This window comes from Lampetra fluviatilis, chromosome 2 (genome assembly GCF_964198595.1).
Source record: "Lampetra fluviatilis chromosome 2, kcLamFluv1.1, whole genome shotgun sequence".
In the NCBI taxonomy this organism is placed as follows: Eukaryota; Metazoa; Chordata; class Hyperoartia; order Petromyzontiformes; family Petromyzontidae; genus Lampetra; species Lampetra fluviatilis.
Window position 1 is genome coordinate 4,801,104 of NC_136276.1, and position 144,179 is coordinate 4,945,282.

The window sequence follows — 144,179 nt, forward strand, 5'->3', positions numbered from 1 at the left end:
AGTTCTGGAAAAGACAACCGTAAATAACATTCCAACAAGTACGACTGTCCAAAACATACATATATTTAACCTCATTGTTAATTCCTTGACATAATGTGTAACTCTTATACAAACAATCATGACTTCGAGTGGGTTAATATTATATTTATTAGACTCAGGTATGAGCGACCGACGTGGCGAGGCCTTCATTCAGCAGTGGTTTGACAGAGGCCTGTCAATTATTATTAATGATGGTGTCGGTGCATCCATTTTAACTGTGCTGTCGTTTTGTTAGGACGATTGCGTTCCGCCATATATTGCTGCTCCATTTTAGTCATGATTCCCCATTACCATTGTAATTTTCCACGGGGTTTAATAAGTTTGCCAAGTTCAGTGGCTTGTATTACTTAGAGATTCAACACTACGGCTCAGCCCCACAGATGCCCAACCAGGTTTGAGTCTGGAAAGCAGCCAACCAAAACACTGTTTTGGAATTAAAACAGTGGTTGCCGGGAGATTTTTCTTTTGGGCTGCCCACTATCTGGAGGCGTCCATACAATCGCAGTCTATAAACTGCCAATGTCTCTTAGGTGCCGAAGACCAATTCATTTGGTATGAAGGACTTTGTTTCCATGGCTTTCCCTGCCCTTGCACTTGGCCATTTTCCACATTCTGACAAATTCATCTGTGAGATAAATCATTGAGATGTGTTCTTAGAGTTAAACAAAAAAAAATCTCCCTCCAATCAAATGTACAATCAGCGACGCGACAATTTAACTACTGTGAAATCTGCCAAATATTGTAACGCCAACAAATGAGAACAAAATGTGACGATCCTAAGACAAACAAGTATGGGTGCTGCATAAATTGTTGAATTTCTGCACGCTGTTATTTGTAGCACTTTTTAATTCAGTTTGTTTTTACTACTATCACCTCAATGCTGAAATCAGCTGAAATCAGCATTGAGGTGGTGCTCATTTCCTCGTTGCCACCCTGAAACGGTGGTGGAAGTTCCATGTTGCTATGACGAGGGTGAGTGTCTCCATAGAATACTCGCCGATGATTTTCCCCACGAAGTGGTCCTCATTTATTTTTAATCAGTGATGGTCACCTGAGTCTATCACCAAACAGGAAACACTGATAATAAAAACAATTCCACACAATTATTGTAAATGCAGTCGTGTTGGGTGGTGGATAACAATACGTAAAGACCAAACATTACCCCGGTTGTGTTTGCTGTAAACCTGGTTTACTATGTGCGTAACCATGTAAGAGCCAATTCAATGTGTATGTTCCATCGTCTATATTTCATTAATGTTATAACGATGCAATAGTTAAAAATAATTTGCATGTCTGGAGGTCATTAATTAAATTGATGCCGTCAGATATGTACAAATAATTGTTACAATAGTAAATTGTAAGCAATAAAGTATGTATACAACAACAAAACCTTGACTTTTCTTTTGTCAGCAGTACTGTATAATTACAGATTTGTGCTGTGATATTTCCAACGAAAGATGGGGCATCATTTAAGATCAGACATTATTAAATATGTTTGCTATTTCTTATAATTATTGAACGGAAATTCAATTCATGGAACCAAACTTAACTCATCCAATCTAGAGCTGGAAAGATTGGAGGGTCAAGTAAATTGATCAACGAGAAATGGTAAATGGCAACTTCTTTGTGGCAGATTATCTAGGCCACGTAAAAAATTGGTGGCCACCCTGACTCCCGAAGGCAGGCAACCCCGGACAAGCCACGCCCAGCGTGACGCGCCTGACGATGCTGATGACGACACCAAGGGCGGCCCATCGCCTCCCGTCCAGCAGTAATTGAGAGAATCGAGATGGGGCTTTTTTATCACACTTTCTTTGGGAAATCAGATGAGTCGACTAATCGAACGGATCATCAGTAAAGTAATCGGTTACTTAAATCATTGCGCAGGCCAACTCTAATCCAAACGGTATCATATCTAAAACCCGCTTCGACAGGAGCCATGAAAACCTCATCCCCAATACGCCATTAGCCTTTAACTAAACAACCACGGCCACTGTGCATCACAGCTACTGAAGCGTGCCCCTCTGGGTTAAAGTTTCACCTTGCAAGTTTAATAAGTGGCGGCAGAGATACCTCCTATCCAAACACTGCAGCACAGTGGGGCCCAAGTGGCAGCATCAAGCAGCAGCCATGCATGTCCCATCTCAGTGGCCGCCCATCCTAATCTTGCCCTTTTCACACCTTTGTGAGTTAAACATCTACCAGCTTTAGAGGGGCAACTCTTCCCACCCATCTAAACGTACCCTGCCTCTTCCGCACCCCATCACGCGTGCCACAAATACCTGGGAAGTCGGGCAATGTCATGAGCATTCGCTCTTGAGAAATTTTATTTTCACACGCGCGTACACATTTGTGATTTTATATGGGCACGCAGAATTTAAAACAAGCAGGAGTCAAAAAAGCAATTATCTCATAAATATACACGCGTACGTACATTTTTGGTGGAATCTTCATCATATATTGGTATTTTACGAGGGTTTACAGGAGAGAAAAAATATACCACAGATGTTCAGATATAATCTGGTCATAAATGTCATGTCACACAAATTGTCAAATGATATATGTGATGCTGCAAACCGATTCCGTTGTTTGATGATCCAAAAAGACATCCGTGGGCCAAATTATATATTTCAAATCGCAGTGCCTTTATAATAAACATTTACAAACTTTTAATTCAAACGAGGAGGCACTCATGTTTTCAGCAACCACGTTCGTCTTGCTTATAAGATTAAATAGTTGTGAGCGTGTTGTTGCTGTGCTTTTGCCGTCAAACAGCATATTATGTCAATGCTTATGCCAAGCTGTCTAGCCATCACAGACATTCGGCTCCTTAACAGAACATATTTGTTAATATCCCATGACAACACAAAATCAAATACTGTGACGTCTTTGTCCATTGCTGAGTTCGTGTAATGTATGTGTCTTATCATCACCATAGGCATCACAGAAATATTTTAATGCACTTAATTAAGTAAAATTACACACAGAACATGTAATTTAGCTATGCGAGTGAAAATATGCAAAATTTGAGAAGCTGCTAGTAGCCACTTTACGTTAACGCAATTGTTTTATTTGAGAAGTATTTAGCAAATTGGTAAACCTACACCCACTGAATCCTATCCTCTGTTGAACACACCATGTGGCATTGCTGTTTTTGTGAAGAAGTTACTCCCTGCCTAAATTCTGATTAAGTGGAACAGCGCTCACTCAAGTGCAGAAAGCATAAACCAACAACCAATTACGACAACCTAGAGTGCACATTAGAGCAATCAGCTCTCACTTCACACCTCCTAAGTACTTTCTTCATTCAAGCACTGCAGTCACAGAGGGCTCCCTCCACAGTGCAGCGTCGGCTGCAAGAGCAGCTCAGGGTAATCACACCACGAGGGTAAGCTGCTCGTACTGGCATTAATCAATGTTGAATCTGGACACACATAAGTAATCTTGGGATGTGGCAATTGCATTTTAATATGGAATTACCATATTCACTGGGTGTAGTTGCTCAGTTTAGAACGGTTAAAGGTGCAGTGCAGCAATTTATTGAGGGTATTTTGGGCAGGTATCTTCGAAGAGGTGGGAGTATCGACAATTTACCCCACCACATGTGACCTGGCAATCGGCTAACCGTGGTGTATTAATTTATACTACTGAGTGGACACAAGTGGGAGGAATCTGAGAAACCTGCCCCATTGTGTTCACTGTGTCTTTGCCTCTTACGCATATGTTGAACTTCTTTCGCACCGCACGTAGCCAAACGTGCCAATCAGGGATGCGGGGGTAGGACCACAAACTGAACACAAAAAGCAGCTCTAAAGAAATGAGTTTTCAACCTATGGCCACTGCCTGTGTCTGAGTTCACAATGCAAATTACTGTGACACAAATACTCTCGTGACTCTCTATATATGTTTAAAGACAGAATTGCACTTCAGTAAAATGCGTTTTTATATGCACAGTCGGTGTTGCTTTGTCTTTCTGAGATAATTACTCAGGGATTGCGTAAAACAAACTTTTCAGGCTATAATGTATAACATTGAAATTAAATTAACGGTTGACAATTATTTTTTTACACCAAGACTTTTATTCTAACCCGTTAATTTTGTTCACATTTTTCAACTGCAATTGTTTCAATTTTAGGAAATTCACATGATGGACATAGCTCATAAAATAAATTGATTTTTAAAAGTGTCCTAAAAAATATTCAGGAAATAGAGCTGTTTATGTTTTTAATAGGTCTGCTCAGTTTCCTGAATGCCTGTTGGATGAGTTATTTACACATCCATCCCATGGTCTTGGTTCTTTCGGTAAAGTCACGTAGAAGGGAAATAATAAAATAATACAAATTAAACATAATAATGAATGATTCAGACGCTGTCTTTCCGACAGACCTGTTCTTCACCTGAGGACGGCTGCTTGCGTTGTGGCCGAAACGTCGTGAGAATTATTTTATTATGTTAAATTTTAATTATTTTATTATTTCCCTTCTACGTGACTTTACCGAAAGAACCAAGAAGATGAATCCCTGCAGTCACGAAAGCTTTAAATCGAAATCCATCCCATGTTTATGATCATCAGCCATGGTGAATCCACTGCTGGGTGAAGTTCCTCCCCCAGCTGCCACCATCTGTCCCGACCCTGTGATGTAAATCATCGAATTAGCATTATAAATTAATTAATTTCATCGCTCTATCGCCCTGGTAAACGCTCTCTCAGACACGTTCCAGTCCTTGGCCACCACTCAGTCAGTATTCTCAACCACCAACGTTTCATCCCTTCTCGCGACGTGTTCTTAAGAGTCCTTGTGTTCAGAGTTTGAATGGCGTCATTAGCCTGAGTGTGTTCTCGTTATCCACCCGTTCTTCTTTCTGTCTCTTAATGAAAGTCCAAGCATGGATCTGTTCATGCTTCTTTGCGCATTTTTTTTTGTTAATGACCATTTTTTTAAGAAACGTACATCATAGCAATTGGAAAAAATGACTCACGGTCACAATCAAATTGTCGCTGTATACTTTGCTGGCGCTGCCAGTTTCAGGCAATTCGCCCTTCTGTGATTCACTGGCCAGAAGTGACTGCAAGTGTGACTTGAGTGGAATGTTTTTGTGTTTACAGACTGCAATTTAAACTCTAAGTGCTTTGAATTTTCTTTAAGAGTAACCTATTAACCTTTTTTTTAATATTCCCAGTTGTAAAAATTACCTCTTTACCAGAAATAAATGACGTTGTAAGCAAATATTGTATGCTGTGTTTTTTTTTTTCTTGTGAAGCTTCACTGAAAATGAATACGTTGACAAGTTTCAATGTTGAGATACAATGTAGGTTAGGATTCACCGATGGCTACTGAGAATTATATACGAATTCGAGAACATTAATTGGAATAAACATTTTTTTAAAAATATATATTATTATGGTGAAAAATATACTCAATGACGATCTTACGTGGAATAAACTGCACTCAACATGTGCACCCGGGGGACATTTTTTTCCACTCAAATACAAAGTCGCTCTCATCAGGAAACAAAATTGGTTGTCTACAAATCGAGTTTCCATTTTTATTCCACCACAGCCGATTGGCAGGGTAGATGTGGCGAGGCAAAGGGTGGGCGGCTCCCGACCTCTTCCAAGACGGCTGGCCAGCTTGAAAGAGTACGTAGTGTGGAAGAGGTGGTCAAATACCCCCAATAACCTTCAGAGGGCCTCCAGAGAGCTCCCACTGGAGTGGAGGTCACTTTCGCCAGCAGTGGCATGACCAAACAATTGCAGGGCTGCACCTTTTACCGTTTTATATCTTACTCTTTGGTTCTTTCGGTAAAGTCACGTAGGTATAAAATAAAATAAATCACGACGTTTCGGGCGCAACACAAGCGTCCGTCATCAGGTGTCTTGTCAAGTAATTTAAAATATACGCACACGCGTGGTAATGTATTGCTTACAATAATACATTAATGAAACTATCTCAAAAATGGTCTATTACATACAATGTAGTTCCCCCCCCCCCCCCATCTCAACAACCTCAAACCGGGTGCACCTCTGACTAGACTTGTATGTTAAAGCGGCTCCTTGAGCGAGTGGGGAAGCAGCCACACACAATGTGCCCTATGCTACACATACATGTACGCTGCACTTATCTCGCACCGTACGTAGCCAAGCGTGCCAATTGGTACGAGGGTGCGAAGGATCTCCCGCAGTGAGTCGGGGTGGGGGGGGGCTGTCCCTGCAAAACTGCCGCCGGTTTCTCACTGCGCCAGAGTTTCCTGCGAGCGAACACATTCGCGTTTGGACTGTTTTCGTTGAAAAAAATTATAATCTTTCAGTCCCCCCATTTTTTTTACCTATATCACCTCTTGCCACGGCAGCTCTCTCGCCGACTTCAGCATTTTCTTGCTGTGGTTGTCCCACCTGATGAGGTTGGCTTGTGTTGTGATCGAAACGTCGTGATTTGTTTTTATTTTATTTCTACCTACGTGACTTTACCGAAAAAACCAAAGAGCACAGTTTAATATTTACTACACAGAGAAATGTTTGTAATGATGGATTATACCTTCAGCAGAATGCCAATTTAATGTACTGATTTTGTGTTCAGTTTTTCCTTCCCCCTGCAACTCCGATTAGCACGGTTGGTTATGTAGGGTGCGAAAGAAGTTCAACATACATACAATGCTGCTGAAATTATGCACTCCCAGACAGCTTTGGGGGCCAATGGTTGTGTAAAACAACACTTTTATTGTTTAATGTGGAGAGATATAGGTAGGGGTTGTATTGTGTGATCTCTAGTTTCAAAAGGGATAAACCCCAATTTTGCATATAAAGAGGAGACACGGGTGCACTCGCTGACGGGTAAGCCGTGTGTTTACTTTGTTGTGTGGAGCAAGCACGCCGAGTGGTTGAGCACTGCACGCAAGCTACACACAAGTGGGAATGATTTTACTGGTAGGAACCTTCTGGTTACACCAGCCCACAGGGGATTATTGTGTCCGTCCGTCCGTCGTGCATCCAAAAATGGGAGGGGTGTGGCTGGGTGGAGAGGGGAGGGTGGGGAGGGGCTCGGTGGGGAGGGGCTGGGTGGGGAGGGGAGGGTGGGGAGGGGCTGGGTGGGGTGGGGCTGGGTGGGGAGGGGCTGGTCACCCCGTGGTGCCCTTATAAAACTCAACGTTTAACCTACTCACGCCGGCTTGTGCCCGCCCTCACAGTCGGCCATATTTGCGGAATACACCACGCCGCCGTTGACCCTGGCCATTGACCGAGCAACCCAACGTTACTACCAGCTCCCTCCGCAGGAATGTGTTTTCAAAAAACGTGTATATGTTTGCAACTTGTGTTTATATAATTGTTTCAAGTAACTACGATCCCTCAATATGGCACCATCTCCTCCTCCTCATAAGATGCCACACTGGTGCTGTGAGGATGTGCCTAAATTAGGAATAGTTTAACCAAGCGCCGATGGAACGATGGGAGCAATTTTGACTTAGCCTGTGTAGACATTCGGCTGCTTGGTGTGATGGCTTGAGGTTGGTTTGTAATGCGAATTGATGTGTTTACTCATCGCGATTCCGACCCTTTCTACCGGCGCTTTTAGTTTCACTCATCAGCAGTGCCTACAAAAAAAATAAGTAAACCATTATATACGGACGAAATGGAACATTTACACTTGTACTGTGTGGTGTTGACGCTTGCACGGTGGACAAATCAAAAGTTTTTTTTGGTTTGGCCATGTTTGTTTGTTGTAGTACGGAGTTAGAATGATGGATTTAATCTAAGTTGTCTTGTGGTTGTTGTTGTTTGACTTGCATCCCACTGGGATTTTTGCACACAGCGTTGGTGTATGGTGCTTTTTCTGGAATTTTTTTGCAGTTTTTTCCTGGATTTTTCTGTTTGCGCATAGTCACTTTAAGATGTTTTCTAGTTCATGTTTTTGTTTGTTGCGGTTGCACCCGATTCAAGAGCCGAATGGCTCACAGGGCTATACCAAATAAATGAAACTGAAAACTGAACTTGCCGCGGTACCATTCGCGTCTTCACACATCGCTTAGCCAACGTGGGACAAGAATGCCGCCACGCACGCACACACACACAGAGCGCTCCCAGCGTGCAGTAGTAGCAAGTCTGCTATGCGATCCGCAATGTCGCGTTGCTCGACCCCTTCGCTGCGTGACAGACGTGACCAGGCGGACGAATAGCTACGAAGAGCGCAACAATGCAGGTGGGTAAACAAGAGTGTCAGGTGGGAATCAACCCGATCATCGGCTAACAAGTGCTCGTGCAATCTCACTGTTGTTTGTTGAGAAGCAGGTTTTCGCCATTCTTTACACCCCTTGGGTTGTCTCAAGAAGCAGATGGATAACGATCAGTTTTCAAAACAAAACATCCGAACGAGACATCGCCTCCTGTGCACTTTGATGCCGAGGTTATGACGCAGGTGCGTTCCTGTCGTAGGCAGGGGCAATGAGTGAAGAGGGCTCCTTTTTAGAGTTCTCTTGCACACAGTAGTGAGGCAAACATCGGACTTGGATTATTACATCTTTAACACTTTATTATTTTAATTCATATTTGGATTTTTTTTTACGTGTCTCCACGCTCAAAAAGATCAGCCAACGTTTATATTGGTGACCCTCAGGTGGTGGTGAAAATTTTACATCCGCATTTGTGGATGGATGGATGGGTGGGCCAGTCTCTTTAGATCCCTCACCTCCCTCTGCATGGTCAGCCACACGATCACCGGATCTCCCTTCTGCTTCTGTCGCCCTGCACTGCAGCCCACGGTAGACCTCTTTCCACGGTGCGACTCAACGACCTCCTCCTTCTCTATTACGAAGGAACCAGGACCACCACTGTCAGGCATCACTTATCCGTGGAACGCGACCCCGCTGCAGATTCACAGCATTCAATCTACAGGGTGGTTCAGATGTCTTGTGACCCCCGAACATGTTTTTTCGTACTTTGCGTATTCAATTCTGTTTGAAATGAATTTAAATTTTAAAATATTCAAGTTTAGCGAATTCAATTGGGCTCGCAAGACATCTGGAACACCCTGTACACCTAGTTTTCAGGGAAAATTCAAGGCCCCACCTTTTTTCGCCTGGTTTTCGAACGACACTGATCTTGGCTGTGAACTAATTGTACACATTATAAATTGCAGTTATATTTATTACATGACATGTGATGTGTATTTATTATATGCCATAATCTTGACCAATTAAGAACGATCATAAGTCGAGTAAAATGTTTTTTTTCTTCTCCATTTCCCATTTCCAGTACGATCCAAATAAAACACTGGCCATGCTTAATACCAAAGGTTAATGTTGAACATTATGTATAACAGATAAAACATAGGCGTTTGTTAATTACTACACTGACCTCAGTCTAACATGGTCATGTTGCACTACTGTTGGTAGATCATATTTTCACTGTAAATCAACACTACAAATGCATTACAATGATTACGTAGATGCTCTTGCTTGATTAGGTTGATTTATTAATAGCTTTAATGCATTACATGTCAGTGTTGAATCACTTATGATATTTTTTAGTGTAATTACAATATGCGCACACAACTTCTTCATCAGATACACGATGAGCTTTTGTCCCGAAGGCACTTTAAAATATTACAAAGAATAATAATGATTTCTCAGATTCGGACAGACAACTGCTTACATCTAAAATCACATCAAACTGTGAAGTGAAATGTAATTCTAAGTTATAAACAACACGACTTTAAAACACTCTTGATCAGTTATGAGCAGTCACATCAAGGATAACTTTAACTTTTCTGTTTAATGATAGAGTCAGCATTATGAGACTTCCAATATATTCTGGCTATTGTGAGTAATTGAAGTGCTTTGTTCAGTAGTTATAACTGTCTAACCTTGATTTTTTTTAACATCTTAATATTTTCGAATTTCCTACATTGATTCAATTGTTTGTAATCTATTCAGCATCATGGCATTGCCACATATTGCAACAATTGTAAGACTCCTAAATCCCATGGTAAAATTAATGCCCAAATTATAAATAAGGCGGAGAGTGACAGACTACATGAGGAAGTAAGGAATGCACTGGATGGTTAAAAATCGAACGGTTCGTAAGTCGGAACACAACAACGTACTGTATTTAAATGTCCCTACGGTCAGTGTTACGAAATGTGCTACGGTTCAACAAAAAGGGAAGCATTGTTAAACTCATAATTAAAAGAAATATTGTACATTGGCACGGAACACGACAAACATACTGTATAGTAAATAAAGTAAAATAAATAGGAAAAAAACTATTTTAACTTATCTTGAGTCCTGATGCTAGCTTGTAGTCGGAAGGAGGGCAATGAGTCACCACAATTGCACACACACACGCGGGGCACCCACGCAACAACAACAAAGACCGCCATTGGCCACTAAGTGGCGGTGACGTCACCACGGCGCCTGTGCCAGGCCAGGTGCACTTTAGGGGCCACGTGAAGTGTCGAAGGCTCGCTGAGAAAAGGTCTCGGGACAGACCCGGGTGCCATGGGTTGGCTGACTGAGATGACTGGTTAGATGCACCACCTGTACCCCCTACTGTGCCAACTTGCTGTATTTTAGCCACCCGGCGCTCCGCTCGTTGTTGTGAGTGACCGCTCCTCTGCCCTCCGTTATTCCAGGTGGGCAACTGCCTCCAACTGCCCAGTAGCAGCGTCCTTCACGAGCCTCCTCCACAGAGGCCGATCTTGACACCGCTGGTTCCAGTCGTCGGCAAGTCCACTCAGCTCCACATCCTCCTGTACAGCATCAGTCCATCTTTTCTCCAGGCCATGTCGTGCCCGTTTAGCCCCCTCTATGCGGCCAAATAGAAGCTGCTTGGGCATGCGGTGGCTGGGCATGCGGGCTACGTGACCCAGCCAACGCAGCCTTACCTGTCGGAGGAGCTCACTGATGGGAATGTGTCCCACTCACTCGAAGCGTGAGGCCGACTCATTTACATCTCGCGGAGGATCGCTCCTCTGAACAAAATACTGTAAGTGCGAGTTCGCGTTTTAAGTGGATGTATAATTTTTATATTTCATGGAAGCCGGTTCGTTCGTAAGTCGGGCGTTCGTAAGTCGAGGACTGCCTGTACTCATAGCATCACATTGAGCTGGCCTACATATACATGGACAAATGAGATGTGTTGCCTCCGATTATCGCCGTTGGCTACGTACTGTGCGAAAGAAGTTCAACACACAAGACCGCAAACAATGAAAACAAAAAAAATCCCTTCAACTACATTGAAGATTAATGGTCTCCACATAAAATATAACATTTAAAATCATGTGATATGGCAGAATGAACTGTCTTTTAAATTAAAAGAAGATATGCGATGTTTAATATTAATTACGTCCCTTAGGGGGAGAAATGTCACTCAACAAATAGTGTACGCTTTCATTGAAATATACAGTTACGTGGCAAAGACACGTTTATTGTCTGGAACATTTGCGTCATCTCTCACAATGTAAATGAAATTTGAGCTTTTTTCTGTATGATACGTCGTATTTCATAATATTTGTTAAATACGTTACAATATTGAACTATGATTGTTCCATTCTTTTTGAGGTGCTTTCGGCAAACAGTTCAAGTGATTACTGTGCTGATAATCGCAATATACAGTATCACAATGAACACAATGTATGTGGACATTTGTATCGGTAACCCGATGTCTAATAATCGAAAATTGCACAGACGAAATTATAAATTTGTTTCATAGCATTATAATGCTCTCAATTCCATATAGATGGGTTAAATAAAATTATCGGTCAAAAGATATTGCAAATTTCACAACACGCACGTTAACGCGTTAAATCTCAACGAAACATTTTCACTGGTCATTAACTTGTCTGATGTTGGTATTGGGGATGTTGAACGTAACTCGGTTGTCACTGACATTCATGGCACAACATTATTGGTGTTGTGCTCAAGAAGCTGCTTTTATCCAACTTTGAGGAATCCTCCACGATGTGTATACGTGGATGCATAACCACCACCCATCCGAGATATATATATGAAACTTTAGCTCTGAAAGCTGAGATAGCGAATACAAGTGACTCACCGAAATGATGCGATGTCGTTTTACTGCTCTCCGATTAATTAGTCGATAATATAAACTCTCCATAGCTGAAAACCCGGTCTCAGCTTAGGTGTGGTGGACCAAAATCTGTAGCTCATTTCTCTGGCATGGCCATTATCCCCCTGAGCCTCCCTGTCACCTCATTCAACGACTCCTTCGGTGAAATTTCGATTTAAAGCTTTCGTGACTGCAGGGATTCATCTTCTTGGTTCTTTCGGTAAAGTCACGTAGAAGGGAAGTAATAAAATAATAAAAATAAAACGTAATAAAATAATTTTCACGACGTTTCGGCCACAACGCAAGCAGCCTGAGGATGGCTGCTTGCGTTGTGGCTGAAACGACGGCTGCTTGTGTTGTGGCCGAAACGTCGTGATAATTATTTTATTATGTTTTTTATTTTTTATTTTATTACTTCCCTTCTACGTGACTTTACCGAAAGAACCAAGAAGATGACTCCTTCGGTGGTATGTGCACAATGCTATACACTCGTCAAGTTTGGCTGGCGCCGTTGAGTCCAGTGTTGGTGTACGCAATACTGCACAATGAGGCAAGTTTTTCTTTCTCGCAAGCAACATATTAAGACATTGACTTCTGTGAACTTTTCCATTTACTGCTACTATAAGGACATAACCATAACATAAATGACTCAACAACTTAAATTATGTTTGTTGAACTTCTTTCGCACTGTATGTAACCAACCGTGCTAATCCGAGGTGTACATAATGCATTGCGGGTCCGTACTTTACATACAATATATTCGTAGTTAGTTACACGTTAAGTTCTTTAAAATTCATAGAGTTTGTGGAGTCACAGAGGACAGTATTTTGATGGCTCCTGTATGTGGCAGGTTACAATAAGTGGTCAAGTTAAAGGGCTGTGCCATAATGGATTTCTCACCACCATTCAGAACGTTAACAACAAAGTGTGTTCCGCTTATGAGCAATCAAGTCCCAGTGTGCTCACGGTACACTGGATTCCCAGCCACATGACTTATTTATGGTGCTGGCTCGCCGTGGCACCTGCAATAAATAGCGAAGATCATTGTTGTTCATAAACTTTGCAACAGACGTATTGAGGATTTAATATTAGTCATATTATTGCTGAAGCGAGCAATGTCATTTGTCAGTAGGGGCACATCAAAGCTTGAAAGTTTTTTTTTTTACAATCGGCACGTGGTTGTATGTACAGCTGGGGCTGCTCTGTAAAATGGCAGAGGCTACGCTCATCATTGTCACCATCATCATAAGCATCGTTATTGAGCTCTCTGTAACGATGAATTGTTTGGAAATGTTGAAAAGTAGTTACTTCAGTAAAACTTCTCAGAAAAATAGTGTACAATGACTCTTAATTTTCTAATATATCCCATTTGTGTTATTCTGTTATATTTTGTTATGCTGTTATATTTGTCTAGCTAACCCAAAACAAATCATAATGTTCCCATGTATTTAGATGTTTGACTGGAAAATGTATCAGTATAGGATGTAAAAGTACACTTTACAATATTTTGTCAAACGTATAATTTCAGTCCACAATGCAATAATTAATTATAATTGTTTTGAGTTACAACGAAAATAAATTACCATTCGATTGAGCTAAATTCTCACCGCAAATTATATGACAAAATCCACGTGCAAATTCCCACTTATGTACATTTCTGCTGCCATTAGTACGCATTTCATAGTCATTAGCATTGTATTACAAGTAAATTAAGGCTATTACTTGATTTTTAAAAATCTTGGTTTGAGTATGGTTCCACGTACAAAAGAAAAAGCTTTTATCCCTTAAATAGTACAAAGGCTGGGATATTTACACAATCTAGAAATGTGTTTTATTATTCAATAATTAAACCAGTTTATTGCCACATCATAAGAACATCCTGAATGATTTTATTGACCCCCATCTGAAGTCGAAAGGTTTTTTGTGTGGGCAATTGCAGTTAATAAAAGTTGTTTTTGAAGATGGATTAAAGGTAAGTTATTAATGCACCTTACCTGAATAAACCAAACTGTTACATCATCAGTAACTTTTATATTCCAATAAAAAAGCAGCAGTAAATGTAAAGAAAGGACTTTGGCTTTCTTTAAAACACAGGCTCATCCTTTGGTGTACTATCAATTGATTTCCATGGGAACTGCATAATAAAGTGACAAGGTAATAAAAGGTTCGACTGGTGTACCTGCACGTTCACAACTATTTTATTAGCTTTGATGGCCAATGTTTGTCCACACCTGGAAAATTAAACCGATTTAAACTCCCTGTGCAATACAGTAGATCCAACAGAAGGAAGATGTTAACTGATAACCTGCCATATGTTAAGTTAGGTGCACTCGTGATCTGTATGAGAGGGACAATCGCTGTCATGCTCCCACCTGCGTTCACGATTGTTAACCGCCCGTGCCAAATAAATGAAAATGTGATGCTTATCGTCCGTTGCAGTTCAAATAAATCCATTACCAGGTAGTAAAGTCACACCACCTTTAATTAACCACTCGCTGAATAGTGAAGGACAGACCGAACTCAGCCAAAAATGTTTCCCGGGTTAAAGTTTTTTGATTGTGCACATTTGCAAAAACAACCTTGTACATGCCAATTATCCCGATTACAAAATGAGATATCCCTTCACATCACAAAAGCTAAGCAATGTTCATCCCAGATGGTGCTTGGATTTGCGACCACCAATGCATAACATGTGTTCTTGGCCACGGGAATGATAAAACAATTACATTGTGGACACAATTTTAGTGCACAAAAAGTATAGCAACATCTGCTGTTGTACTGTGCTCCTATGCTTCCGGATCTATGCTCTCCACCTTCACGAGCCCGCACTGACTGACCAGCGTGGTGAATTATGGTCAAATAACCCCCACGACTGACACGATATGGAGAGGTCCTCGTCCGGCAGGGAAATTCCAAGAGGGGTGTTTCATGTGGACACGCAACGTATAATTGATAAAAGTCTAGGGTAACACGAGTTTCTGAGACTTAATGTATATCTTGCAGGTTGCTCTGACATGTTAAATTTCTTTAAGCACGGCTTATTTACCACCGTCTTAACTGTCCACCACTGCGTTCGCGAGAGAATGAGAACAAACAGCACACAACGAATTGAGTGCATTACACATAGAGGCAGGAGAAACACAGAGGAGGTAACGTGATTATTTTATTCCCTATAGAATGGCAATAAATAAAAGTGCAGAGAGCCCTAAGGATTATAAATAGCATCACCGTTTTCTACTTGAAATGTGTTTTCTGGTGTCTGCTGCGTCATACGAATGGGCAAAAGGGGGGAAATATTCCAAAATGTGCACTGTGCCATGGCTCATATCCATTGGTGGCACTAAGCCAGCGAAGAAAATTCCACATTCCCACGGCAGGGGCTGGTAGAGGTTTTCCAAAACTCCAGTCCTCGTAACCCATCACGCGACGTCTTTTACCAATTTACTCCTCCCATTCAATACAAATTAACGCGTCTGATGATTGTTAAACACGTCATACGTGACGCGTCAAGCAATTAATGCCGTCCACGTTAACAGAGCCGATTCAAATTAAGGTATCAGTGTGTTTGCGTGTGTAAAACACGCGCGTTCCACGTGACGTAGCCAGTGTTAATTGCTTAACGCGTCACGTGGGCCGTGTTTAACAATCATTGGGCGCGCGCAGCGTGGAACGAGTTAATTTGTATTTGAAGGGGGGGGGGAGCAAATTGGCAAACGCGGCAATACGAAGCGTGGCGTTGGATCGCGAGGATTGGAGTTCGGAAAAACCCTGGGCTGTTGTCTCAATGGGACGACCGCACGCCATTAACGTCCCACAAAAATGTGGGACTAATTTTACCGACCAGCGAAGATGAACGATGATGGACTTGTCGATACCCGACTTGGATTGCCAGTGGAGTGGCGGCGCAGTGGTTATCGCACTGGGCTATGAACCCGATCGCCCGAGTTGTACTCCCGGCCATGGCAAACATCAGTGGTGGAGTGATGGCAGAATCTTGCGCTCCCATCTCCGCCACCAATCCGCATTGTGGACGTGGGTGATCAGTGTCTGCGTATCCGTTAGGCGACCGTGCAGTCATAGGCCGCAAATAAAGTCATAAAGGCATTTATAAATGCTCCATAGCAAATAAGTATGTTATTTTAAACCGATGCGCAATATTTTTTTCATCGAACGTGTGTTAGAAACATGGTGAAGTATGGTTAAAATCCGTTCTTTTTCACGGCGGCGGCTGGTGGGGGGGGGGGGCGTCATCCAGCAGTTGATTGAGAATGACTGTAATTTACTATTACATAACTATTACGTTTGTGAGTGGAGTCATCTGACTAACAGCGCCGCTCACAGTGAACGCGAGTGCAACACCTGCGACGCGAAACATTTTTTGGCTTTTGATAGCTGCGGTGCCTGGCACGGGGAACGCGCCTCTCCGCTCAAAGCTCACGGCTGTAACTGCGCCTCCATAAACGGCGTCGAGCGACTGAAACGCTGGGCGCTAGACTCAATAAAAGCCATAGAACACCTCCCATCGTGTCTGTTTGATCGTGACCCTTCAACCGCCAGGAGTGAGTGACTTGTCAGCGGGCCCCGGGTGTTGGTCACGCAGAGGTCAAGCGGCACGAGTGGATCCACCGCCCATGCATTCCCTGCGACCCGTGTCCCTCCCTCCCCTCCCCTCGGTTCAGTCGAAGGGATCGCCGATTATATTATCACCAACAACTACTTATTTTTTCGTGGTAAATGACCTCTCGCGTCAAATATTACCCTGACCTGCACCCACGTGGAGCCCATGTATACGTCAGTAGGTCTATTTATAAGTAGGCACGTAAATGAGTTGACGTTTTATGACGCACGGAACAAGAAACAACATGGGTGCCACAGAGGGACGACGCTCACAACAACGAGTTGAGGGCCGGGCGACTAAATCGCAGCGAGTTGGCACAGTGAGAAGCACTGGTGATGCACATTTCAGTCATCTCAGCAAGTCAACCCGTAACACCCGAGTCTGTCCCATACTTTTTGTGTTGAGTCTGTTATCTTTCCCCCGCACCTTCGATTATCACGGTTGGCTACATCTGGTGCGAACGAAGGTATGCATACATAACCTCCTTCCAGCGAGCCTTCGGCACTTCACGTGGTGGTAATGTACGCCTGTAATCCAAAACTGTGGAGACCAAGGTTGGTGGATCACAAAACGTTGTGAAACTCCCTTCCCATGGGTGCCGGGAGAAGGCAGCACAGCAAGTAGACTAATCGCCATCTGTTTCTATCTGTATGGGGATGGATTGTTTCCCCGTCATGCGCATTACTTGGCTGTTCTGAAAACATATTGAAATGAAAACCCAATGCAGGACCCTCCTGAAAAAGACTAATTATGGCTTATCTGGATAAATAAGTCAAATACAAATAACAAAACACGACCTCGAGGTGCACCTAGCCTGGCACAAAGTGCCATGGTGACAATCACCCTAAACCATAGTACGATTGTGGCCATGCAACCCAAGCTGTGGACCATACAATAAACCACTGTATTCTGCTCCTTCAATGGAGGGATAGCAAAACTAGACGAACTGCCCTCTGAAACCCTCTCGTTGCAAGCAGACCTCGACGTTGGCAATTGGCTCCTGAACAAATTGTCATTCGCAAGAATAGAAAAGTGGCGAACCGCGATTGCTATTGTAATGTGTGTGGGTACCCATGAAGCGACCGCGGACTGTTAGGCTAACAATAAGCATAAATAAACGTTTTCACGTATGATCAATAACTACGTGCATTTGTGTTTAATCAGTGCCTATAATACCGGCTATGACACGTGGATCCAAAACGTGATTTTCCAAGAATAAAACGGAACAAAGCCTGAAAAATGCGCAAAAAAGCGTGGAGAGATTCACGCTTGGAATGTACAAGGAGAGACGAGGAAGACATGGATTAGAGAACACACGCACCTTAGAGGCATCAAACTGTTAAGATATTAGGAAGGGCATGATCATCCAGCAGTCGACTGATCGTGGCCGATCATGAGGATCTGCAAGCCCTCTTCTCAAGGGGCAGTTGTCAAACACAGCAATGAAATGATCTACTGTGTGTGGATAATACATATATATAGTGTATACACACTATATACACATACCGACTGTTGCCTTGTGGCACTTGGCTCAGGTTAAGCATTCTTACGTTAATGCAGAGGAGTCACGTTCCGGCAAGCATTCAAGATGAGCCAATTCAATCAATGTGGTTAATCCAAAAAAACTATTTTACCCTGGGGTGGGGGGGGGGCGGTTAGAAGTTAATTTGTACGTTTAAAAGAGAGTAAATCACGTTTGAAAGGCATCAAATCATTTCATCAAGTGATATTTGAACAGGTCCTGGGCCCACTCCACCAATTCGCTCTGATCAACATGGTGACGAAGTATGGTCATACAACCCCCACGCCCGACACGGTGTTGGGGGTGGAGTTCACCCAGCAGCGTGCTGACAAACGAGCGTACATTATGATTATTATGCTTTTAATACGTTCTTTTCAGGCGCTGTTAAGCCAGACGTGAACACCGCACGTGCATGTCGCAAGCTTATCTTGGCATGTCCTACACACCGACAGGTATACGGGAGGTATAAACAATAGTCTCCAGCGTATAACCGGGGAACGTAAAGAAACACCGTCACTCGGTATGGCGAGAATCTGTAGGCGACAGCCCACACACACAAGGTACACAAATATGCGTCTTCAGACAGCTGTTGACAGCACCTGCATTGAGTGTAAAGTGCGCGTTTTTCTTGCGTGGTCGCTATGCCCGCGGCGCATTATATCGACACTTACGTCCTGTCACGCCGGTGAGGGATGCGACGCGAAGGTAAAAGGGAAAGTTCCGATGTAAGTGCCGCTTTCGCGAGTTTAAATACCCCGCGAATCTCCTCGCCCCGTGAATCTGTCCCGCAGTTTTCAGGAGTTGAATTACGCGCGCCGCTAACGCAGCTCTTGCGCGGGAGGAGGTTGTCCTATCCGTACTCGAACAACCACCTATATCTTTTTTTCTAGATTTGAAGCTTTCGTGACTGCAAGGATTCATACTCTTAGGTTTTTTCGGTAAAGTCACGTAGGTAAAAATAAATGAAAATAAATAAATATAGAAATAATAATAGAATTAAAATAATAAATCACATCTTCACCAACCCGCACTGACCAGCGTGGTGAAGCATGGTCAAACATCCCCCGCGAGTGAACGGAGTGGGGGGAGGCATTCATTCAGCGATGCAGAGAAAGCTGTGAAGACATACGCGTGTATTGATAAGATGTTTTCATTATTAAGTTCAGTTTTTCTTACCTTTTCCCAAAAGCACTCCAATCTGAATTCGTCCACTTCTTTATTTCATAATTTTCTTTGAATCACTGTCCTACTTCAATAACTGTCCTATAAATAAATATACGTTGATTATCGCTCATCAAAGATAGTTTCAATCAGTCCATATTAGCTGGCATGACGTATGAATCAGAAACGTGGACGTCTTCAAATAAAATAAAACATAAATTGAGAAGTGCGCAATAACCAATGGAATGACACCGAGATACAGAAAGCGGAACACGTGGATTACTCACGAAAGTTCGAGATATAATTTTGGTTGCTAAGAAGATTGGGTCTTGAGAAGGACATGTTCGTTTTAAATAGAGATGACCAGTGGCAGCCGAAAGTTGAAACACGTCTACCGGGGCAGATCGAGGTGCTGGATGGTTGTGATATACAGGTAGGAACAACAGGTACCACACTGCCCACCAGGGATTATTTGTCTGTCGTGCACGAATGCGCTGTCCAACCAAGTTCCTACCTGCCCACTCCGAAGGAACGTGTTTCCTACCCGCCCCTACTGGACATGTGTGAAAATAACTTTATAGCTCATCGGATTCCTCAAGTGTAAATAAATATTCAAATTCTGATCTTGGGAAGTCCTTTATCAAGCAATGTATTTGTGTGTATCATGGTTGCTGTTGCTGATGATGAAGACCTATGGAAAAATGTGAGAAATGCTTCTCTCAATAAAAACTGCTCGTCTTGGTCACGCTATGTAATTACAGCAGACGCATCTATCGTGTTTCATTCACGCCATGAACCACGACTATAGTTCGCGTTTGTTTATGTGTTTATTGAATAGTGACATTTCACGCGCGGTGTTCATTAGGCCCGAAGTCGAGGCACACAATGGCGGTTATCGTCACTAGCAACGTTGCTGTGTATTATCAACGAGCCTTTTGCCCGTCCAAAGATGGGTGCATTGCGGTGAATCTGAAACTTGCAAGCGAAAAGTAGACCGCTGTGACACAGACCTATTTCATTTTATGGTTGTAATCCCTTGTTCATCATGACGTCCTTTTTACTTTAACGTCTCAACAGCGTTACAGAGATCGCTTGACGTGAGGGTTGTTCTGCCTTTGTAGTGAGGGTTGTAAGTTGACGCCGAGGAGGGGGGAGGAGGCGCCTCGTCCCCCCCCCCATGTGGAGTGACGTCACCCGCTAATTATTATGAATGGAGAGAGGGTGTCCATATGGAGGACGTCACCTGTTCATGATTATTAATAAGGGGGGCTGGTCGACGTGGAGTGACGTCACGAGCGTTGCACACATACATTATTGGCTCATTATAGTCGGTAATAATAATCGTGGGGTGTCTATTTGGAGGACGACACCTGCTCATGATTATTAATGAGGTGGGCTATTCGATGTAGAGTGACGTCACTTGTGCATGATTATTAGTGAGGGGGGGGGAGTACTCCATATTGAGTGACGTCACCCGCTCATGATTATTAATGAGGAGGGGTGGGGGGGGTGACCATTTGGAGGACGTCACCTGTTAATGAATATTAATGAGGGGGGCTGGTCGATGTGAAGTGACGTCACGAGCGTTAAGGACAGACATTCCTGGCTGGTTATAGTAGGTATTTTTGGAAATGTATTTTGGTAGGCAGACACTCGAGGTTTCTCTGTGTCGTGGTGCCGAATGCAAAAATCGTCGACCGCAGAAGGACCTGTATAGGCGACGCGTTTCTGAAAAGCCCGTTTGCCGCTAGCTACGGACGATATGCCGATGAAAGAAAGGCTTCCAAACAAAAGAGGCGTGCAACGGGAGGTTGCACAATGACGAAAGGGCCAGCGCCTAGGTCAGCACATTCACTCCAAGTCAACTCGTGGAGCACTTTAGCCAGCGGTCGGACGATAATAAATAGATTCGTGCAAACCAGCCCAAGTATGGGCGTACCCAACAGAGATGGTGTGTATTGGCGAGATGTTACTGGTAGAAACCTCCTGGTTACACCAGCCCACAGGGGATTATTGTGTCCGTCCGTCCGTCGTGCATGGAGGAGCTGGGTTGGGAGGGGAGGGTGGGGAGAGGCTGGGTGGGGAGGGTGGGGCTGGGTGGGGGGTGGGAGGGGTGGGACTGGGTGGGGAGGGGAGGGGCTGGTCACCCCGTGGTGCCCTTATAAAACTCAACGTTTAACCTACTCACGCCGGCTTGGGCCCGCCCTCACAGTCGGGCATATTTGCGGAACACACCACGCCACCGTTTACCCTGGCCATTGACCGAGCAACCCAACGTTCCTACCAGCTCCCTCCGCAGGAATGTGTTAACTACCTCGCCTGGTATACAGGCGGTCATGGGTTCGATCCTTCGAGTCAGACGCCTGCTGTATATTTGGAGTTTACGTGTTCTCCCCTTGATTGCGTGGATTTTTTTCCGGGTCCTCCGTTTTCCCTCTGCACATTTACAATTAAAATGCCTTTCAAGTATTTGGATATTATGTGCACATTATAAGCCGCTTCGTTGAGTTATCATTTGTTGATTAGTCGCTTCTGAAAAAAGAGCTCTGTGGCTCAGTGGGCCTTATCTGGTAAAATAAAAATACAGTAAAAAATAATGGAGAGTTTAGTTTATATATCCAGTGGCGCGGCTATCGGTGTGCAGGCTGTGCAACTGCGTCGGGACATCGGGTTTACGAAGAGGAGCCCGGGGGAGTGGGGGGTCTCATTCATTCCTTGCAGCGGGGCCCACGCTTACACTGCTACACCACATATCTAACACGCGTGAGACCGGTATTGTTACCAACAACTGTTACGCGCGTCTTATCATCCCATTCGGGAGTGTTTGCAATACACACGGGTATGCGGGATATGATGACATTGCGAGAGGCGATTTCTCATTTTGTCGGTTGTTTTTTTTTCTTCCACTGTGCGCCACGTGGCATAACAAATATGGAATAGGTGTGCTCGTGGAATGTTCTTTTGCAGCTGGTGTCCAATAACGATGCTCCCTTACGACTATCCATGCGAGGGGCTTCTGTTGCCGGTCGCCACGATGTGATTATATTGATGTTCTCGCAGACAGGTGACAATTTTCACAATGGTGTTCAACAATCCCCGTGCAAAAGTCAACAGCCGCATTTACACCAACGATACTCCAGCTCGGCTCCTGACACACCTGCAGACAGAAGTCACAACCACACACACACACACAACCGTGCGCTGTGTAGGGCACCATAACCCCAACACCGCATGCCTTTACTGCGAATACAGCAATGCGGTGACATAGTAATTACCCCCAGCCCATAAATGCCCTTTACCTTGGCCGACGATAAACTTACCGTCGCGTCTGGCTCTCGGCGAGCGCTGTTCTCAGTCGCATCGGCTGCACCGCCACTCCATCCCAGGTGTCTCCCGCACACCTGCCGAAGCGTCGCGCGGTGTGTTTGCGATGCAAGGCGCTGAGAATCATCGGAGAAGTCGACACCCGTACAGGAGGAGGGGGTTTACCTTGCTTAAAGCAAACGCTGCTGGGAAACATCGCTCCCAAGGGAGCGTAGGCTGGTGGACGTCGGCGGGGTTTTTTGTTGTTGTCATTGTTGTATTGTCGATGAAGAATAAGACAGCTAGTCTGACTACTTACGTATTGCTTTATGACACGATCCACCAACACAATGCGTGACTTTATACAGTGCTACCAGAGTAAGACTTGTTACGAATGATGAGCCGCAATGAAATGTGCTTGCCTGCAATTCGGAGAATGCTGACTGTGATGGAGATTTGGGGATAATAATGTAGATGATGATTATAATGACGAAGCTGAAAAACCTGCGCGCGCCAGCCAAATTAAAACAAATTAATACACGACGATTTGAGATTACGCCTCACGTGTGCTAAGAATTAAGACTACTACTACTAGAGGCGTTTTCCTGTGGTCGTCCCACCGGGTGATTAAGAGAACACTTAATGAGTGTTGAATTATGACCGCGTTGTGTAATTTAGTGCGACGGACAGCAGAGGCAAAGAGGGAGTGGGGTTCTTTGCGCCACCTGCAACATGTCCGGCAGCAGCTGGGCTGCTGCTGCTGCTGCTGTTTGGTGAGAAAGGCTCGCGAATTTTCACCGAAATTCCCGATGCCTATTTTACTTCGCATGATTTTCCCCACAACGTTGTAATTCCCCCCGCAGTGTATGTACACACACACACACAAAAACATGAATGCACGGGTGGCGTATACAGGAGCAAATCCGTCGTGTGTCAAGTTGTCAAATCGCGCGCACACACACGATGTAGTAATACTAATAATTAATGAGAATTGAAATGTATAAAGCGTCCTTAATCGATCGTTCTCCAGGGCGTTTGCTTTGGGCCACGTTTTATCTAAGGAGTCAATAAGTATCAGCAACTCCCCGAAATGGTTAATGACATTAAAATTATAAGTATTTGTCGCTTGCGTTACGGATGCATACTAAAGGTAAATTGAATTTTGACTTAAAACTCATTGAATGTCGCCTATGAATTTATTGATTGTCGCCTATGAATTTACAACAGGTAGCCGTGTTAGAAGCAACACCTACAAGTGGAGTTAATTATTAATCTCTATCTCTCATTATTCGTCTCTATCTCAGAATGCAAAGCTTTCTGACAACAACTTATATATAACAAAAACAATGTTTATTTTGCCAGGTAAGGCCAACTTGTTCAGAAGCGACCTGGCCACAAATGATAGCTCAACGAAGTGGCTTGTCACGTGGAAATGTATAGCAGCCAAATACTCGAAACACACGTTTTTGTCTAAATGTGGAGGGGAAAACCGGAGGACCCGGAGAAAAATACACGCGACCACGGGGAGAGAGAGACATGCAAATTCCAAATATACAGCAGCAGGCGTCAGGGTCGGGATCAAACCTACGGCCTCCTGCATACCAGGCGAGGTAGTTAACGTCTCCTAGCCACCGTGGCCATAATGTTAACGCCGATAATTGACCGTTAAAATTAGCGAGCTCCACCTTGCGCAATACACAGACGCCACTTTTATGTGTGTAGGAGACAACACGTGGTCCAATGAATTCCAACAAAACAACAACAACAACCACCAATAACAACCACGAACACTCCACCAACGGAAGACAGCATCAAACATAGCGGCAGGAAACTTCGCGAATGTTTGTATTTGTCCGCAAGCGGGTTTAACTATTGTTGTTGCACGCGACTTCGCGCTGCAATCGCAGCAGTTTATAGGACTCCCCGTGTCAAACAGGCATTCCCCGCGTGAAGGATGCGGATGTGTTGCTTCAGTCGACCACGTGAAAGTGGCACCGTCACGCCGCCACCTGAGAATCACGCCGCGGCTACCCGAAGCCAGCATCAGCAGCAGATCAGCAGCAGGCAGCAGTCACGATCAATCCACTGCCAGATGAAGGCCTTCCCAAACCGTCGCCAATGCTTCTGCGGTGTAACAATTCACCAAGCGCCGGCACACCACGGAGTTGGGTCGATTTCGTGGCTCCATCTCCCGAGCGAAGGTCTTCTTAGACGCGATCCGTTCCTCGACTGCCCCGTCGGATTTCTCGCGACGCGTTCCGCACCGAGCTCAAGCACGTGTTTGAACAGTTTGAATGATTTTCTATGGTTCTTTCGGTAAAGTCACGGAGATAGAAAAAATAATACCAAAAAATAAAGTGATTAAAATATCACGACGTTTCGATCGCAACACAAGCGATCGAAACGTCGTGATATTTTTAATCACTTTATTTTTCATTCAAATGTTTCCTATCTACGTGACTTTACCGAACGAACCATAGAATATGAATTACTGCAGTCACGAAAGTTTTAAGTCAAAGTTTGAATGATGTCATTCACTCGCACATTGCCTCTAATCCACGCGTCGCTCTTCCCGTCTCGCCAGTATCATCCCAGGCATGCATCTCTCCACGCTTCTTATGCACTTTAATTTTTTTTGTTCGAAAGCAAATTTTTTTTACAATGTATATGCAATATATTTATATGAAAGGCCGCTGCAGCTGCTCGGCTGAGGGTGGGTGATCTGTGCGAGGGTGGACATCCCCCCACAGCCAACCTCCTTTCATTCATTCTATTATTGTTTTGAGTAAAAACTAGGTCCGCCACTAAACAGGGCATCGCAATACTTCACGGTATAAATGAAACGAAGACAGTCCTCCCTATAAAACCAAGACACGTATGCAAATATCTAAATGAGAGGACTTACTCAAGGAGAAGCTTAAAGTAAAAAAAAACGATTCTTGCAGAGTTTCCTGAACTGTTCGGTGTCCGAAGCCAATCTGAGGGCCTTCGGGCATCCGAGACCGCGAATCTTGAACCAAAATAATCGATGGCTCGGTGGCCGTCCGCGGGTACGGCCACCGTCGGTGTAAAGGGAACGTGGTCCCCTCCCGCACACCAGGGCATCGTGCGGCTAAGAATATGGGGGCAATGTTAGGAGCCTAGGGGCTAGACCGCAGGCGTCAGCGAACATGCGGTTCTCGCAGCCACATGAGGATCTTGCAGGACTGCTCGGTGATCGTGAATCTATGAAGTGACCACTGTCTCGTGTTCGCATTGCGGCTCTTCTTGTTGTTTGTTGGTTTGCCGACCCATTGGCTAGACGCAGGGTCCTGCTGCGCCGCGGGACGTGTGATTAATTCAGGGCGCGGAATGGGGTTCAAGGCTTAAGGTTGGGGCTAGTTAGCAAGCGTAAGGGGGAAGGTTGGAGCTTGCGCGAGCTAGGTTTAGGAGACGAGCTCGAGTTAGGGTGGTTTATAGGGTTAGAGTTCGGGTTATGGTCAATGCTAGGGTTCGCTAACTAGGGCGAGAGTTAGGATTCGAGCTTTGCTATCACGGGCTAGGGTAAGAGTTGGGGTTTAGAGCTCGCGAGGGTCAGGCTTGTGCAAGAGTTTGAGAGGGTTATGGTCAGGGATAGGATTATCGAGTGGTAGGGTGAGTGCTCGAGGTAGTGAGGGGTAGGGTGAGTAGCAGGGTGAGTGGAGGGTGAGTGGAGGGTGAGTGGAGGGTGAGTGCTAGAGGTAGAGAGGGGGAGGGTGAGTGGAGGGTGAGTGAAGGGTGAGTGGAGGGTGAGTGGAGGGTGAGTGTAGGGTGAGTGGAAGGTGAGTGGAGGGTGAGTGGAGGGTGAGTGGAGGGTGACGGGTAGGGTGAGGGGTAGGGTGGGTGGAGGGTGAGTGTAGGGTGAGTGTAGAGTGAGTGGAGGGTGAGTGGACGGTGAGTGGAGGGTGAGTGGAGGGTGAGTGAAGGGTGAGTGTTAGAGGTGGTGAGGGGTAGGGTGAGTGGAGGGTGAGAGGAGGGTGAGTGCAGGGTGAGTGCTAGAGGTGGTGAGTGGAGGGTGAGTGGAGGGTGAGTGGAGGGTGAGTGGAGGGTGAGTGCTAGAGGTGGTGAGGGGTAGGGTGAGGGGAGGGTCAGTATAGGGTGAGTGGAGGGTGAGTGGAGTGTGAGTGGAGGGTGAGTGCTAGAGGTGGTGAGGGGTAGGGTGAGTGGAGGGTCAGTATAGGGTGAGTGGAGGGTGAGTGTAGGGTGAGTGTAGAGTGAGTGGAGGGTGAGTGGTAGGGTGAGTGGAGGGTGACGGGTAGGGTGAGGGGTAGGGTGAGTGCTAGAGGTCTCTGGACGCGGCTGGACTCATGGCACTGAAGCTGCGTGTGGTCGCGCATTAACACAGAGACGCGCGGCGCGCGGGACGAGTGGACACACGCACACGCGAGCGCCTCCCCGACGAGACGTTCGGTGTTGCGTGCCGTTTTAAAAACGTTCCACCAACACGCGGAATTAAAGGTCTCGCGGATAGTTGTCGTAAACAACTAAACACCGAATTGCGAGTTTTAACGCGTTCGGAAATAACCGTTGTGGGCTGTATAATTAACTGAACATTAACCAAAAATATATCATTAATAATGGAACACTTTTTAGCCCGATATGAACCTTGTAATTGGCTTGTTCGGCAACGTTGTGTCGGTTTCTCAAGCCATTGTGTTCTTCCATATATAACGCGCATTTCGTCGTCGGCAGCCGTGGTCAATCCACTTGCTGGATAAAGGCATCCGCAAGCGGTCCATAATCTCATTAATTGCGTTGCGACTTCACGCGACATACATCTAGATGTACAAGCAAAGTGGCCTCGGGTATGAAATAGACTGAAGTTAACAAGTGGTTTATTAAATGTGCGTGGATTTTTTTAAATCTCTCTCTCTTGCTGGTCATCTTGCCACGAACTTGAGATGGCCTCCACGGGCAAGCCAAGCTGCTCCAGTTGCATTGCCACCAGACTCCTTAAAAAAAACCCCAACGCCACGTGTTGTGTGTTGTCGGTGCGTCTGTGTGTGTGTTTGAGTCCTGCAGTAGCGGTTGTAGCAGTTAGTGCTACGCTGCGCTACGAACCTGGCGACCCGAGTTCGATTCACGCCCACGGCCAACACCGCCAGTGACGATTATCTGAACCGGTTTCTGGACCTCAACTAGGTCGACTCAGCCTCAAATGAGTACCTGGTGCGGCGTGTCAACATCGCCACTAGGGAGACAAAGTCGGTCGGGCGTGGTGCTGGCCACCCACCCCCTCGTGTGCCGTGCCGGCCTTCATAGGTGCTCGTTAACAGCACTTGCCCCAACAGTCTGTTACAGGCTATACGGGTGAGCTTTGTCTTTGTGACTCTTGCATTGTCGCCTTCTCAATCTCACGCAGACAAAACCCACCACTGCACCAGTGTCTGTGGCCCGTGCCGGAGTTTTGCACAAATTTTGCGGAACCTCACCAAACGGTGTAGCCGCACGACCGTCGCATGCGTTAGCACAGCTTCACAACTCCCCAGGCAGCTAGCGACGCTTTATAAAGGGGCTCTTACAAATAAACAACAACAACAACAACAAACAACGCGCTCGCTTCGCAGCCTTCTCGTATTTGACCACACAACTGTTAAAATGAACGCAATGTTTGCGATGCCCGCGCGCCCGCAACACTTCAACCGCATTGAAACAATTGAATTACTTAATAATTAGAGCGGATTGTTTAATAAACTTAGCTCGCGCAGTGGACCTGTTCTGCGCTGACGAATCCAGTCGTGAATGTTTTTGTTGTTGTTGTTATTGCCTTTGCTGTTGTTTAAATCTGAAACAATCACGTCGGAACTGCATGTTCTCGACTAATGAACGTAATTAATTGTACGAGACAAAATGGCACAAGATACAATCGTGTCGACGAGGGCAGCGATTCTTAAGAGTAGCGTTTATTGCAAATGATCTTCAGCGGTTTCGGTCTTGGGGTGGTGAAAAAGTTCATTCGGAACGAGACGTTTAAAGTACAAACACCCACGGAAGCCGCATTCTTACGCGCCTCTCAACATCGTAACGCCTCTCATTAGGTCACCTGTCCCCGATGTAATCGTTCCGGCTCCGGCCGACGAACACCGGGCATCACATAACGGAAGCATTAAGTTGTACGTTTGAAGTGTATCGCTCTCGCAAACTTCATTCACGAGTTCTAGATTTGAAGCTTTCGTGACTGCAAGGAATCATATTCTTAGGTTTTTTTCGGTAAAGTCACGTAGGTAAAACATCAAAATTTATGAAAATAAAAAAAAATAAAACAAAAATCACGACGTTTCGGAGGCAACACAAGTCTCCGTCATCATGTTTTACCTACGTGACTTTACCGAAAAAACCTAAGAATTTCATTCACGAGCCCCCTGTGTTGCGCACACGCGCAGCGCAAATGTTAATTTGCGTAACCGCCACGGGTGCTTTGAGTTGTACGCCGAGGATAATGAAGAGCAAGTACTGTTTTTGTGGCTTTGGCGAGTGTTGAGCCTCTATGGTTATTAGAAGTGAAACCTTCGATTAGCACGGTTGGATCCGTACTGTGCGAAAGATGTTTAACGTACGTACATATAATATCCTTGAAAACCGAGATGAGAATGACAGTATTTACTCTCGTTTTATATGTTATACCATTGTAAAACTTGATCTCTTTGCAATTGTTCTTACGCGTGAACAATTACGCACAAATGGCGCCCAAGCGTTTCTTTAAGTTGACACTTGGTTTACCGCAATCTATTGATTGATTTGCTTTGCCTTTTATAATTAACGGTGTTGCGTTACTGCTTTCTTTCGTTTGCCTTGACCACCGTAATCCTCAAATAAGTATCCGCGTAAAATTCACAATAACATATTGTATTTCATGATACGCGTCTATAAACAAAGCCAAACAATACAAGGAAAGTTAATTGAAAATTTGCTGTCACGGCCTTATCATAACACAGCTGCGCGTCTGGCGCAGGAACAGGTGACGTGTCGAGCCTAACCTGTAACTGTTGCACCTACGGACCGCCTCGGGATTTTGATCCGCGCGCCCTCGACAGAGAAGTCTCCCCCGGGGGGGGGGGGGGGGGGCTCTCGCATCGTTTTCGGCGACAGTACAACTAAACACAAATCAACTCTCCCCACCCCTACTTTTTGTTCTGCACAAAGCATAAATACCAACAGGTGCCCGCAGCGACTTGCAGTGAAACTTTCCAGTGAACACACGCGGCAGAAGACAGCAAGTGAAGAACACTACTCTTTGCACGAGGGTCTTTTATTTAAAAAAAAAGGCGTAACACGCAGCCACGCGTGCACGCTTGTATTCAGCGGGTATATATATGTCTACGCTCGCGAGAATACACAATGAAAGAACCCAGGTCATATAATGCAATAGGTTTCTTTAAAAAATGGGGACAGTCTTTGTGCATAAACACCTACTACAATAAAAAAAAATTTTGCTAAAGTTATTTATGCAGAGGTCCGGCTATTAGTTAATCGTCTCGATCTAAAGATTTCAAATAAACAATGATACGTTTGTGAAAAAAATTCGCGCCGGATTTGCTCGGGCTCTGTGTTGTAGTCTCGAGTGGCTCATTGCCTGACCTACTTCGCCAAGTTCAAACTCACCGCTCTTTGCAGTCGCGAATGAGAGAAACGATTTAACTCACTGCACCCATCCTGCAGCTAGCTGCTCGGGGTAGACCGACTGCTAACGTTCAGTGCAACAACCAAAAAAATGCGCCTACAATATAGCAAATAAATATACACTTTCACTGCACCCCCTCTATGATTTACTTTTAGATGAATAAGCGCAGACAAAGGCTCATTGAATATCCGTACTCGGGGGGCTGGAGAGGTATGAGCACCCCTCCCCTGAAATCCCTGCCGAAGGCTCAGCTCCTCCTAAATGCTTACAATCAAGTACATTTAATATACAAAACTCTCTGCAATAGTTGGCGGTGGCTGGAGAAAATACAAAATAAATAGGACGCTGAACCAATGATCGTTACAGCATCCCCTCGCAATCATCACTGGGGGGTGAGAGAGCTAGAGCAGAATGCGCGATGGACTCATTCTGTTCATCGGTTAACATTTGTTTAGAGTTTGCTGACCAACGACTGCGTCGTGCACCGATAACTGTTGTATCCCCCCCCCTCCCTTGAAACGAGGACACGCAACACGGGCTGGTAGGTAGCCACGATGGGCTCCATGTGTTGCCGGTGATAGGGCCGCTTGCGATTAATCGGGATGTCTCCGTGACGAGAATAATTTAGTCAACCATCAAAGCGCAGACCCTGCCTGCCTGCTGCCCGGCTACTGCCCGTGGGACGCTCTTCGGGCGCGTGGAATTTCGGGGCTTGGAGTGCCTCGGGGGATGCGACCAGAGTGATGAAAGGCCGCGTCAAGCACAGGTCTCTCTTGCTAAGGTGGCCGAATTAGAACTTTTCAGAGATAATTGGGTTGAAACTTTTCCAAGGGAAATCTGCCGAAGACCTGCTTGCTGGTCTATCTGTAGTCATGTGCTGTGAAGGAGGGCCGTTGCCCGAAACGTCGTCCACGTATATATATTGTCCCCCTTTTAAGGCAGCGTTATTGACAAATGTAGTGATTTATATGTGTTGTTAGTCGTCCTTGCGCGCTACTGTGAACGCAGTGGCACCAGATAATGGGTCTACAGTCCATATATTGTACTGTATATTGTCTGCAGGCCTGCAATAAAGCCCCCCACAATACCTCGTGTCTCGACAATGAGGCTAACTTCCGCAAAACGTGTCGATATGATCGAGTGTAGTTAACACACGCAGCTGGCCGTACGACACTAGCGTCTTGTGTGCGTGACCATGTTGCCATCATTGGAGGCAGTAATGGTGTTTTTAAGCTACTTGTAAACTGTTGATTTGACTCTAAACTATAGGCCACATATTTGCGGTGACCTATCGTCAACGTTCCGCTCGTTTACCAACTCATTTCTCGACGAGAAGCCTCTCAAACGCCGTCGCCTTGGGGCTCGCGTCGTGGGCGGGGTTATTTGACCATTCTTCACCACGCTGGTCAGCGAGGGTTGGGGAAGAATGGGGGGGGGGGAAGCATCTACTTGGGAGCATGTGAGCACAGTCCAATTAGCCCGTGTATTTAACACCAAGAGCATTAAAACAGTACTTTATTGCAAACGTCGCACTGCCGGTTACGGATGAAACGTATTCACGCGACACACCTCTACGAATTATGTGCGCGAGTTTGGAGACAATTACAAAGCAACAACAACGACGAGAATGTTGCTCAACTGTAATTGTCGAATTTGTACAAATGTATCCGTGCGACTGCATCAAGGGAACAAATAAAGTTCACGCACTCCGCGTAAAGATATCATTATTACGATGGCACGGGTATGCCGTTTGAAGTTTGCCGTGTAAAGTTTTGCCGCCCGCAGGCGTCTTGAGTTGACGCCGGCCAAAACTTCGCTTCAGCCGCTAAAACGCGAGATTTCTCACGAAGTAAAAGTGTCTTCACGAACGCGTTACGGCAGCGGTAACGCGCTGCGGGCGAATGCCCCCCCCCCACTCCGCCGTTATGGCTGGTGACGAAGTGATGATGATGATGATGATGGGTGAGACGAGTGGCGATTTGGTCGTGCGTGTTGAGTGAATGATAAGTGACACGCGCGGTGAATGAAACGCGGTGAATGATTGATTTATCGTGGTTGACGATGATGACGACGACTGCAATGGTGGACAGTGAGTGATGAGCGACGATAAGTGACGAGGTGACGAGTTGCAGTAACGATGACAGTCGTCATCATGAGCGCGAGTGACAACGATGGCTGAGTGTTATGACGAGTGCGATGAGTGATGTGATGATGATGACGGTGATGATGATCGACGCAATGAGTGATCGCGAGGGACAAGTGATAATGATGATGAGTGACAAAACAACGGGTGACAATCAATCGTGACGAGGGCGACACGTGGCGAGCGGCAGGCGATGACGACGGTAACATACGAGCGGCGATGCGTGATGATGAGCGACTATGAACGATGACGAGTTACGATGAATGACAACGAATAGTGAGGGTGACGAGGGCGGACGACGCGTTGTGCCAAGTGAGCACGGATGAACGCTCTCACGAGGGCGGCGAGTGATCACGAGCGACGCTGCTGACGAGGTGATCGTGCGATGATAAGCGATCACGCGCGATGAACGACGAGGCGGGCGGTGGCGAGGTTGACGAGAGGCGCCACCGCGGGCGTGCCCGTGGTTATTGCAGCGCACGCGGGCGGCCTCGGTGCATTCTGCGACGCTTTGAAGTGGTCAAGCAGCAGGCCCACCACCCGCCCCCCCCCCCACCCTACCCAGATCGATAAATATCGGGAAGGTCTTTAATTAAACTTTGCAGGATGAGAGCTTACCCGCGGTGATCTCGGCAAACGGAACGCGTGGAAGATTTCGCACCACACAAAACATCGCTCGCCGCATCCACAACCACCCCCCACCCAACCTAACCCCCCCCCCACTCTCCACCACCCCTATACGAATAGCCACGCAGATTGCCGGGGGAATGCTGTTATTAGCGAGCACCTATCAATTAAGGTCGTCACGTTGCACAATGGGGTGCTGAGTAGTTGCGGCCAGCAATTACAGACCTTTGTTTCTCGAGTACGATATGTTTGCATAACGCATTGCACTAATTTAAGACTGAGTGGACCTAAGGGATGCCCAGGCCAGATTTCCTGATACGACGAACCTCTCTTCAGCCTAATTTTGCCCGTGGTCCCTGTAATCAAATCCTCGGGTGGGCAGGGTTCGCAGCGCACTTGCAAGCACCACTAGCGTCACCGCTCCCCAGACACAGACGCGCACACACACAGAGACATCCGACCCTCCCAAAGCACACACGCAGTTGTACCTTCATATATGTTAACAACAACAAAAAAACACGGCATCTCATAGTTCGAAGGCTCACCCTCTCTCGTTCTCTCTAGCGAGCACCTCGTCTTCTTTCTCCACTCGACCCCCCCGGGGGGGGGGGGGGGTGGGTGGCGCACGTGGGGACGGGCGGCGCCACTGCCGAACGGGGGCCGCCCTCTGCTCTGCTCTGACTCGGGGGCCGCGGAGACTGTGGAGCGGTGAAACAGAGACCCCCCCCCCACCCCCCACCACACACCGTGCCCCCCTGCAGCCATCGAGCAGCAGCAGCAGCAGCCGTCGCAACCTCGCGAAACGATCTCTCCCACCTCACGGCGGGGAGGTGGAGGGGACGCCACTGCGCAGACCTGTAACATCACCCTCCTCCCACCACCACCCACCACCTCAGTCCCGTACAGCAACACAGAGAGAGAGAGCAGTTGTACCCACACGTAGCATCGCGCACACTGGCACAGCAACCCGCCTTGGCGGCTGTGGTGGAGTTAGGTAAGCGGTGTGTTTAAAAGTGTGCCTCGTAGTTGGCGTCTTTGGTTATCTGGCGAACGCTTCGCGCACTTTACGTTCGTGTCGTTCGGCGCACCGAGAGAGCCGGTTCCACGCGGACACGGTCTTGGCTGTTAAAGGGGGCAACAAATGGCACGGTATTACACAAAGCGCTTGGAATAGCCTTTCACTCTAAAACTACAACTGGCCAGTAGATATATATATGAGCAGCGCTCTGCGGTGAAGCCGTGTGTAACAGTAGAGGATGTGGACTGCATGCTGTGAGCATGTTGCCCATCTCGGCTGACCAAGGTGCGCTCCAAGCAGAGAGGGCTGCGATGGACCCATTGCGAGTTACGATCGGACAAGAGCCACTGGACACGCCGGGGCGGACACACACACACCTGGCGCACACACATATAGGGGCGCTCAACAAGGTGTGGACATGACAGAAAATAAAGTTGCAAGGCCCAGAAGTCAGAGCACGAATTTACATTTATTTATATTATTTTTTAATCACCTCTTCGCGAAAAAAGTGTTTGTATTTTCAGTCGAAATCCCAAAGCTGATCCAGGGCCCCTGTGGCCCCCCCCCCCCCCCCGCGAGTTCGTTCGGCACTCACAAATTACACATAAAGCGCCCCCCCCCCCCGGTCACGCAGCCGTCCGTCTCTAAATAAATACTGCAACCCCCCCCCACACACTTGTTCTACTCGGCGCATCTACTATTCGCATTTAGGGTGGCATTTCTTATTCAAAACGCCGTGTTTCATACCTCTGGAGGTTTCGCTAATGTTGCAGACAGCTGTAAAATGAAACGGGTGCTGCCTATGAAATATTCAGCACAGCTCACAGACAATTTTACCTAGGCTCATCAATAATTTAGAAGTCGCAACATGCGTCCATTAGGTGCGTTGTTTATTATTAACTAATTTTATGCAAATGGCATGCAAGAAAAGTGTGGCACCGTCATCCGAACGTGGCACGGCGAACGGGTGGTGTGCCCGAGCCACCGCAGCCCCTCTCGCAGCCGAAAGCCAGTTACGCAAAATACTTTTCCGCGTCAGTGAAATTAAACATTGCACTCGCCGCTAATCCTTATTAACCATAACCGGTCCGAAGCTTCACGCACAACAGCCGGGAGCGGCTGCGAAGCGCTCACTCGCAGCGCTCGCTTCATCCCCTGCCCCTCCTCCCGGAGGCTCACCCAGCCATATAATTATTTGATCATGTGGTATTATTATCTGTAATAAATGCGAGCCGCTTCACAGTAATCAAGCTGATTAAAAATTCGTGCGCGGCCGGGCCCCCCCCCTTCTTCCTCCTCCTCCTCCTCGATAAGCGCTGTTGCCGTCGCTCTGCGGGCTACGCCACCTACTCCTCCTCCTACTCCTCTACTCCGTCTTCCTTCCCCATCAAGCGCAGCCCGAGGTTAGAGTCGAGAGAGAGAGAGACGCGACGGACCGAGGCTCGAACCGGGACGCTAAACAAGGGGGGGGGGGGGCGGCCGAGGGGATTGAAAGGTGTTCGTGTGGTGTGTGTGTGGGGGGGGGGTGTCCGGACCGAGAGGAAACCCGCACCCAAGGATCTCGTCAAACTACCTTCGGCTGAGTCAACGCGAGAAAAAACAAAAATCTCGTGTGACGGCTCCGTGACTCGTGCGTGATGAGTCTCCGTAACTAATCATCTGCGGCTTGGCCGTGTCGGTCTTAGCGTTCTTGTTCGTGTTGTTGGTGTTGCTGGGTAGTGGTGGTGGTGGGGGGGAGAGAGAGAAGGCGCTAACCGCCACCGTCCCTGGGAGGAGGCGAGCACTCTTTGACGTTTCCTAGTTTTGTTTTGCTCCCCCCCCCCACCTCCACCATTTACGTTGCGTGCTTCTGTCACGCTTGTTGTTGTGAGCGGGTGGCCCTCCGATCTTCGGTGACAGGCGGCGACTCGCAAAGTGACTGCCGTATTAACAACCACAACAACAACAACAGCAGCAGCAGCAACACCATTACTACCAGCGCACTACGACTAGCGGCGCGGCTGCGACCGGCACCACTTTAATCGTGACCTCCACTCGGCAGGGGCCGCGGTGCTGTGCCCACCACCGCGGGGCTGTCTGCGCTGTCCCGCAGCCGGATCGTGCGCAAGCAGCAGCAGCACCGGCTCGCCGCCTCCTCCTCCTCCTCTTCCTCCTCCTCCTCGCATCCCTGCTCATCCCTGCAGAGCGGCTCCTCTCCGGCCTTCAGCGTGGGAGCCAAAAAGCTGCTGCCGCTGGTGGTGGTGGGGGGAACAGGCCCAGAGGCGGCCCCGCGGAGAAGCGCGGTTCGCCGTGCGCCCGTGTGCCGGGAGGGGTGCGCCCGTGTGCCGGGAGGGGTGCGGAGAGGAGGAGGAGGGGGGTGCAGGAGTTCAGGACCGCGGCGCATGGCTCGGGAAGGTGCGCAGCAGTGACCGAGTGGGGGAAGCCGCGCGCGTTTCCTCGGAGGGGAGAGATTAAAAGTGCTGGGAAGACGAGCACACGAGGCGGTGAGTACGGGCAAGAGACAGAGAGAGGGGTGGTGGTGGTGGTGGGGGGGAGCGCTGCTTATTCTTGTAGCGCGCCGCGCGTCTCGGCTGCGCTCTTTGTTCGGGCGACAGCGCGGATCGGGCAGCGGTGCACCTGGGACCCCCTGGGGCTCGGTTCCCCGTCTGGTCTCCGTGTCTCCCGAGTGTCCGTGTCTCCCACGTGTCCTGTGTCTTCTCCGTGGACGTCTGTGTCTCGCGCGCGCGCGCGCGTGTGTGTGGTTGTCGTGTTGGCTGGTATTGCGTGGTCCTGAGTAACGTCACACCGTGTTTTGTGTTTGTGCGATGTTGTCTCTTTACTCGTAGTAGTATTTCCCATCATACCCCATTACGCTTCTCTGGTCCCTGCACCAATCACTCTGTGTGTTTGTCTCGTCTTAAGAACTCCTTTGTGTTGTTTTCCTGCCGCTTACTACCCTCGCTTGCCTGTCTTTTCGCTCGTGTCCTGTCGCTTGTTTCGGAGTTGTTCTTGTGTACGTGTCGCTCGCGTGTCTGTCACTAACTTGTCTGCGCGGTAGGAAGTCGCAGCAGCACAAGGAGTTGATCTTGTGTATGTATGTGTGTGTGTTTCCCTGCCATCGTACTCTCGCTTCTCTCTGTGTATTGTTCACGAGTGTTTCTCCAATGAGGACGTGTCTTTTTATGTCTCCTGACCCCGTGTTCCCCTTGTGTGTGTCTCCTGTTCCAGTGTCTCTATCTTCTATCCCAGTGTCTACGCTGTCTCTACTACCCGCATGCCTCTCTGTTGTGTGTCTCTATGTATATCTTGTCTCCCGGTATGATGTCTACGTGCTCCAGCCGCGTGTCTGTGCAGGGAACGCGTTATAGAGAGCAGAGTCGCATATTTCCAACTCACCGCTGCGCCTGGTTTACACTTGCGTGAGACCTATCTCTGTGTCGTGCCCGTGCGTGATGTCCACGTGTTGTCTGAGTGTATGTGGTATGTTTTTCAGTACCACTTAAAGTAACTTGACAATTTCTTCCAATCACAAAACATAGCGTTTGTTTGAGGACACTTGGTGAATTTGTTTCGTAGATTAAATATTTCTTTTGTTGGAATGCTGGAGCGTTACTTATTCACAGTTAAGGCAACTTTCAGCAATTCAAAGTTGTCATGTTTCAGGTTGTTAATTATCCCAAGCCGTTATTGATTTCAGGTAGACTCCGTAAACTGCAATCTCCTTAAGTTTCTCCGTGGGGTAGTGGGGGTTTCAATTCACGTGTCAGGCACTGCAACCAATGCCTAGCCACCTGCAGTGTTCCGCGTCAGCACCTTGAGTTTCAATATTTCCTGCGTAACTTTTAAGACGTTTTCACAATACCGTAGTAACGGCAATAATACTCGTCGTATCTTGGCCAATGCAGAGATATAGTGAGGTGCATAATTTTAATAACTTAAAGTTCAAATTGCAGTGTAAAGGTAGGCACGAGATAAATAGGGCCGGTAGTCTCGATAATAAGTTTCATGTTGGGGTTTTTTTTTACTTGAAATGGGCTGCAAAGCCAAGCGGTCACACACTTAGAGGAACAAACCGTGGCTTCGACGAAGATATCCATCAAGCAAAGATGGTAAAAAAGAACTGTGACTTAAATTCAGTTCTCAAAATTAAAGTAATAAAAAAAAATGTGTTACATTGAAAATGCCGTTTAAAATAAATGTACATCGTAAATGCCATTCTACATAGTTTTTGTTTAATCTGCCCGGCATGTTTTTATCATGATAAAAAATGACTAACGTAATGGTTCGTTTTTAACAAATATTTTGACAATATAGCGTACGGGTGATGTGATGCCTTACAGTTCTGTTGTATAATATTAAGGCAGTGTGTACTGATATTTTGAGATGCATGTAGACATTTAAAACAGCTGAAATCTTGTAAGCCGCAATTCTGATTTCCATCATTCCACATTATGTCTGCAAACGCCATTATAATCTCGCTGCGTTAATATTTGAGTGCTCCCACTTCCTGCCGAGCATCATTGTGCACTGGGCTAACCCAGCCCGCGGGTTTCGCGAGTGATCGCCGCGTGTGATCCAGCAGGGGATGCATAAAGGAGAGGAGTCGTGGGCCACTCAGGGGCTCCGCGAGTTCTGCGCCAGTCCCAGCGACGTGGCGAGGGACCACCCTCCCAGCAAGCTGGCCCGGCCGGAGCAGAACGGTGGCGCGGGCAACCAACTCGCCGAGTCCAGAGCCAGGGTGTCCACCTGGGCCATGGCCAAATGCAGTAAGCCCGTCTGTACGTGCACGCGCACGCACGCATGCATCGCTCGCAGGCACGCACACGGACCGTAGACGCTAATTTGGCTCTGTCACAGGCTTGTGGCTTCACCAACAACGGACTAACGTTTTCTCTCTCGCGTATGGCTGTATGAATGGCAACTTATGAGACTGTGTCCATAAATAAAGTAAATTTCAAGTGGCAACGCGTGTGCGCGTTGAGCGCGCGCGTGTGAGCGGCGTTCGCCCCGCTACGTTGCGGACAAAGTGGTCAGTGCGCTGCACTTCAATTCCTGCGACGTTCATTTGATTTTCGGCCGATCTCTCACATCGTTGACAATCGGTGTCCACACGTGGCGAGGACATCTTTCAGGTTGACTCAGCCAAAAAAAGAAGGATCAGCTGCAGATTTTCACATGTACCGCTGGCACCGCATTAACTTACGGGAGCCTTTATTCACTTTCTCTTCACTTAGTGTCATCCGTGCACAGGACGGTGATCAAATGTATCCCGTGTCCACGTTGGTATTGAGTTAAATGTATTCGATCATGTTTATGGGATTTAAAACAGTTATAGTGGTCCGATAAAAATACAATGCATGTATGTTGAACTTTTTTCGCGCCGTACGTAGCCAACCGTGCTAATCATGCGTGTAATATGAGCATTTATTTCCGCGGCTATAATGGAGAACCGTGCAACCCCTTGCTAAAAATTGAGAGACGTGCAATAGGACAATTGCGATCCGATCGAGTTTGCGAGGGTCACGAGCGCCAAATGCCGACCTCGGGGTTGCGCGACGGCGACTGGCCGGCTTGCAGCAGCAGCAGCACCGCTACGCCACGAAAGGCGCTGAATTTTATTTATGTTTTATGTAAACTGTCGATAAATCGGCACCGGCGTGAGCCGACACCGATACGGGCGTGCATCTGTTGTGGATGCTACAATTAGAGCACGTTTCTCGTGAAGTGTATTCGGGGAGTAAGATTCGCCGCGTGAGCCAGTGTGGGACCGTCGCACATGTTTAGAGATAAAACTATCGTGATACAGCTAGCGCTCCAAGACGTGCCGATTGAGTGGCTAGTTTGTAAATATTCGAATGATGAATCGTCGCCGCATAACCTCGAGTGATATGTGCACAGTATGTAGAGCCAGTGCATTGCCAGGGCTCAGCGGTTTCGATTGCACCTCCGCCATGTAAAATCCTGGAAGGCACTGTCAAAGCACACACTTTGCTGCAAAGTATTTGTCAAACTCTCCGTTCTTGGTTTTCACCAGTAGCCCATTGTGTGCCAATGACATGGATACAATTTGACATGTTTGTATGACCCATGACAGTTACATTATATTTGTAAGTGTACTAATGGTCCCTTGTGAGCTTGCCGGATTAAGTCGTTCGTGTTATTATGTACGGAAGTTTCACTCTAGTTTTCCCAGCAGTCCTGCAATTTTCCACATATGTCTGCTTTGCTTATAGCGTATATACACTGTGCATGTACGTTATGCGTACGCATGTCGACACCTTTGCAAGTAAATGTATACGCATTTAATTCCATGGTTTGCCAGCATGGTGCCACCATGACTAACCACGTGATAATTTTTCACTAATTGTAACACTGTCAGCAGGGTAACTTAAATGTATATGTACAGCCCTTATGGTAATCCACTGCTGAATGAGGGCCTAAACATTATGTGCAGTTAGTGGGGGTTATTTGACGGTGCTTCTTCATACTGCTAAATGAGGCTAAAGTAGCCCATACTATTAGGACTATATGTGTTATTATTATTATGGTCATCTGAAGGCCTTTCCTCATTAATAGATAAAATCTCAATATAAAAAAATTAGGACACTTTTAACACTGTCCTATGTATACCAACTGAAGTTTGGAGTATCACTTTCCTTTGTGACTCAGAGTTTCAGACTATTACCTAGTGCGATCCATGTATCGCCAGTGAGTATACACATTCGCAGAAGCGGTCTCTGTCAAGGGACAATGACCTTAGAACTAACGCTGAAAGCGTTTAGCTCGAAACGGATATTTTCTCACGGTTTTGTATTATACGACCCGAGGCGCTAACAGTGGCTTGTCTTTCGGGTTGCTGTCGGCTGGAGGCTCTATAATTGTTTTTATCGTAAGCGACCTGACTCACAGAAAAATCCACGCGGCTACGAGGGGAACGTGCAAACTGCAGCCGTGACGGTCGATATGAAAGCCTCAATCTGCTGTACACCAGGCGAGGTAGTTAACATCTCGCCACCCATATTCATTAGGCATGCCCATTGTCAGCAATTGCCGATTCACTACCGACATCACCTCCGTAACCCTGTACTGCAGTCCACCTGGCTCCCCACGTATCCTAAAGCTTGGCATTCGATCTCCGTGTGGGTCATCCTCTACGACACGCTCTCCCGTCACGGCCATTTCTTCATACACTTGGAGGCCTCTTCATCAGCTGAAATGTTTTCATGAAGTAAACCCAATATTATAGCTGAAAACCACCTGTCAGCCAATGTATAGAGTTCTATTCCTTGTTGGGCATTTATTTGTTACTTAATTTATACTTACATTTCCTGCATATGATAAGCAGAAGAATGGTACTGAATGCAAAGGATATGAACAGGCACATCTTTAAACTACAGTATTGGCTTTTTTAAGTTTAGTGGAAATCTTTCCACTCATTGTTGTTGATTAAACGTACTATTCTTGGTTGTGTACGATAACATTACTTTTGTAATTAAGACATTACATTGAAATCATGTTTAAAAACGGTGATGTAAGAATAACATGTTATATATAAAAAAAAAAATAAGTATGCAATATTGTTGTTCCAAACAATTCGAGTTTTTAACAAGGAATAATAGCAATACATATTGAAGCGGCAAATTAAATACCGTATACTATATTTTCACCAAAATACATCCATTTAAGTCTCAAAATACCTCTTCTATGGGAGGTTAGGGGAATTGTATCACTCAATTATATAATTATGTATTCATAATGTAACTTTCCACATACCAAATAGCCTTTGATGGAGGTTTCAAAAATGTTGTTTTCATAAAAATTGGTAACAGTGCTTAGTTTAGCTTTGATATTTATGAAGATTTATTAAATTAATTGGTCCCATTAAATATATCATTGTATACATTTTCAATATCTACTATGAATGATTTATGTTCAAAGTAGTGGAATAAATATGTTAATTAATTGCTTATATTTTCTTTTTTAAATTCTCTCGAAGTATTTGACACAATTAGGAAAATGTAACGACCAGAAACAATAATACATTATACTGGGTAACTTAGAGTGCGAATAGTTACAACTTTGAATAATCTGTCCAAGCATGTGCATCAAATAAATGGTCATTTAAACTAATGGCTCATTTGTATGAATGGCTTGGTGGGAAGATTTTGTTTCATTTGTAAAAGCAAGCGTGAGCACATGGCCCTTAATATGAGTTTTCATTCAAGAGCTCGGGTTTTTTAGTTAATCGTCGGGGTAGGAAAGACTCAGAGGACACATTATGAATGCAGAAAATCTGGAAATAAGATGAGTCTATCCGTGACCATACGCAATCGGTATAATCCTCAGGCAATGCTGATTGGTCCCTTGTGTGAGGAATTGAAGTAGCGAGGTTGAAATATTTCCGACTTGCTTATTAGTGCTCTCAATTGGCTGTGTTGGGAGCGAGGAAAGGGCACCAGCCGCTGACAGGTTATAATTTGAAGAGAGGCGAGAGATTAAAAATAATAATCTGAACAATGATCCAATTGCAAGTATGTACATATTTGTGCGCGCGTGAAGCAAGTTTATACACGAAGGCTTCCGCTGTCGACCAGACGAAGTGTGCCACCCTTAGCCTTCTGCTCTAATTGGGGTGCGGGTGGGTGGAGACCATTATACCATTTGACAATCCCCACCGCTAATATTAATCCTACATCCATTGGGCAGCATTCACATTCTGTACACTATCAAAGAGGCAATATTCTTAACTTATGACAACTAATTAAAAACACACACTGTATATTTAAATTTGAAATTTACACAGTTTTGTAAATGCGGTTCAAAAATTGAGATGATTTTGAGAAATCATTGTGCAGTTGAAAAAAAGCGAGGCGTGAAATTTATAAATCTAAAATTAGTATAATGAATATATATTAATAAAGTCAAACGTAGTTGTTCTTTGGTTTGTGAGAGGATTACTTACAATACTGTGTTATTTTCAATATGTTTTATGTTTCATAATTGACAACACAATTCAATATTAGGGAATTATATTCCTTTTTCTATAATTTTATTTAACATTGAAATTATACGTTTGAGTAATGGTAAAAAAAAATAAGTATGTACAAATATTTTGAATATAGTAATGCATGGTGCACTAATTTCATTCGGACATAAAGATCAGATATGCCCAATATTTTAGCTTTTTTTGTATACAACTTTTTATGTTATCTTTGAAACATTTTTTGGTTGTCCCCTGTAATGAACAGACGCACAAAAGCTCACTAAAATTGACTTAGAATTGAGTCTGGGATCTGGCAATGCACATTGATTATTTTCAAAAACAAAACTGATCATTTAATCAAATAGCATATTTAAACAACATTAGTTTACAATTTTCTAATGCATGAAAGCAATGTGATTTTGCTTTTTTTGCCTGTAAATCTTGTGTATTATTTGCACGCTCTCGTAGTTGCAAAGCTCCAACAAAAAGGAATGTTTCTATTAGTACGGGCGAGTTGGCATCGTGTCCAATTTTAAGTGAAAAAAAAAAACGTAAAACAATGTGACTAAGACATATTGGAATTCACACTTATTTCAGCTGGAACAAATTAATTTTGAGTCAAGTAAAATGCCCAATGCAGATAGGCTCTGTCAATTACAATTTTGTCTTTAAAAAATGTTTTATTTTGCATCGAGAATGTTGAAACGTCTGCTAATTGGTCGTGCAAAATGAGCATTTGGTTCAGATTGCAAGCCCATGCATTAATGCCAGCTCGATGCAGTAAAATCTAGCAACGCCTCCTGGAGATGTAAACAGGCTTAGGTGCAGCACAACACTGCATCTCAACGCCGTGCACGCGTACACACACACACAGACACCGAGAGAACACTCCGCATTCTAAGTGCATATTTGAAATGCGCTGCAGTGTCAAAACGCACCTGTGACATTTACTCGGAAGTTTACATTTTTTTCAAACGTTACGACCGTGCAGCTCTCTGATATTTGAAAACTTTGAAAACATCACAGACAATGTGGAATTTAAATTAATTTTAATGAAATCCGCTATTATTTGTTTGCTTTAATTTTATCTTGGAGGGTTTTTTTTTAACAGGATTTAAAAGGAAATCAGCTTCAGGGTTCGTTTTAAAAGATCCATTGACAGCATATGTACGTAATTATTCTCATGATATCATACATACACATGCACTTACACACGCTTTAATGTAAAACATACTTTGTAATTTAACACAAAGTACAGACGATATTAAATGTGCACACTTTAAAACAGTGAAAAATAAAAGCAGTGATTGTGAATTAAATTCACGTGGTTCATACTGGTATTCGGCTTGCAAAAAAAACATAGAATGATTCCTGAGCAGTACAAGATAATGTTCACTTTTTAAAATGTTCACTTTTTAAAACTTCCAACCTGCTGACTAGAAACTATTGATATCAAATGAAAGATGATTGCAACACTGAGATATCACAAATGTATGTGCTACCTCATAACAATAAATATGTATGATGAATCTTCTTGGTTCTTTCGGTAAAGTCACGTAGAAGGGAAATAATAAAATAATAAAAATAAAACATAATAAAATACAATTCTCACGACGTTTCAGCCACAACGCAAGCAGCCGTCCTTTCGCACCACACGTAGCCGACCATGCTAATCGGGGGTGCTTTATATGTACTGTAGATGGGTATCATGTTTTGGGGTTATTTTATGAGGTATGTTAAATGTTTTAGAAAAAAGCAAAGACAACGCAACCAATTTATTTCACGTGTGGCTAATACGCAGCATGAGCAATGACAACATAGCACTCTGGTGTTTATTTTAATCCCAAAGTAGAAGGTTTACGCTACGATGCTTGGCCATAACTTCCCTAACAATGTATTTTCACGAGTGCGCACCATTCAAAGTACATTACTTCGATATTAAACGTGTCTCAATATTTGTACTTTTTTAATCGTTATATATTTTTATTGCACTTGCATTTCGCATTGTGGTGCTTTCTACTGCCCCGGAAAGCATCACAAACAAAGTGCAAAATATATAAATACGTCAAAGATGAATTGTATAATAATGACACAGGAATGCATAACTGTTTATTTTAAAAAAGCTTCACTGCATTGTGACAAGAGATAGATTTTTTTTTTACATCCAGCAATTTGAGTTTTGGGGAAGATTTTTCAAACTTTAATTATTCAGGCAATTGGTCATTACCTTCAGTAAAGACTATTATTATAAGCCTCCTTGTAAATACACTGCTCGATGAAGTCCACCCCTATGCCGGGTCAGTCATGAGGTTTGTTTAAGTGTAATGAGGGCAAGGCAGGCCAGTTCAGATATCACTCGCCACTGGCCTTAGCTGTGGTTGGCAATCAAACTCAGGAAGTTTTGTTCATAGTCCAATGAGCCACATGCAACTTCATTTCCTCCGCGTTGCACCCTGTATGAAACAGAGCAGCACGGGACATAAGCAATTGTTGCAATCAACATTTTTTGCAGGGAAATTGCACCATTTAATTTTGAATTCAGCCTCATGCTAACCATCGAACAAAGACGGCCACTTGCATCGCGCGCTTTCAGATGCGCTTCTGTGGCCGTCTGGAATGCTCTTCCTTCCGATATTAGGAAACCACTGGAACTGTGTACTTTTACATCTAGATTGAAAACTCACTTATTTAGAACTGATGTTTGTGTTTAGTTTGTTGTCCTTACCCCGCACCTCCGATTAGCACGGCTGGCTACGTACGGTGCAAAATAAGTTCAACATACATACACAACTGTCACACGAGCAACGGCTCACGGTCATGTTTGTACCACGTGTTCCTCAAACCAACACCAACACATGAGCCCTTCAACCATGATCTCATACCAACCGCCATCCGTGCTGCGAACTCTCTATCTCTGTTTCAAATGAACGCCTTCCCCCCCCCCCAACCCCCTGCCTATGACTGACTTCTCTATAAAATAAATATGGCCACTGCTTCTGTACAGCGTCTTGACACGTGGTTGCATATTCTTAGGTTTTTTCGGTATTCTTAGGTTTTTTCGGTAAAGTCACGTAGGTAAAACATCAAAATTAATAAAAATAAAATAAATCGTGGTTGCACGTGGTTGCACTTAGACATTTGTCATCATCATCATTGTTGTCATCATCAGTCGTGACTAATCCACTGCTGGGTGAAGGTCTCCCCAAGCCATCGCCGCCATCTCTCAGGGTCCTGCCTTGTCACAATCCACCAAGCTCCTGAGTGGTGGACTTTCTCTCAGGCGCATTTCCTCCTTCGGCTGCCACTCCATCATTAATCTCGACCACCCGCTATCATCCCTTCTCAGTCGCGAATGCTGCCAAAGCCATTTCACTTCTCTTCGCAGTCAACAGTAAGTCTCTAACCTCTGTAATTCTCTAATTCACAGTGTTTTTTTTTGTATCTTTCATTGTAATTCCAAAATTGAATATGTCCACACTTCTCTGTGCACTTTTGAGTTTTGGTTAAATTGTTTTGTCAATGTCAACGTTTCTGATCTATATGTCCTGGTAGATAGTACGCACCGATTAAAGACGTTAGATACATCTAAATTGTACTGCATTGTAACAGGAGCAATGCAGAACACATCAAGCAGCAGCTACAGCACTGTAGCTCGGCTCTGAGGCTCCACCTGTCTTGGAATTTATAATTTGGTTTGAAACAGCACCAGCTGGATGTGTCTTTGTAAAGCATCCCAAGACGTGTGATCTCCACTGTTTAGTGTGGGCCTAAAAATCTCGACATCCAGCAAACAGATTGCGTCGGTAACTGATGTTACATTTAAGTTTCAGGGTTCTGTGTGGAGTTACTCTGCAGGTTAATGGAGCTGTTGGCTACACCACTGATGGGGGTCACCAATCTAATTTAGAATACCGTGTACACTGTGTATACTGTTCATGCTATATATATTATATGTTTCACCTCTTTGACAATCCATTGATGGAAGCTGTGTTGGTTATTGAGGCTTATTTGATCATACTGCTGGTCAGTATTGGTCTGGGAAGTGGAGGGGTGCAGGACTGGTGCAGATAATACACATGCACAGCTGTGGTTAGCCACGAGTAGGAATCAAGAGAGAACCACCAGGTTCATAGCGTAGTGCGCTAATGACTGCACCACTACTCCATATAAACTCATTATACACTTGGTGTGCTTTTGGAAAATTACATTGCATAATGAAAAGCAGCATATCAATTTTCCTAAAGAAGACATTTGTCAATGAGTGCATATTGATTGGCAATATGGACCTGACAATCTAAAAAGTTCTCGAAGAGGTATTGAAAGGTGCATGCTGGGGATTGCACAGAGATAGAAATTGGAACAGTCGGATCAAGAACAAGTATTAGAGACACCGGATTGGCTGCTGAGTAAACAGGCGTTGGCAGGACACACGCATCACTCGCAGGGAGTATGCCCAATAGTCGAGACTCTCTACAGAATGACAGCTCAAGGAGTGAATTAACTTGAGAGGAACGCCCACCATGGAGATGGAGCGATAAGTTCAGCTCATGCGCACGAGAGAGAGACGGATTGTGGCATCACAGAAGCACGAGGGATGTCAATGACGTGGGGAGGCTTTAAGCCAGCAGTGGATAAATGACTAAAGATGCAGATTATAGTCATCTAAACCAACTCCCATCATTATTGAAGTATTTATATACGTCGGGTCTACGTGATCACAACTAGATCATTGGAGACCGGGCAGCTGATTATATTACTCAAATATTATATAACTACTGTATATCATGTTTTGGGCTAATTGTAGACCAGTAAACTCGTAAACAATTTTGCGTTTACATTTTGCTTCGTAAACCTCTTCCTCATCATCAGCAGCAGCAGCAGCAGCATCATCATCATCAGCAGCAGCAGCATCATCATCATCATCAGTCCCTTAACCATGGAAGTCGTGGGCGCACGAGCGATTGCTTTTTTGGCAGCCAAGCTCTCTCTCTCTCTCTCTCCCCCACATCTCACGGCCTCTTGACACGCGCACGAAGCGTGTCCCCGATATTCCCTTGACACGACGATCGTCATCCGGCATGGTCCGTGGCCAGCCTCCTCTCTTCCTCGTCGTTCCTTCCAGCCGTGGTGGTGGTCGTGGTGGTGGTGGTCGTGGTGGTGGTGGTGGTGGTCGTGGTGGTGGTGGTGGTGGTGGTCGTGGTCGTGGTGGTGGTGGTCGTGGTGGTGGTGGTGGTTGTCGTGGTGGTGGTGGTGGTCGTGGTGGTGGTGGTCGTGGTGGTGGTGGTGGTCGTGGTGGTGGTGGTGGTCGTGGTGGTGGTGGTGGTCGTGGTGGTGGTGGTGGTCGTGGTGGTGGTGGTGAGGGCTGCAGATTGGTGTTGTAAATGCCACCCACTCCCTCCCCCTCGCCTGTTTCTGAGTGATATTATATATATTCGACGCAGGTGGGGGGGAGTGTTCAGTTATTTTCGGATTAGAATTGTGAGCGATGCGCCGTCGGGAATGAGGAGGTTCCGTTTCTCTCGCTCCTCGTGGCTCCGAGATTCGCGTGGCCACCGTGAGCTCAGTCAGTCCCCAATCTCCCCCCCGCCGCTTCCATTTGCCCAACCCATTCCCTCCCGTGGCAGGGGGGGAGGTCGTTTTTTTAATTGTACTTTGTGTTGTTGTTACAATGTTTGCCATAAGGACCAGATTATGTTACACTGTTGCAAGTACTAAACAGCATACCTGTCAACGCATACGGTCTACCCGTATTCTTGTGCAGGGAAATTTGAGTTTTCAAGTCCTTACGGCGTGCAGCCGTTTCAACACGGACACAAAACATGTTTTTGTCTATTTGTGTTTCTCCATTGTGATGATGGGACTTTATAGGATGAACGTTGAGATTTATAATGCCACGGGGTGACCAATAAAGCCTGAATTAGTCTGTAATAAGGCAGGCACTGACAAGGGGTTGACAGGTATGGAACAGTGATGATGATGATGGAGTTGACCCAAGCTGGGCACACCCGATGTTGGACCGCTCACACCGTTTCTGGCGTCTTTGAGTCCGCGATGTTTGAGGACCGTGTGTTTACAAAGGCCTTAATTCTAGATTTGAAGCTTTCGTGACTGCAAGGATTCATATTCGTACGTTTTTTCAGTAAAGTCACGTAGGAATTTTTTTTCATTAATAAAAGTAAATTAAAAATTAAATAAAAATCAGGACGTTTCGGAGGCAACACTGTGGTCGACTCCACGGTGACTCACTTGATACAGCTATCGTGCTGTGACAGTTCCCCTGTAGACGGAAGCTTGTGTTGCCTCCGAAACGTCGTGATTTTTTTTAATTTTATTTTTATTAATTTTATTTTTTTCCTACGTGACTTTACCGAAAAAAACTAAGAATGCAAAGGCCTTGCCGCCCGCGGGTGAACGCGCACACCAGTCCATGAAAGGGACGATCCAGGTTTGGGCCGGCACTGGCTTTGCTTTTGTTGCAACTGCTGTGGGGGAAATGCAGGCCGAGCTCCCATTTCCCCCAACTCACAAAAGCGCGCTTTGTGGGGGGGGGGTGTTGCTTGCTTCCATTCGCGGTGGTTTTGGGGGACGCGGTTTGGATTCACGGCTTTCCCGGTGAGGCTTAGTGGTGAAGATGTAAACATTTCTCGGGGTCGCAGCCAAGGAAATTATCTTGCATAGGACAACCGCTCTCGCTCGTTAGTAACTCGGTTTACCGACCCTGGTGAGATGATAAAAGAGCCGTGGAGTCGACCACAGTCTGGTATTTGAACTCGCGAAGCGCTGTGTGTGTTTGTGAGGCAAGTGTTTTAGCCACGGTGCCAATCGGCTGCGGTGTATTCGTGCTGTTGAGTAAAGGGTATTCAATTTATAACTGTACCAAATGATGGCACTAACCATTGTGTTCAAATAATTTCAAGCATTTTCTTCAACATTTTAAACCGCATTATCCATTCTGCCATTATATGCATATTGTGCCAACAGATGCATGGATTATGGCGCAAGATTGAACAAGTACAGTGTCGCCTGAGATGTTGGCCACGTAAATTCCGTGATGCCGTTCACTTCTTTCAGACCGGTCCATTATGCATGACTTGAGAAACGTCTTTTACGCTTTAGAAATCAAGCATCGATGGCGCCAATTGCTCCGATTATTGTTGATAACTCAGTCTCACTTTTTTGTTTAGTCCGTGATCTTTGGCCATGTTGTAGTGTTTGTGGCTGCTAGTATTTACACAATTCGCTCGGCAGAGTGGCTGTGCTGCCGATACTGTTGGGGAGGAATACAATTCAACGTGACGTAATTGGCAAGACTCAATCTCTGTTAAATCAGTACCAGTTGATCAAGTCTCCGAGAATAAATAAAATTTATCAGCCTCCTACACGCTGCCATTCTGTAGGTGAATGCGGTATTTTCCCATGCCGTATTGTTTTAAGAGTCTATTCCTCCTGGAACATACTGTCATCAATGCTGATTCATAATTCAAAGGTCTACTTTTATGAGTGAATTTTTATAGATACACAGTCTCACTCTTTAATCCCTGTGAATAGAGAGTGTTATACTTCAAATTATGTAAAAGAAATCTCCAAACGTAAGAAGCTGCTATGATTGTTGTCCTCAAAGTATACATGTATTGAAGCAAGTTTGGTGTGGAATATGATTGGGGTTTATGGATCGAATAAATATGAAACCTACATGAAACATCCATCTAAAATAGCTATAAGAGGCAGTAGAGCAAATTAATGTCTGACCTATTCATACATCGCATTGTGCCAATCGTATTTTAGTGAGTTATTTTCAGGAATACTTTTGATTATTACATAATTTGTTTGGTACGGTATAGATACTATTAGGTAACTATTCATATGCCCTTTTCAAAAGTTGTCATCAGAAAACGTAATTCTCATGAAAATGTAATTCTCATGAGGTGCCATGGTGTTACGTGCTGTCTCCAACACGTATTCATGCGATCTCTCTGTGACCTCTTTACATGCCCTGAAGAAGGGCCATTGGACAAAACGTAGCCAATTATATACCCTGACGCCACAGTGTTGTCGAGGAGTGTGCGTTTTCCATCCGTACAAATGTCGATTATTGTGACCCCATTCGTACGCGTGGCTTTTCTAAAGCCGCCTGGGTTCCCTTTCACGTGCAAAGCAACAACAAATAACTTCACCAGGGAACTCGGAGAACATTTACGGAGTAGAACCCGTCCCATAAAAAGAACCTCGATGCTCCATACTTTCCCGAGCAAAAAAAAAAACCACCACGAGGGCAACTGGGGGTGGTTTGACCTCACTTCACCACTCTGGTCAGTGGATGGTGGACAGAATACAAACCGAATTATTACATCGGCTGCGTCGGACGGTGGTGGCGGTGGGTTAACGACACATCTGCAGTCACGTGATCTCACCCAAAATAACCTTCATCGCGAAATCTACTTTGGTGTTCGCTGGACGCGAGCGCGAAGATTAAAATTCACTTGCCATGTGCGCGCACCGCACCGTCCGTCCTTGCCGACGTCCCACACGTTCCCTCGCTCTGCCTCCCCCCCCCCGTCTCTCTCTGTGTGCGTGCTCGCGACCCCTCGCCTAGGCCGCTCCATCCCCGTGTTCTGCATCGTGGAGCAGGGCGAGAGTCCCATGGACCTGGACGGCAAGGAGGAGCACGCTGACTTCGTGCTGCTGCGACGCGACGTGCTCTTCAACCAGCTGGTGGAGACGGCGCTGCTCTCGCTGGGATACTCGCACAGCTCGGCCGCTCAGGCGAGAGGTAACTCCGAGAGAGAGAGAGCTGCTCAGCTTCCCTCGCAGAGTGAGCGGTAACTCAGCTGCTCCGACAGAGAGAGAACCACTCAGCTACCCTAGCGGAGTGAGCGGTAACTCAGCTGCTCCGACAGAGAGAGAACCACTCAGCTACCCTAGCGGAGTGAGCGGTAACTCAGCTGCTCCGACAGAGAGAACCACTCAGCTACCCTAGCGGAGTGAGCGGTAACTCAGCTGCCCCGACAGAGAGAGAACCACTCAGCTACCCTAGCGGAGTGAGCGGTAACTCAGCTGCTCCGACAAAGAGAGAACCACTCAGCTACCCTAGCGGAGTGAGCGGTAACTCAGCTGCTCCGACAGAGAGAGAACCACTCAGCTACCCTAGCGGAGTGAGCGGTAACTCAGCTGCCCCGACAGAGAGAACCACTCAGCTACCCTAGCGGAGTGAGCGGTAACTCAGCTGCTCCGACAGAGAGAGAACCACTCAGCTACCCTAGCGGAGTGAGCGGTAACTCAGCTGCTCCGACAGAGAGAGAACCACTCAGCTACCCTAGCGGAGTGAGCGGTAACTCAGCTGCTCCGACAGAGAGAACCACTCAGCTACCCTAGCGGAGTGAGCGGTAACTCAGCTGCTCCGACAGAGAGAGAACCACTCAGCTACCCTAGCGGAGTGAGCAGTAACTCAGCTGCTCCGACAGAGAGAACCACTCAGCTACCCTAGCGGAGTGAGCGGTAACTCAGCTGCTCCGACAGAGAGAACCACTCAGCTACCCTAGCGGAGTGAGCGGTAACTCAGCTGCTCCGACAGAGAGAACCACTCAGCTACCCTAGCGGAGTGAGCGGTAACTCAGCTGCCCCGACAGAGAGAACCACTCAGCTACCCTAGCGGAGTGAGCGGTAACTCAGCTGCTCCGACAGAGAGAGAACCACTCAGCTACCCTAGCGGAGTGAGCGGTAACTCAGCTGCTCCGACAGAGAGAGAACCACTCAGCTACCCTAGCGGAGCCAGAGGTGACCCATGACGCCTCACAAGAGAGATGTAACCCACGCAGAAGAGAAGTACCCAACCACCTACCACTGAATCTCCTCCCGAGCCTGCTTGTCTGTGTGAAGCAAAGCACAGTTCTGTGAAGGACGCGCTGATGAGGTTTTCCTGAAGAAGGTCAGTTGGCTGAAACGTTATTTCATCTGAGTGACGGTTAAAAAATCCCCATGTTATTTTATTCACACAGATCTATTGATGTGTTCACGAGGAGTCGAGTTCACGATAGTTAACACATTGTTCTCTATGGATGCCTCATTAAGAGTCATTGCTAATGATGCTGATTGACTTATTTCAGAACAGTTCTTTTCCTCCTTGTAGGTTAAAAAAAAATGTAAATTGTAATTTAGCAGCTGAAACCTTCACTGTTCCACCACTCAGCCATCAGCACCGCACATTGTGGTGATGTTCCAGAGTAAGCCTGCATGCCAAGCCTTCACAACAATTCAGCTGAAAGTTAAAGCTAATTTCTCCTGGTGTTCATGACTGCCAAAATTAAGCCTCAGCTCTTTGCAACACTTATTGGAAGGTGATGTAGCCTTTGCCTTAAAATGTTTTTCGACGTCTGTCTTATGAGTTTGGAGTCACATAGCTTGACGCTATGTCTGATGGAGGCATTGGTAATTATACGTATTGAACTATTAGCTGTGATTAATCATTGCAGGCATACTCATTATGCGGAGTATTTGCCAAAGACTCAACACATATGCCAGAACTATGACAAAGGTCAGCATGTTTAGCTGCTTTGGTAATGTTATGGAGTGAGTTAAGTGTGCCATCCATAACAATTTCTGTTACCAGTTTTGCATGGTCATCGTTGCGTAGTATATGTCCATTCACAGCCCTGCTGAATTCACTCGCGCTGGGTATGGAAAGCTGGACCGTGCATGTGACAAACCCCCCAGGATAATGCAATTCTTTGGCCTGAGAGCCAGGTTGTATGGCCACACCTGTCAACATACGGCATTGGTGATAAATAATGCATCGAGTTAAATTCTGCGGCAGCCTAATTGGTGCATAAGAAATTAAAGGGAAAGCAGTGCGTGGATGAACATTATGCATTTTATTTAGTTGCCTTTGCGCTGTTTTTCTGTATTGCTAAGCGGCGTCTTCTCACGTAGCCGGTTATGTCCGAAAAAATGTACGGTTGGGTCTGTGAGCATTTAATAATGCAACGTTAAGTTTGGTTGTGGATTTAAGTGCATTGCAGTAGTTTGTATTCCAGTATTAAACAATTATATTTCCACACATCGTTTACCATGAATCAGTTTATATGTTATGAGGTATGATGATAATATAATCATTGTCACAGCAATGCTCTCACAAACCGAGGCCTAAATAAAATAAAATGAACATTTTAGAAACAATGAAAACCATTTACAAAAGAGCCACGCTGCAATTAAATTAAGAAAGTACAAAATGCATATTAAAATGGGAGTCAGAAAAGGCGAAGTGCTTTCCACAAAGTATACACGTATAATGATTTCGATTTAAAGCTTTCGTGACTGCAGGGATTCATCTTCTTGGTTCTTTCGGTAAAGTCACGTAGAATGGAAATAATAAAATAACAAAAATAAAACATAATAAAATAATTCTCACGACGTTTCGGCCACAACGCAAATAGCCGTCCTCAGGTGGAGAACAGGTCTGTCGAGAAGACAGAGTCTGAATGACAACCCCAGGCTTGGAGCGACTATTTAAGCTGGGATGGAGGGTTTTAGAGGCGCTCCTCTTCCCCCCTCCATCCCAGTTCTCCACCTGAGGACGGCTACTTGCGTTGTGGCCGAAACGTCGTGAGAATTATTTGATTATGTTTTATTTTTATTATTTTATTATTTCCATTCTACGTGACTTTACCGAAAGAACCAAGAAGACGTATAATGATGTGTATACAGGTAGTCCTCTACTTACGATGGAGATGTGTTACGACGACCCCATCGTAAGTCAAAAATATCGTAAGTCGAAGATGGCCTAGCCTACCCAGGAGTCTTAAAGAATGGTGATAATTTAGCTAAACAGAGCAATTTACAGTACCGTACTGTATAAACTATACTGTATGTATTTATTAATTACAATACTGTATTGCACAGTAAAATGTAAAGTTAAAAAACAAGGAAAATTCTTAGCCTACCTATATGAACTGCATTTTAATAGAAAGTTTTTTTCAGGAAACAATCCTATCAACAATAAAAACTTTTAACAAGCATTTTGTCGTATCGCCATCGTAAGATCGAAATATCGTAAAGTCGGACCATCGTAACTCGGGGACTATCTGTATAGCGGAGCATGTGAATATATCATGATAAAAAAGGCAAATAGTTACAGAAACGACAAAACAACCAACTGACGCGGTACGTCTTCTCACACAAGCCGTGGCCGCTGTGCTGCCCGTAGGCCTCCTGAAGCTGGGAAACTGGAACCCGGTGCCACTGAAGAGTATCACCGACTCCCCCGAGGCCACCATCGGCGAGATGCTGCAGGACGTGTTCCACACGGCGACGCTCCGCATCTTCCTGCACAGGTTGGCACGCGGCCACCCACTTTACGCGTCAACGGGTACCAAAGTGGGCTGTGTCAGTCAGTACTCCTGTAAGCACTTTGTCACTCTGATAAATCGATGTGTTGAAAACTAGGTCTGATGTGTGGATGAATGGAAATGACTCCTTTATCTGAGGTAGGTGCCGATTCTTTACACTGATAGGAACAGCACATTAGCAGTTGGTGCAATCCACTCGATTTCTGGGGGGACTACCTCCTGAAGCTCATAGCAGTTTTAGCGAAATGTCATCATACGTTGGTGTTAAAATTCAGTCAAGGAAATTATAACGCCACCGGTGAGGAACTTTGTCGGTCGTATTTTGATCAACATATTATAATATCAGTGTAAATGTGACAATCTTGTCGGGTGGTGTAGGATTAATGGCAAGGATTTTTATGTAAAGCTACCACGTGACCATATACAAAAGCAAATATGGATGGTACATAGTTCTGCCTACGAAAACCTACCTTTTAAGTTAACACTTACTTTTTAGGTCATGCTGGCTCGTAAGTCAGGACCTTTCAGCATTGTCAGAGCGGCGAATAATTGACCTGTTTAACCATGAAGCAGATATGGAGGGACATAGCGTTGGGAATCCTGTGCACATGTTACTTATTACTGTTCAAATTTCACTTCTTTCCACCCACCATAAAGATAATGGCGTAATCTCTACAAGAGGCTTGTTTACATGAGATATGGAAATTATTAAGTGCGAGGTCGCAGCTTGTCAAATCCACAGAACTGGAGCCGGCGTTAATTTGGGTAGAGAGTTAAATTCGTTCTATAATCGTCATGAAAATGTCACTCAACAATAGCTTTGGACATCATTTCGAAAGTCGAACAGAAAATTGAAATGTAGGCAGCGATACTGAGTATACCGCTGTATATATTTCGTTGGCGAGGGAGAGACTGGATGTATTTTACTAAATGTGTGCTTTATGATGGCCAGTGGTGCTTACATGAAGATGGCAGACCTCAAGCTGCTGGGATGTGCTAACAGGTAATGAGGAGGATGGGTGCCAGGGTGGAGACCAATCTGTTGTCATCGGATTGCCTTTTCCATTAACCCCTTCATGTGCACATTCTTTCCATTTCGCAAACTGCGTCGTGCATTCGAACATTCGTTTCCTTTCATATCAATCTAGTTACGGCACAATTGCCAGAGTAGATCAGCAGGTTGTGTGTGGTCGGGTAAATAAAATCCGCTGTTTACAGAAAAGATTTGTTCAACAGGGCCTGGTATTATTGTATAATATGTACGTTGAAGAACGATTGTGGTGTGGCGGCGTGGTGATTAGCGCACAACGCTGTGAACCCAGTGGCCCAAGTTCGATTCCTGGCCACAGTTAAGGTGGTGAATGACATCTGAACTGGTGCTGGGGCCTCCCTTCACAACCCGCACCGACCGACCGGCGTGGTGATATTTTGGTCAAACAGTCTCATAACTGGCGTGATGTGTGAGAAGGCCTTTTTTTCTTCCAAGTTTCAAGTTTCTTTTGTTTAACCAGATGAGGATAATTCTAGATTTGAAGCTTTCATGACTGCAAGGATTCATACTCTTAGTTCTTTTGGTAAAGTCACGTAGGTAAAATGCAGCAAATCTGGCTGCGATGGTCCCACCTGATGATGGAGACTTGTGTTGCCTCCGAAACATCGTGATTTTTATTATTTTATGTTTTATTAATTTTAATTTTATTTTTTACCTTCGTGACTTTACCGAAAGAACTAAGAGTACAGATGAGGATAACTCAAGAGACCAGAATAAAGTTCTCAATTTGCAAGAGTGATCCGGATCACCAAAATGACAAAGTTAAAACATGAATTAAAATACAGCAATGATGCAAATAGAAATGAGCGCAAAAACAACGGTGTCACCTGATACATCGAAAATAGTGCAGAAACTAAAAAATACGTCAAATAATTAATCCCCTAAAGTGCAAAACCGGCTTGGCAGATTACTTGTCAACCTATCGTTGTACAATTGTGTTACAGAAACATGAAATGGATATAGGTAACTATTGTCTTAACATCTAAACGGACAAGGATATATGTCAAATGCAAAAAGAAAGTAGAGCAATTGATTATTATTTATTTTAACACACGCTATTACATTGAAGAATGACCGCACAAATAAAACATGCGCAGGTTCATGGCCACAATTTAAAACCTTTCAAGGGCATCTGGCATATTTGGAGTCACTATGACCATATCGACAAATGTGGCTGATAGAAAACGGTTGGGTTGATCCCTTTTGAAACTAGAAAATCGTACAATACAACTCCTTCCTATATCTGTTCACATAAAACAATAAAAGTATTATTTTTTACGCAACCATCGGCTCCTACAGCTGTCTGGGAGTGCATAATTTCATCAGCATTGTACGTATGTTGAGCTTCTTTCACATCGTACATAGCCAACCGTGCTAATCGGAGGTGCGGGGTAGGACAACAAACTAAACACAAAAAGTAGTTCCAAAGGAATTAGTTTTCACTCGAGATGATTTAAAAGTGCATAGCTCCAGTGGCTTCCTAATATCGGAAGGAAGAGCGTTCCAGATGGCCGCAGAAGCGCATCTGAAAGAGTGTGATGTAGTGACCATCTTTGTTCGATGGCTACCCAAAAGTTGCTGCGAGGATGACCGGAATTGACGTGATAGTTTATGCTTCTTGGCGAGATCAACAAGATATTGTGGTTCATTTGTGTCAAGAACTCTCTGTGTAAAGAGTGCAACTTTACAAGACATTGATTCATCACAGTAGAGTACAAGCAAACTCTGGACCGGCATTTGACACACAGGTTCTCATCAGCAAAGTCGTGCTTGCTTGAATCAGTGCTGGGAAACTGTCAGATGTTATAGGCATGGTGGCTCTGTTTAAGATATGTGTTCTAGTTCGACGAAAACTTAGAGTTTAACACGTAGTTGACTTCCACGCTCAGTGTTATTCATAACTAGCTTTTTTTGTCCGTCCTAGGATGGAAGCTGTGATATTTACGAAAACATGTAGCAGATAATCTTGTGTAAATTTAATGGCAGTGAATCTTGCACGAAAGTATGTCATCAAACACTTCACTGCATTTCACTGTAGCACTGTATTAATGGCAGTGATTCTTGCACAAAACTACGTCATAAAACACCTTACTTCATGTCACTGTAGCACTGTATATAACTGACCTTAAAATTGTTAAAATTCACTGCTCTGATACCCTATTCTCTTTTGCTTTCGGTTGTTGGAGTTGAAATAAATTGGAAATCGATGCAATATCTAGAAAATCACCGAGAAATATCTATTTACCATAATATAGAAGCATAAATTAGACTTACCTTTTGTCTCAAGTGCTGAAGAAATGAATAAAAGCACCAAATCCACTTTGTTGCTGCGTAGAATTATTTATTAGATTAACTTTCAATAAAGAAACGTCAAACTTAAAGCGAACCGCTCGACCTTCTTCTGCGTGAGTGTAAAAATCCTCCCGCTCATGAATATTAATGACAGGGGGTGCGGAATGTGGAGTGACGTCACGAGCGTTACACACAAACAGACATGCTTGGCTCATTATAGTAGTAGTAAAGGTGTCTGGGTTAGATCACGTAAATATAAATGCGTCGTTAACCCACCACCACCGACACAGCCAATTAGTAAGGTTTGTCATGTAAATAACAAATTGTAAATGTTGTGGGTTTACTCTTCAACACACCAGTGTGCTGATGCAGTAACAAATTCGCATATTTGTTTTCGTGACAAACCTTACTAATTGTCAGGTGGTGGTGGGCTCACGACACATTTATATTTCTACGTGATCTAACCCAAAAACCCTTATTGTGAGCAAATTTTGAGAATCACGCAAAATAAGAATTCGTGTCATTGTGGCGAATATAAGTAATAAAATAGTTACACGTAGATTTTTATATTTTGTTACTTTATATCTCTAGACCGACGCTCATGATTACATCCTTTTGAAAGTGTGCTAACATTGTGGTATGTCACACACTGCCATGCTTTTCATGCTCTTGCTAAGGTTAAGCATGCCGGCGTAAGCCTTGATCCAAGCCAGCACCTAAGCCAAGTGTTGAACCAATACCTGTTGAAGCAGAAAACCGCAACTTAATTGGAGCTGGGATGTAGCGATAATCATAGGCTACACCCTGGGGTGCTGTATTTGATTCCTTATTTCACCTGAAGACAGTTCTCGTTGGTTTCTGACGCTAATACAAAGTAACTGTAATGTCTGCACAAGCACGTAGCATAAATCATTCAAAGCATACTAAATTATTCCTCTGCATTCTTTTGCGCGTCATTCATTGAGTATTTTAGAGATCGGTGTTACAATACTATGCGAATCAGCCTTTTTAAACACATTCTGTCCGATGATCAGATGTTATTGGCAAGTGCAATTCATGTAAGCTATGGAAAGAAAAGCATCTGGCAACTGAGCAGCATGTGTTTAACAAGCCTGACTCTGCTGATGAGATGCATAAGGTCAAAACGGGTCCGGTCTGCTTGCTTAAACAAGTGCTGCTTGATAATATGGGATTCGTGTGGAAAGCCACTAGGCGGATGGACATTTATACGTGGAGACGCACAATTGAGTTGTGCTCACATATGCGATCACCCTCGGCGATGTCCCACGGCAATGCAAACTTGAGTTCATTCAACTGTGTGGACTATTACGGACACCTCGCTTAAAGCACTGGCTCCCGTTGCTTTCCGTCTTTGGTGACGCTGCATTGGCTAGTGGTGCACAAGCATGAACAACAAAAACCCCCAACTATTTTGCCACAAGGGCTGTGGCCTTCAAATGAGAAATCACATAACAGGCGACGTTTTGTGCAAGGGCCCTTCTTCATGGCACAAACAGAACACGTGTGTTACGATTAAGAGCCATCACCCCAAAAACGTTGTCCAGTATATATCTGTTTTCCACTTAAGGCAGCGCTATTGCCGAATACGTCAAGTGGACGCTGGTCATTGTTGTACGAGTGTGCATGTAGTATGGAATGCGCATCCAACGACGAATGTTATACACTACAAATGGGGAAAGTATTCTCAGAATATGGTGAGCCGCTCGTTTTGAAAAGCAGATGGAACAGAACCGTTCTTTCATTCATTATAGGGCATCACAGTGGTGAGATGTTAACATATCACCTGGTATGCAGGAGGTCCTGGGTTCGATCCCAACCCTGATGCCTGTATAGTGGGAGTTGGCGTGTCTCTCTTTCCGTGGTCGCGTGGATTTTTCTCCGGGTCCTCCAGTTGTTCCCTCCACATTTAGAATCAACGCGCCTTCAGAGTATTTGCCTGCTATACATTTCCACACGATGATAAGCCACTTCGTTGAGCTGTCATTTTGTGACCAAGTCGCTTCTGAAAAAGAGCTCAGTGTGCCTTACCTAGTAATATATATTTTAAATCGTTAGTTGCAGTCACCTAGTTCGCCACTATATAAGGATAACAAGCCCCAACGGACTCATCGTCCATTTAAAGGACGTCAATTAATAATGACAGTACCGGGCCTGTTTATTTATATATATATACCGTGGGATGTACAAATTAAACATTCTGATCGTGTTATCCGATGAACAAAAAAGTACACCATTTCATTTTAAAGTCTTATTGGAAGGCATATCGTAGTTTTAATATGAGGGCACTTGCCAAGGAAAATCATTCAAGTGAGAATATTGGTATACATTTAGAACGCATACATCCTCATTGTCTATACTTGGAAGATAAGTACATAGATGGATTCTTGCGTGTCGCATGCCAGGTTGAAATTAACGCGCATATAATTGGCATGTGAGCTCCAAATAGTCATGCATTACATTTTTTAGTTTTAACTTTCAGAGCTTTATGACTAATCCGTTGGTGACTTTTTAGTGACATTATTGCTTGCGTCCATGTGTGTGCGTGTACGTGTCTGTGTGTATGTCTTTGTATTTGTATGTTAGGTCGACTCAGCGTCAAAATGAGTACATGGTGCGGTGTGTAAACATCGACATTAGGGAGGCAAAAGTGGTCGGGCGTAGTGCTGGCCACTCACCCCCCTCGTGTGCCAAGCCAGAAATTCGTAGGTGCTTGCTAACAGCATTTGTTCCTACAGTCTGTTAAGGCTACATGGGGGATCTTTGTCTTGTGTTTGTGTGGGGAGCGGTGCTACTGTAGTTAGCACACTGCGCTACGCACCCGGCAACTTGAGTTATATCCCTGGCCATGGCTAGCATCAGTGGTGAATATATGAACTAATCCCAGGCCTCCGCTAGGTCTACTCATACTTAAAGAGTACATGATGCGGTGGGGCATGGTGACAAAGGCAGCTGGGCTTGGTGTTATGTGACATAGGTGCTTGCTAACAGAATTTGCCCCAACAATCCGTTACGGCTGCATGGGGGGGGGGGTCTTTGTCTTTGCGTCGTGTTGGTTGCGCGTGCAGCTGCTCTCGACTGGAGGACCTTCCTTCGGAGCAGTGGACCCACACGACCGTCCGAAACGCACTACGAGAACTCCTCCGGGAGATGAACCAGAGTGCCCTCGCCAAAGAGTGCCCCCTCTCCCAGGTACGTTGGATTGGTGCGCATTGAGACATTGGTAGAAGGCGCCTTACAAATCTATGTAAGTTATTATTTAGTTTGTTGTCCTTCCCGCGCACCTCCGATTAGCACGGTTCGCCACGTACCTTGCGAAAGAAGTTCAACATACGTACGTACATACGGTATTCAGACGCCGTCTTTCCGACAGACCTGTTCTTCACCTGAGGACGGCTGCTTGCGTTGTGGCCGAAACGTCGTGATAATTGTGTTTTATAATGTTTTATTTTTATTATTTTATTATTTCCCTTCTACGTGACTTTACCGAAAGAACCAAGAAGATGAATCCCTGCAGTCACGAAAGCTTTAAATCGAAATTTAGTACATACGGTACTTTACAAGTCTTCATCACAGGGGGGCTTGCAGGCAAGCATGTCGATATGCGTGTGTGGTACCTGCGTTATATTCCTAGCGTATTGTCCCATACCACAAGGTGCACTCGGGGGAAAATAAACAAAATAATATATTTTTCATTACTACTCCGTAAGTTTTCACAGTCGTTCCATATAGCTCTCTCATCTATTTTTCAGCATGACGTCCGACGTTTTGCTCCGCATTCTGATTATTTCTGGAACTCCCAGCACGTTGAGAGAAACGCCGCAAAGCACGCCGAACAACACTCGGCACAACCAGAAAACACATCGGAGAGCTATTTCTTTTTTTTGTACATGGGTTCTATAGCACCCCATTGCACACCGGAGCCAGGCTACAGCTATCGCTTGTGGGACCCGCGCGTCCATTTGTGGGAGATACTTCGCACCCAATGGTGCAATAGCCGCCAATCAAATGTGGTCTAACTCGACAGCAAAGCGAAACAATGTGGCAATCAGCGTGGCTGTTGAGCCAGGAAAGCTTGCGGAGCTGGCACTGTTGTGTGCCCACATGTTCTGCAATCAGATGACCTGGACAATGGGATTTAGCTCAGGTTACATTACTGGTTTAGCGCAGGATTTTCAAAAAGGTGAGTGACTTTTTTCCGACTGACCAGTAAATGAGTTTTGTGTACCACGTGGAGACATGGAGTTTTCTGTGAGGAATTAAGCCTGGTTCACAATTAATCCAGTATCAACCAAAAAAATGAAATTTGTGACTTCAGATCTAGTAAATCATTAAGATGCAAAATAATGATATGTAGACATGAATAACTGTTAAACAAGGTAAATATTACGATATGCTTCCCAAAACATTCGTTGCATATACCTTTAAATATTTAAATATTTACTTGTTTTTTACGGAGGTTTTAAATGTTGTTAAACTCAACTCCCAGAGATGGCACAGTATGTAGCATCTTAGTGTGGATTAACATGCAGATAGCACATTATCCATCTAGCCTCCTCACATTTAGTTTAAACAAATGGAGGTATATTTCTTGCTCAAGCAGATTGTTTCACACTCATTAGGTCTTAGGCAGGAAAATTTCCTGCCATTTTATCTAAACGTCCTTTCTGTGACATTTCACAACATTTGGTGGAAGTGGGGAGATTGTGTGAAGATCATGTTGATGTGATGCATCCTGCCAGAAGGTTTTATGGCCAATTTAAACATTAGCCATGTGCCCCACTAATACTCACATTAGGTGATTAGTGGAGCTGCTAAACAGATGTGAAAAAATGCTCGGCAAACATTTGCTGGGAAGCTCACACCATTTTTAATCAGGCTTATTGTTATATGCTGTACACTGCCAGCTCCCACAGTTCATTTCTTTCACGAACTGATTGCTGGCAAAGCCGGCAGAAATTTGGCATTTACCATAATTTCCATGATGGTGCTTTCAAATAAAAGAACAGTTTTACATTTCTTCACGTTGCATTTGAAATGTTACGTGAAATAATGCCTAAAATGTATTTATCCCTTGTTTTCCAATGCATTAAGAGTCATGTAAATGATGGCTACAATTCTGTTTATTATCAGCTATGTTTATTATTTTATCAATCTGGCTATATATTTAAACAAAAGAAATCAATGCAGTTTCTTGATTGACATTTCGCAGTAGATGTATGTTATCTCGTTATTTAAAACAGAAACACATCCAATAAAGTCCATTAAAAAATAAATTGAATTTGATTTGAGTGCTCATGATCACATTTCACAATTATCCTTAATATTATTCATTTATGAATAAAATATTGGACCGTAATTTCTTCAGGGTTTTAAAAAGCCAGCGCTAAAACCTATTCCCAAGAAAGAAAATTGGTTTTAATAATTCTATAAACAAGTTGACTTTAATTTGGACCTCCGTAAAATGTACAACACGTAAAAGCATTAACATTTAACGTATAAGTACATTTGCCGGTGCGAGTTTAGAATGATTTTGTGCGCACTGTCTCATTGTGCAGCCTGCGCATGGATGTGTGCCATGGGGGTGCATAGCCATCTCTCTCTCTTTCTCTCGAGTCAGGGCGACCTCAGATCATCGCGTGCTACAAAACCGCCGATAATTATTAGTCAATAGCACGTGATAAAGATTCACGTGCACTCTGCACACGACAGAGAAAGCGATTTAACTTAGTGCCAGGTAAACGGGGAATGTCGTTTTTGAGTGCATTTCACTGCCTTGTGTTACTTGTGCCTGCGTTTTTGTACGGTAATCGGTTACCTGCAGCTGTGAATCAGAGGGTCATGTGCCTGTGGATCACGTGACAGCACCTGTGGCTCATGTGAAAATTATAATACTCAATCCGGCCTTTTCTTTCGTGAAAATGTGCAAGGTGTTTTATTTTGTTGTGTGATACAAATAATGGCATTGGGTGAAGGATTACAAAAGATTCAAGCTGTTAATACGCATCTAAAATGTGATTAATCACTCAGGGTGTTGTTATGAGCATCCATCCACATTTCCAAATATCATTGTCATCAGCAGTAAATGCGTGAGACTATTCTGAATTGCTTCTATACAATGCGTATTACTAGAATCGTTATGTCAAATATAATCGTTTTCAATCTCTCTTCGCCAACTAAGCCAGAGTGTTTTTTTCTCTGTGTTCTAATATGTTTAATATTGATCTGGGAGTGCTGCCTGGTTAAATACATGTGTGTTGGGAGAGATGAACTAAACACTTACGTTCCTGGATGACGACCACGAAGTGTGGAGCGTTAGAGTGAATTGCGTAGCTGTTGAGCATGCGTGTGTTGCGACCGCACTGCGACTTGCAGGCCAGGATATGAAGTGAGGAGAAATTCCTTGCACCAGGACCCATGCCATCGCCCGTTACGCCACTGGCTAGTGTTAGATTATGGGGCACTGGGTACATTATAGTGTTTAGCGCTAGAAAGTGGGACAATTGGTCCCCAATTGTTTAAATGCCAGGGTGTGACAGGGAAGTTGGGAACAAACCGGCGTTGGGTCACACCCAAAGCGGACTATCAAAAATAATTGCTGTTCACCGCTTTATTAAACCGCATGCAAAGAGTGCTTACAGATGTTTTCTTACATTTCAAACTTTTAATAACGTATGTAAAAACGTGATATTGTATCTTTGTGTGTTTCGTTTTTTTAGACATTTTTTAAAATTCTGTTTAATCATACCGATGTTATATAATGGCACAAAACATGTTAATTGCCTTCCAATTAAAGAAAAATGTTTACGTGTACAAGACAGCACATGGGCATATTTACTTTAATAATAATTTTCATAAGCAAGGGTGGAGTGGTAATGCATTGGCGGACGTACCCCACTAAGAAGCCTGCTGCCTGAGTTCAATTCCATGCCACAGCTAACAACAGTGGATAGTGTATATCTGAGCCAATCCTGGGCACCCTCCACCTCTTCACCAACCCACAATGGCCAATGTGGTGAAGTATGGTCAAACAATTCCTATGAGGCCTTCATCCAGAAGTGGATTTACAAAACGTTCATGTTTTTGTTTTGTTGCGGTTGCATCCGAGTCAAGAGCCACATGGCTCACAGGTTAATACCTAATAAATGAAATGAAACTGAAACATAACTCGTGATTTTTCTAATTTGCCAAAAATTACAAGGCAATATTTCAGGTTTGCCAGAAAAATACACACACTAATGAGGATGACATTTCAGTATGGGAATTTGATGCATCGCAGATAGATATGACCATTGTTAAAATGTTTTATATGCCGCTCTGAGACACATGCTCTGCAGAGGAGTTGCAACTGCTTAAGTTGCAGCCTTCGTAATTGTGTACTAATGCAATAAAGTCCTGCGTGCTTGCATGATAAACTAATTGAGAAACAGCCCCAGTTGTGCCGGTGCTGACAAACTGGTGCTTATGGAATTGGCAGTCAGCAGGTGGGGAGATCAATTTATGTTTGTGCTTGTGTAAAATTACCACCATAATCTTCCCACAGAGTATGATCTCCTCCATCGTGAACAGCACTTACTACGCCAACGTCTCTATGGCAAAGTGCCACGAGTTTGGACGATGGTACAAGCACTACAAGAAGTACAGAGGTATGTTCTCTTAGACCTTTGTGCTTGTGAGGATGTGCATAATGCACTTGGGGTAGTGTTGCGGTTTAGCGTGCTGTGCTACGAAACCAACGACACGAGTTCGATTCCTACTCACGGCTAGCGCCAGTGACAATTATCTGAATCGGTCTTGGGCCTGCCCTAGGTCGACTCGGCCTCAAATGAGTACCTTGTGCGATGTGCAAACATCGGCACTGAGGCGGGGTGCTGGCCACCCACAACCTCGTGTGCCTTGTCGGTCTTCATAGGTGCTCGCTAACAGCACTGGCCCCTACAGCCTGTTAAGGCTACACGGGGGATCTTTGTCTTTGTATGCACTTGGAGTGGAACAAGGGTTGCCATCCATGATATTAAAAAATAATAGGGTATATCATGGCAAGTAGGCTATGTGCATTGTCTTGAGGAGTGTATTATTATGTAACTGACAAAAAGTGAGCTGTAATGTTCTGGTAAAAATACAGACTTCCTAGGACAGCCACTTCAAAGAGAGAAAAACCCTGGCTTAAATAAGGACAGGAGGCAACCCTAGGTAGGAATATTCTCTATTCTCCTCCCATCCACCCACCCACATTTTCCCACCACACCGGTGATTCAGCAGAGTGTTGTACTTCTGGATCAGGATTTCATAAAAAAATAAAAATCTTATATATATTTCACATGGCAGTGAAGTTGCTTTGGGGATGAAAGGAACCCATGACATACAACATGAAAATATATGTTTTATTCCGCATACAGGTTTCCCTCGCTTTATGTGGTAGATACATTCTGAAAAAGGGCGCACAAAGCGAAAGAGCACGAGACAGCTGTCTGACGAGTAGTGCCTAAAGTACACGCACAATGTTGTCCCACGTCCGACTGCATAGCCGTATATGAGTGACTTTAAACTGCATAAAGAGAATTTTGGGCAAAAGTAAGTTAAACCGCACGTGTGCGACATCGCACAAACTGAACCTGTACATCGCCAGGCTATGAATCGATATTGATTTAACCCCTCGCATGAATGTGAATGGCTTTTGCTAACAGTCATGGTTATTTGTGATTGACACCAATTAACAATTTGAATGTTTCGTCAGTAACCCTTGATAATAATTTGGCTTTCCTGACAATGCTTAATGTCAAAGTAAAAAAAATGAAAAGGTCGTTATGAACATTATGCAAAAAACATTTGAATCAGTTGGTTCACTTATAATCGTGAGATTAGTGGTTACAGATCGCTGTGTTATAGTCTTTGAACTTGATAAACTAACTGCTTTCTTATCATAAACATTGTATCCTCAGCCAATCAATGTTTCTGTCATGTCATCTCCTATCGGGGGTTATTCTGGCTCCAACAATATCACATTAATCAGTTTACGTTTTGGGGGAGTAGAAAATAGTTTTTAGACGCACCCTGTACGAACTTCTCGACGCACAGAATTACCACAAAGCTACGAGTGCATATCCAGGTGGTTGAGTGGCCTAGGATTATCAATCTGACCATTACAAGCACTGGATACATTCCTTCTTTGACTTTCTTGTAATATTTCGATTTAAAGCTGCTTTCGTGAAAGCGGGGATTCATCTTCTTGGTTCTTTCGGTAAAGTCACGTAGAATGGAAATAATAAAATAATAAAAATAAAGCATAATAAAATAATTCTCACGACGTTTCGGCCACAACGCAAGCAGCACGGGCATAAGTAGTACTAACCACATACCTGCATTTCCCATAAATATGCTAAATTCCTCTTGATATGCAAATTCATTTGTCATGGCGCTCTTCCCCCTCCAACCCAGCTTAAATATACGCTGCCAAGCCTGGTGGTGTTCATTCAGACTCTGTCTTTCTGACAGACCTGTTCTTCACCTGAGGACGGCTACTTGCGTTGTGGCCGAAACGTCGTGAGAATTATTTTATTATGTTTTATTTTTATTATTTTATTATTTCCATTCTACGTGACTTTACCGAAAGAACCAAGAAGATTTATTGTAATAGTTTGCCTCAAAAATCATTGCCAGTTAAAATTTCAGGCGCACATCTCCTAGTCTGAACCATTTTAAACGAAGCCTCGTCCCCATATCATTCAACTCAGAAAAACATCTGACTTGCCTCTTTGAAATGTAAGGTCTTCTGCATTCCAGTGTCATTGGGAAAACAAAACGATAGAAATTAATGGCAATGTTCAGATTGCCCACTAGGAGGGGAAATGGTGTCTGTTGTACTAATGCGACGTGCAATTCTGTATCATCCGGGGTCTGTAAAGCATCGGCACGAGACCGCAGATGTGACTTAGGCTCCACGTACGAATTACTCTACATGCTAAATCACAATCGTAAATATATTTCCAGGTTAAGGTTACGTTTATGAGTTCCATACCATGAAAATGAGAAAAAACGCGCTATCACTTCAATCTCAATGTGCTTGCGATACAAAACACATTGTAATGATTTCAGATAATCGATCATGGCAAACCAAATTCATGCCAATTGTGTACATGTAATACAAATACTGTACTAATGCTTCGAACCATCAAATTACCACATTTACGAGAGCTGTCAGTTTAAATGTATGTCAGTCGGGGAGAGTTATGGTAAAAATCACAACATGTTATAGTGCATGCCTAGGTGTGGTCAATGTTTCAACACCTGCTTTTCACTTACAAGCTAACGTAATATTTCGCGGCATTTCATATCACTTCCGACCGATGTAATATTCGCGAATTACAACTCGATCCACGGATTGCGATCGAGCGAAGTTCGAATGTTTCATGAAAACTTTGCGATCGCGCATCAACTCAATGAGAACTGCGCGTGTCAGTAACAACACGTGTTTGTTGCGACGCTTTTAGCCAGAGCAGATGGACAAGACATGATGTCATTGGCAAGGCTGTCGGGAAGGACAAACGCCAGCCCCAGCCCCAATCATCATCAGCACTTGTCGGGCGGCAAGGACCCGGCCTCGCCGCGGCAGCTCACGCCCACGCAGCTCTCGCCGGGCCAGACACCGCACCTTGCGCAGTCCTCCCCGGGTCCTCCCCAAGGCCTCCTCCCTCCGCCGTCTTCCCAGCTGCGCAGCCCGCTGTCTCCGCTGCAGCCGCTGGTTGGACCTGGCATGATGCCCCCGCAATTGGTGAGCCAGCAGATAGCCATGGCTCAGTTCCTAAACCAGCAGCTGGCGGTCAGCAGGCTCCTCGCCCACCAGCAGCAGCATCACCACCAGCAGTTCCTCAACCACCCGCCGCCGCCGCCGGGCTCGCAGGGAGTGCCTCCGCCCGGCGCGTCCATGGGCTCCACCGTGAGGGCCTTCAGCAAGGGCTGCGCTGGCGAGATGCCCAACTCGTCGTCGGACGTCGGCCTCGACATCTACCAGCGGGTGCGCGAGGAGCTCAAGCGCGCCAGCGTCTCGCAGGCCGTGTTTGCCCGCGTCGCGTTTAACCGCACGCAGGTGAGTGGCGTTGTGGTGAACGGGGTCCCCCCACATGGCGTTTGCAAACAAAGAAAAAAAAACACAGCCAGTGAGTCACAGTGAGATCAGTTTGCCTGAAGCTGCGACACAACCATTGCCAACCAACGGTTGGCGTAGCCTGTTGAGTGTGCAGGCGGTGCAACTTCACCAGGGCCCATGGGCCGGAGTGACTCAGATGCCAAGATAGAAAAAGGGTGGCAAATTGGACAGGACACCCCCACCCCGTATATAATTCCTTGCACCAGGGCCCATGCCAACCACGCTACACCTGCTTGACCACCAGACAGTGCAAAATGGGTAACATTGGATTTGCTTTAGACGTCACTTTAAATTACTTTTCTTTGGATGCCTCGTGAACATTTATGTTCATTCCTGGGCTAAAGTCTGGAAGTGTGTATCAAAAGAAGTAGATCATAAGTCCAAATATCAAACTGGAAGACTCTTAAATGATGGACAAAAAACACATTTGGATCGCTTCATCTCTTCAGAAATCTCAACATCCGTATGCCTGCATCTGTCTCAGGGTCTGCTCTCTGAGATACTTCGGAAAGAGGAGGATCCAAAGCTGGCGTCCCAGTCTCTGCTGGTGAACCTTCGTGCCATGCAGAACTTCCTCAACCTGGCCGAGGTGGAGAGGGACCGCCTGTACCAGGAGGAGCGCGAGAGGAACATGAACCCAGCCGGGGTGATGGCGGCCAGCAGCATAATGCAACCTGGCAGGAACTTCTCACCACAGGTAGCGCTTCTGCTCCCACTCCTGTGAGCCCCGTAACCCACAGTTCATTGCTGTGCTAAAATTTCCATAGGGCATGGGGTCCCGTTAGGCTTACTTTCACTCAAGTCAAAGTATGTCCCCTTATCCAAACAAGCATGTGGCTGTGCTCACCTCCCAAGCAGGTGATGGAAATTCCACATTCCCATATTAGAGACCAGTCTCTTCATACAACAACCACCGTTGACTTCTGCAACGTGGCACAATTTGTTGTTTATGCTGGGCAATGTGGACCCCTGACCAGGATTTTAACTTATCACCTTGCAAGTGGGAGTGTTCTGCCACAGTTGGCACCTTCGCCAACCCGTGTGATGCCGACCATTTATCTTCAACTGTACTTTCCTCTCAAGAAGAAACTCCTTTATGTCTAGATGAAGCCCAAAGTAAACAATGCTGCAAAGTATAAAGTCATTTTATTGCAAGGGTTTAGTGATCAGATGAATTCGTTGACATTTATTTTGGCAACTGCCGAAAGAGGCTTCTGTTGAAACTGAAATTCAACAGAGACAACTCGGTCCAGGACCCAGAAAGGATGAGCTCAGGCCTGAAAAAGTCACCAGATAAATATTTGTCATGAAGAAATGAAGCAATTTCTGCACGACGGCAATTTACACCGTAAAGTTTCACGTCACCCGTTTGCAATGGTGCCTGCCAAAGATTCTTGTCAACAAAGGGTCATAATCCATTCCAAATTTGGTCAGGTAATGGGGATAAAAGATAATCACAGGCTGAGGAAGAGTCCTCAATTCTTCTGGTGCAGGTGCGGTGGGTGCTTCATTGGTATGCTGCGCAGGACCGACTTGTCAGCGACAAACATACTGCAAGCAACAGCTGTCGCCTGCAAAGAAGCCTTAAAGAACAAATGTCCAAAGCTGCACGAATGTCTGTTCGCCTTAGCCGGAACAGTTCTGCATGAGGGGTACGTGCACGCTCGCGCTCCGTCGGTACCCTGTCCGACTTCTGAACGCAGACGATCGTTCGAGATGGTGTGGAGCAGAGGTTGTTAAACCTTCGTTAGGTTGAAGACCCCTTAGGCGTTGGAATCTTCCCTTGAATTTGCAGAAAATCCCTGCAGTCCTCGTCATAGCAAATGGCGTTCACTTATCGTTTACGGGGACATTGCAAGCCTGCGTCTACGACTATACTACTGGTTGAGCCAGACGAGCAGGGGATGGGAAGGGCTTGCCAAACGTGCAGATCTGTATTTGCGCATCCCTGACTCTCCAGCACCTTGCAGACCACCTGCAGACCCCTTTGAATGTTTGCAGACACTTGCCTCTGGGGGTTGGAGTGGTGGCACAGTGGTGAGGGCACTCCACTAAGAGCGTGACCGGCGAATGATAGCTGAACTTGTCCTGGAGCCCCCCACCCCCCCCCCCTTTTTTTTACCAACTCGTACTGACAAACGTGGTGAAGTATGATCGTAAACCCCAATGATGTGATCATGGTGTGCGAAGGCCTTCATCCAGCAGTGGACTGACAAACAGCTGTAAATTATTCTCATTATAATAACTATTTGAGAATCCCTTCTGGAGAGCATCTTATTGATTGATGTAGGTTCTCACATATATTTAGCAATGTAGTGCATGCTGTTTCCTCTCCACATTATGTTTTTTTACTTTGAACATTTATTGGAAAGCTAACACAGGTGTTGATAATCCATCTTGTTACAGTTACAGACCATTAAGAAAGCAAATGAAGTATTACAGGAGAAGAATGGGGGCTGACACAAGAAAATTTCAGCCAACCAATTCCAATGTTTAAAATAGCCATAATTTCACTGAATGTTTTTGTTCATTAAATGTATAGATAATTATAAATATATTGATACATTATATTCAACCTACATTGCCCCAAATACAGGCGTGGCAGTCCAGTGGCATTGTCTCATTGCAATTCCTTCATTCGGTGTTGTAATGATAATAACCCTAAAACTTCATGTCTGATGAAAATAATAAACATTCTAAGATTTATGTTTCTTCATCAAGGAAAAGAACCAGTCGAAAACTGACAGTAAAATAATAAATGGCAACACTATAACTGACAATATTGCCATTTTGAAGCACTGAAATATCCTACACAAATCTCCCTCACTTGTTTTAAAAGTTGTGCGTGCTTTTGAATGGATCCCAATTATGATGTGTGCGTGTCACGGTTCTTGCAAAGGTTAATGTAAACTGTACGTGTACCGTCATGATGTGTGTGTGTGTGCAGACGAAGCCGTTTGCCATGCCCCTAGAGCACTGCGTGAAGATCGAAGATGGTGTGGGCCAGGGCATCACGGCCATCATCTACGATGAAATCCAGCAGGAGATGAAGCGCGCCAAGGTATCGCAGGCCCTCTTTGCGAAGGTGGCAGCAATGAAGAGCCAGGTGAGGGGCTTTTGAGAATTCCATAATGCAGACACAAAGTGGATTATCACGAGTAATAGGGAACCGGTGAAAATTTTTGTACGAAATGAAAATAATCTACGGAATTGTTGTGTATGTATGCATGCTTACATGTCAACTATAATACAACGTTTTGTTGTTTCGCAAGATGAAATAGGATTTAAAAATATATATTAAATATAAAAAAAATTACTCTGTAGGGTTTGTACCACGTGTTGTTTGGCGCGAGGAACTTGATTTAGTTTCCCATGAAGCTCCAGCACACTCAGAGCATCTTCTGATATCAGGCGACTAGTGCAGGTAACTAAGCAGGAAAGGTCATCCATGCAGAAATTCACCCACAGTAAATCCATTCTAAGCTCCATTATCCTGCTATGTGCTATTAACCTGAAATTTTAAATTGACTAAGACAAGGAAGATTAATTAATTAAATTTCCTGACTGTTCCTACATATGAAAGAGTTGACCTGGATTGGCAATTGCAGTCAACATGACAGGTTTTATTCCTTTAAATCAGAGACGTGAAATGTGACTAATGTAGCAGCAGCAACAAGAAAATTACATGGGTGATCCTGGGAATGGAGGTTGCTTGGTTAGTGTCGTCATTAGTTTAGCAGTTCATTCACTAATTTCAGCGTTGTTAATGCGCATGTAGAGAGAGGTACGTGGGTGAATATTGTCCAGGAGCAGCAAAGTATGTAATGTCTATGTTTTATGCCTGTTAACATATCCACGAGAAATAGATTAATCGATTAACATATGCTCAATTATTACCACATGCGTAAAGTAATTAAGTTGGTTGAATTATTAAATAAATCTAGCTTGAAATATAAAAAGCCAAGATTATTTTAAGCCGTGGGCCAAACTTTACTCTTCCAAAATAATGGATGAGTTGGTAAAACATAATTTTTCATGGATTGAAGCTATTAAGCCAAAATCTCAACCAAAGTCCTTCCTTTTAAAATTGTTTATTTTGAATGGATTTCTATTTTGTTTCTTCCTGTTTCATAATTGTAGGGCTATTGCGAGGTTCACGTCTCTGGATACTATGTCAAAAATATAGAATCACTTCTGGTGCTGTGATTTTATACAGATGGTTTATCTCATTCTCATAGAATTCACTCAATTGTTAATACAAGTACTGAGGTGTATCCGCGTTGCAGTCATCTAACATCAAATGTCAGGCTTTCAAGCTGAAGTGGATATATTATTTGTAGATACAAGCTTCTGCAACATGAAAAATAAATCACTGGGCTCTTGACCCATACTTAGTCTCCTTCTGGGCGTGTACAATCTCTGGCAATCTTCTTTACATTCACACACGATTTGCAGTGGAGTAAAATGCTGGTGCCGTCACTTGTTCTAAGCTTGCTACTAGCATAGCGTGCCTGGCATCGGCTCTGATGCTAGGAATGCAATGCCCCCCCCTCCCCGCTCTATCACCCTCTCTTTGTCGCCTGGCACCTTGGCCCGTTCGGCACGTGGTGCCGTAGTGCAGCTGCACTGCCTGCACACTTGACAGCTGCACCACTGCGCCACTGTCGAGATGAGCGTGCAGTACTGTGGGCGGTTTGTGAAACACGCTTGTCGCGGGCGAGATTCACAGTGGCGACAGCAAGACTTTTTCACACCACGTAGGGACAATATTGTATGTCGATGCCTTGAAATAGCCATTGTACAACTGTGGGTATGAGACTATATTTCCAACATATTTACGTCAGTGATGTGGCCCCTAGCATAACGATTTTTTCATGGTTTGTTCCTTCTGATGCACTTGATAATTGCATGTTTGTAATTATAAAGCTTGTCTAATAGTCTTTCAAAGGTATTATTAACTTTCGAGACCCACTTTTTATCAGCCTACCTCATTCCTGAGCGTTGACGTTGTTTCACCATCCCCGTCTTGATGTTGGCACGTATGCTCGCTGGTTTTTCTTTATATCACAGGAGATACACTCTTATTGAACACGACACATACGTGTTGTATCGCTAAACTATATAAAAAAAAACATCGGCAGTGATGCATGTAGCGTGTAGCATCACTGTATTGTAACTTGAATGCGACTTTGAAAAGCGGTGTTTATCCAATTTTGTGCTTTAATGCACCTGAATAAGCGGCATCATTTTAAAATTAATTGTAGAAACATTTAATAGTAATACCACAATTATAGGAAACATGCTAATTATGGTATATTACATTTATCTAAAAGGTGAGCCGTAATACGCATTTTCAGGTTATATTGGGCAACATTCATGTTGCAATTTTGCACTATTTTACTATTTTTCTTTCAGACAGATGAGATAACACGTAGGTGTTTATTTTTTTGCGCCTAGCATTATTAATTTAAGCTCTATAATTTTGGACAATAAATTCGTAATTTGCATTACTTTTATTTTTTTAAGATGAAAAAGGTGCGAATAAGCATGGGGAGGTTATGGAGACACGTACTTGGAAGTGCACTGAGAGGCAGGAAGAGCAAATCATGGATCAGGGAACAAACGCAATTCCGATACATCAATTCTAGATTTGAAGCTTTCGTGACTGCAATGATTCATATTCTCAGGTTTTTTCGGTAAAGTCACGTAGGTAAAACATTAAAAGTAATGAAAGTAAAATAAAACAAAACAAAAATAAAAATATTTTATTTTTGTTTTGTTTTATTTTACTTTCATTACTTTTAATGTTTTACCTACGTGACTTTACCGAAAAAACCTGAGAATCTGATACATCACATTGACGATTGGGGAACGTGAGCGGGCTGGGGCAGGACGCATTTCGCTCGGAGAGACGTTGGCCGATGAACATGGCGAGTGACAGAATGGCAGCCAAAGGAGAGAAACGTGCCGAGATGGAGCGATGAGATCAGCTCATGCGCAGGAGCGAGATGGACCTGTGGCGTCGCACGACGCCGAGGTGATACCAACGGCACGGGAAAGCCGTCGATCAGCAGTGGATAGAAAATGGTTGATGGCGACGATCGATTTCGTTTTGCTGTAACTGAAGTAGCATGCTTATGAAATTGCCCCTCAATACAACAGTTGCTCAAATGTCACCAAGTATCGCTCTGTGTTGGCGAATTGTGGCAAAAGTGAAACTTGGCGCACCTTCAGTGTGTTTGGCTTAGTTAAGCACGGTGTCTGTTGGAGTGGTTCCTGCTTGTGTGTGTGTATATATATCGCATTCGCATGAACCGTGAGAACATCACAATTTCAATTGTCATTGGAAAATTAACACAGCACTGTGGTGGTATGTGCAGGAATGGCGTAGCCTCACGTAATTATGCATTGACATTTGGCTGAGGCAGAGTCAATGACTGATATACAATGAAATGTAATGTGAAAAATAGCAACAAGAACCTCAACATTGATATTCACACGCTTCTCAACCTGTTCACATTTCTGAACATTTCTTCCACCACACGCAGCTGCGGTAAAATGCCTGCAAACCAGACGGGACTTATTTGTGTATTTGAAGTTACGGCGTTTTGGCTTTCCATGAAGCAGTTGTCGAGGGCTTCTCGCTCGTATAGTTGTTATTTAACCAACACCGAAATCAAGAAGCAATACGCGTGCATTCATAGACATATATGCTTTGCATCGTGATTGTGTGGCGCGGCACCGATTGTAGGCTGCGATTTCGCTGAAGGCTCACGTGCATTGCCTCTAATTTCTAGCGGCGCACTTAAACAGAACGGCATTCCATGCATGGCAGGAAGAGCGGCGTTTAAGTGCAGCGAGTTTCTGCACCTCCTCCCCTCCCCCATCCCCGCAGCTCGACGCGTTAGTGAGGTGGGCCGTACAAAGGAGCATTACTACTAATCGTCTCAGTCATCCCAATCTCCGGGCAATCCTGGGATTAATGAGGCAGCAGTTAGCACGAGTCAATATCACCTTCGTTATTAGATGGGAGAAATAAATATTCTATTAAAGGCGTCCCCAGGGGAGCCCAGTTCACTGTGTCACTGCGACGCTGTAATTAACTTTAATTTACACGCACTGGCAGCGAAGGTCAGTGCTCTCGCCACAAATTGCTCGCCGATTCTGTTAGAGCGCGGGACAGGCACGGAAAATGACAACATTCAATATCCCATTATCATGCACAGTCTGCAAAACCATGCAGCTCGGTTTGCAGTATGACAGATTTCTTCCCCGGTAATTGAATTTTTATTTTTATGTTCATGTGTTGATGCTTTCTGTGTTATTGTTTTTGTGCGATCGGACTTGTGCATCGTTTTTTTTATGCCATACTTATTTTTATCCGTAACTATGTAAGTTTGTATAGCTCCTAAAACATTAGTTGACTGATTGCTTGTAAGCTTTATCTTGTAGAGCATGGTTTTTGATGGAAGAAGCTAAACCTATTTAAGAAGTTTATAAATAGATGAACTTTGCAAACATAAGAATGCTTATTAAGGATGGTGTTTGAAATAAGCGACACATACAACACGGTTATGATCTACAAAAGCGTTTGCGTAACAGCATTTAACACACAGGTAAACATCGCTGCAACATCATTGTGTGTTGTGTGCCGATAAATATGGATAATTGGAATATTGTGGTAATTAATTTACACTTTAATTGGCACATATGAAGGACTTTAGTGTTGTCCTTTCTGGAGAAATGGCATAAAAAAGTTGCAGTTTGTTAATTTCTTATGCAGGCAAGAGTCATGCTTTTTATTATTGTGGAATCATTCTGCGAGAGTCGGTAATGGGGAATTAACATATTCCAATTAAAACTGCAGTTCAGAAGCTAAGAAAGGAAGAACAAGTATGTACATTTATACTCTAATGGCAGAGGTACACAGTGAGGAAGTATAGCATGTGTGGTGGGGTCAAAAACGAGCGTTAATTCTAGAAGTTATATAGTAAGTGGGCTCATTTGCTCCTGAAACATTGATTTTCACTTTTTTCAAATCTACAACTTACTTAGCCGGTGAAATACTTATTTCCGTAAACATATCTACTTGAGGAAAAGAAAGTTCAAAATATCCACGTAGTGGCGAGCGGTAGCGTAGCCAGTGACTTTTATCTGTCCCGGTCCTGGGCCTCCCCTAGGTCGACTCAGCCCCAAATGAGTACCTGGTTGCAGTGTGTACAATCTCTCCCGACTGGAGAGACAAAGGTGGCCGGGCGTGATGCTGACCACCCACCCCCTCATGTGCTCGCGAACAGCACTTGCCCCAATTGTCTGTTACAGGGTATACGGAGGATCGTTGTCTTTGTCTGCACATATAGCGGTACACTAATTCGTTCACTTGCATCATTTGCGATTGGGTAATTCCATCTTCCAGTTAAAAATAGTAATGTAATATCCTCTGTAAGGTGTATTGTATCATCTGTAATGACATATAAATGGCACAGTTGGTAATATTAAGGCCCTCGTGGAGTATTGTAACCGATACAGGCAGTGAGCCATCCCGTTTGTGCAGAAAGCAAGTGCCACACAGCTGCGTACGGCGGAGCTCAGGAAAATTAGGCTGGCGTCCTTTCGCAAATTAGCCATACAGTGCACATTACACCGCAGAGTGTCACTGACAGATTCCGTCCCTACAGCACGAATAACGCAGCACGCGAGTCAAATCGGAACAAAAAATGCCAAGATATTTGGGGATGCTCAGAGCGAGCGATCTCGCACACGTTGTTCTCCTGCAAGCTCAACGACGACAGTTGACTGGAGGAGCCGAGGAAGTGAGGCTTTGCTGCAGGATGTGGCCAGCTATAATGAAGCCCGAGCAGCTGTCTAAACCTGTGCCGGGAGAGGTGGGGTGATGCAGGAATGAGGGCTGATGATGGGGAATGTGGATGACGTTGTCGCTGTGGTGTTGGATGGGAGGAGGAGGAGAGGGTGGTAAGGGGGGGTTAGCGCAGGTAAAATTTGCAGTGAGGTGAGAAAGGTGTGGTGAGGGTTCTGGCGAGAGGTGCAGAGGGGGTGGGTGGGGTCGCGTTGGGGAAGACACACGTGGGGTCACTCGTGATGCCACTGACAGCGGTGACAGGCAACGCGGTGGTGGCCACAAGCAGGGTTCTCCCTCGCGAGCTGCGTACGCTTCATCTCGGCTGCCTCTTCATTTCTGGGAGGGATCCGGGGACATCTGTCAACACTGAATGGAATATCTCTGCCTAGGTCCAAGTATGGTCTTGTATAGGAATCTTAACAGCGGGTGACTAACATTGACATCGGTTTGTTTGTTTATTCTATCAAACTTTATTCAAGATATTTACATTTTCCTTCATATATACTTTTTTTTCTTGAAAAAAAGTGTGTAATTCATATCGTCAGCCATGATCAATCCACTGCTGGATGAAGGCCTCTCCAAGCCGTCGCAACTTTATATAATATCAGAAACACATTATTTGACCTTATGACATTTCATTGCTTTAATTCAACTATTTGTCTTTAAAATAAAATGTTGAAAATGCCATTGTGTGCGCGCAAGCATTTCATCTGTCAGTGTGCCATACGCGTTAGTGCCTGTACCGCCGTGTGCGTGAAATTCTGTTTCGTCAAACACGCAGAGTTGTTGATTTCTTTATCCAGGAAAGCCTCAACTATTTTTTCCGGAGGGTCCTGGGCCGCCACGGTAGCGAGATGTTAACTACCTCGCCTGGTATACAGGAGGTTGTGGGTTCGATCCCGACCCTGATGTGTTGTATATTTGGAGTTTGCACGTTCTCCCTGTGGTCGTGTGAATTTTTCTCCGGGTCCTCCGGTTTTTACACACAGAGGTAAAATCAACAAGCGTTTGGAGCATTCGGCTGCTATACATTTCCACGTGATAAGCCACTTCGTTTGAGCGATCATTTGTGGCCAGGTCACAGATAACAAAAAATATTGTGCTTGGCTCAAGTGGGCGAGTTGCCACACAGCCATCGCCTGGCCAGGCTCCTCCACTCGGTTTTTCTGGATGGGTGACGACCTGATGAACCCTGGCGGTCACTCAACCAAACACCAATTGGCACCTACTAGCCTCCCACTCTTGTGAGCTGCTGAGATACGACAAGATTGGATACATTTCAGGTGAACTGGAAATTAAAAAGTTCACTATTTTATAAATAGATTACTCCCTGCATGCTTGTACTGTTGATATACATCAACACGTGGCCAGCCGGGGAGAGTATAATAGTGTAAATGTTGAATTGTAACTTGAATGAGTGTTGAAAAGAAGGTAATGCTTTGTGATTACGCGTGGTAATATTGCATTTACTACTATTTTAGTTGAACCATTCGTAATCAAAATCAATTAAATGTAGAAAAAGTATCGGTAGAGTGTTGTTGTTTTTTTATAACTGCCTTAAAACTGATTACTCAGACTATAAATTGCATATTAGAGCGGTGTGTGTGTGCACGCGCGGGTGAGTGCGTATGTTTGCAATATCAAGTGATCGCCCTGTAAAGCTACACATCGCCTTCTCTCCCCTTGCTGGTGTTTGACCAAAGCAAAAGGCGCCCACCACCATCAGCAGTCGCCTTTTCTTTTCATCACAATCCTTCCGAGGACGGTTTTTATGGTTTTGCCATTTTAATTTCAGTGCATTACCTAATACCGCAATAAAAATACATGAATGCTTTTCACAATAAAATATGACTGCAAAAAGCAATGTGCTAATTTAATTAAATAATAAAAAAGAGTTATGCTGAGCTAGTGAAGTAGACTTTTACCATAATTGAGCGAATATTTTTACTTAATCAATATTATCAAAAGTGATTGCACACTTTGCTCTGCACAGCTCTAAAATGAATGCATACGTATATACATTATTTATACAGTAATTTGGGATGCTGTTTGTGTTGTGTACACACGACTGGGTTACCAAGTGTATGATATATAATGGTTTATCAAAGGACAGGTTTACGTTTGAGCGTGGAATCGGCTGTCTGTTACTGATCAGTCAGGCTCCCCGAATCTGTCTTGTGATTGTAAATGAGCGGTAATTGGTGTCGATTGCACAAAACCTTAGTCTTCCTATTCAAGACGGTAACATCGTAGTGCTTTGCAACAGAGGTCGCAACCGGGTACCCGATACCTGTACCCTACCCGATACCCGGCTACCCGTACCTGGCCGGATACGGGTACCCGTTTGCGACCCTAGTGCGGCCGGGTACGGGTAGACCGTGAGTCACTGGTGAGTAACTGTTTGTCACTCATTTCCCAACGTCTTATCTCTTCTCAATTCAAGTTCCTAGAATCAACCCACCTGCGCCTGCAACATGGCTTCATCCCAGAGGTTGCAATCCGGTACCCGATACCCGTACCCTACCCGTACCCGGCCGGGTACGGGTAGGGTACAGGTACGGCCGGGTACGAGTACCCGTTTGCGACCCTGGTGCGGCCGGGTACGGGTAAGGAATCAAAACCCGTTTGCGACCTCTGCTTTGCAACAAAATGGCATTCATTCACTTTTTGGTAGACCATAGTCTAGGCACTGAACACGAGGGGCGTGGTGGCACAGGAGTTCGCTCAGTGCACTATGACCCCGGCGACCTGGTGAGATTCCCGGCCACGGCTAACATCAATCACGAGTTTATATCTGAACAGGTCCTGGGCTCCCCCTTCACCAGCTCACACCAATCAGCGCGGTCCAGTATGGTCAAATCGACCTCCCACAATTGACACTGGATTGAGGAAGGATTGTGAATTATTCCAATGTGTATTTATTTACACGAGAGAAAAAAAAACACCGTTCATTAATAGACAAGTTCAAACACGACGTTTATATGTAAATGCATCGAGATGTAAGCTGCAACGATTATATGAATTGGGTCAGAGCGTGGACGAGAGGCATCGTTGTTTGTGTATTTATGTTCAATGCCAGTAACATGCCCCTTGTGGTAGGGTGGTTATTCGAAACGGCAAGTAATATTCCATATGTTCTGCGATTGTATTTCAAATGAAAGTTGGTACATATTCCAACTGATAAAAACGGCAAATAACATTTTTATCATGTTAGCAGTGGAGAAAAAATAGCCGCTGGCTTTAATAAACCATTTAGCGCAGTTGACATTACTGTAATTTGCGTTTTGTAGCCATGTGGTTGATGTGGGTGGAACGTAATAATACATTTTTACCCTGTAATATAATTGTTGTAGCCATTACCTTGATTTGGCAATCTCTCTAAGACCCTGTAAGTAGAGGTATAGAAGCATTAAATCACAGAATGAAGCAAAGGACACGGTAGGAGTGAATTTAGTTGAAAGGACGTGAAGATTCGAAAGAAAAGTATTTTATAAAGTGTGCAATGTGTGTGAAATTATGCACTATAAAACAAGAAACTGTGGAAATTAGTGAGACAGCATTTAAATATAACAAGTTAGTTTGTGTCTACTAAGGTCTTTGGCAAACTGCTGATGTTTTTATATCATATGCAGACTCCACTTTTGCGACACACATAGAACCATTATGACAATCATCATTATTAGTGCTTCGACAATACATCCATTATATGTAAGCATCATAAAACAATATATACAACTGGCTATTAATGCTTTTGAGAGTGACTTCATTTAAATTAAGTGTAAAACTAAGAAAATCACCATCCGCTTGTTATATTAACTTTGCGGCGGATGTTGTCTTCTTTCGAATAAACGTAGGAATCATTGGACGGTGTCTTTAGGAAACGCTCGGCCTTGTGGGAGAAGTAGTTTACCGTGGAACATTCGACGGGGTTAATTGGCTGGCAGACAGTGTTCTCATTTAGGGCACGGAGCCCAGGGCAGGCTCACGCCGTGACCGGCAAGGCCGATGGACGATTAAAACTCCAACGTTTAATAACCGTATTTATTGCACACCATCAATTTTCACAACCGCCAGCGATGATCGCGTACATCTAAGAGCTACGCAGTCAGCAATGTCCCACACGCTTCTCTTTGCGGTGTCTGTTACAGGGCGATATTTGGTTACGAGTATCTGTAGGAAGAGCACGTACTGTGCCTATGTAGCGTGGCAAATTTCCGTCAAAACTTACACATGACGAGATAACGTTACGTTGATTCATCACAGTTAAGACGGCTCAACAAAACTCCTTTGCTACTTTACTGCTCTCGGTGAGAAGCAAAACGATCAGAGTTTAGGCACCTTAAATAAATATACTTCAATAATTGTTTTGGTGTGCACCATTGTGATGCCAAATTGATGAAAGTTGGTCATACATAACACAAAATAATCATTAGCGTAATTGGGGAGAATGTAAGTTAACAAAATAGATGAGCAGATAATGTCTCCCCCCTATGTCTGTCTCTCCACATGAACTAATAAAATAGCTTTGTCATAGCAATGTAGAAAATAAAAAGAACACTCTACTCCTTAGACAATTGAAGATTGATTCGAATTTTATTTTCCTGTATAGTTTCAGCTCAACTGCCCTTTATTTAAACATTTCTCGATATTTAGATGTTTGGTGTGGTTTCCATAAATTATACAGCAAAGCCGAAATGCACATATAACAACGCCCATGTGTGCAACACGTGAACCTATTGATATAATATTACAGTGATAATGTTTTCTGTGTTATAACCGTGCTATGATAACGACACGTTTACACATGTGCTCTTCTTCTATTAGATGGTAAGTTTAGGCTTAGACAGAAAATAATAAACCTTTCACTTACTCACCCAGCATAGCTCACTCAACATTGAGGCTGACAGACCACCCAGAAATGTGTTATGAAGTCCACTGTGTGGTAGACAGACAGTGTCATAGCTATCGAGTGTGCAAGCTGTGCAACTGCACCATAGCCCACAGGACCAGAAGTCAGAAGGGTCAAGGTTTCAAGGACGCCACGGTGGCGAGATGTTAATTACCTCGCCTTGTATACAGAAGGTTGTGGGTTCAATCCGGGCCCTGACAAATCTATATTTAGAGTTTACATGTTTTCTCTTCCCGTGGTTGCGTGGATTTTTTTCTCCGGGCCCTCCGATTTTCCATATACATTTCTAAACATGTGTTTATAATATTTGTTGCGATAAATGTACACGTCAAAAACCATTTCGTTCAGCTACCATTTGTGGTCAGGTCACGTGTGAAAAAGGGCTACATAGCTCAGTGGGCCTTACCTATTAAAACAAAAACAAGTTTTAAAAATGTTTTGGCTACAAAGAGGGTGGAAATTGGACGGGGGGGGTGCATTTCCGAAGACCAGGGCCCATGGTGACCACACCATGCTACTAGTGGAAGAAACACATGTGATAGATACATTTTTGTAAAGTATTTTAGCATTCCCTGTGTTTGACAAAACCAGGTGATGTAAGCCTTGCTAAAAGAGCATCAACGTCGGGCCAGGTCAGAGCTTATTCTGAGTCATCCGATTTTGACAAAACAGGACTCACTTTGTCAGTTCCACCCACTAACTCTGCTCATCAAGCTTAATAATAATTCCAATCACTTAAAAAAGAAATATAAAATTATCTGTACCATCATTATCGTCGTTTTGAATGTGAAGATTGTTCCATGCATCTCCATAAAGCTCATTTCAAGAGAGGTCTCATGCCCTTTGTACTGGGATGTTTATAGTAATTACTAATTATAGTAATTTTGCCATATAAATTTGGCTACAACACTGGCAGACAATGGCCTACTGATATGAATATCATCAAAAACCCTTTTATGTCTTAGAGTTATTAGATTGAATGTCCTCCCCAGAGGACCAGTATTATTTTTTGATAACAGTCTTTGCTCATATTATTTTGGGGCTGACACCAGTGGCTCAGTTGGTGAACCTCAGATGCAGAGGTATTAAAATTATATTTCTCGTAAGCATGTAGCGATTCGTCCACCCATGATTGTTTCAATGAATAGTATGTATTCAGGGTAACGATTCCATTCGACAATTATACTCTTCTATAAAGTGGTGAATATAGCGGCCTCTAGTGATAGTAGGGGCAAAGTGAACTAATTACATACAACATACACTGTGCAAATCGAAAAACCCCGATTCCTGTGCTCGTGATATGACGCACGTATTATGAGCTCAAGCCGGTATCGACCAATCGATGCATCATATCATCAATAATTTATACACGTGGAGTTGTCACTCCAGGACCTGTAGCGTTCATCATAAGAACAATCTGCCATTATTTATTGTTACGTAATTTTAAATAAAGTCTCGTAACAAATTACCTTTGACAGCTCTTTGTTGATCAACCACTGAATGGAGACTTTAAATTGGTGAAGAGGATAGAGAGGGGCAAACCGGTTCAGATTTCACTTGATACTTATGCTCGCTCTGGCCAGGAATCAAACTCAGGTCAGCGGGTTCATAGTGCTTTGCACAGATCACTGCTCCAACACCGTTATATTAATTATGCATAAACAAGATTAATAAAGTCCTACAAACCACATTTTAGGCACCTGGAATAGGCGAGTACACTTTAGATATTTCAACTACCTCTTACAACACAAAAAACTATCCTTCAAGATTACAAAATGGGCACAGATGTGCAGATTTTTTACTTGAATTTATGACAGATTATAGTGCAGCTAGCTCGATTTATAGTACTTGTTTTATACTTACTCAGATCTTCTAATAAAAAAACACTTAAGTTACGAGGGACTACAGGTCACCTCGTTATAAAGATTATGGCTGTCAACAGGGTTGTAGCATAAGCACATCACAGCCCTTTATAATCAAGTGAACTGTATGACAGGATTTCATTAGGGTTCTTTATCCTGTATTTAACCAGGCATAGTCCAATATATAGGTATTTTTTTGTAAGACTTATCTGTGTCAACATTTATTCATATTTAGTCGGTGTTTTTTCCCCTGTAAGTTTGTGATATGGGCTACAGCACCAACGCTGGTGGCTTACCTCTACAAATATCATCAACATCGTCGTTACCATGATCACATCTTGTGTATCTGGTACGCTCTGACTGTGTGAAAGTCGCATGTAAAAAAGCCTTCGCTCAATAAAATCAATCATCGTATCATCTTCCATTTATCCACAGCTGGATGAAGCCCTCCCTGTTACTATAGCCATTCCTCATGGACCTGTGATCCAAAAATCCATCTCTCATGCATGAGCTGATCTCAGGTTACTCACCTTGTCCATTGGTCATTGTCTCTTTGAACAGATGTCGTGTTCAAGCTCACTTGTATGACTCGTCAACACTGCATCTGCATTGTGTTAGTTTCCGAATAAACACAAATGTAACAAAAACGCCTAAGTAATGTTTTTGTACTTAGCAAAACCTGTTTTGCTGCACCTGCATATTTTAATACATTTATTGCACTGCGTGTTAAAATAATCAAATGAATCGTCGTCATCAGCAGTGACAATTTTTGATTCTATTTGTGTCTTCATGGCTTTACAATGCGGTAATTTGAGGTGCGCGTATTTGTACCGCGGAACCCGATATGTCATCTGACCGGTTGGGAAGACACTCAATCAAGCATCTCAGTGGGAGGTGGTGAAGTGGTCTGACGCATATTTGTCAAGAGATAAATAATAATCTGATTAAGGCCCGTGTATTGTATTCGTGGCACCATATTGCAAGCCATAAGTATGCGCCATTTGCAGGTGCATGTTCAGCAACTATGTTCAAGAGTTATATATTACAAAACATTATAATACTCGATCATATTCACCTCTTTGAACAAAATTACTGTTATTATAAAAACAAACTTCCCATTAGTAACGCTAATTATACTGTACAGTATAGAGATATTATGCAGAGACCAAGCAAGATATTATTTATGGACCAGTTAATGTTCAGTTAATATTCAGTGCACCATGTCTGGTTAATTTGCATTGTGAGGTCAACCATGGAAGATGATCGTTCAAGTACCCCACATGTATTTATCGATAATTTATAGGGTAAGGATTTGAGGTTAGTTTGGTGCTATTTTGGTGAGTTTTTGGTTATAGATTGGTGAATTTGTAAACCATTCAAAAGTTACCTTTCGCACTGGCTGAAGTGCATTTTTACAACACGGCATACAGTATTTACCACAAACAGGTTTTGTAAAGGAACTCTTCTTCTGTTTGTGATCTGTTTACCGATTGCAAATCCACACAGACAGCCTTTGGCTTCACCCATGCACTGCGTGTCAATTTGGCAGCAGTCGATGTTATGTCGCCCGGCTGTAGGAATGGGAATTACAGGACACTGCGTCGCCGCAGTGAATGTGAGGCGTACAGTGGGGGTTACCACCTGTCCTGGTTCTCGTAGAATTGTCCTATTGTTGTGGTAGCTTGAATAATATTTTAATTCGCTTGTAAGCACTGACGTGTTTTATTTAAACTTTTTTTTAATTCCAATGTGATTCTTGTCGCAAATTATAATTTGATGTCATTTTGTGGCTTTGGGGGCCTCTTGCTTCGTGCCGTTGTATGTATGTACATGTTGAACTTCTTTTGCACCGTACGTAGCCAACCGTGCTAATCGGAGGTGCGGGAAAACGCTGTTCACCGTTTTGCCGTGCCATTTGCATCACTTACGCTGGATAAAAGGAAACTGTTATCGTTCACTCTCCTGAAAAATCTGTCTGCGGGAACGTTTTTTGTCAGTTGCGTAACAATCCGCCACTCAGGGCAATTGATATTTACTCTCAAAATTGCAAGATATTCTTCATCTCCTTCCCATGATACATCCCAGTAATTTTTGTCTTGTTTTTGTTGTTGCACCTCAACCTTGCACCTTGCACCTTCCAACCACCCTCGTCTCCCCGGAGGTGCCCTCTTAACGCTTGTTCGCGTCTTCGCTCCCCCACCACCACCCACCCTCTCACCAGGGCTGGCTGTGCGAGCTGCTGCGCTGGAAGGAGACGCCCTCGCCCGAGAACCGCACCCTGTGGGAGAACCTGGCCACCATCCGCCGCTTCCTGAGCCTGCCCCAGAACGAGCGAGATGCCATCTACGAGGAGGAGGCCGGCGCGCACCACCACCCGCCCACGCTGCTGCAGCAGCAGCAGCCGCCGCCACCGGCAGCAGCGTCACACGCCGCTCACTTGGCGCACGCCACCATGGCCACGCAGCCCTGCCTGCTGCCTCACCCCGACGTGCTGCCGGTGATTTACCTGTTGCCCCCCCACTACCACTGCCAGCCTCCACCCCCCACCCCACCAGCCTCCCCCCCACCAGCCTCCCCCCCACCAGCCCCCTACCAGCTCAGCCTCCCCCCCCCACCAGCTCCCCCCCAGCCCCCACTCCACCAGCCCAGCATCCCCCCCCACCTGCCCCCCCCCACCTGCCCCCCCCCCACCTGCCCCCCCCCTCTCACCAACGCCCCCGCCGCCCAAACCTCCACCCACACTCCACCTTCCCCCTCTGTGTGTCTGTCTGTGTGTGTGTCTGTGTGTGTGTGTCTGTGTGTGTGTGTCTGTGTGTGTGTGTCTGTGTGTGTGTGTCTGTGTGTGTGTGTCTGTGTGTGTGTCTGTGTGTCTGTGTGTGTGTCTGTGTGTGTCTGTGTGTGTCTGTGTGTGTCTGTGTGTGTGTGTGTGTCTGTGTGTGTCTGTGTGTGTCTGTGTGTGTGTGTCTGTGTGTGTGTATCTGTGTGTGTGTATCTGTGTGTGTGTCTGTGTGTGTGTGTCTGTGTGTGTGTCTGTGTGTGTGTATCTGTGTGTGTGTCTGTGTGTGTGTCTGTGTGTGTGTGTCTGTGTGTGTGTCTGTGTGTGTCTGTGTGTGTGTGTCTGTGTGTGTGTGTCTGTGTGTGTGTGTCTGTGTGTGTGTCTGTGTGTGTGTCTGTGTGTGTGTGTGTCTGTGTGTGTCTGTGTGTGTGTGTGTCTCTGTGTGTGTGTCTCTGTGTGTGTGTGTCTGTGTGTGTGTGTCTGTGTGTGTGTCTGTGTGTGTGTCTGTGTGTGTCTGTGTGTGTCTGTGTGTGTGTGTCTGTGTGTGTGTGTGTGTCTGTGTGTGTCTGTGTGTGTGTGTGTGTCTGTGTGTGTGTCTGTGTGTGTGTCTGTGTGTGTGTGTGTCTGTGCGTGTGACTTCATTCTTATTCTCTCAGACTTCATTCATAACACTCTTAGGTTTTTTCGGTAAAGTCACGTAGGTAAAAAATAAAATAATTAAAAATAAAATAATAAATCACGACGTTTCGGAGGCAACACAAGTCTCCGTCATCAGGTGGGACCGTCACAGCTAAATTTACTGTATCAAGTGAGGAAAAATCCAAGAGACAAGCTCTTAAATACAAATCCCCCTTAACTTGTATTTAAGAGCTTGTCTCTTGGATTTTTCCTCACTTGATACAGTAAATTTAGCTGTGACGGTCCCACCTGATGACGGAGACTTGTGTTGCCTCCGAAACGTCGTGATTTATTATTTTATTTCTATTATTTCTATTATTTTTATTATTTTTATTTTATTTATTTTTACCTACGTGACTTTACCGAAAAAACCTAAGAGTATGAATCCTTGCAGTCACGAAAGCTTCAAATCTAGAATTCATTCATAATCTCCCTTCAGACTTCATTCTTATTCGATGACCTGATTCGCATTCTTCATGATGCCATTTGTACTATCACGACGACTTAATTATTAATCTCTACCTTCATTCCTCGAGCCTTGCGACGTCATTATTATTGTCTCCAACTTCATTCTTCTGTCCTTGTGTGTGACTTCGTTATTGCTTTCTGTCATTTGCTTAAGCATCCCCCTCTCCCCCTCCCCTTGGGAGCCTCACCCAGAGCCGGTGTGTTTATTCCTCGAGCTTGTGCTTTCACCCCATCGGGGTTTTGTCAGCTGTAGCAGAGTGCATTCATTTGTCCTCAAGAAATAATGATAGTTTTATTGTCATTGTGTATGTGATTTAGACAACATTAATGTAATGCTGCAGTCATTTAAGATATAACATACAAATCGCACCACCAACTCCATATATATATTTTTTGTATTGGTGTATGCATCGACCTAACATGCATTTCTAATTGCATTTCATTTTATTCGTGAGGCAAATTTATCACTTACTCACATCATTTGTATTTTCATATAATTCCCATCAAAATATACTGTAAGCCAGCAGTGATTTGAATCTCGTGATACAGTCCAACCAAATTCTCACCACTTGAAAATCTAACCTTTACCATTCCCAGTGCGAACATTGAGTCATCCCTATCTCCGCATGCTGTTGATTTGCACGTTTTAACTTTTAAGCAGTAAATCATCTCCTTTATCAATCACTGGCATCATCGTCATAATGAAACCGTGCAATTCTTTCCCCTAGCCCCTTGCAAGCTCAGGGACCATCTGCAGTCATCAACAAATCATTTGTTATTGCCGTGATAATGTTAGACTGCCAAGCTGCTGCCATCATCAGCATCAGCTTTTCCTCTCCCGGATCACGCCAATAAGCCACTGCACATAGGCAAGCACGCCCAGGTAGCCAACCGGTTTCAGCTTCATTGCCTCACTGGTCAGTGCTCAACACCGTCACCTCTGACCTTAGGATCTGCATCCAGATACTATTCAAGACACCCTGAATCCGAATACAAGAGGCCGAGTTTTGTTTGCACGTTGATCACAACCACCGTTCTGCTGTAGCTCACTTTGCCTATTTTCTCCTCGTTCATAGAACCTTGCTCAAATCAAGAAACTCTTTAAAACTCTTATCTCTTACGACTTTTAAAAGTGCTGTTTGGTGCGGGCCCTACTTGGTGCTGTGGGCTTTTGGGTCTGTGCTCGGCAACCATGGATTAAAAACAGATGTTTAGAAAATTATTCGGTAGACAAAACATTCTCGTGCTAGTTTGTCATTATTTTATTTGTAGTAATGATAAGTGGAAATATTCTTTACATTATTCTGCACATTATATATGAAAATAGTTTTTTCGGGATGCACAACTGTGTGCAGTGCTTGTCATCGACAGTATAGATAAATTATAAAGCTTGGAAAAGCCATATTAATTTTTACTTAACCATTATATTTGTTAATATATTTCATGCAGTGTCACTTAAAAAAATTAAGGTGCACATTCAGTATGCCAGTTGTGTCCCTCCCAAAATTTCCAGAATACTAAGTAACACATTTATTAAAATAACTCCTACAACTTATGGACACCACTTGGAAACACAAGAGTGTATGCTCATACATATCTCGGGATCAAAATGGTTCGAACAACGGATTGCTTGTGGGAAATGTAATTTGATCAATGGAAAGCAGACGTACCAATGAGCCTAGAGAGGAAAGTTTTCAATCGGTGCATATTACCCGCCATAACGTGCACAACAAAACAACATGGACACCGACAAAATGATCTGGAACAAAGCTTTAAAGCAAGCAACAGAAAGCACAGAGACGTTCTTGCTTGGAATTACATTGGGAGATGAACCACAGATCAGGTGGGGTGGGGGGGGGAGCAAACTAGAGACACCATATTAATAACACTGGTCAACAAAAAATAAACGTTTTTTTCTGGCCTGGATTTTTGCAGCTGTTTTAGACTAATTTCAGGGTGCCGATTCCGAATCTGATCTCAGATTTGCTCTATCACATCTCATTTTTATGCTATCGGCATACCCTATTTTCATTGATTTTACCCGAAATTAACTCTGTCACTTATGATTGCAAGTTGTTGCGAGTCAGTGGCTGCTTTAGTGTTAAAATATGGTGCTGTATTTTTAGGATAGTGTGTTTATAGTATCATTTTATGTAGATATCCACATTTATTTAATATTTTTCTTATGCAGTTTTTATTGAAAATGCAATATTTGATATCTCAAAAACCTGATGTGATAGACAAATACTGATGCCAGATTTGGAATCAGCACCCCAAAATTACCTTAAAACCGTTGGAATAGCCGATGCCAGAAAAAGTGTGTTGACCAGTGTTATTGACTTGGACAGGACACCTTACTGGGAGCAATGATGGCTGGTAATAAAGTGGCAGCCGAAGGAGAGAACGCACCCGAGGTGATGAGATGTGGTGCTCAGATCGGCTCGTGTGCAGGAGGAAAGCAGACGCATTGTGGAAATCGCAAGATCATGTTCAATAAATGGTGACGAGATGGGGAGTATATAGATAACGGCTGACGATGCTGACAATGACTTGGTGTAGGTGTTTCTAATTGAGAACATAAAGCTAGTCCACAACGTTGTGGGGTTTTTCTTTGACACTCATGGTAACAGAAATGAGAGATAAAGATCAGATAAAAAGCATTTAACAATCTGGTTTTCGTATACATCATGGTATTTTAATATTTTTTATGAATTTATCTTAAAACTAACAATGCAAAAAAGGTGTTTTTCGATAAACGCTATAAATGGAAAAACACGGACATTAACACCTTAAACTTTCCCAATTTTCTTTTTCAATCTCCATTTGTTTTCCACAAAATGAGCACACGTGTTTACAAACAGCATGACCTTCCAACTACTGTAGTTTTACAAGAGGTTTTACAAATTTATATCTTAATCTGGAGGTATTTTATTTTGTCTAAGCATACAATTTAAAACCAAATTCATCTCCCGTTTTGCAATTAGAAAAAGTATTTAAAGACTTTGAATTAATAAAAAAAAATGCGTGAAATAATTCCCCTACATTTGGATTACACTTCATTTTCCCCTTCGCAAGTGTTTAGGAAACAAACACATCAAATTTGTAGACCGTGCCTCAATAACGTGCAATACTTATACATATATGTACATATACAAACGCGCAGGGCTGACATAGCTCGTGGTAGTTAACCGGCGAACCGAGTTCGATTCCCGGCCACGGTCATCGTCAGTGGCGTTATCAGACCCAGGTCCGCCATGCTCCATTTCACTAACCTACGCCGACCGGCCTGGTCAAGTGTGGTCAAACAAGCCCCCACGGCCAACAGGCTGGCAAAAACCAATGAACGGCGACGGGGGAGGCCTCCATCAGCTGTGCGTTGACAAGGGTGGGATATGTACGATAATAATAATTATTTATATAAACGTGTGTTGTGCTCGAAGCGTTCCTGACATCCCCCTGTTTCTGACCTTGCGTAGAGGGAGGTCTCACGATTTTGCATCTCTGGTGGTTGGAAGGTCTGTATGCTACCATATATCAACTCCTAAATTCACGTCTTCCCTCATACTTAAAAACTTAAATCATATGCTCATGGTCACGTTAAAACATTCTCGAAAGCTGATCGTAGACAGACTGCGCAAGACTCGATTACATCCATTTAGATTTTCTCTGCACTCGGTAGAGTGTTTTTTTTTGCGGCATGCATATGCAATCCTGTTTGTTTTGCAGCTGAGCGTGAAAGGGATATTTTAGTTTTATTTTACTGTGTCCATATGCTCCAATTGCTAACAAATAAGCGTTTTTTAAATGAATGCAGAGACAAGAGTGAGCTAACCAACTGTGGTCACCTGCCTTTAAACATCTTAGCTTTCCTTATTTTCTGAGAGAGGCAACCACCATATCAGCTGATTTGAAATTCCACTGATAGAGCTTAACCGTAAACATCATCAAACACATCTTTTTGGAATGTGTAACACTTTGCATGAAATTCCCATGATATAACGAGTGTACTGTTGTTCGTTGGTTTCGGCTCGCCTGTTAAAATAACTGAGATATAGTGCAACTGAGAGAGGCCATGCGTTCAAGTTGCACCAACTGTGCCCATCATCGTTCTGGGGTGGGTAATACGGGCACCGACTGGCAGAGCACAGTTGGATGTAGAAGGCAACAGTGGTCGCCCACCATGAGTGTATGGGATTCACACACAGAGTTCAGATAGTACTCACTTTATACTTTTTACAAGTAAAAAATATTTTCACATCAAATATGATGGTGATAATTACATTTCTGGAAAATACGGATTTGGCATGGAATGCAACACGAATAAAAAAAAAATACATATGATGCCTAGTTAGTGACACACTCATTAGTAGCCTAAACCGAACCACTGCGAAAGCTGCAAAACAGCAGCTCCAGCAGAATAACTGTGTAATTGGTAGTATGGTAATGTCAGCGTCTGGGCTGTGGTTTCAGTGGTGTCGTGCGCTTTCCCGTGTCCTCAGCCTCCCACAAGCCAGCCGCTGGTGCTGATCCAGGGCGATCGTCTGGCCGTCGCGACCAGACCAGCGGCCTCTCCTCCCCCGCTGCCTCCGGCTCGTGACGAGGACGCGAGCAGCGGAGGAGGCGCGGGCCCGCCGTCCATCCCCAAGGCGCGCGTCCGCACACGCATCTCCGTGGAGGCCCTGGGCATCCTGCAGAGCTTCATTCAGGACGTGGGGCTCTACCCGGACCAGGAGGCAGTGCAAACGCTGTCGGCGCAGCTGGACCTTCCGCGGCACACCATCCTGAAATTTTTCCAGAATCAACGCTACCAGGCGAAGCACCATCAGCGAACGATGCGGGAAGCGTTGCAGGAGGGACAGGCGGCACACGAGGCAGGCCGGCAGCAGCAGGAGCAGCACTGCGGCGAGGCGAGTGGCGCCAGCGGATGCAGGGATGAGTCCGACGGTGGGATGAGCCCAAATGCCACCGGCGAGATGATGATGGACGACTCCATGGAAGATAGCGACGAAGGAAGTGACGCGTACCATGAGGTGGACACGCACAACAATGATGACAATGAGGATGATGAGGATGAGGAGGACGAGGTAGAAGATCACCGTGCCGCAAGCCCCGAAGTGGAGGCGCACAGAGAAGTAGAGCAGAGCAACTCGGAGTAGTCGTCACGCGGTGGCTTTTAAGGCAACACTAGGAATTTATGTTTTTACATGATGGTAGACTCGTTCAAGTTAGAGTGAACAAAATACTCTGCTGATAAGTCTGCATTCCCGACATGAAGATGCATCTTCAGCTCATTTACATTTTACGAACAGCAATTGTGAATGAACTTGTATAATTGTTCACTTTAGAAGGCAGCTTGAAACATGAAGGACGGGAGGTAAGGGAGAGATGAATAGATTTAAAAGTAATATAATGTTGAAATTGATGTTGTCTCTGTTGGGTAGTTGATATATATTTAATATTAGATTTTGCAGTCATTCATAGTAAATCTGTTTCATTATTAAAATAGCAGTGCCGCCAATTTAAGTTAATAAAATGGCTATTTTGAATTTAAAAAATCACAACTGGCAACAGTGAGTTTAAAAATCCTTTAACAATAATTCCAGTTGAAGCTAAACTTTCATTAAAGCTGGTACAATTGCAGCTTAACAGTATATATACGATGGTAAAAGATGTAACAAAATCAAACGGGCTTTTTTTTATTCGCTTTACTGTATTTTCTATTAAAATTCCAAAAGAGCCATGCTCACATGATTAGCAATTCAATATCGACTGCAATCTCTAAAATGCAGATGTCATTAACAGCCAGCCACACAGATCCCCTCCCGTCTGCGTAGACGAGGTTTAAACTAACAAGACAACAATGACACGGGAGTAGCATCATTTCCTTTAATAAACGCACCATCGTTGTGAAGCTGACGTTGCAGGTGACAACCAATGCGTGTGAGCAGAGAGCACATTGAGAGTCAGAAGACAGAGACAATAATCCGGACAGGGGTCACTGAGCGTTAAAAAAGGAGGGACTATTTGTACTTGGCAAAAACAATTATCAGAGTGATCTGAATTGGCTCGCTGCGTTAAACTGAAGTCCCGAGAGATTAAAAGTGCTCAAGAGAAAGATCCACGTGTTCTGGCGCACACGCCGACTGACAAGAGATGTATCTCGTCCCTGCAGAATTAGAAACAGATTTTACAACAGAAGTTTTGAACGGGGATAATGAATAATCATAAGGAATGAATCCGAGGCGAAAAAGCACCTTAAACATAATGTCAAATTGTGTTCGTTGGCATTTGGTGCTGGGTGTTATTGATGTATCTAATTAACTGAACATATTTTTTTTTTACCATAAAATTCAGGTGCATTACTTACTGTGCAGTATTACAGTGCGTAGGTGTTAGGGGTACCCCTGGATGCACATCTTGAAATTCAAATGATATTTGTTTGTAAAACGGTGGGTGAAGCCAGCGGAAAACAGTTGGTTGATGAGGACAAATAATTAGTGCTGATGTGATGGATTGATTCCCTGATAGTGGCAAACCTACGGCTGGGCCCAGCAAGCGCTCTCGAGGTGGTGATTAACAGCCGCGCGTCTAAACGGCACTTAATAAAGACTGATTCGGCTTGCCGGCCTAATCGCTGGGCATCCGTCACTCCAGCCACCATCGTTAAGTGCTCGAGCACCGCAGATGTTTACCAATGGACCGAAAGGAAGGGGGGGGGGCACGGGGGCGGGGGAAGGAACGCTCGTATGGTCAGAACGCGCACCTTAATGGCACTCGTGAACAGTTGACTTCCTTGAGTTCCAGTTTAAAGGGCAGCAATCAGCTGCTCCATTGTATACGGTACGAAGGTGTGTAATTTTGTTTAATTTGTCTTACTTAGGCTGGCTCACGTCCGAGATTTTTTTTCACGTGGAGTAACCCTTGCACACAATTCACGCGTACGCGTCCTGTATCAGCGGCATCGTGATTATGTTACGAAGCGAATGCGTTGATTTACGTAGGGCTGCTGTTCATTGTGTGTTCGGAGAGAATAGGGAAGGTTGACTGTGCTAATGCGTTATTGCGTCGAACGGAGCGCTTCAACGTAACCTGCCTTACTGCGGTGTGTGGCTTCAGAAGGCGGCGTGTTGAGGACCTCCTTTGTACATGTAACAAGGTGACGATCGGTGGAGATGCACACCATTAAATAACTATTAAAGCTCGTGTAATTTTGCGCGATTAGAAGCTCTTAACGGGAACACTTTGAGGATATTTATAGGTGAATAAAACTTGACTGGGTAATTTGCCTTTACATTTTCAAATGGACACTGATAAATGTGCGTGTTTGCAGCCTGCCCGAAGTGTTTGTCTTTTTTTCTTGCTGGCCCACATGCCCAAAAATGATGATGAATCATGCCTAGGGAGGACAGAGATGGCTCCCAATAACTAGTTATTATTATTTTTTGTCGTCGTGCAATTTTTTTAGCACCAAAATATGTTTGGTACAATAATCACAACGAAAGCTTGCATGTATTCAGGCAATAATTCCAGAAAGAAAGAAAAAAAAAACAATATTCCGTAATTGTACGTTCCAGTAATGAGCGGGGTTTTCTTTTTGTATGATAGAAATGTCATCAGCTTGAGATAGTTTGGTGCGAGATTTTCTGTTTGGCAACAAGACGTAAAGCTTCATGATGATTCCTCTAATTAATTCCCAGATGACACGTGCCAACATGATTAAAGCCCATGATTGAATCATATAGGTCTTATTCCAGCTGTTTCCTTTGTTTGCTAAAATGTTTTTTTTCGTAAAAAAAATAGCGATGCAAATAAACAAAATAAACTCTGTACCAAGCTAATTCTTATATATTAATTCATTATTTTGATCACACAAACTGTGTAGTGAAATAAATTATTTATCAAACACTTTTGTTATATTTGTATTATGTGCTGTATATAGTTATATGAAGGCAATCGTGTATATTTAATATATACATGGTGGCAAGGCTTAATTTCTCTCTATATTTTACGGAATGCTGCTAGGCTGGCTTGGAGTGGGGATTATTGGTGTAAGGCACTACCACTAGACTACGAGGTATGCCTATCCATAATAATCCTCATTATTATACACCATCTTCCTATAATCTTAGGAACAGGTTTTTAAAAAAATATGATGCATATTAAGGTATGATGAATGAGGCTGGATGTCAAAATAATTGTCGGGACGGCGTTTCGGCTGAAATTAAGCGCTGCACAGAAGAATACACACACACACATGCACCGATTCACGTGTGCTGTGAAATATTTCCACGCTGGTTTGGCACAATGCACTGCATCCCAATCCATGGTCTCCACAGCAATGACTTGTCCGAGGAAACCGCTATTCGTAGCCGATGTTGCCCTCCTTTAGGTTAGCTCCAGCTAAAATGAACACTGACTGCAATGTGTCAACAGATGTTCCCTAAAACAAACGCTCACCCCTATTATTTTTGTTTGTCTATGTGCGGGGCATCTGTTTTTGTTGTTGTTGTTTGATGGGCATTAATAAATGCTGACTCGGTCATGGTACTTGCAGGTAGTTTAACCAAGGTAACATGAGGATCGCGTTTACCTGTGAGAGAATTTGTGCCCATGTCGATGCATCATTGGCGTTGCTTACCCTTCTAAAAGGGTCCCTTGTTCTTTGGGTTGTGACAGAAGCTTAATGGTCAACTCTTGATAAAGTAGTCATAGGGATCTCAAAGTTCAATATCGTGTTGAGTTTAAAACTCGGACAACTTTAAATTTTGACTTAAAACTTTCGTGACTGCAGGAATTCATATTCTTTGGTTCTTTCGGTAAAGACACGTAGATAGAAAAATAATGATAAAAAAATAAAGTAAATAAAAAAAAATGTAGACTGTAGCCTGTCGCCTACAGTGTACATGAGTGTTTTATTTTTCTTGTATTTTTATTATTTTTATTCACTTTATTCTTTTTTTTATCTACGTGACTTTACCGAAAGAGCCAAAGAACATCGATCGACTTTAATTCACTTAATGGCAAATGTGCCAACCGCCAAAGTGACTTGTGTGTTCCCCAATTTGGATTACATTGGGTGGTTGGTAGGTGCAAGTATGAATCACTCCAGTTTGAAAATACACAGGCACCTCTGTTGACTCCATCACAGAACCTTCTCCACCCTTGGAGTTTCTCATAACTCTCAGGTTGTACCACAGATGACTTGACAATGTTGTCAATAATGTTGAACAGCAGTTGCGTGTATTGTGTATGTGAAAGACAGCCAAAACATTTCGGGAATGTTAATGATTTGCTTGGCTGTTTTTTGCAGGCAAATTTTTGAAGACCCCCATCTTCATGTTTTACTCATAAAATACAAACTGATCGTATAGATAACTTTGATAAAATATTACATGTTAGTCTGTCAATGCTTTTATTATTTTACAATGTCATTGTTGAAACGTGTTTACTGTACCGTCCCGTGCGTGCGTGACTTAACGAGGAAGACAGAAAAAATACACGTGATGTCGAACAGGCCTGGCTGATAAATGTATGCAGTGTATGTATATAGTGTGTGTGTGTATACACACACTGCATGTGAAGTATGTTTGGTGGAGCGGTGGGACAGTGGTTAGCGTAATGCGCGATGAATCTGTCGACCCGAGTTTGATTGCCAGCCAAGGCAAACATCAGGGGTGAATGGATATCTGAACCGGTCCTGGTCCAATCTCCCCTTGACCAATCCACACCGGCCAGCGTAATTAAATATGGTTCAAACAATTCCCAAGACTGACACAGTATGAAAAAGGCCTTCACCAGCAGTGGATTGACACAGGGCTCTTAAACTTAAAAGAAATATTTACTATTACAGAACATGTTGTTTGCATTGTTGTCAGATGTAATTGCACACAAGAAAAAAATGTAATACTCTCGTAATGCCTGCGGTCAGTTAAACTGGAATCGCTTAGCTCTGGGAAAGGATGAAATATGTTTAAAGAAAAACACATGTTTTGGTAGTTCAGGTAAGGATCAGCACCTTTCATTTACGCGTTTATACACAGACCTTGTCAGTATGTCTCCACACATTTTGCATGGACACACACACGTTGAAACACTTTGCAATTTGTTTACCCTAGGAAAGTTTGGAATGAGATTTATTTTACGTTTTAATTAAATATGTTTAACACATGCCGTATTTCAGTTTCTAATGGCAATTCTTTTTTTATTCAAGGCAAACTTCGCCAGGGTGACAGTTATTGAATAAATGCGGTTCATTTTGACGTCCATCGCATTTGAAAATGCAGCACCAATCTCTTGTCTGGCCAAGGGCCATGAATTGAATTGATTTATCAATAGGCTTCATAAGTCAGACTTGACTTATAGAGATATGAGGCTTGACATGAAGGAATACATCATTGCCCATGCTGCCACTTAAATAGGGCCTCCTTTATTACCCAGCAGCAATAAGTGTCAGTAATTCTGCGTTATTCCTCAATTATTTGTCTCTGAGGGCCATGTGCTCCACGGGAACAATGCGGAACATGGTGTAGCACGATGGGGGGGGGGGTCAGCTGGGAAAGAGAGGACCTTGGTTCAGCCACACTGCTTGTGCCGAATCTTGTCTGCCACTTCCCTACTGATACGCTGCTGCTGCTGGAGCTTGCACACCCACGCACACTTCACTCGACACCGCGGCTCCGCTGAGTTGCCCCGTTAGCGCAGTGCAACAAAAAAACCGCTTCGAAAAATAATTTATTGCCTTCAATGTGTTTTTTTAATCCCTGTAAATCGTTGCAGAGAAACGTGAAGCTGTGCCTTCGTTTGCTACCTTTAATCGTGTAATGCGTCGTATGGTTTTTTCCGTCAACCAAAATACTGTATAGTTTGTTTTCTGTCTGGATGTACATTAACGTAGTTTTCACATTGCAGTTGCTGTTCAGAATAAATGATAATTGCAGACAACTGCAAACTTTGCTTGCAATGACATGAAACGCTAATGCTTGGTGTTCTTTTTTTAATCACAAGCCTTTTAACATTTGTAATGTTTTTTTTATTCACAAAAGTTAAATTCAAAGTTTATATATGACAAATAAAGTATGATAATTGGACAATTGTATGGGTTTTCATATAATGTCCCGCTCCTCCGATTAACACGGTTGGCTACGCAGGGTGCGAAAGAAGTTCAATCTACATAGATTTTCTTTAGATGCAATGCATCCTACCTGGTGTATATAGCAAAAAGGTGGCTGATATGCCATGTAACCTCAAATGAATATCAGGAAACATCTGTGCAATAATTTGCACCTATTGCGAAGTCATGCAAGCATCACATACAGCCTGACGAAGATTCAGACTTTGAAGTTTGCGATTGGCTTTTACAGCAGCATATTTTACCCAGATGACCCTTACTTGAGTTATTCAGGTTTTAAGAGGACATATCTGAAGCGCTATATATCTTAAGCAAAGTAAGATCACGCACTCGTATGCCACCTGGGCTCTCCTTTTCAATTGTACATTGTGCTTTGTAATCCGTCACCAGAACGTGGTCTATTGTATTGTTTCAGCGATTTCTCATTGACCACCGTTTAATCTAGTAGTAGGTTTTAACCCTTTAAACTGGTAAAAAACTGACACCTTTATACAAGGCATCATGTTTGCAATAACCACAACACAAGCAGTCAAAATGCAAACAAAAAGAAACAACTCTGATAATGGTAATAATATGCACTGTCCTTGAAGTTGATTGGTCCACACCCGAGACAGCTTTCCTTAGAGCCTAGTCTCCATTGGTGTTGGACCAGATGACGCCAAAAGGCGTACAACTCAAAAACAGTGCACTATCAGAGTATTGAGAGCTCGGGGTAAGCATTCACACTATGAGACCTCCTTTACCAGTGGCAAAATATAGTGATAGGTTTTTACCCGTTTAATCGTTGAACATGTTGCGTGCAGGCTGTAGGGTGTGTTCATCTCTGGAGCTGAGTTTGCACAGGCAAACTCACTCGCTCTGGCATACACAGTCAGTGGGTGCCAGAACAGAAATTGCTACCACCTAACGTGACAACACATGTGGCAGTGCTGGTTTATTTGTCCGGCGAACTAGAGCGAACTGTTTGATAACCCACCCATTTAAAACGGTTATCACAAAGGTCGCTGTTGTTTGCCACTTTGAGGAATTGAACCACTAAAAGCTCTACCGCCTCATCCGGTACCGACAAATGCGATATCTGGTCTGGGTTCATGGACTAAAAAACGTGGACACAGGCACGCACACGGGTTTGAGCCATCCATTATTCCATAAAAGTCAAAGTGATTTCCCGCTTAAGTAAGCATTTAGCGACAACTATCTGGGGAAGAGAACGATGTGTTGTCCTATGGGTAAACGCCCCCACCATAGGAATATGGAATGTTCACAACTGTTTCAGGGCTCTTAAACTGGAGATTAGCACCACCCCAAGTATGCGATCACACAATAATGATGATATCGAAAAATATATTGTGGAGCAAACATCATTGTAATTCCCCTTTTATTAAGCGTCGCTGAGCCTCAAGACTCCATGGCCCTTTAAATTTTGCGTTTGGTATGTGGAGGACCAAAAAAACGTGGATATCCAAAGAAAACACTCACAATTCGGAGGTTACACACTCAAAGCTCCACACAGATATATTTAACTTTTAATCCATTGTCGTTCTGCCATTTCCTGATCACCTTGCAACCCCAGCCTACTTAAAAAAAAAATTCGTGAAGACAAACAAAATATTTAATGAGCAGAGGCTGACTTTAACTTGGCTATGTTGTTGAGAATGGACCATTGTTGACGAGTAAGAACCTGCCATGGGCTACAAGGCGCAGCGGTGGAGGCAGCATAATATCCAATCACCTTTGTTTCTGCCCCAGAACATACCTTAGCACACACCTTATCAAAGCACACGGGGTACTCAAAGTTGACCCACGGAATGCCCTTATCGGGTAGAACATCAATTGCCTTTGATGTTCATTGGCGAAAATCAGACTCATTTTAGTAAAACATTCGGTAAAAGTTACAGATATTGGGGCGCTGATATGAGACGGTGGTATCGCATTCATTGCAGAGGTTCACGGTTCGAATGTTATAACTGTAAAAGTGTGTTCCGTCTGCTTCACAGTAGACGTTAAAGATCGCGTGACATCGTTTAACAAGAGTAATAACGTTGTGTACCAGTGTCGTGGTCCAAACTTTACAATTCGAAGAAAATACTCACATATTGCTCAAGTGGGTTGATGCACAGCAATTATGGCCCACTCACTGCTGGGAAAATGTTCTAGGGCCCTCCTGAAGAAACGTAAACAAAAATAATATTAATAAGTTATAATCAAGCTACTTTCAAAATTATAAAGGTTGTCGATGTACTCTATGGAATATGTAAGTCGAACAGTACCAGTATACGTGCCTGACATTTACATAAAAATACAAATACATCCCACATGCATAAACAACTGTGAATTGGTTTACACTCACAAACATCATGGTTAGCCATAAATGTGATTATGTTACGTAATGAAATAGTGTGTAATCAAATCCAGTCGTTCACAATATATTCCTTAAAAGAAAAGAAAAAGTATTTTAAATAATGAAGCAATATTTGAATTATTTGAAGTGGAGCCTTGCAATAGTGGGATTAACACTGAACACAGGAATTAGGGCTTGCCACTGGAGCCCCTGTGAGCACACCCTGATCATTTCCTCGGCTGTCTTGTCATTAAGACAACGCTGTTATCTCTATAGCGACACATCATTCACTGTAAAATAAAAGTCTGTAGAGCTATACTTTAGATACTTCAATAAGGGGCTGTTCAAAGGCTACTGTAGCGGGGCATTTTATCAGCCTAGACAAAATAGCGTGGTAAACACAAAAAGAAAACTTGTTTAAAATCAGGTTCATATGACAAGCATTATCAACTTATGGATTATCGCTGACACAATATGCTGTTCCTTATGCGGGTAGGCATGACCTTAAAGGCTATAGGGCCACTACAATGTCTGATCTGATTTATTTTGTCGGCGCCTTTTATCCGCACATTTCAAAGGCACTCTGCAGTGGTGTGGGACTCTGGTACTCGATGCCGTGGCATGTTTAGGATTTTCCCCTATGGCAGTTAAAACAAATACTCTCCTTTAATGTAATCATTGCATTAAAAGCGCCCAAAATGTGGGCATGCGGCCAGGAAGGACATGGGAATTAATTGTCCTGGCATCCTTATTTTCTTGCCGCATTACCGCAAAATTTCTCACGGCCAATTCTGCGCGTTCCGTGAACAGGTAATGAGGACGCCAGCCCTCCAGTTTACTGCGACGGAGGGCATTGAAACAGCAGCGTGGCACAATGATCCTGCGGTGAACTCTTGTGAGCAGACAGATTCACTGGCCCAATGCCAAGCCTCGTATTCTACCCGATCCCGAGAGGCGATAAAGCACATACCTCATTTGAGTCGGTTCACTGCAACTGATGGTGATGCGGTGCATTGGCATTACGGCGGCATTAGAAAGTGGTCGAGTGCCAAAGCAGGCAGCACAACTCAAATTCCCCACATAAACCAGCTTTGTCAGTTTCGCACAGCTGCCCTTGGGATTGGTTTAATCGTTTACAATTCTAATGATCTGCACACAATGTCTTTGACGCAGGTCACAAGAAGGTGGGAAAAACATCGGCCCGGTTTCCAGATGTACAAGCAAGCGAATGCGCAGATCTCGTGGTTGATATTTCACATTACATCCTACACAATAAATACGTAACTCATATTATCGCTTATATAATCATCCACCTGCGATAAGCCGTGCGAATATCCTTCATTTTGAAGTTGAACCAGGCTTGAAATGTCCGTAAATGCACAACTGATGTACTAAATTTTATTGAAAGCAAAATAATTCATTCTCGAACAGAACATTTTTTTCGAAAATTGAAATGTATCGCGTGACATATGCATGTTGATGTAATGAAGATGTTTAATAATGATCTCGCGCAGCAAGTAGAAATGCCTTCTTATAAAACTTGCGCCATATTTATATCGCCACTAAATGCAACAATGTGTAAAGTGTTTACGATAGCAAGATGAAACGCAAAACTAGCTCCAAGAATTTCTTGCGACTGCGTTTATGACACAAAACGCAGCTACGAATTTAATTTGAGATGCCAATTGTTGTATCTGCAACTCGTCACCATTTGATGCGCGGTGATTAAAACCACACGTTGTGCTCTTGCACAGTTTAAAAAAAATGTGATGATGGTTCAAGGACTCCTCGAGACAGAACCTTCAAACTTTGTTGTCACAGGGAGCAACTTGAGCCAACGTGAAAAATATTAACGTGGCTAGAGGTCACTGCCAATCACTTATGTAACATCGAAACGCGTGATTCGATCGTAAATGTAGCGAAGCAGAGCATTCAATGCTGTAATTTACAACATTCTAGATATTGTGTTGCTATATATATTAAATTACAGAACTTCAATTGCACTGGCAGATGTAGTTTTAACAACATCATAGAGTAAGTTAATCTGTCCAAAAGTATATTCAGTAAAACAGTACAAATGTTTTGGAGGGTATCTCAATTTCCTCTCTAACCATGAATGACGGCACTGTCGGTAACTTATGCTATGTTGCGCAGCTCACATGGTACGTTTTCTATTTCTTTCAAACGTAATGTTGTCACGCCAGTCATGAAAGCACAAAAACAAGTTGAATGCGTCACCTAATATAAAACAATTTGATCATCGATTTCTAGCTCTGCTCTGAAGAACGGTCACTGCTTGAAATGTCAGCACGGTACTTTGTGTTTTGTTTATGCTATCAATGTTATGAACGGACGCTGTGGCGAGGTTACGAAAATCAACTGCATAAAGTACCGCTATCTTCACCCCCATTAGCTAAAGGTGTCAATGTCTTTGCCTACAGGGCGGGGGAGCGGTGGCATAGCGGTTGGCACGCCACGCTACGAACCCGGCCACCCGAGTTCACGGCCAACACCAGTGACGATGATCTGAACCGGTCCTGGGCCTCCCCTGGGTCGACTCAGCCTCAAATGAGTACCTGGTGCGATGTGTAAAACATCGCCACTAGGGAGACAAAGGCGGTCTGGTGTGATGCTGGCCACCCATCCCCTTCGTGCCGTCTCGGCCTTCATAGGTGCTCGCTAACGGCACTTGACCCAACAGTCTGTTAAGGTGTAGAGGGTGGACGCGAAAGGATGTGGTGGTAGGTGATATGGAGATACTGTGTAACAGATTTGACTAAATAGGCACAGATGAGAAGTAACAACAAACTCACTACGGCCTTAAAAGGAAAAAAAGTATGTCGACGTTTCAGTCCATGGCCCTTCTTCGTAGCACATGCACAGGAATTAGAAGCACGTGGAGAAAACAAATCCGTTCGGTTGATTCCATGCGGTAATTGGACTTTTAGATTATAGATAAGAGTACACCCATCGTAACACAAAATGTAAGGTTCACGTTGTTGCATTCTTTAACTCCGTAGAACCGCGCGTGATTTGTAACGCGCTAACAATTCAAACTTGGCGTGCATCGGAAGCTGCTGTCACATGGGGGGGCGGGGGGGGGCGGCGTTCTCGCGTGGCTTCAAGGAGAGCCGAGGCTGACACGCGCACAGCCCCACGAACTTCACCGTCCCCAACGCCACTTTGCTCGGGACACGGAGCAGACCCGAGGTGCGTACCCGGCGAGCCCGAGCTACGACACGTGAGCGACACGCGCCGAATTCACACAACAACAACAACAAACAACAATAACGCGCACCGAATGAAAACATTTACATTTTACGCATTGTCCAATTACCCCTTTTTTTACGCTTTTGTATTTCGTGGATATGAAAGGACCCGGCGGTTTATCATTCAATGCTGAAACGAGGAACAAAAGACATTCACTTTTGGAGCGAGGCGCGCGCGCGCTCGTGTGTGTGCACGTGCGTCGTGCGGGCCCTGCCCATGTGTGCCAGCTTGATACCCTGGCAGCACCACCACCACCACCGCCTTTCGTAGCCGTGGCGGCGGTGGCCGCTAGCGCTGCACCAAGGAAACGTGCGTTGGCTACGCACATGGCACCCATTCAAGGCTGGAGGAGCAGGTGGGGAGGGCGGGCAGTGTGTAGAGGGGTGTGTGCGCGTGCGTGTGTGGCCATGCAGAGTGGAGCGGTGGTGTAAGCGGTCAGCGCGCTGCGCTAACCAACCAGACGCACCGAGGTTCGAGTCCCGCTCACGGCCAACACCGGTGACGATTGTCTGAACCGGTCCTGGGCCTCCCCTAGGTCGACTCAGCCTGTGACGAGTATTTGGTGCGGTGTGTAAACATTGCCACTAAGGAAGACAAAGGCGGCCCGGCGTGGTGTTGGCCACCCACCATACCATTGTGTTTCGTTCCGGCCTTACTCGCTAAACAGCACTTGCCCCAATAGTGTATTGAGGCTATACGGGGGATCTTTGTATTCGAGTGCCATCCATGCGGGGGGCGGGGGGCGGGGGGGGGTCGGGCCCCGAGTGCTGCTGGCCCCCCACCCCGCCACTCCCATCTCTCCCCCCACCCCTTAACTCGGGCACACTCAACCCGGGCAACACGAGGCGGGTTTACCTCTTTTCTCAGCCACTGCGGGCAGCCCTTACCTGCCTGTCAGAGTGGTGAATTACCACCATCCATCGCGAAGCCCTAACGCGCCGCGCGCGGACGCTGCCCAAATCAGCCGGGCCAGACCGCGGCGCAGCGGCTGCTGCGGGCGCTGATAAGGCGGGTAGTGTTGGTGGTGGTGGTGGCGTTAGGCGCTCCCAAACGCCAGCGGCGGGCACGGCCCGGAGGGGTTCAACTCGCCTACCACCACTATTCTCCACACCCCTCCTCCCCCCTCCTCCAACCATCCCCCCCCCCGCGCGATAAGCCCCGACACTTTTTTTTCCGCCAGCGCAGCACTAATGCCCGTCCTCCTCTCACAACACACCCCAAGCCTGGCTGCTCTCTGAAATATTAATAATCGTAAATTAAGGTTTTTGTTGTTGTTGTTGTTGTTGGGGTGGGTTTGCTGGTGGCTGGGGTGGGTTTGCGCGTTCGGTGCCAGCCAGCTGGCTTTGTTTGGGTCAGGGACACTGCTGAAGCGTGATGCAGGTGCGCACACACCTGAGTATCACATGTCTAATCATCAGCACATCGCAAGCGGCCAAGCAAATAATTTATCATTTGCAACAACAAAAAAATGTCACACTTCAGTGAAAAAAAGTGGTTGGCACGGTTTCCAAGCCTCTTGGGCTACCCAGTCACAAAGCAGCACAGTTGAATAGAAACACTGGCACTACACAGTGTTTGCGCTCCATGAAAGGTAACTGTAGCTGGGAAAAAATGTCTGTCTGTAGCTTCAGCGGCACTTGTGTGTTCATGGCTTAAGTAATGCTGAACACCGCTGACGACAGACCGGGGGTTAATCTTAAGACATTCGATGGGGGTGGAGGGCAAAACGTATTTTCAAGGACCCCGGGTAAAAGCGGAAAGGGGAGTAGCTGGGTGATGAGGACACGCCATTGCTCTCGAGTGCAAACCTCTGAGTGCCGCACTTAATGAATTCGTGAACAATTAATCGTGCAACAAAAACATAAACCCGCACCGAGGCTTCATTGAATAGGAACGCCGGGGAGGTACTCATTTACAGAACCAATATGTGGGTACACTCTGGTGGTGACGATTCACAAAACAGTGAATCCTGGATGAGGACATCACTCTGTAACTTCCCCCCCCCCTCCCACCCCGTCAGCCTAGGATGCTGTCGTGACTAATAAGCGCGCTTTTTAGAGCCGTTTGATTTACTGTATTGCTAATAACTGGTTGGGTAAATTACAGTGCAAGGCAGGTGTTTGTGCCGGCCGCATGCTGGAATAATGCAATGAGTGATAGGAGTCGTTGGCGATAATGGCAGCTCGTTCGGCCGCCCTGTCACGTGGGATTAATTGCAGCGCTAGAGATAAGATGATGCATGCTGCCAAGGCAGGCAGGCCGGCCGCACGACTGGGCCAGCGCGCTCACTAAAAAAAATATTTAAAGAAATGCCTTCCACAGCAGGTGCAAGCATGTTGGAGGGAGGGAAGAAGTGATTTCTGTGACATAAAACTGTAAAATTGAAGGATGAGACACTGCTGCTTATTAAATTAATCATCTGTCACTCACTGCCTTTCCTGGCTGACAGTCGTAAAGAACACTGCGGTGTAATTGCCGACAGAGCTTGATTTTGTGGTGGTGGTGGTTGTTGTTGTCCCCAGAATTCGTTGCCAGTGGAAGTGGCTCGAGTTCAAAAACTGGATCCAAAATAGGTACACGGAGCGTCCACGTCTCATGTTGGCAAAGCTGCCACTGCTGCATCTCTTGTTGCGCATCCGTGTGCCTTTCCTGCTTTACGTGCTCCTCCAAAACTTTTCTTGAAAACAACGAATAACGTGCGCTTTTGCTAAATAAGGCCTTCTTTTTTTATTCATTATCAGAAGGCTAAATATAATATTTTGCTGGAATCAAAATATTGTTTAGCAATGCCAGATATTCAATTAAATATGAATGTGACAGTAGAGTGATGTTATTCCAAATACTATCCGGGGAGGTAGAGCGCCCCCAGTATCTGTGTAAAGTTTATCGCTTTTGTCCTTGACAATGCAAGCCATGGGGGCAGCCACAATTAGCTGACGGCAGCTGCGAGTGAAGCAGAACTGAAGTAAAGTCTGCCATATCCAAAGCCAATGTCATAATTGCTAGGCTGCGGAGGCACCGTCAATGCCCAAACTTATCACAAACAATTAGTGTGTACTTGCTTATTACTTGGTATAACAGACAACATGGGGTAATATTAAACCATAAAACCGCAAATTAAAATCACAGATTGTGAAGAAGCAAAAGAAATTAGAGTGACGATTATGTTCCCTCTCCAAGAAATGCACCACCGCACCCACGTGACTTCCACGTTGGCCAACTCAGAGCAGCACTGCTCTTGAAAGGGGATAATACCCCCCACTCTACTCTTTTATTATGCTCAACGCAATGTACAGAACATGGGGAAAGTATATCCACTATTTCTATCCAATCACGTTTATTTCCACATTTTTATCACAGGAATAACAGTGCAATTGACTGCTTTACAAGTAATCACATTGTGGCAGGTTTCTCCATGCATTGGTAGAAAATACTTTCCCAATATGTTTCAATGGAAAAATGTTCAAGTTGGAAGCTGAATAGTCCCATTGTGCCCTTTGATCCATACTTGTTTTTTGGTTAGGCCACGTAGTAGTTTGTATGAAAAAAAAAGTAGTTCCATAATCCTCCAACACCCGTTAACATTATGATATTATTCATATGTTCCAAAGCATCGATCAAATTGTGGCCAATAATGCTCATCGGTGGCTTAAGACCCTTTCGCACAAACTGCTTTGATCTTCATCACGTAGTCTACATGGAAATCGAGTAAACTTGACAATCATGTTGGGTGGTGACAGGAATTTTGGGATGAATCTGCTATGCGGATTCACCATAAAAACAAATACGAATCAGTGTGTTGGCTACAGAAACCTACCTTTTTAATCATGGTCCTTTTTACACAAAATATTTGCAGAGACTGCCTTTACAGCAGCATATAACGCAGGCCCTCGATGTAACTGTTCACTTCAATAAAGCAAATGTGTGATACAATATAACGCTGGCATTAACGCGATTAATGAGTGATTTAACACACGGTTTGTACATGAGATCGGTACTACTGCGTGGAATTTTCGCAGTTGTGCTGTATAATTGTATAATGTGTTTTCGGGTTGTACTTTGTTCTTTGCAGCATGATGTCTAATGCGTCACTCCGCGTGCTGGGAAGCTTCTGAATCTGAACTGAATCCAGAGTAAAAAAAATTAACCCGTAAAAACAAAGTTTTTCACTATAAATCCTTTATATGCGTGGCGGCTAGAGTCCCTCTCGTCCTCTGGCTTGAGATGGCTGCCACCTATGGGTCAGATTATTGTCTGGCAGCATTAAGCAATTGGTAAATAAATATTTATTTATTTTTCCCTAAACAGTGTAAAATTTTGGAAAAAAATAATTTCACGAAAATAAATTGTCACGCACAACGAGTCTGTGTGGAAAATGTCAGCTCGATTGGATCACGGGAAGTGGGTTAAAAAACGACCGAAAGATTTGCACGGTCGTAAGCAAGCAAGCACGCAAGCACGCAAGCAAGCAAGCGAACTTAATATAAAGGATTTAAAAAACGTCAGGCATCATGACGAACAGCACACGGGGGCACAACCTGAAAACACAACAAGATGACGGGAAGAGTAATTGTATCGGCTCGTGGGCATCCACTCTTAGCTTCTGTCACTGGAACTTAACGTTTCATCCCAGGTGAAGTTTGTGGAACAACTTAACACACTACGCACATAGTGTAACACTGGGAAATATAGAGTGCCACTTATGAATAATGTAGGAGAGAGCCCGTGGCCGGCTCACTCTTTGTACGTAAAGGAATCGGTCTTGAGTTCAAAGACTGCAGTGCTGAATCAACGTGCTACTGATGGGAAAAGATAACATTGGGAGGTCATAGGATCATCAGGGGGCTCTCAGTTCGGGTCTATTGGGACACGAGCCCATGAGGTTAATTACAACACTAATCCACTTGAGAACCTATCCAATTTGATCGAATTTTTTTTAAGGATGTACAGTAATTCATCAATCCTGAATAATCAATCAGGCGATCTTCGTCCTCACAATGTAGTAAGGCAATATCGCAAGGCTTAAATAGATACCTTTTTTGTTATTGTTCTTACGTACGACCAAAGTGAATTTATCGTTACCCAGACCAGAACGGTCATCGTATGTTCACGTCACTGGATTTTAACATTTATCTTGGTTGTGTCAATATATTATTGACCAGTTGCCACTAGGTTACACGAACATACTATTTTCCGTCTATTATAGCTTTTATGAATTTTGTCTCATTCAATAGAACAAAGTTCAGCAGGCATCATGTATTTTTCCTCTCTCCTTGCTGCTAGGCTATGAACTTGAGTCAGATACTTTTAGGGAGGTACAGTGACAACATACTTTTAAAAATAATAATAGTTTCTAAAAGCAAGTTAACATTTTCTAAAGCTCTCAATCCTGTTTACCTATAATTCTAATGGGTGACACAGCGACTGATCGAACAGTTCAGAGGGTTGGGTTTGAGAAGAAGATTTTAAACTATATAAATAGATGCGAGTGGCAACCCTACAATGATAAATGGATGAACTCCAAAAGGTCTCCAAATCGTGAAAGATCTCATAATCATCATCATCAGCAATGGCCAATCAACTGCTAGATGATGGCCTTCCGAAGACCATCAACATCTCCCACAATCCACCAAACACCTGCACACGAGTTGATTCCATCACTCCATCGTCTTTGGTGGACTTCTTCTCGGATGGGTTCCATTCGTTGGTTGCCACTATCATTGTGCTTGACCATTAGCCACCAGCCCTAATAATTCACTATGTAACACGATTTTTGTCCCTGGGTAGTAAGTGTTATATTTTTTTTATTTCTTATGCCTTTAAAGGATAGAACATGGCTATTATTCCCCACAAACTTTGCTTTTGTGACCAGGACTTTACGTGAAGGAATGACACAAATGCACACCACGTTTTCTAATTGACAATAGGTACATTTCAAAATATCACTGTCCTGGTCACAAAAGCAAAGTTTGTGAGGAATAATAGCCATTTTCTGCACTTTTGAGACATAAAGCAATTAGTAAAAAAAACACTTACTACCCAGGAACAAAAACATATTTTGTTACACAGTGTAATGACATGTCCTGCCCAGGCCCACATCTGCAAACATAATTTTGAGTTGAAATGCGAATTTTTCCGTATTTATGTCTCCCAACGGGCTTGTGTTGCAACGAGCTCTCCAATGTGAAAGTTATTGATTCACCTTAGTAGACAATGAGAGAGTTTCTCAGTGGTGTTTGTGTGTGTTCTGTCTGTCCAAACATCTCTCATTTCAATCTTGATTAAGTTTTACAGTTGCCTCATAACCCACCAAGGAGACCCAGAGTAAGGTTTACAAAATAACTAAGCAGACAAAAGATGCTTCGGTTACATATTTGTCCCTCCATATATAAATAAAAGCACTTTTTCTACATCCCATCAGCCACATAATTTCCGCAGCATCGGTTCAATGCAAGCAAACTCTAACGTTCATTGTCTCATCAGAGGAGTCAGGCTTGCTTGAATGCTGGTGAAACTGCCAGATGCTTTTCGACGAGGACCCTCTCTGCAAGAGTAGATGTGTAAGAAGCTACATTCCACCAAATTGCATATCAGTTTCAATGTAAATCTATTGTTTATGCCCTATTTACATCAGCGCGATAATTATTATAATTTCTTTAAGTGCGATTAAACTTTTACAAAAATGGTGTTTTAATTAAAGTTAATACAGCAGCAATTGCGACTCTCAAATACAATTTAGGAAGGAAGTTATCGCATTTTAATGCCAAGTCAAATATGGCCTTTAAATGAAGTAACTTTTCACCGTCACATGTGGCTGCTGATTGCTCCGACGTCTGTAACGGTTCCCTCCTCCATCGATCCCATTAATTTCCACACTTAAGGATTATAATTTAATAAAATAATCAATATTTTATTTTGGTCTCGTTCATACCAACCGCTCTTAGTTTTTCCTCTTTTTGGGGACTAATTTGTACAGTTCTGTTCACTTCATTAGCCTGAGCGCAAAATTACCAAAATATTTCACGCCATTATCATAAATTATCCAAACTCATCGATTCTCACACGCATCACTCGATGCGTATGAATCAATTTCAATTGATGAGTTGTGGTCCCATCAACAAACTTTGTTGGGAAACCATGTCATCCAAATCCTGGTATCAAAATAAACAAGCACGCTACATCTTCCCATAGTTGATTCTCCTAAAAAAAAGAAGGACTTGTTTACGTATCACATGTGCCATACAGCCTTTTGAGAATTTTTATTTTCTCGCAGCATTGGTTAAATTCAAGTAAACTCTGATCACTTCAGCATTACGGGTCTCATCAGCAGAGTCAGGCTTGCTTGAATGCGGGTGAACTGCCAGATGTTTTTGGGCAAGGACCTCCTCTGTTAGATTTGGGTCCCTTGTTCTACGCAAAACTATATAATACGTAACAACATAACATTACATAAGCAGACAATGCACCTCCTTCCCGTATTTGCTTCTCCACATACAAAATGCAAGATTCTACAAACCCCGTTGGCCACGAGGCCTTCCGCGGCTGATTTATTTTTCAACCTTACTGGGTAAATACGAGAAAAGTCTGGGTGAGTTTCGACACACCGTGTCTCATCAGCAGAGTCACCCTTGCTGAATCCATTCCTCGTCTGCTCATGACCCATACTTGTGGTGACCAAGTGAATATCACTTTCACAGTGCACACACTTTGCATTATTTTCAAATCGTGTCCATCTGGAAACAGCAGGAATTTTGCACCCATAAAATGCGTCTCGAAGCGACTAGGAGTGCAGCCATCGTGCCAGTGATGTTGCCAAAGGGGCACACGCTCAGCGAAGGGGGTTATGCAATAAGCTCTTTTGAAGCAGAGAACTCTGCAGTATATTCCCCATAGGTGCGTGGATTCATTACGCCTGTTGCGACGTACATTAGGCACACACACACTACGACGAGAGTGCTTTATATTTACAGCACAGGTTATTCACCAAGAGATCGCCTTCTGGATACATAGCTTTAGAATCTGCCCGCGAAAGTACATTACCAAATTGTGCGGTGAAGTGTAATACAATAATCACGTACAATTTGAATGTATATAGCATCTAAATGGAACCACGTCTCAAGACAAGCTAAGGAACAGTAGGGCATTTGCATGCTTATTTCTTTATTATAGGAGAAAGAAACAATCAGTTATAACTATTGGGAAAAGAGGATGGTCTCGAGTCTGGACTTGAGTAGGGGCAAGGAGCCGGCAGGACAGATGATGTAGGAGGTAAAGGAGTTGCCGGAATATGGGGATAGCAGAGTGGAAGACAACGACCTCCCACTGAGCAAAAGTTCACCGAGGGCATCGACGCAAGGAGGGGATTAGATTGAAGCAAGAGGGGAGAGGTGGGCAGGTCCATGGAGGATGGTGAAAGCAGCAAGTGTCGTCTTGAAGTTGATCTGGAACAGAATTGCTTGCTATTGGAGGGAGTATTAGAGTAATGGTGGGGGATATGACTCAATGTTCATCGAATTACTAAAAAGGACAGGATTTTATTCCGAATGCCATCGGTATAGATTTCTTTGGAGAAACATTCAGTTGTATAAATATTCTGTACGCAGGATCGCTTTGTGGGGTTTCAGAGTGGTCATACAATGTATCCGCTTCGTTGATACTGACGTTTTGACAGTATCTGATGTTGTGAATGCTCTACATGGCAGATCTGTGGGTAGCATCTATAGCGGTTAGATTTTTTTCGGACCTGGACACAAATTAATGCTCAATGTGGACTTCACATCACTGAAACATACACCTGACCATGAATCTTGCAAATGATGTTTGCCTACTTTTTACTTTAAAAACAAGGACATTGCTCGTAAAATTGGGTCTTCAATGTATAATTTTGGAAACTATAAGTTAATCGTAAATGAAGAACTGTAAATCCATGCAAATATGAGGCTCTATACGTATTGGGGAAAAAACTTTAAAGTGCCTGTGTCACAATTAGCTCTGCTAACTAAATGCATATAACTTGTAACAACTGACTGTTGATCCTTTTATCAAAGGACTGTGTGTGAGATGGATGACAACATTATGTTAATTATCTAAAAGTGCCTTGACTTCACGTGTCCCATTCATGGCAAAACGTTTATTTATTTAATTGCAGGACCTTTTATGATGATATCTCAACTTTAGACTTTGTTCTGCAATTCTGCCGTAGCTTTCATCTCTAGCGCCAATAAATAAACCTTATCTTTATTGTTCGGAGCTGTTATAACAACCGCTTTGAATGATCTTTTATGTCGATATATGTTTTACGTTTCATGTTGATAAAATATTGTTTGCGGAGCAGACGTTTCCTCAGCGTGCTGGTATAATCTGATGGCTTCAAAAGTATGCTGACATAAAAAGCTAAACGTGCGTTACAGGATTACAAGTTAGACAGACAATGACAATATTCCCACGTTTCCGAATGAGCAAGTTTTTCTTTCGCTAGTTTCTACTTGAAAAGAAAAATATTAGAATCAACAAAATATTAGTACAGATGCTAGAACACGAGATACACCGGTATTCATTTGTAAAGCCATGTTTCAATCCACTCCCGGATTAAGGCCTTCACTTGCTATGTTGGTTGTTTTGGGGTTGTTTATCACACAGTGGTCAGTGTGAGTTGGTGAAGGTTGGGGGAGGACTGATATCTAAATCCAGGATCGATTCAGATATCAATTGACACTCAAGTTAGCTTGGTCACAAAAGTTAATAGAACGGTGTGCTTACCCCTGCACCACCGTTCCCCCATACCAATATATAGGACAGAATGTAGATGTTATACCAGTACAGTGTAGCGAAAGTGATTTTCTGCTCAAATGAGCATTGCAGCGGTGCTTACCTTCTGTTCACAAGGCTTGCAGCAATGGTGGAAGTTCCACTATCGTATGTCAGAATCGAGTCTATTTATAGTGTCGACAATTACTATTGACCTGCCGACCAAATTGGTACTCATTGTATCGACCCAGGAGGAATGGTGGGCTGCGTTTTGAACTCGCAGCCTTTTGATTGCGACCCGACCTGACCGGTTACCAGTATCACGTTCTGTATATACGATACTGTCATCCTTGATTTGAAGTTTTCGTGACTGCAGGGATCCATACTCTTTGGTTCTTTCGGTAAAGTCACGTAGGTATAAAATAAAATAAATGTATTTTATACTTACGTGACTTTACAGAAAGAACCAAAGAGTATGTGCTCATCCTGTTAATTAAAATATTTGATCTAGCCAGGTGAAGCAGAAGTCACATGCGGTCTTCTTCTTGACTGGCGCATCTTTTTTTTGCGAGACGTAAATTTGAATCGCACATCTAAATTACAGCGTAAAAATCACGAAACTCAACATCATGGCAACATTGACCATTTCCACAAACAACAAGACATTTCATATTGATGTTTGCAGCAAGAGACACGCTCCTTGGGCCTCTTTGGTAGCATCCCCATAGCTCAAGGCTTGCCAAACAGACATATGGCTATAAAACCCCTATTACACATCAGAAAGACAAGATTTAAACTATTGTAACCTGATTTATAGCCAGATATCTTCAAAGAGACAAGATTGATAACATTGCCATGTGGACTGGGCAGAACAGCCCAGTCAAAGGGGCTGCTCATGGCTTATGCTAGCCAGGTTAGCAGATTGCACAATTAGAATATATGAGGCTTTCACCCGCTTTTAAAAACCACCTGCGGCATATTGTTGTTGCGGTAATGGGCACGTGCTCGCGTGCCAAAAAAAAAATGTTCAAGCAAGAGATGGATTGGTATAACACAAGAAATAAGACTCCTTTTGTATAATTTGTGCCATTAAAATGTTTAATACAGTACTCCAGCATTATACTGATTATTGGTCTGAAATTAAATTCAACTGACAAACCATTATCTTTTTATGCATTGTAAGATGCCGATTTTATAGTTTTTTTTAATGTTAGTGATATAAATATATTATTAATGTGCCGCTGAAATTTGCAATGTGGGTCCAATGCCAAACACAAACAGCATTAGCATGCAAATGTTACGTAAATTGTAATGTGCATGTTTATTTATTTATTTGAAATGGTATAGGATTTTGTTTAGAAAACGGAATGCGGAAGACAACATCAAGAGTATGAAGACTACATAATCAAGGCAAAGAGAACCACCGCTCCACTACAGTTCTCGTAAGCTTAGGTACATGTGTTCTATGCATCAGTCTTGACGTGTACATTTCAGATATCTTGATTGAGTATTTAAAGACTTGCATTCCGTTGCGAAACTGGCAAACGGGTTCAATTCCTGGCCACGTCGAACACCAGCAGAAAGTGATGAAACAAATCCTGGCCACTTACCATTTTCAGCAACCAACATTGTGAATTATGGTCAAGCAACCCCCATAACTGGAAGTGCATGGGGAGGTTTTCATACAACAGTGGATTTAAAACTGGCTCTAAATTATAATTAGTATTATTTCATGACTTAAAAAAATGCAGCAGATGCAAACATAATTAAACGTAACTTATTTCCAATGTTCCCATTTATGACACTGAAGTTACAGGATTATAGCACAAACACATCCAATAACATATGGCAAATCATTAAATATTACATTTAATGCAATCCTTGGTTATGTAAAGTCCCACTGACTTTTAAACTTATCTTTAAACACAATGCTATTGAGAAAAACCATCCATCACAATTGACAAGTGCTCATGCACAGAGACGCTTATGGTAAACATTGCCCAACGGCACAGCGCTGTGATCATTCTCCATCATTTAGTGGGAGATCTTCAGCAACACTATTTAAGGAAAGCATTTTTTGGAAAAATGTGCACATTTAAATGGAGGCTAGGTTATTTAAAACGGTCAGTATCGTAATCTTTAAAAATGTTTCGATATTGCTAGGGGAGCATAAAGTAGGCACTTAAGAAATAATGGACGTGGAAATTCTGAAAATTCGACCGCAGATGTTTTACAAGAGCTCTGGGCACTGCCTTACAACCTCCCGGCCATATTGTCTCCCTCTCACTTAATTACACTTAGCCTCTGAATGGGAGAGTAAATGGACAACACAATATCATCTTTACGCCTGTCTTTGCACACATCCGCACCTAGGCACCAATCCGCGTGTTCCTTCGGGTGTGCCGCTACGAGTACTGTACGCATGAACACATTGGGGTTACATTCCGGCTTCGCAAGAAAAGGCTCACAGTTATCGATTAACTGTCATCCTTATACCTTTATACGTGCGTTCGGACCTACTTGAATGCAACGCAAATGTGTTATTATTTTTTTTATAAGTAAGACATTTCCGTGGTATGCAGTCATGCCATTTAATAGATATATGAAAGGGGCATGACTCTGCAACCATGCACCTGTATAAGCATGTTAGGAAACACTCTACCCTGAACTATTGCATACCCTGATTATGGTGTGTATGTGTGTCACATTGGCCTGTCATCTCTTTATTTCTAAAATTGCTCCGGTTACGACACGAGGTATAATCGCGGTATTAATTGGCTGAATTGTGTCCTTTCGCTATTAATGCACGTCTAAATTGATCACGACGCTGCACCAAAGGTAGGGCAGCTCGTGACAGAGAGACTCATTGTGCTGAAAGGCCGACACCCAACCCGGTATGAAGACCCATCATCCTCGGCAGTCACCGATATCCTTAGACGCGGACTTGGCTGCCAGCACTCTCCATTTGCACCTCAATCACTCCCCGACACTGCAGCGGCGTGTCACACGTGTTGCGCCGAAAACATTTTATCTACGTCAGCCCCGGTTAATGGCAAGGGCTGCATTACCGCTGTAGGTGTACCAATCGCCTTCACCACGGAATCCTGTTTGAGACTCTGCATAACACCACTCATTTGTATTTTTGGAAACTCTCCAAAAACATTTTTGCGCGCGTACGTGTGCGTTTGCTCAGCCGATACTTTATACGCTTGGGCTGTTCACATTTTACCTTCTGTATACCCATGCACAGCACTTGCCATAAGATAATACCACTGTGTTCATAATGTAAACGTGATGTTGTTTAAAATCGTCACGATTGAGGCCATGTGCTTGATTTTGTGGCCTAGTGCGTTTATATTGAGTAGTTATCCAAGTCATTATCCAGCTGCCCTAACTAGCTGGATGCAGATACCATATCGGATAAAATGTGACAATGCATCCACAACACATTTTGACAAGTTATTGGGATGGTCACATCCTCCATTATTTGATTGGGTTAATAAGGAACTAATAACTGAACACATATTTTTTGGGTTTTTCGGTAAAGTCACGTAGAACAAAAAAAAATAGTTCTACGTGAATTTACCGAAAGACCCAAAGAATATGAATTCCTGCAGTCACGAAAGCTTTAAGTCAAGATTTAATAACTGAATAATCTGCATCCCAAAACGTTGAATCTAGAAATCCCATCTCTGATAGTAAAGTCAGTGTGGTGAGAGTATCACAAAAACAATCATGCTGTTCCTGAGTTCAATAATTTCAAACCCAAAATTAATATTTCAAACGTTATGTAAAGAATGGTGAATTCGAAAAAAATGTAGCTGCCCAGTTTCTGCTGTTGTATTTTTTTGGCTTGCCTGCTCTCAAATACTTTGAAGGCAGACTCCTCCTCAAAACAGTGTATCTATCAGTCAATGACATGGGCAGGAAAAGCATTTATTCATGACAATGGATATTCCCACGCGCGCATAAAATCGACAGATCACTCACGAGCAATCCACTCGGGGCGGTATGACTGATAAGAGCAATCATATAGAATTCATCTTTTCAGACAGAAAACACACAAAACACCCACAATGCCATTGTTACAAATTAGCTCTTTTTCACCTCAAGCATATTACAATATCAGCAGTTGATCCACAAAATTAGCAGCCTCTCATGAGAATTAACTTAACCAAAAATGCAAGTAGTTGTTATCAAAAATGTTTTTTTACTTACTTTTTAAAACCTTATTTTTTCGTTAAATATAGCTTCCAGCTTCGTTGTTCAAAGTGTTTGGCCATGACAAAAAATAAATCATGAAAATAATCTTAATGCAGTTTCACAGATGTAGGTGAATTATTGAACAAGTAGGCTTTAACGACCAATATTATCTATAATAGAAGTTCTTTGGGTTTAATCGCGTAAATATAAACATGTCATTAAACCCGCCACAAACCGACAGACAATCAGTAAGGTTTGTCATGTAAACAAAACATGCCAATTCGTTACAAGTACTGCACACTGGTGTGTTGGAGAGTAAACCCACTACAACATTTACAATTTAAGTACAACGTTTCGCCAGTAATTACAACTAGCATCATCAGGTGACAGCCAAATGTGATTGTCGTCACTTGTGACATTTATCCCTCTATGTAAGACCGAAACAGGAGGTTTTCTTCACAACTCTGGCTGTCGCCTGATGATGCTAGTTGTAATTACTGGTGCAACGTCGTATTGTAAATGTTCTGGGTTTACTCTCCAACACACCGGTGTGCTGTACTAGTCACAAATTGGCATGTTTTGTGTACGTAACAAACCTTACTATTTGACTGTGTCAGGTGGTGGCGGGTTTAACGACACCTTTATATTTAAGTTATCTAACCCAAACAACCTCTTATGTATAAGTGAATTATTTTTAGGGTTTATTTTACACCCACAGGCATGCTGTGAACATTGTTCATCTTTTTATTCAATTGTATCTAAAATATATTATTTCACAAAAAGAATGTACTGCTCGTTGTCAGTTCACTGCTGGATGAAGGCCTCCCCATGCTGATCATGGGGGTTGTATGCCCATACTTCACCATGCTGGTCCATACGGGTTGGTTAAGGGAATAAAAGGACCAGTCCAGATGTTACTCGCCACTGCGTTTATCAGTGGCTGAGAATCAAACTCGCATCATGCTGTTCATATTCCAGTGCGCTAACCACTGTGCCACCACCAATGAGTTGTAAAACCTTTAGATCATCTGTTGATTATTCCTTGTATTTTTGTCTCCAATTAATGTTTTTTTGTTAGAAAAAAGCAAATACATTAAAATGGTTTCCTTTCCCGAGCTGGCTTGCAACTCTGTCAAAGTTGACAGCCAAAAAGTAAATTGCGTGTAAATCATCAGCTGCTGCGTCTATTGCCCTTGACCTAGATGGCTGTCACATGGTGCCAAACAGATGATCTTAATGAGATGACGACATGTAGGTTCTATACAGTACTCGGGTAGCAGTTACATTCGCGGAATGATGTATAAAGATTTTCCAAATGCCTGTTCCAAAATGTCAGTCAAACGCATCTTAGAGTGTTGTCATGTGCTAATAGAGCAAATGTGAACCATTGCAAAACAAACTATGAACAGAGCATCCGAAGACAGATGGTAATTAAGGTACATATAGTACCCAGATAGATGCAAGCTGCCAAATTGAGATAAACCAAGTAGAATGTATGTCATTTCCCAGGTTCTCGTACCTGTTTGTATGTATAGTCATGTGTGTTTTACACCAATTTACTGCACTTTAAATCCCACTCTTGTAAAAAACAACTTATAATTTTATCGATATAAGCCTAATGTTCTGTCTCCGAGTACCACTTTGGGAGGAAAGTCAACAGTGATTGTTCGATTGATAGACTCGCTCCTGCCATAGGAAGGTGGAATTTCCTGCACTGGCTCATGGCTATAAGCAGGAAATGAGCACCGCCTCAATGCTTAATTGAGCAAAAGCTAACTATCATTTTGTGTGGATGCATTGCCGTTTTCAGACATGTACGAAGATGCACATCAGAGAGTCTCAATTCTGGCCAAATGTGCACTGACACACGTGGAAAATAAACTAAAACGCGGATGTGTGTGGGTGAGCTTGTGCCAATTGGGGTAGCTGAGCATGTAATTTAAAAAAATGCTTACCTTTTTCTCTCATCACCATTTCACACTTCTCAAACACACAATCGGGGCTCGTGCCGCTGCTGGTAGTTTGAGCAACTCACAAGTGGACACGTGTGAGTTCAACTACCAGTCACGTCTATCATCCCATACTGCCGGGGTCAATGCAACAAGTCACGTGATGAACATCTCACGTGGCGGGCAGCAGATGCAGTTCTGCGATATCCGCTTCTGCCAGCCACATTTCACCATGTGAGCACTCCGAATGGACACTTCATCTTATGACACAATGCCAATGGCACAATTGGAATACAGGTTGGGCATGAATAAACGGATAAACAACCGGTGCATATAATTGGTAAATCAACAATCATCGTCCCGCGGATAGACTGGCTCCTGTCATTAATGTATATAAATATATAACTATTTAAATGCCACCATTGGCTCATAGACACCACCCCATTGGTCATTATGATGTTCAAGGCCAGATATTCGCTCATGCCCATTAATTTTGTATAGGTGATGCAATGGGTTTGCAGTATTGAACTGGATCTGAGAAACGTGTTACCTTGCATTGATGGATGTACAGAGAAAACAAATAATGTCACGCTAAGCATTAGGCAACATTGAGCAGGTGGTGAGACGCATAAAAACGACAGTGAAAGACACGTGATAATTTTCACTCTTTTAACGATTCGAGCAAAAAAGAATGGAAAATGGTACTCAATCATTTCAGGTATCTGGCAGATCACCTAATGTACTCCAATAGATCATCGGAATTTATATCCATCACCTTCCAATTTCATTATTTACACTACTCTTTTCTAAGTAAGGATTTCGTCGCAATTAACTCTCAACTGAATGATCAACAAAGTAATAATACTTGCAGGAGGTTGCACGGAATTTTAGCATTGTCAATATAAATATACTTGTAATTGTATTTATTATATCTAAGTATATATTTTTATTTGACCTTCATTTGTGTGCGCTCAGATGACTGCATCAATTTCTAGTGAGTTGAATGCTTTTTTTCATAGCCCACGAAGGCCATGCACATTGGTAATTGAAATTCATTTGCCGCTCCAAAATCTGATTAATGGTATGTCCGTGGCCACTGGTAGAGAAGCCTTTCCTAAAAACGCAGCTTTGCTCTCGTGGTTGCTTGTCTTCGACATTTTGTCATCATCCTGTTCCTTGTGATACAATGTACAGGGTGTCTCAAAAGTCAATTCTCGTAAGGTTATTATATCTATTTAACAAATCACATCGGGTTATTTAATTTATTTTAGCAAATGTTCAAACGGACTGCCATAAACATTAATGCACGAATTCTCTTTTGAAATTAATTTAGGACTTTTTTTTAAAATGTTTTATCTCCATTCAGGGTTCTTGGTCATGTTTTTAAAAAGACGGATTTGAGGTGACCCAACAAGAATAAATATATTAATAACGATAATTGATGAAATATTAACTCAAAGAATAAACAATTAAAATATTTTCATGTCGGTGTTAAAATAACTGAAATAGCCCAATGTGTCTTGACTTTTGGGCCACTCTGTACATGCACGCTATTAGACAAATAACATTAAGTGGAGTCGGAGCAGTACATGTCACCCAAGGGGGATAATGTTCGATGGACAAGACAGCTGATGAAATAGCAGCCGAAGAAGGGAACACATCCAAGAAGATGCCCAGCGATGAGATCGGCTCATAGTGCAAGAGCGAAATGGATTCTTATCTCGCAATACCGTGAGAGATGTTGAAGGTATAGAGGAGGCCTTCATCCAGCAGTGGTTAGATTTTGGCTAATGAAGATGTTTTTTTGTTAAATGTCAAAGTATAATCATTTAAATGAATTTAATTACCTCCAATTTCAAGCATAATTCTCACTCTGTCTAATTTGTAGAGGAAAACAAACTATAATGGGATAAGTGGAATCATGACAATGACTTCACAATTTAATTCCGTGCCACATGTGCTTCAGGAGATGGAACACAACAAAGGCATCTCCTACTTGCGCTACATTGAGTCACTTAAGTGCTCGATCAAGGACTCTCGTTATTTGGACGTTGGGCATGAAAAGATATGCTGAAAGAACACATTCATTTATGCCGGGCATATGCATCACAATGAAAATATTATTTTTGAAACTTATTCAAGTATAACATAATTAAGTGTTTCAAAGTATTAAATATGAAGAATCCCTGTATCTGATATTTATTGATATATTTGATTAAATATATATCTTAATACTAATATGGTGCTACTTTTGAATGATAACAAAATGCTTTACCCATTCTGGCATAAATACCGATGTGAAGACGTTCAAACACCACATAGACACCAATTGCAAGGCATCAAGGTGCAATTCATTGTCTTCATACTGGTAAATGGGTCCCATAGATATGTGCTACTCTTATTGACTTAACAAATATTGCCTTACATTTTAAAGATAGCATTTTAATATTTAAATAATTAAGCATATCGATGCTCGCCTATGTTTGTGTTATTCCAGACGATGTAGAAAAAGATAGCCATGCTTTTATTTATGTATTTATGTTAAGCTAATAATCATAAAATGGAGACATTTTTGACAACTTTACCTTCTGGGATATGTCCAAAATAACAATGGTCTGTCAGAATGTGAATGCATTCCGTTTGAGTCGAAGTACCTTTTATTAAGCAGACAAAATATTTTCTAAAAGGGTTAATACATCGATAAATTCAAAAAATATCTCCAATCACCTATACACTATTTATTTGCCTCACTGTTTGTTTTGACCTTTTCCTACGCCTCACACGTCCTCAAGATATAGATGTCATCATGGCCCAAGCCAATGATATCACGTATCGTATCATATTTGATCTCAATGAAAGCAAAGTTGCTTACGCATCGGGTTTATCATATATTTAATAAAATAAATAACATTTCAGAAATATGTTTTTACTTGTGCATAAATTAATCATATGCACATAGTCCTATCTGCCATATCTATGGCTTTGTGTGCAAATCATCACCATCAGCCATGCTTAATCCACTGCTGGATGATCCACCTAGCAACGTGCATACATGCCGAGTTAAGCATTGTTTAAACCCGATTAGAGTATACGTTGGACATTATGTATGTTAAACTTATTTCGCACCGCACGTAGCTAACCGTTCTTATGAGAGGTGCGGGGAAAGGACAACAAACTAAACACAACCAGCGACATTATTCTGCCCCTGTAAAAAAAACCTCTGGCCCTGGGTTTAAGTCCTTGCCTGTGTGCTTTGTAAGATCGTACGAACGTTATCGTCGCAACACATTTCAGAATTCTCGCCGAGTGTTTTTTTTTATTCTTCCAGAATTCAGCTGCGTGCTCGAAGCACGAGGCAGCCAAGCGAGCAGCCAATCCACACACAGCCGTAGCACAGCGCGCTCGCTGGATTGCTACATCACGGGATTATGAGAGGAGAAGGAGGAGGTGGTGATTGCAGCTTGGGAATTCCTACATCCAACAGTGGATTGGCAGTGGCTAATGATGATGACACAATGTGAATGAACATAAGTTATTCGTTTCACTTTTGTATAATTAACACATTTAGCTCATTGCACTGCAATGCATTGTTGGAAATTACTTGAATTGCAGGCGATGTCAATGTGTAGGGTTTTGCATCATGTTATGATAATGCGGTACAGGTGGCTAGAGATGTGAATTCATGAAGTTACGTTAAGGCCTCACTCTAGACTCCGGATTTGGCATCAACAAGACCCTTTGCTTCTTCTGTACCAGACAAAGCCCTGCAAGAGATGACTGCTGCTTGAAGGCACTTTGGTAAGGAAGGTGTTGGCTACCCCACAAGAATCCGTCCTTTTACTCTGCAATGCAAACTCAAAAACACGATACAAATTGCATCTCAAAACGCTGTGCAAACGAAGGGAAAACGTGCACATCTCAAGGATATGAAAACGTAGGTGATGTAAGCAAGGAAAGAGGGATCCATTGTGAGGAGAGATGAGACGACGTTTCGTCAGATGTGCAAATGAAGACACATTGCAGGGAGAGACAGTCACAGGCAGAAGAGGAAAGGAAAGTCTGGACTTGATCTAGGGAAAGTTTTCAGCGTTGTTTAAAGACAGAATAAGGAAGTTCCAGATTATGGGAGCAGCAGCAGCAGCAGAGAAGAGACATCTTCTCATTGGGCTTCGTGAAATGAAACCTACACAATTACTGAAGTCCTGTGAATTGCTTTGGAATACACTTACACAAAATACGAGAGTCGCACGATGCATGCAGTGTCCAAGCAGCACTTCAAAACTTCCTGCAGCTGATAAAAAAAACAAACATAAGAATCGGCTTTGTCCTTTCTGGCAATAAAACAGGAGGTGTTAAGATGGTCACACGCCTTTTGCAAGGCATCAGGTCTCCAGTAACTACACGCACTTGTGACAAAACTTGCAAACACGCATGCTCTGGTAATGTATGCATTGTCAGAGCATGTCTACATTAACGTGTGGTGAATGCAGACGTGATGCCTTGAAAAACGTATCTGTTTTAGATGTGAAGCTTTCGTGACTGAATCTGTTTTATTCTTATTATTACTTTTATTAATTTCAATTTCATTATTTATTTACCTACGTGACTTTACCGAAAAAACCTAAGAGTATGAATCCTTGCAGTCACGAAAGCTTCAAATCTAGAAGTATCTGTTTGGTGTTTGAACATCTTAACACCTGTTTTATTGCCATCGCAGTGTAAAGCCTATTCTTATATTTGTTATAATTTTGATACTGATTTAGATAGATCCTACAGCCGAGAAACACGTATTTTTCATTATTATAATTTGTATTTAAGCCAATGTTGTTGCTACAGCATAGCAGCAGGTTCTTCACTTATTTTTGCGAATAGTTTAACATTTTGTGAACGGCCATTTGAAATGCTGACGAAGTGGTTATGAGACCGAGTTGGAATCTCAGCAACAGGTCCTGGCCAAGCCCGCTTACCTGTCCTAATAGTTTGGATGATGTCATTCACCTGCGCATATTCGCGAATCCGCGTGTTCCTCTTTCTGTTCCTCATTGCAATTCCAAGCACGCATTTCTCCACGCTTCGTTGAGCACTTCTCAGTTTCCATTCTACACTTATCATTAATGACCGAATTTTAAAACCATATGTCACAGCAGGTACTACACACTGATTACAAAGAATATGTTTTAAAAACAAATAATAGGCCATATATCAGCAACTTAAATACTGCTTGTTTCATTTATTAAAGGTATGGATACTGCCTAACGTGTCAGAGAGCAGCTGGTGACAAGGCAACCAGATAACACTGTCAAATTAAGGTATCTTAATTTAAAATGTCAACAAAAAATTACACTCTGCGTCCCAGTGTGCGAAGCAATTTTTCTTACACATGACATGCTAAAGAGCTACACTAAATTTGTTTTTATTTTTCAATAAACATCCTCATCAGAGAGTGGTGGTGGTGTTCCACACAATCCTCCGTACACCATGAAAAGAGAAAAATATATATATACATAGGCAAAGCTATCATAATGTGTGATGATACTGAGAGACACACCAGATGTGCCGTGGATCGGTGAAATTAATACCAATCACTTCTCTGTTTCACTTCCATAATAGCTTATTTTCAGTTGACGGAGAATATTGCTAATTAAGTTGCAAAACAAAAACTTTGGCAGGTAATCTGCAAAAACACCTCGTGCATTTCCAAGCACATGACACTTAAAGCTTTAATCAGGACTATTGTTGGATAGACAGGCATAAAATGCATTAGAATTAAACCATTCACAAATCTTATTTAACATTTGCATAAAAGAACAGTGAGCTGTGATTATTTCCATTTTCTTTTATTGATTTATGGCAATCTACAGGATAAACTCTGAATATACAAGTATCGTAGCTTGGTTAATTGTAATGTTATAAACATACTTATTTTTTAAACACAACACGTCTTAGAAACGCATGTTGTATATACAGCAGTCAGTGCTGTGCTGTAAATGGTGTGCTGCGGAATGCATTTGCCATTTGCAATCGTTTAGAAATCACAACAAGATTTGTTGAAGATGTTGTTTCGAATGTTTATTTATTTGGCCTTAAAAATAAGACAGCATTTGGCAAAGAAGGGATTTCATGAGGGAGAATGGGGTATCTTCAGCCACGTTCCATCCACTTCTGAGTCAAGGCCTCCCCACATCTCACTGCCAGCCCGTGTAGACCTACGTTGCCAAAATCTATCTCAATCCTGCACATGAGCTGATCTCATTCTCAATCTCCATCCACTCAGGGATATTCCCTCGTTTGGCTGTAATTCCATCACTAGTCTCGTCTATCGGCCATCATCCATTCAAGCGGTGCGCTCTACCCAAAGCCCATTTACGTTCCTTAACAGTGCACATGTCTGCACTTTGTTTTTTATTCTCCGATCCATGTATCTCTCTTTACGCCGTTCAGTGCATTTTTTTTCAGTTTGTTTTTAATGTTCTTTACACAGAAGTCCACACATTCTATTCCACATACCCTACACGGTGATATATGCAATGATTGAAAACTTGCATTCTTCACAAGTGGCCTGCACACAGCTTCACACACAGGGAATGTACTCTGGAGTGGAAATGTGACTGATGCTGAGGTAATGTAACCTGCTCATCATGATAAACAATGCATCTGAAGCTTGTGGCCAGTGAAGCAGATGAGACGATACGTATTTTTCCCTCAGCGCACACAACACTGCTTGCCGCTCCATTGCATGTGTCCCTGTCTGAACATTAGTACTCTCTGTACGGTTTTTTTGGCACAGACTAAGTTTAAAAGCAGTGGAATTGTTACGCAAGACATCACCTTTCCGAAAGTCAGTTTTAATATGATGACATCATCATTTCACATTCACTCAAAATTGTTAATGGTGGGCTTATCGCTAAATATATACATGCTGTTATAATTCAGGCCAATTGCTCCCATTGGCTGCTGCCCTAGGGCAAAGTATCCCTGCAAAGTTCAAGTACATGATGTCACAGTTTTTACACTGCAGTCATTACTAATGATTTAATTGTCTTTAATATCCATTACATTACCTGCATACTGTTACAGATGCATGCGTCCGCTGAACTGAAAACTTTACCACGACTTTGAGGGAGAGTCACATAAGCTGGGTGGTGCTGGCTTATTTACACTTCAATTTAAAGCTTTCGTGACTGCAGGGATTCATCTTCTTGGTTCTTTCGGTAAAGTCACGTAGAATGGAAATAATAAAATAATAAAATTCAAACATAATAAAATATGTTTTATTTTTTTTATTTTATTATTTCCATTCTACGTGACTCAAACATAATAAAATATGTTTTATTTTTATTATTTTATTATTTCCATTCTACGTGACTTTACCGAAAGAACCAAGAAGATTATTTACACTTGTAAACCAGCACTGTGGAGTTGAGGGTTGGTGGACCACACACACGTTGTGATACCCCTTTCTGTGGGCATTCAGGTTCCATACCCTGGCTCGCCAGGGGAAGGTAGTACAGCAAGTGGACTAATTGCCGTCTGTTTCCATCTACACGGGGCTGAAGCGTTGCCCCCTCGATACACATTGGTTATCTGCGGGAGCTCGAGTTTCCTTCCACGCGTACTTAAACACTCATCATTAACTAGCTGACAACATCTTATAATAAAAACCCGATGCAGGACGCTCCTAAAAAAGAGTCATATGAGTGAATGTGGCTTTCCTGGATAAATAAGTATATGTTGTTGTTGTTGTGTTATTCGACGTGCCTCGTGTATCCTGTCTGTGCTTAAATATGTCCACAATGCTGTTATTGGTCATATGTGTGGTTCATAACTCGTGTTTTAATTGTTTTGAATGCCCCTTTCAGAACATTCTAACAATTTTACACCAATTTTGATGTGTGACTCACCATCGTTATATTTATTTTTTACGTCAAAAGTGATGTTAAAAATGTATTATTAGAGTAGTTTTTTGTGAGGGTTTTTTTTTGTAGAAGCCTCAAATTTAGCATTTCATCTATTCGGTATGGTCATGAATATTACTCCAACTAACCCATACAAGCCGACTGGCTATCATCTGCACGTAACTTTAGTCCGGACTGCCACCATCAATTTAATGACCAGATCTTCACTTTTTTCTGAAAAGACCATTGCCTTGACTTATCAAACATGATCACTCGTGACGGAGATTGTTTTTACAGCTCGCCGTTAGGACGTTGATTACTATTCTTTTTTTAAATCACTCTGAAGAAAGGACTGTGAACCACAAGGATACATTTATTTTTTCTGCCAACATTTTTCCTTTTTCACAAAATCCCAGACCCTCTAAATTGAATGGCTGTACCCAAAAGGCCACGGATTTTGCGATTTTAAGACCCACGGTCAGGAGATTATCTGGATGATATTTGTCTTTCATGAAACCGTTCTGTTACTTAGCCCTGTCTCCAGATATGTTTAACCAGATGTATGGATGCTGGCCCTGAATGTCTAAAATAAATATAATCTCTGACTACAGATCACCCCACCTTCGCTACACAGCCAACCAATGTCTGCATTGAGCATGAACAAAATTATAACGTAGCACTTATGTTGGTGTGCACTCACACGTTGTCATGTCTGCGGCGACAAAAGCACGACCTACCTTCGCCTTAATTCTAGATTTGAAGCTTTCGTGACTGCAAGGATTCATATTCTTAGGTTTTTTCGGTAAAGTCACGTAGGTAAAACATCAAAATTAATTAAAAAAAAATAAAAAAATAAAAAAATCACGACGTTTCGGAGGCAACACACCTGATGACGGAGACTTGTGTTGCCTCCGAAACGTCGTGATTTTTATTTTTTTTATTTTATTTTTTATTAATTTTGATGTTTTACCTACGTGACTTTACCGAAAAAACCTACCTACGCCTGTTCTGGGCTACAATAACACAAATCTGTCCCGTCGCATTTCTCAGGTGCAGCGGTTTCATTCTGTCACTTCTGAAAGTGAACAGACAGCCCATTTCCGATTGCGATCGCTGCGTTCATGTCACTATTCCACGCTCATTCGTGTCGCAGTTCCATAAAGGTCATTCGACATTGTCTCACGGGCCAGTGCGCTGTCTACACTTTTGTTGTCCTTCCCCCGTACCTCCGATTAGCACGGTTGGCTACGTACGGTGCGAATAGAAGTTCAACATACATACACATACATACTTGAGATCGTTCCAAACAGACAGGTGGTTTCAGTTCTTTACTTGCTCCATTTTACTCGCTGCGAAGTTTGAAGGTGTCTATTACATACCAGGATCGTGAGAGATGTTGTTGGCTTGGGGAGACGTTCATCTAGCAGTGGATTGAACATGGCTAAAGATGATTACTTGTGAAGGAGGCTGTCAGGGAAGCAATGACTGCCCCGCCAATGCGCACCGCATTTACATAGGTTCAGTTCAATGTGCGTTGTGCTGATATACATAGTAATCTATGCAGAAACACTCCGCTCCAAGGTCATGCTGTTATGACTGAATCATCAACATCATCAGCCATGTTCCATCCACTGCTGGATGAAGCCTCTATCCCGCTCCCGCCCGTGAGATCAGTTTTACCGCTCCATCTCCACGGTGGTTGTCGTCTCTTCCTCCCCAGACGGCCGCTGTCACCGTCTCATCCATCAGCCGTCAACCTCTTCTAATGTCGTGTCCTGACCAGGCTCCCTCACTTTTCTTAATCATTAAAACCAATATGATGTCCCTCATTTGTTTTTCCCAATCCATGTTTTTTTCTCTTTCTGCATTTCAATATATTATAATTAACAGAATGCATATTTCCATTGTTATTTGTGAATTTTGTTCCATTCTTTGTAAGTGTCCACGTTTTTATTCTATTTCGTAGCTTCTAAGATGCACTAATTCAAAAGGCTTACTTATTTAGGCACACTGATACGTTGTTTTTCATTACCAAATTAAATGTTCCAAACTCACTCCAAATCCGCTCTTGCTCGAGTCTTTATCTCGTCACTATGACCCAGCATGCCTTAAACAATTGCCTGAGAAATGCATTGTTGTTTTTGTTGCTTCCAGTTGTGTCCTTGGAATTATTTTCCTTTGTTCAGAAAACGGTGTTGTACCAGACCGCGCGGTATTACATTCTCCAACGTTTCTGTTCTTAATCACTAATATTTTAGCGACAATTTGCATGTCTGTTTCTCATCAGTTTGAAGGGCAAATTTTTACGGTCAATTGATAGTGTTATATCAAGCAAGTTGGCATCTTGCCTGATGTGTTGCCAATTGCAATGCAACACTATACTTGACAACAGTCACATATGAAGTCGGTAAATGCAGACTTGCCAGCCAAGATTACAAGACAGGAAAAGTAGCTTTTGACCATTTGGATGAAGTCATGCAGTTTAGCAAATTATACTCGCTCGATGTCAAGAAACTCTTTCCCCTACCAATGTTTCCTCCGAAAGAATATGTGGTCAGATTCACTCACTGGCGGCTAATTGCCTTGTTAGGCAACACAATTAAGTAAACTGTTGGGTAAAATAAAAGGTAACCCATGTTGTGTGTATACATTTGCTGAAGTTTATTTATTTATATTTGTCGATTTCTGTTACTCTCAAACTTTTTTGTTTATATATACGTAAAGGATTATTTATGTTTTTAATTTATGGAGGCATCTTTGTCACAAAATCAGACTGTTTGCATCATCCTCACAATCCCCTAAACTAATCACGGCAGTTTTTTTACTGCACGGTCACATGACTCAAACAACCAATAACAAGGGCGCCATTGTTACTGGGCTGATGCAAGCCCCGTAACTCAATTTTAAACTTTTTCTGGGCTGCATGTCAATTATGATTTTGCAATCCCACTTCTACCCAATCAGAATAAGTGAGCGTTGTTGCTTCTATGCCAGATTGAAGTGATATACACAGTGCTCTACTCACGCACGCGACTCAAGTCCAAGGAAATACGGTATGTATATATGTATTTAGTTTCCAATACTGACCTTACAACCTGTTCGATGGGGTGGCAACCTATATAAAAAATATATTTCAAGAGCCCTCTGAGTAAGCAAAGTATATTTATTACACATAAAAGGCCCAACACATAATCTCTTCGTTGCAGGTGGGTTAAAGCAATTTTAACACGTAGGCTTTCGCGACCAATATCATCCACAATACAGGTTTTTTTTTTGGGGGGGGGGGTTAGATCGCATAAATATATAAACGTGTCGTTAAACCCGCCACCACCCAACACATCCAATTAGTAAGGTGTGTCACGTAAACAAAACATGCCAATTCGTAACTAGTACAGTACAGCACACCGGTGTGTTAGAGAGCCAAGCCACAACATTTACCATCTGATTACGACGTTTCACCAGTAATCACAACTAGCTTCATCAGCCGACAGCCGGATTTGTGAACTTATAAACATGGTGTTGTTGCCAGGTAGAAAAGACCCCCTCAAGTACCCGATTAGGGCGGCTAAGATGCTAGGCAGTGACGGATAGATTGTTCGCGGGTGGTGGCGAAGTGGTAGGGGCAGAGGTCGCAACCGGGTACCCGATACTCGTACCCTACCCGATACCCGGCTACCCGTACCCGGCCGGGTACTGGTACGAGTACCCGTTTGCGACCCTGGTGCGGCCGGGTACGGGTAGGCCGTGAGTCACTGGTGAGTAACCGTTAGTCACTCATTTCGGGTAGGGAATTGGGTAGGGAACGAGTACCCCTACCCGGCCGGGTACGGGTACGGGTACCCATTTGCGATCCTGGTGCGGCCGGGTACATGTACGAGTAAGGAATCAAAACTCGTTTGCGACCTCTGGGTAGGGGTCATGCAGCCACAACGCTCTGGCTCCACACCGCTGTTGTCAGGTGATTAAGCGTATACAGTTATAACATTCAGGTCATTGTAAATCCACGACTGATTAACATACACTTAAACCGTGTTGCAGAACGCGCATCGTCATTATGAATGAATGTTCAAAAACAACGTTTTCAAAAAATAAAAAAGCAGACTTCAGTTGTTTGCATTCGTGGTTATTCCCTTCGAAAACTCCGGTCGACTCAAGGACTCTAAAGCCAGTAATTCAGTCTGAGTTAGCATTAAACACGGTGTTTGAAGTGCATTCTGGGATGACGAAGTCATGGAAGAATGTGACGCCTCTGTAGCAAGTCTGACCATTATCCTTTGCGCTCATTATTACAGGTGAAGGCATGCGGTCTCTTTAGCTCCAAACATTTCTTTTTCCACTTCCAATCCCTTCCTCTCACTCCACTATGACCCGGTGCCAAATGTTTTCATTTAACTATTTATTTTCTGCAATCAAGAAAACCACACGCTCCGTTAATTATTTAAAGAGCATTACTGTATATACGCAAATAAAAAAAACCGTGAGGATTCTTCACGATTATTTAAGTTACAGTGCATGCGTGTTAGCATCCAAGCTTTGCTTTGTTTAACACAATTGCCCGGACTGAATATCGCGCGAAGGCATTTGGCTGGCAAATGTAATGTGATGAAGTGCCGTGTCAGATGCAGGACACATTTGCCCGTTCGCTACCGGATATTCGGGCCATCCAAAGTTACACGCAACACCTCGACAAAGTAAACCGCCATCCATCGTGGCAGCGAGCATTCAAATGCTGAGCCTCAGGCTCACCCCCATAAACATGCAATGCGTCATCTGAGGCATGTCAGAACGCTGACAAATGACTGTCATCAACAAACAATCGTCACCGGCTGCAGATGTTTTCGGGAAGCAACACAATTTTTAAGGAGATAACAGCAATAACTAATGTTGCTTTAGCTTATCGTACCACACCATATTTTTTTTTTCTACCCTTTAAATTCACGCAGACTTTGCACGTGTATTCTCTTCTGCGGCAGTGCTTTGGCATCGTAGGCAACGCATTTATAACAGACGAACGGTGCCAGTCAGTCGTGTGCATTTCTTGCGTCGTTGGGGTAAATAACTAAATAAATAAAAACCCTACTGTAGCTATTTAACCCGCTGCAAAATGTCAGCCGGAACAACTAATATCTGCTCGAGTTATCTTGTAGAACGGAGTTTTAAAAATATATATGCACATTTACAAAAGAAAAAAATAATCCCGTAGATTTGGTTTCATAGTCGTATTAGAATTCCTGAAGCGTTTTAACATGCGTCCATCTTTATCTTTTTGAAAATTCTCAGACTCCTTAACTGCTTCTCGTCATGTTACCGTGATTTGTGACTGTAGGCTGGTGACAACAATCAACGTGATTTACCACCCTCGCCGAGTGTGTTCTGCAAAATTACGGAATTCACAACCTGGATTCAACCAACTTCTTACGATTCTTAGGAACTCATTTTTGTTTTCGAATGATATATTTGATCGTGAATTTGACACGAACCCAATCAAAATTCTCATAAGGTATTTGAACATTCGTGTTCAATATGTTAATATATTGCACATCACCTTTTTAACACTGTGTTCAAATGTCGTTTGTATTAAGTCATTAACCATTTGATTGCAATTAAAGAATTAACATACAGGCCATCATCCTCATCATTATCCATCGTATTTCCACTGAATGAAGGCCTGGCCACACCGTTGTTACCCTCAATGATCCACAATGCCACAATTCGTCTCTCGCTGGTTCACAAGATCATCTTATCGCTCCATCTCCGCGATGGATTTTCCTCTCGTGCTGCCATTCCCTCACCAGTGTCATCCACTAGCCATCATCCCTACTCGCGATGTGCCCGGTGAAAGCCAACGTTTATTAAAAGACAATGTTGATGTCTCTAAATTGTGTCTCGTCCCTGATGCTTGTGTTCCTCTGTCCGTCTCTTAAGTCTAATTTTCAGTGTGCTCTACCTCTCTTGCAGAACATTAAAAATGATTAAACAACGCTTAAACTGTAGACTGGATTTGGTGTCTGAATAGCCATAACTTTGCAGTCTACAATTAATGTTCAACCATGTACTGTAACAGTTCTGGGGTGATTTTGTAGGTAAATACAGGGAAATGGTAACATTTGCAGACGTGTGGCGCTCCAGAGACCGTGCATAGGAGCAGAATTGAATGTAAACAAGTTCGCGAGGAGAGTTAACCAATCGGCAACTCTGGATTTTGACAGATGGCCAATCAACGTGCAGGGGAGCTTGACAGACAGCCAATGAGAATAGAGTATTTCATGACCGTCCACATTTGAGCCAACTTAATACTATTGCAGATAAATATATAAGCATTAGATAGTTCATACCTGTCAAGCCCTCATCAGTGCCTACCAATTCCGACCTTATTAGTCACCCCGTGCCCCTTCTAAATCTCAACGTTCATCCGACAGTCCCATCACAAGGGAGAAACACAGACCAAAAAAATGTGTATTTCCCCTATTGAAACGGCTGTACGCCGTATGGACCTGAAAACTCAATTTCCCTGTACAAGAATACGGGTAGACCGTATGGGTCGACAGGTATGTAGTCTTCCCTTTGCCAAACAGCACACTGGGGAGGCAACTCAGCCTCCCTTCAACTTCTGATCTACTGCCAGCTGAGCCGCTTTACATCACGGTGTTTCATTAAGTATTAGACCGTCTTATTAGGTGAAATAAATGCGTGAGAGCGGCTCAGAACAGACGGGATGTACCCAGAAAGTGTCTCGGACAGTTGCACGGCGTGCGCAGACATGAGTGACCTGCGTGTGGGGTTTTGCCGCTCGTACTTAACAATTACCTTCGTGTCAATACGCTTTGCTATTGGGCTGTTTGATTACGCGTGGCTTTGAATGTATGGGTGAGTTTCAGTTCAGCGGAAGGATGTGTTTGTGTGTGTGTATATAAGGCAGTGTTGAAGTGTGTAAAGTTGGGGAGTGTGTTTTGTTTATAAATGCATTTTACCTGGAAACAGTTTTGAGATGTAACATCTCATTTGAAAGGTTGTCCAGGGTGTGCAGTGACATTTCGTGATCATGAAACTGGCTTTTATTGCTGCTGCTGCCAAAGTAAGAGTTGGAGAGTTGCTTATGAACAATATGCGAGAGAAAGACGAGTAGCCAGAAGCATGCCAGTCTTCTGCGTGTTCATATATAGCAAGGCCGTAGCCATGGAGTCAACATTGGGGGGGACCAAATCTTCCAGGGGCTTGGGGTCCCCCCTCCCCCCAGAAAAAAAAAAATCTAAATTTGAAAACGAATTTTCTGCCATTTCCTGCTTAAAATATGAAAAAAATAACTAACACATAAGATGGACTTTTTATTCAATGTTTACAATAATGTCTAATAGTGTATTGTATTACATTGCTCTGTTTTTTTCTTTTTTACCTTTTCTTGTTTCATTGTATGTAATGGCAGAGATTAGGAATGAATAAAGTACAACCATAACCACAATCATATAAACAGAAATCTATTTTATAGCAATATATTGGGATGGGGGGGGCATTTTGAGCATATTTGAATATTGGGGGGGATGTGTGTTCCCCAATTTATATTAGAATTACAGACTTGATATATATGTATACCTTTGTTTAAACAAGTTGCAAGGACCACGGCAAAATTCTATACAAATAACGGTGATAGATGCCCGAGTACCTTTAAAGATTTCCACCCTCGCCAGGGAAGCCTGTAAGGCAGACAATGTGTGATGAGTATAGTTTACTTTAAAAACATACATACATATTACTTGTGCGCACTTTGAGTGGCCCATTCTCAACATTTAACTGCTAACTTTAACGCGTGTGCACTGAAATTCGCTACCCTTTGGTTTTCTATTAAACATATATCCTTAAATGTAAGGGGAATATTTGACCACGTTTTAAGAGATATTAAATAAGTACGCACCACGAATATACTGCTTTGGAAAAACTGAAAACCTATTTTTGAAAGTACTGTAAAAATTGTAAAGAGCATATATTTGCATGTCTGCATATACTTTGGAAAATATAACAAAAATTTGCATATTTTCAGTATCCAAATTGTGCAGTACGGTATGCACAATACTGATCGTATGTTTGCATACTGCAACGTATGTGAAAATGCTGATGTGGCTTTTGTTTTCCACTTCACTTTGCATGTAGCTGCCTGCAATGTGAGCAGCTGTGTTACCTGCAACGTGAGAACACGTGGTGCTAAATGGCAGTACTATCAGAACATCAGACTGCGTTAAATCTACATTTTTAGTTCTCGTCCACTTCAGCAATTGTTTCTTGCTGTGGTTGTCCCACCTGATGACGGACGCTTGTGTTGCGCCCGAAACGTCGTGATTTAATTTATTTTATTTTATACCTACGTGACTTTACCGAAAGAACCAAAGATACTGCGTTAAATCGGAGCGAGGTGACAGCTTCTAAACATTAATTTTGGTGACCACATGCGGTCAATCTTTAAGCGTTCGTGCTTCCGTGTGCTCATTTGTGAACGCCTGGGGATTTATTTAGTTTTGAGAATCCCATTCGTTTTAACCTGATAAAAAAGCAATGTTTACACACACACACAATAGCATTCTTTACAAATTCCGCGAACAAAGTACAACACCAAGTAGGGGGAAGGTGCAGCGAAGTACACACATCGGTGGACAACAGAGTTGGAGTTACTGGAGAGGCCGTGTGAGCTACGTTCGTCTGTTGGGGCTGGATTTAAACAGATCGCTATGAAGGATTTTCTCCGGACAGAAAAACCATTACGCGATGCATGTAGCTCATGAGCTTATGGGAGAGGCTCCTCCTACTGTTGCAGGAGTGGGTTTGACTGAACCAGAACAACGTGCACGACTGCGAACTAATTACAGGCTGATATCACTATTAAATTCTGATTTTTTTTTTAATCTGAAGTCCTGGCCAGGAGATTAGTAGCCATGCTTCCTCAAATTACACAGCAAGACTGGACTGGCTTTATTAAAGGCAGCTTTTTCCTCCTCACAAGAGTTGGTAATTATATTTAATTTGGCTAATATACCATGTTGTAGGAGATGCTGTATTTTCCATGTTAAATCTGCATGTAAGTATCACAGTACAGTGTGCATATATAATAATATCTCATCCTCTTGCCAAAGACCTTAATTTGTAGCCTCTTAAAGGCCTATAAAAGCTAACAACATGAAAGTAAGATAGTAAAGACATCGGATGAGCAGCTGATTTAAAATGGCCATAATAATGTCATTAAAATGGCTCCAATGCCCCTTGTTGCCTATTCATTGGCTGGCCGGTGTATTGTGTAGTGCTGCACCACTGACTCCTGGTTGCAGGCCATGTTGGATTAAGATGAAGACGAGCCCCTGAGCAGGTGGCCAGCCCCGTGTCACAGCACTGCACCAGCCTGCCCCCCCTTGGCGTGCCGAACAGCAAGCGGAAAGGCCAGCGGAACCTGATTATTTTTATTGCCCGAGTTAAACGCGGGCACGCATTTTTCTTGCCAGTTACATTTAAACTCGGCACAAGTCTGCCACCGTTTCGCTTCACCACGTGGCAGGAAACGGTTCTTTACATGTTATTTTTAATACTGGCACATGTGAGAGATTGTGTACTTTAGCCCTTTTTGTTGTTGTTGCTACGTGTGTATTCATGAAAATAGTTTTCTCTGCGACGTTGTTAAAGTCAAAGGTCAAATTAGCTTGCTTGCTCACAGTTGTTTTGTGGTGCCCATCTTCAATAACAGCCTTGCGCTAGTGATGGCAATTCCACATTCACAAGACAGGGGTTATTCCGTAAGTCGCCTTCCCACAAAGTGATGCTCATTTGATCGACCTTGGTGAGTTGATGGATTTGGCAAAGCCCTGCTTGAGATATGAATGTGGAACGTTCTATTTGTAAGCAAAGCACTCTATCAACAGTGCCACCTGGCTGAAATTGTTATGTTTTTGTATTATACATACCATACTGTACAATACAGAGTAAAAATGTTAAAAAGAGTTAGAAGTTATTTAACGTAAGTTGTTCTATACTGACAAAAACATTATTGTACTAACCATTTATAATTTCGTGGGTCGGTCTCCAGGAGACAGACTTCAGTCTTTCACAGATAGCCTGACCAGAGGCAGTGACATTCACCTTTGCTAGTCACCTCTTCTGGTTTCCAAGGATTACTATATTTTGAGGAAGCTGCTGCATATCTTCCTAGTCCCATAATGCTTAATAATATTTTTCTCATGCCACGTCTTGGTTATCTGAACCTGAGTGGTGGTAACCATCAAACGCATTTTTTAATTTAAAATAAACTGTCTCTAAGCATGAATAATACATCCAGGAAGCTAAACATATAAAAAAAAATCACGTCAACTGATACTAAAAATGTGTTTAAATGTAATACACTTTCAAATCGATTTCGAGTACTTTGCTTACACGTAAATATTTATGTATATATCAATTGCCCCCCGCACATGTCCTCCAAGCAGTGTAAATGGATCACCAGTCAATCGGCACGGCGCATGTGGTGGGAGAAAGAGTAGGCCAAATACACTCGAGAGGGGGGTCTCTCTCGAACTCCCTGGAGGCCCTTCAGCCATCAATGGCGTGAGCAAGAAATTGCAGCACTGCACCGTTACCTTTCGCCTTCATATTAAGATGAATATCCTGGTGTTTAGGCTATGCTGCAAAAAAAGGCATTGCTGGGGCTGTCGAAATCTGCTTCAATTCCCTTCAAAGCTCACTTAAGTGACCCCGGCAGAAGCACGATTCAGCACGGCGTGTTTATGGCTTTACCCTTCACCTTTGTTCCACTGTAAATAGCACAACAAAGAAGACACACACACACCTCTGTGACAGATTCACAGTCAGCAACCGCAGCAAAAGGTTAATATGTAGGGCCAGCTTAAAGGCAGGCAGATGTCCGAAATTTAACAGACTGCAGTGAGAGGGGGAAAAAAAAGTGCCCGCATCCTGGTGGGGAGGGAAGCCCTCTTGCAAACCCATAAATCGGCGGTGAAAAACGCAGCTCGAGCGCGCACGAAGACCCGGGTTTTGCGGACGGTGTCCGCTTACCTTTGCTACTGCCACAATTCGCACTTTCAAAACTCAAATTCCCTTGATGCGCAGGGGGTGGGGGGGGTGGCGGCGGTGGTGGCGGCGGGGTGGGGAGGGCGGCTGAATCCGTCGTGTCTGCTGCCGCTCTTAATGTGTAAAAAGAGTGTGCGGAGCTCCATCTCCTCCCATCAGCCTGGCGGCGTGCAGATGTGCCGAGACATTCTTCCGTATGCCAGCCCTCCTCCGACTTACAGCACCACTATCCACGACGTTGTCGTCTCACGAGTGTCACCCATGTGCAACGTGGCTTGATGTTTTTGTTTAATACGTGTACTTTAAAGAGCTTGTGAATGATCTTCTTGGTTCTTTCAGTAAAGTCACGTAGAATGGAAATAATAAAATAATAAAAATAAAACATAATAAAATAATTCTCACGACGTTTCGGCCACAACGCAAGCAGCCGTCCTCAGGTAAAGAACAGGTCTGTCTTCAGGTCTGTCTTCTCGACAGACCTGTTCTTCACCTGAGGACGGCTGCTTGCGTTGTGGCCGAAACGTCGTGAGAATTATTTTTATTATGTTTTATTTTTATTATTTTATTATTTCCATTCTACGTGACTTTACCGAAAGAACCAAGATGATTAATCCCTGCAGTCACGAAAGCTTTAAATTGAAGCTTGTGAATGAGTTCAATTCAAGGAAAACTTAAGCTGCGTCCCATCAGACCAAACATTGTCAATCACATCAAGCACGGAAATACCGCAGTGTGATTTTGCACATTTTCTATTTTCAAGTGATAGTGTTTGAATGTCCGATCCTTTATCATAACTATGGGCTAAATCGTTTGGATATGTACTGTGATTTTTCTGAAATTGCTAAGCAGCAATATGTTTCATAGAAACATCTACTCCAGTATTTTGCAATATTTTCCTGTTTTTGGCACGAGAGTATACATAGCAAGAAAAGGAATGGTCATGTAATCAGTTAATTAATTAAAATAAACGGATTCCAAAAACGATATAATCTACAGTGTGAGTGCACATATGACTGCTCTCAATGATTTTTACTTAACATGATCGATCATCATGAATAGCTATGATCTATCCACCGCTGGACGAAGTCTCCTCCAAGTCATCGCCGTGCCTCCTGATCACGTGATCTATCTCCTGCACATGAGCTGATCTCATCACGTCATCTTAGAGGTGGACGTCCACTCGAGTCGGATTTCCCCTTTTTGGCTGCCTCTCCGTCAATTATTCTCGATCACCGGCCATCATCCATTTTCGCGGCAATTGTTCTAAATAGTCATTGTTATGTATGTAACATGCACATTCTGTACTCCGTGCATATATGTATGTTGAACTCGGTTCGCGCCTTACGTAGCCAACCGTGCTAATCGGAGGTGCAGGGGGCAGAACAACAAACTGAACACAAAAAAAACCGTTATAAAGAAATGAGTTTTCAACGTAGATTTAAACATGCCATCGCTCCAGTGACTTCCTAATATCGGAAGAGCGTTCCAGACGGCCGCAGAAGCGCATCTGAAATCGCGCGATGCAGTGACCGATGGTTAGCCCAAAGCCGCCGCTGCGAGGCCGTCTCTCGGTGTCCAGGTTTATGATCCGTATCTTATAGAAAGTAACAGACTGTACGCCCATTTTTCAAGTTTTCTTTAAGCACATCGGTACGTTGCTTTTCAATTAAGTTTCGTTTTCCAAAAAGCACTCGAACCTGCTCTCGTCCGTTATTTTTATTTAATCATCGTGATCACGGTCCGCTTTCAATAACTTCCCAGGGTAAACTTTACTTTCGTGTATTTTCCCAACTCTGCCCCTCCAACACACGTATCTTCAAGTGTTTGTTGTACAGTACTTTTGTTTCGTACGAACAAAAGAGAAGCCATGTAAGTCATTATCGTGAGCCGTACTGAGCAGCCGTATTATGCAGTTCGTCAATCGTTGCCTTCCCCTTCACTTCTGTAAACAAGAACGGTCATGTATAACATCTGTTAGAATGTATACAATTTAATTACAGGTGTGTGTGTGTGTGTACAATTGAAGAACGGTAGCCAGGTTAAAAAAAATAAATCCATGTGGTAACGTACAAGACTACGACCGAGGATTCCAATGAGCACATTTTCAGAACGCTTTCCAAACATCGTCTCTATGATGCACCTCGTGAAACAACCCCACAATAACATACTGCTACCTATTTGTGACGCACACGTGGGCGTGGGAACACAGGGTGCAGAAGGGGCACGTTGCTCCCCACACGTTTCGGTGGGGACGAGTGTGGGGATGGTGCAATGCCACGTGCCGTGCTCCTCCAATGAGCAGTCCACGACGCCGCTGTCCACCAAACCGCCAGAATCGTCCCCACGTGTCGACGGCAATGGGACTCGTGTTCAACGGCCGTTCACTAACGAAACGCAATGCGTTATCAACGAAAAACTCAACAACAAATGTGTTTAACCAAGCTAAAGCTCGTTGAGCTATGTAAAGCACTTTTTCAGAAGCGACCTTGACAACAAATGACATCTCAACCAGGTGGCTTATCATGTGCACATTGATAGCAGCCAAATACTCTTGAGCGCATGATTCTAAATGTGGAGGGGAAAACCGGAGGACCTGGAGAAACATCTACGCGACCACAGAGAGAACATGCAAACTCCAAATATGCCTCCGATTAGCAACAGTTGACAACGTAGGGTACACGAAATAAGTTCATCATACATACATTCGTCAGGGTCAGGATCGAAACCACGACCTCCTGCATACCAGGCGAGGCACGTAACATCTCGTCCACCACGGCGCCCAGTTATAAACTGGGGGTGGAGATACCGGTAAAACAAAACCCAAAAGCGATGGGGGGGGTGGGAGGGGGGGCACAATGCCTGCTGGAATACCGATCCGGGTGGCCACACGACGGCAGCGTGTGGAAACCGTGTGAATCCATTTAGGCTTGAGAGCGATGCAAAGTGTTTTCTCTCGTACGAGGGGAAAAGCGATGCTCGGGCCAAACGGTTTCCGAGCTCGTTTAGCACTCGGTGTGCTGGCGGAGGAATCCAGCCACGGGCCAAGATCTGCAGTAGCAGTCGAATTGGCAAAGCAGAGAGCCGCCAGCTCAAG

At 43.5% G+C, this 144,179-nt stretch overlaps 1 protein-coding gene across 4 annotated transcripts; it reads left to right on the plus strand.

The window, feature by feature from the left end:
- The first annotated feature begins 36,411 nt into the window (after positions 1–36,411).
- LOC144937585 (DNA-binding protein SATB2-like) lies at positions 36,412–95,137 on the plus strand. 4 transcript variants are annotated; one of them, XM_078864907.1, is made up of 12 exons: positions 36,412–36,614; positions 38,690–38,876; positions 51,687–51,863; positions 55,293–55,419; positions 61,864–61,987; positions 66,339–66,441; positions 69,286–69,881; positions 70,426–70,638; positions 72,889–73,047; positions 87,794–88,069; positions 92,971–93,009; positions 93,994–95,137. In XM_078864907.1, exons 2-12 carry the CDS (start codon positions 38,696–38,698, stop codon positions 94,648–94,650), a joined length of 2,652 nt encoding a protein of 883 aa, XP_078721033.1. In that variant the 5' UTR covers positions 36,412–36,614; positions 38,690–38,695; the 3' UTR covers positions 94,651–95,137. The 4 variants fall into 4 exon arrangements, with proteins under 4 accessions (XP_078721033.1, XP_078721043.1, XP_078721025.1 ...); XM_078864917.1 differs by having other exon boundaries at positions 38,693–38,876; XM_078864899.1 differs by lacking the exon at positions 36,412–36,614 and adding an exon at positions 38,086–38,219.
- Positions 95,138–144,179: the final 49,042 nt, after the last annotated feature.

Excerpts from the sequence above, each read along its gene's own strand:
- LOC144937585 (XM_078864899.1), top strand. Across the intron at positions 61,988-66,338 it reads AAGAGTGCCCCCTCTCCCAG|AGTATGATCTCCTCCATCGT; the intron begins GTACGTTGGATT and ends ATCTTCCCACAG. Across the intron at positions 73,048-87,793 it reads TGGCAGCAATGAAGAGCCAG|GGCTGGCTGTGCGAGCTGCT; the intron begins GTGAGGGGCTTT and ends CCCTCTCACCAG.